Source organism: Cetorhinus maximus, chromosome 20 (genome assembly GCF_964194155.1).
Source record: "Cetorhinus maximus chromosome 20, sCetMax3.hap1.1, whole genome shotgun sequence".
NCBI classification, from domain to species: Eukaryota; Metazoa; Chordata; class Chondrichthyes; order Lamniformes; family Cetorhinidae; genus Cetorhinus; species Cetorhinus maximus.
Genome location: NC_135898.1, coordinates 23,816,024 through 23,960,202, shown reverse-complemented (window position 1 = coordinate 23,960,202; position 144,179 = coordinate 23,816,024). Strand labels below are relative to the sequence as shown.

The 144,179-nt window shown below is 46.1% G+C and overlaps 1 protein-coding gene across 1 annotated transcript; it reads right to left on the bottom strand.

Annotated features, from left to right (window-relative positions):
• Window positions 1-35,822: 35,822 nt before the first annotated feature.
• Window positions 35,823-133,273, bottom strand: LOC144694758 (paired box protein Pax-8-like). The gene is made up of 11 exons (XM_078565332.1): window positions 133,123-133,273; window positions 131,398-131,637; window positions 108,402-108,567; window positions 106,448-106,645; window positions 104,911-104,996; window positions 77,951-78,079; window positions 59,729-59,901; window positions 57,082-57,205; window positions 43,190-43,291; window positions 37,524-37,610; window positions 35,823-35,944 (listed from the first exon to the last, which is right to left on the bottom strand). The coding sequence occupies exons 1-11, from the start codon at window positions 133,271-133,273 to the stop codon at window positions 35,823-35,825; spliced, it is 1,578 nt and encodes a 525-aa protein (XP_078421458.1).
• Between the last annotated feature and the right edge of the window lie 10,906 nt (window positions 133,274-144,179).

Below are 144,179 nucleotides of genomic sequence, written 5' to 3'. Positions count from 1 at the left end.
TGGAAGAAAACATGTTTACGTGGCAATGCATCGCAAATTAAATCTCATCCAAAAACGTTCAATGTTCAACTCAGGGGCACAGTCAGCAACCTCTCCAACTCAGCAACCTATACATAGAAAATTACTTTGAGCTCTTCTTTGCGAACTGTGCTTTGCTTTTTAATTCGACAGGAACTGCATTGCTCCTTTATTCCAATCTCAAACTGGTAAACCCAAAGCCCTTTCGAATTAGCAGTAATAAATTGCAATCATACAGCGTCATTCATGTGGGAAAATTCACCCAAAACTCTCCCTGGAAGCATCATTTGAAATAAAGGGCGGAATCGTCCCCTTCTCCCAGCAGCGGGATTCCTGGTGGATGTGGGAAGGCGGTATGTCGAGATGTGAAAAATTGGCTTCCCAGCGTCAGGAATGAAAGGTCGGATCTTGCGCTCCCAACTTTCATGGTGGATCGAGATTCGCGCTGACGCTCACTGGGAACCCATTTTGCATCTCATGCATGCTTATTATAACCCCACCAGACCGGAATCTTTTGCCCTCGTCAAATTGTCAGCCCCGCCAGCCGGAATTTATGCCGTTTGCTTTAAAAAAAATGGCAAAGGCAATGTGCACCTGGCGAGGGAGAATTTTGGAGCCCTTACCATACAGCTGATGCTACTTTGCAGCACAGGTGATAACTGCAGGAATTGTGCGTGTGGCGGACATGAAGGGGTCTGGAGCAAGTGATGGGGGTGGGGGTGGTGGCAGCGGTGGGATAGCAGTGGGTGGAAGACATGAAGTGGGGTGGGGGGATTGGGTGGTTGGGGTGAAGGGGGAAGGAAGACAGGAAGGGGCAACGGGGGGGGAAGGAAAGCATGAAGGGGAAGGGAAGGAGTGAGTAGGGAGGCGGGGCTGTGGGGGGGGGCATTGTGTTTCAGAGGGAGGGGTCCATTGAGTCAATGTTGGAATCCTGGGTGGGGGGAACTGAGGGTCCTGATGATAGGGAAGGATGGTGACTGAGAGGGGGAAGTGGGATGCGGTAGGGTCAGGGTTTGGGTGTGGCGGGTGTAGTTTTCATCCAGGTGGGTCAATGAGAGGGACAAGGGTGGTGGCATGGGCTACGGGAGGTGGGGAGGATCAGGGTGGGCATAGGCACAGTGACTGGTGTGGGCTCAGTGGGGATGGAGGGCATGTCCAAGTTAGCAGTGATAGGGTCCAGGGTGATGGTGGGGGGATGGTCAAAGGTTATTGAGAGTGAATAAAGGTCACATTGTGGGGGCAGGGGTGTTGGTCGATGGTGATGGTCGGGGGAGAGTTGGTGGGTGACAGAAGGAGGGTAAATGGTGGTGGAGACAGTCTGATATGTGGCACACACCATCCTGAGATGGAGGCAGCTCAACAGCAAAGCAACGCCCTCGATGTCCGACTGCAAAACATCGGGGTGTGAGGAGGATATTCTCAGGTAAGTGGAGCTGAAGGTCAGCACAACTGGACAACTAAAGGGAAACACTAATAATCATGTGGCGTCTGTTTGAGAGCCTTTTGCTTTGCAAACCCTCACTGGCTGGTGAAAACCACATGGCAGCAGGTCTGGCCCAGAGGGTTCTCACCACAACCAGGTCACATCAAGGTGCAGAGCTGCCGTTCACTCTGAGCCATTTGCCATCAGCTCCAGTCAGAGTTAGGGAAGAAGGGAGAGAGGGGGGATGACTACAAGGGGCATGCAGGTGAGTGGCAACCAACTCGTGACTGCAAACCTCCACCCCCCCCAGGGGAATGGACCTGCCTGATAGGGTGGCTGCTCTTTCTATAATGACAAGGTCTCTCTGTAGGGACTCCAGGGCAGTGGAGGCAAGCGTGAGTGGGAGGCTGTCCTCGACGGTCTGGTGGAGATGCTCCAGGGAGGCATTGCTAAACCGTGGGGCCGGAGTTTGTTGCCTCTTACTGCTCACCTTTGTCCCAGGGTCCTGGCGCTGTCAATGATTGGCTGCCCGTGTGCCTTTTAAATATGGCACCCAGACGTGACAATGGGGTGGCCAACTCCATGCCTGCCACGCCACAAGACCCAACGCGTCCTGTGCTCATGCATAAATAATGAGGCAGCCCACCCCCGCTCCGCAGTTGGAATTACTCCAACTTCCCGGTTCCGCCGCGGGGCTTAGGGTTGGAGGGGACGATTCCGCCCAAAAGAAGGCGGAGCTAAAGAAGGAGATAGTGGGAGGGTTGATCAAAAGCTTGTGCAAAGAGATAGGTTTTAAGGAGAGTCTTAAAGTAAAGGAGGGAGGGGGCGGAACAGACAGAAGGAGTTAGGCAGTAATTCAGAGGCTGGGGCCTATTACAAATTAAAAGTTATCTTTTTTTTTGACAACTGTTTAGGCCACAGCAAATTTCCAGAAAACCTGAATGGAGCCTACTCAGGTCATGACAACCATCCCCCACTAACACACACACTAGCACATGCAAGGGGCTTAACACTGTTTAACTTCGTTGCCTGAGATTTATGAATATTGTTTAAGTCCAGTATTGGTAATTTTTTTTTACCAATTTTTAGTTTTATACTCAAAAAACAGTTGAAACAAGGGGTCCAATTTTCAGCTCATTGTTTTTGTGAGCAGCTTTGCTGGTTAAACTGCTTCTCTGCGCCTAGTACCATGTTATTAATTAATGTTACAATAATTATATCATTAATTAATATTATTACTAACTTAGGGTAGGGTAACTGCTTGCGCAAATTACACCCATTGACACCTGAAAATTGCATGGGAGTCTGATGCACATAATAGGATCCCATTTTCATAACTGAAATAGGTGGACATTGTGACCACCCATTGTGGCCGGTTAGAAACACTGAGCCAGGAATGGGGCAGTAAATTTAGGGCCATGATTTGGGGAATTTTGCTGTCCCTTTCTCACCCTGGGTCAGCAGTCCAAATCAGCCCCATTCACACTCGAAATCCTAGCCTGGACCTTCCCAAATGATGCCATTGACATCTAGGTCCAAGCTCCCCCTGCTGGACATATACAGCATTAAACACTGCCACATTCTCTGTCCTTGGTCCCAATTTTGCACTATTAACAATGTAACTTAATTTATAAAACTTTATGCACAGCAGCTATCTCAATGATGATGGCAGAAAAAGCTCTATCCATTTTATTTTCCCAGTTTCTGCAAACCTCTCTCTCATGGATGTTGACTCTATGCTTGTGTACAGTTCCAGTCTTCACCTGGCATTTCTAATTGCACACTTTCTGCTGGGGGTCAAAGTTTAGTGTTCAGAAGCTGGAAGCTTGGCTGACTTCTTTGCTCTTTCAAACCAGGGTAACTAAGACCATTTGAAGTCAAGCAACTACAAACTTACCTATAATTAGCTAACTCAACTCTGACCAGGGACAGAACCTGATACAGGTTAGTTTAGAATTACACCAGGCAATGCATTTAATCTGTGAGCTATGGGGTTTTTTTCTGTCGGTTTGTAGGCAGTCCTGGGGAGTTGGTGTTGGGGTATTGTTACTGGACTCATATTCAAGAGATCCAGGGTAATCCTCTGGGGACCTGGGTTTGAATTCCACCATGGCAGATGGTGACATTTGAATTTACTAAAAATTCTGGAATTAAAAATTTGAAGATGACCATGAATCATTGTCATAAAAACTCATCTGGTCCACTAATGTCCTTTAGGGAAGGAAATCTGCTGTCCTCACCTGGTCTGGCCTACATGTGACTCCAGGCCCACAGCAATGTGATTGACTCTCAAATGCCCTCTGAACAAGGGCCATTTGGGATGGCAATAAATGTTGGCCTAGCCAGTGATGCCCAGATCCCATGAATGAATAAAAAAAATGTCCTATCCCACCTTTTAATGATTTGACACAGTTAGGAATCTTTGTGAAATTTTTGGGGAACATAGGAAATAGGAACTGAGATAGGCCATTCAACCCCTTGAGCCTGCTGTACCATTCAACTAAATCATGGCTCATTTTCTACCTCAACACCATTTTCCTGCACTTTCCCCATATCCCTTTAGATCTTTAATGTCTAGAAATCTATCGATCTCTGTCTTGAACATGCTCAATGACTGAGCCTCCACAGCCCTCTGAGGTAGAGAATACCAAAGATTCACCACCCTCTGAGTGAAGAAATTCTTTCCAATCTCAGTCCTAAGTGGCCTGCTCCTTATTCTGAGACTGTGTTCCCTGGTTCTAGACCATCCAGCCAGGGGAAACATCCTTTCTGCATCTACCATGTTGAGCCATGTAAGAATTTTGTGTGCTTCAATGAGATCACCTCTCATTCTTCTGAACCCTGGAGAAGACAGGCCCAGTTACCTCAATCTCTTCTTGTAGGACAATCCCGGGCTGATCCTGGGATCAGTTTGGTGAACCTTTGCTGCACTCCCTCTATGGCAAGTCTATCCTTCATTAGGTAAGGAGACCAAAACTGCACACAATGCTTCAGGTGTGGACTCACCAAGGCTCTGTACAATTGCAGCAAGACTTCCTTACCCCTGTACTCAAACTCTTTTGCAATAAAGGCCAAAATACCATTTGCCTTCCTAATTGCTTGTTGCACCTGCATGTTAGCTTTCAGTGACTCATGAACAAGGACAACTGGGTCCCTTTGGACATCAACATTTCCCAATCTCTCACTTCCATCAGCAAACTTGGAAACATTACATTTGGTCCCTACATCCAAATCATTGATATAGATTGTGAATGGCTGGGGCCTAAGCACTGATCCTTGTGGTACCCCACTGTCATAGCCTGCCGATCTGAGAATGGCTCGTTTATCCTTACTCCCTGTTTTCTATCAGTTAACCAATTCTCAATCCATGCCAATACATTACCCCCAATCTCATATGCTCTCATTTTGCTTACTACCATCTAGCATGGGATCTTATTGAAAACCTATTGAAAATTCAAATGCACCCCCTCCACTGGTTCCTCCTTGTCTATTCTCCTAGTTACATCCTCAACAAACATTAACAGGTTTGTCAAACATGATTTCCCTGTAACAAGTCCATGTTGACGCTTCCAAATCCTACCATTATTTTCTAAGTGTTCAGTTATCACACCCTTTACAATAGATTCTAGCATTTCCCTGACTACTGATGTCATGCTAACAGGTCTGTTTCCTTTCTCCATCCTTCCTTAAACAATGGGGTGACATTTGTTAGCTTCCAATCTGCAGGAACCATTCCAGAATCTGTAGAATTTTGGAAGATGACCACCAATGCATCCACATCCAGTCCCTCTACAGCCACTTCTTTTAACAACATCAGATCCGGGGGATTTACCAACTTTCAGTCCCAATATTTTCTCCAGTGCCACTTTTTTACTCATACTGATTTCTTTCAGGTGCTCATTTTAGCTAGCCCCATGATTGTCTAGTATTTCTGGGAGGTTTTTATATTTTTCTCTACAAAGGGCAGGCTTTCAGCCTTGTCGGTGGGGGAGGGGGGTGTTGGGAAGCCGCCTGATGCCTTCAATCGGGGCCGGAAGGCGGTTTCACACTGGTGGGTCAATTAAGCCCCGCCCAGCGTGAAATGTGAGCTGCAGCGCTCAGTGCTGCCTGTGCAGGCAGGGGGAGGAGGGCAAGCGTGAACTTTGCGCAGGCGCACGATCGAGCGCTGAATAATCTCCCTAAGGCAAAGAGCTGCCTCAGGGAGATGAACAGATTTTTAAAAAAGAATAAAGATTTTGTAAATGTTATAAAACATGTCCCCTCATGTGGCTCTGTCACTTGAGCAGGGACATGTTATTAATTAAATTTTAGCATTTTTATTTGCTTTTGGAAACCTCATCCTGCCCATGGATGAGGTCTCCAAAAAAAGTGCAAAGGCCGCTTGGCCTTTTCTCCTGTCTGCCAACTGTAAGGTAGGACGAGCAACGGAAAATTTCTTTTAATTAACTTTTTAATGGCCTTAATAGGCCTGTTAATTGTTGGTGGGCACACTGCCAACTCTGGCCGGTACCCACCAACTGAAATATCGCGTGAGTGCGCGATGCTGCTAGGAAACTCGCCCAACGTTATCACACATCATTTTATGCCCAAACAGGTCTGGTGTGCGCCTGTCCGCCGAGCTAAAACTTTCTCCCAAAGTATTTGTTTAGCTTCTCTACCATTTGATTATTCCTCATTATAAATTCCCCCCATCTCTGTCTGTAATGGGCCCACATTTTTGTTTGCGAATCTTTTCCTTTCTCATACCCTGTAGACGTTTATACGGTCCATTTTAAGTTTCTTGCTAGTTTACTTCCATATTCTATTTTCCCTTTCTTTATCAGTTTCTTTTAGCTCCTTTGCTGAGTTCTAAAATGATCCCAATCCTCAGGCTTATTACTTTTTTGGCAACTTTATAAGCCTCTTCCTTTGATATAATGCAATCTATAACTTATCTTGTTAGGTTGGAACACTTTTCCCTTGGGTTTTTGTGCCTCAAAGGAATGGATATTTGTTGCAACCATGCATTAATTCTTTAAATGCTAGTCATTGCCTATCTACCGTCGTACCTTTTAATGTAGTTTCCCAATCTACTACAGCCCTTCATACCTTCCTAATTTTCTTTGTTTGGATTTAAAGCCCTCGTTTTGGATTGAACTACAGTACTTTCAAACTTAATGCAAAATTGCATTATATTGTGGTCACTCTTCCCTAAAGGCTCCTTTACAACGGGATTATTAGTTAGCCCTTTCTCATTGCACAATACTAGATCTAGAATAGCCCATTCTCTAGTTAGTTCCTCAACGTACTGTCTGGAAAACCACCCAAGAATACATTCCAGGAATTTGTCTTCCACAGCATCAGTGCTAATTAGGTTTACGCAGTCTGTATGTAGATTGAAGTCCCTATGATTACTGTATTATCCTTGTTACATGCACCTCTAATGTCCTGATTTATACCATGCCCAACATTACCACTACTGTTTGGTGTCATCTATAAACAACACCCACCAATGTTTGCTGCCCCTTGCTGTTTCTTAGCTCCACTCAAACTGATTCTACATCTTGACCTTCTAATCTAAGATTCTCTCTTAGTAATGTAATCTTATCCTTTATTAACAGTGGTTAATAAGGTTTTCCTTTTTGCCTATCCTTCCTAAATGTCAAATATCCTTGAATATTCAGTTCCCAGCCTTGGTCATCCTGCAGCCACACCTCCGTAACAGCAATTCGATCATACCCATTCTACTTGTGCCATCAATTCATGTAGCTTGTTGCAAATGCTACATGCATTCAGATAGAGTGCCTTTAATTTTGTCTTTTTAATGTTTTTCTGTATTTTGACCCTATTTGATACTGGCCTTTGTTTCTGCTGACTCCCATTTCCGCTTTCTACTTCCTTCCTACCATTACCAGCTTTATTTCTCTCCCATCTGAACCAAGTTCCCATCCCCCTGCCAAGCTAGTTTAAACCCTCCCCAATAGCATTAATAAATCTCCCTGCGAAGATCTTGGTCCCAGTCCAGCTAAGGTGCAACCTGTCCTCCTTGTACAGGCCCCACCTGCCCCAAAACTGGCCCCAATGCCTCAGAAATCTAAAGCCCTGCCTCTTGAACCTTATCTCCAGCTATACGCTCTTTGTCTTGTCCTCCTATTTCTGTACTCACCAGCACGTGGCACTGGGGGTTTAAAGTCCTGCTTTTTAATCTCTTTCCTAGCTGTCTAAAATCTGCTTTAAAGACCTCATCCCTCTTTCTACCTATGTCGTTGTCACCGATGTAGACCACGACTGTTGGCTGCTCATCACCCCCCTTAAGAATATCCTGCAGCTGCTCAGTGACATACTTGACCCTGAGACCAGAGAGGCAACATGCCATCCTGGAGTCATGTCTATGGCCGCAGAAATGCCTGTCTGTTCCCCTAACTAATGAATCCTCTACCATTATAGCTGTTCCGCTCTTCTTCCTCCCTCTCCTGTGCAGCTGAGCCACCCGTGTTGCCACAGACTTGGCTTTGGCTGCACTCCTCTGAGGGACCATCAATATCCACAATGGAAAACCAGTTAGTGAGCGAGATGGACTCAGGGTATTCCTGCACTACCTTCCTGGTTCTCCTAGTCTGGCAGTCACTCATCCCCTCTTTGCCTGCACTCTCTTAACCTGCAGTGTGACCGTCTCTCTAAAAGTGTTACCCACATAGTTCTCAGCTGAGTGGATGCGTCACAATGACTTCAGCCATCGTTCCAAAACCCGGGCTCAAGTTACTGCAGCTGGTGACACTTTCTGCACATGTGGTCACCTCAGCCAAGGGAAGCAACCATGATTTCCCACCTCACAGGGCGCACATTCCATGTGGCCAAGCTTTTCTCTGTGCCTTAACTTTACTTTACGGACTCTTTGTTATAAGCTGCTATATCTGTAGCTGGCCCTACTAAACCCTCGCCTTCTCTGCACTGCTTTATGTCCCTGCTCTTGGTCTCGCTCTTCCCTGCTGCTCCAACTAAGGGAGATTGTACATAGTCTATGAAAGGACCAAGCAGTGATTTTCCATGGTTCTTTTGACTTTTCCATTGGTAGTTAAACTACTTGCTGTTTTATACAGGGATTAGTACCTTGTCAAATAGGACATTATTGCCAACCAGAGGATACATCTCCATTTGAAATTCAAAACTAATCTGTGGAAACAAAATGTCTGTGAACGAGTGGTCAACCTGTGAAACAGCCTGTCCCGGGCAACAGAGGAAGCAGTTTGTACCGATCCATTCAAATGCAACCCATAGAATCATATAAAGGAGCCTATTTGGCTTTGTGCCTATCTTGCCTTTTTGAAAGAGCATTTTTGCTTCAACTCACACCCTCTCTTTTTGTCCGTAACCATGGGCAGGGATTTTCCGCTTGGCGAGCAGGTGCGTGCCCGACATGCCCGAGCGTGAAATAGCGGGCGATAGCATTGGGCGAGCGTCCCAACATCATTGCGCCCTCGCACGACATTTCGGTTGGTTGCCGGGCACAAGAGTCAGCAGCACACCCGCCGACAATTAAGAGGCCCATTAAGGCCACTGAAGTATTAATTGTGCTATTTTTCGCCGCCCGTCCAGCCTTACGGTTGGCAGGTGGGTGAATCGGCCAGGCGGCCTTCAGATATTTTAGGAAACCTCATCCACGGGCGGGGCGGGGCTCCATAATTAAACTTTTAAAAAAAATTTGGGGGCAGAATTTTTCAACTATGCATGTTAAGGTGAGCGTGTCCGCTGTGTGCACGTTTTTTCTGGATTTTTAAAAACTTTATTAATTGGTTTAAAATTCTTCGGCTCCCTGAGGCAGCTCTCTGCCTTCGGGGAGCTTTCACTGAGCATTCCCCCACGCCTGCGCAGACTTCAGTGCTCGCGATCCTCCCGCCCCAACAGCGCTGAGCTTCTCAGCGCACCTTTCGCACTAGCTGGTCGTTAATTGGCCACCCAGCGTGAAATCGTGGTCAGTGGCCGATTACGGGCTGCAGGCCCTTTCCCTGCTGCTCCCAGGCCCACTCGCCACGCCCACCTGACAAGCTGAAAATCCTGCCCCATAAGTTTTGCCTATAGATTCCTCATTCGCAAGTACCAAATTGACCCCTGTTGAAATTATTTATGGAATCAACTTCCACCACCTTTTCAGGTCCAGTATTTCAGCCCTGTCACTGGGTGAATAAACATTCTCCTCAACTCCCCTCTAGATTTCCTTCTCTTGATGTTGAATCTATGACCTCTGATTATTGACCCAATCAACAGAGGGAATATTTTTTCTCTCTATCGACTCTATCAAAAGCTCTCATCTTTTTGAAAACATCTATCCAGTCACCTCTTAACCTTCTCTGTTCCAAGGAGAACAGAGTCCTAACTTTTCCAAACTCTCCTCATAACTGAAGTCCCTCATGAGAACATAAGAAATAGGTGCAGGAGTAGACCATTCGGCTCCTCAAACCTGTGCCGCCATTCAATAAGATCATGGCTGATCTGCCCCAGGCCTCAACTCCTCTTTCATACCAGCTCCCCATAAACCTCAACTCCTCAATATTTCAAAAATCTATCTACCTCCTCTTTAAATACTTTCAGTGACCTAGCCTCCACAACTCTCTGAGATAGAGAATTCCAGACATTCATTACCCTCTGAGAGAAGAAATTCCTTTGCCTCTCAGTCTTAAATGAGTGTCCCCTTATTCTGTAACTGTGTCCCCTAGTTTGAGATTCACCCACTAGTGGAAAAATCTTCTTAACGTATACCCTGTCAATCCCCCTCAGAATCTTGTATGTTTCAATAAGATCACCCCTCATTCTTCTAAACTCTAATGAATAAATGCCTAACCTGTTTAGCCGTTCTTGATAAGTCAACCCCTTCATCCCAGGAATCAGCCTAGTGAATCTCTTTTGAACTGCCTCCAATGCCAGTATATCCTTTCTTAAATACGGGGACCAAAACTGTACACAGTACTCCAGGAGAGGCCTCACCAACACCCTGTACAGTTGCAACAAGACTTCCCTATTTTTAAACTCCAACCCCCGAGCAATACAGGCCAAAATCCCATTTGCCTTCTTAATTACTTGCTGCACCTGCATGCTAACTTTTTGTGTTTCATGCACAAGAACACCCAGATCCCTCTGTGCTGCACTTTTTTGGAGTCTCTCTCCATTTAAATAATAGTGTGTCTGATAATATCCTGATAAACTTCCTCTATCCTTCCTAAGGCACCACTTAAGAGTGGTGCCAAAATTGTCTACAATACACCAGCTGAGGCCAACCAATGATTTATAAAGTTCCAACATGATCTTTTTGTTTTTACATACGTAACAAATGAACACATGAATTAGGAGCAGGAGTAGCCCATTCGACCCCTTGAGCCTGTGCTGCCATTCAATAAGATCATGGCTGACCTGATTGTGGCCTCAACAGCACTTTCCTGCCAACCCCCGATACCCTTTGACTCCCTTGTTAGTCAAGGATCTGTCTACCTCTGCCTTAAAAATATTCAATGACCCTGCCTCCACCGCATTCTAGGGTCCCACAGACTCTTCCAGTAAACAACATTTTGGGATCGTGTATACTGCTTTGGGACACGGCATGTGTTATGATCTCGGTGGAGACCATAACTTCCTTTAAAAGTAGATGAAATTTGAAATCCCAGTTACTTGCTAAAAGACTGAAGCCACAAGAGCACGGACTGGATGACTTGATTAGGCTGGATGTGAAATTTCAATTTCCCGATGATGGCTGAGATGCAGGGATAAAGTCAGCGTCATGTCTGAGGCGTTCTGAGCATTGCGTTGCTCTGTGGTGGGTTCGTACTTGTAATACATCTGAATGTCATGAATACTCATTAGCATGGAACAGGTTTTAACAAAGTCCTACTCTCAGGGTAAAGTCAGCAGCACAGGAGAATCTCATGGCAACCCAGCTCATGGTTGTTAAAAGGTGGCCTTGAGTTGCCTATTTACATGGATGGTCAGAACATAAAGCGTGACCCCAGCCCAACATGTTTGGGAGTCACTCTAGATAGGACTCTGTCCTTTTGGGAACATCTGAAGGAAACAGCAGCAAAGGTCAAAACCAGAAACAACTTGTTAACCAAACTGGGCTGGGGGGCAGTGGGGGCAGCTGCCAGAACACTCCGGACCTCAGCGCTTTCCCTATCATACTCCGCAGCAGAGCACTGTGCACCTGTCTGGCACATGTCATCACACACGCACATCTTGTTGATACTCAATTGAATGCAACAATGTGCATCATAACTGGAACTCTCCGCTCCATACCTCTCCCCTGACTTCCTGTCCTCACAAAAGTCACTCCCCCAGATATCCACCGACTGATGAAAACCCACAGGCTGGTTGAAAACATCTGTGACGCACCTCACTTACCACTCCACCATGATATATTCAATCCACCTACTGCCCGCCCCATGTGGAGTGATCTGCCTGAGCAAGGTCAACCAGCAAACATTCTTTGGACCACGGGAAGTCACTAATAAGCTGTCAAATGGCAGGATTTGATCTACCATGGCAGGGGTGGTCCTTGCTAAACAGGTTCAGGACAAGCCAGTGTCCCTCCGCAGCCAACCACCACTGCTGGGGCCTCAGTGCATTTGTGGAGAGACAAGAACAATGCTGCAAGTTATCGAGGAGTTTTCCCAAACAAACTAAGTGGCAGACTAATCACCTTGAATTCAACTAATGAGGAGGCGATTGCTTGGCTCTGGGGATTTACATTCACTCAATAAATAAAACCAGTCGGCCTTGTGCGGCTGAGTGTAAGGTCAGCGAGTTTCCTTGTTTAACTCTACGGCATAAGGGGAGGGGAGCAGGGGAATGGCAGCCTGCATGGAGGTTCGGGGCCTGAGAATGGTCAGTCATTGGTGAGGGGGATGGTGAAGTGGGGTCGGGGGCATGGAGGAGTGGAAGAGGGATTCGGGGAGACAGAGGGTAGGGTTGGGGGGCAAGGAGAAGCGAAGTAGGAAAGGCCTGGTGTCCTGGCTGTGGCCGGGGGAGGTGGTCCGGCCAGTCAGTCATGGTTATAAAATGAGGAGCCTATAGGGCAGTGTTAATATTGCCCAGATGTGTGTCCATCTCAGGGTGTTGGCTGACAAAGTTCTCTCAGGGCTTTTGAGTTCTTTTGAGTCCTTTACAATGCAAAGAAGGGAGGGCCTGCTGAGCCTGCAAGCTTTGCCATTAAACTAGCTTATCAGGGGGTTGGGAACCTGCGGGGGGGCGAGGGGGGGTGTAGCTCAAATTGGAAGGAAGTAACGATAGTAACAGGAAGTGGACAAGTAGCACCCGCAGTTAGAAGGCAGGCAAAACAAAGACAAGCATCAACTCAGCTTAGAATGCGGAATAATGGCAAAAAGACTGTCACTGGGTCAAAATCCTGGAACTCCCTCCCTAACAGCACTGTGGATGTACCTACACCACAGGGACTGCAGCGATTCAAGAAGGCAGCTCACCACCACCTTCCCAAGGGCAATTAGGGATGGGCAATAAATGCTGGCCCAGCCATCGCAGCCCACATCCCGTGAATGAATAAAAAAATTTTTAAAAGATAAAGTTATGCACGCAGCATTCACCACAAGGTAGGTCATTTAAAGGCACCAAGTAGAGGTAAATAGGTATGATCTAATTACCATTATGGAAATGTGGCTACAGGGTGACCAAGACTGGGAACTGAATATTCAAGGATATTCGACATTTAGGAAGGATAGGTAAAAAGGAAAAGGAGGTAGTGCTGTGCTGATAATGAGGGATGGGATTAGCCCATTAGTAAGGGAGGATCTCAGATCAGAAGAATAAAATGTGGAATCTGTTTGGGTGGAGCTGGGAAACAGCAAGGGACAGCAAGCATTGGTGGGAGTTGTTTCTGGGTCACAAAACAGAGGTGGTAGTGTGGGGCATGGTATTAATCGGGAGATGAGAGAAGTATGTAGCATGGGTAATACACTAATCATGACTTCAATCTGCATATAGACTGGGTAAACCTAATGAACACTAATGCTGTGGTGGACAAGGTTCTGGGGTGTGATCGGCATGGTTTCCTAGAGTAGTATTGAGGAACAGGCTATTTTCTAGTATTATCTAGTATTAAGTAATTCTAGTAATTACCTAGTATTCAGTAATGAGAAAGGGCTAATTTATAATCTTGTTGTAAAAGAACCTTTAGGGATGAGTGACCACAGTATGATAGAATTTTACATTACCTTTGAAAATGAGGTAGTTCATTCTGAAGCCAGGATGTTAAATTTGAACAAAGGAGATTATGAAGGTATGAGGGGCAAATTGGCTGAGGTAGTTTGGGAAAATACATGAAAAGGTATGATGGTACATCAACAGATAGTCTTTAAAGAATTATTACATCGTTTACAGCAACTATACATTCCTTCAAGGCACAAAATGCAGAAAAAGTCAGTACAAAGGAAGTTAAGGGTTGTATAAGATTAAAAGAAAAAACCTATAAAGTTGCCAGAAAAAGTAGTAAGCCTGAGGACTGGGCAGATTTTAGAATACAGCAAAGGAAGACCAAAAAGCTGATAAAGAAAGGGAGAATAGAATATGAATGTAAACTAGCAAAAAACATAAAAACGGTCCTTAAAAACTTCTATAGGTATGTAAAAAAGAAATGTCTGGCTAAGACAAATGTGGGTCCATTACAGGCAGAGTCAGGAGAATTTATATTGGGGAATAGAGAAATGGCAGAGAAGCTAAATGATTACTTTGTGTCTGTCTTCACTGAGAAAGATATAAGAAATCTCCCAGAATTAGAGATCCAAAGGACTCGGGAGAATGAGGAATTGAAGGAAATTAATATTAGTAAGAAGGCTGTATTGGAAAAGTTAATGGGACTGGGGATTGACAAGTCCCCGGGACCTGATATTCTACATCTCAGACTGTTGAAGGACGTAGCTATGGAGATAGCTGGTGATCATCTTCCAAAATTCTATAGATTCTGGAATGGTTCCTACGGATTGGAAGGTAGCAAATGTTACCCCACTATTTAAGAAGGGAGGGAGAGAGAAAACAGGGAACTACATACCTGTTAGCCTTAGATCAGTAGTAGGGAAAATGCTAGAATCTACCCTAAAGGCTGTGATAAACTTGGATAATAATGATCTGATTGGGCAGAGTCAACATGGATTTATGAAAGGGAAATCATGTTTGACAAACCTGTTGAAGTCTTTTGAAGACGTTGATAACAGAATTGATGAAGGATAAAGGTGGACATAGTGTACATGGATTTTCAGAAGGCTTTTGATAAAGTTCCCCACAGGAAGTTAGTTAGCAAATTAAAGCACATGGATGGGAGGGAATATGAATTAAGGATTGGCTAACAGGCAGAAAACAGAGAGTAGGAATAAATGGATCATTCTCGCATTGGCAGGCTGTGACTAGTGAGGTACTGCAAGGATCAGCACTTGTTGCCCTAACTGTTCACAGTATATATAAATGATTTGGATGTGGAGACCAAATAGAATATTTCTAAGTTTGTAGATGATACAAAGCTAGGCGGGAATGTGTGTTGTGAGGAAGGTGCAAAGTGGCTTCAAGGGGATTTGGACAGGCTTAGTGAGTGGGCAAGAACATGGCAGACAGAATATAATGTGGAAAAATGTGAGGTTATCCACTTTGGTAGAAGGAACAGATGTGCAGAGTATTTCTTAAATGGTAAGATATTAGAAAGTGTAGACGTACAAAGGGACCTGGGTGTCCTTGTCCATAAGTCACTGAAAGCTAACATGCAGGTGCAGCAGGCAATTAGGAAGGTTAATGGAATGTTAGCCTTTACCGCAGGAGGATTTGAGTACAGGAGTAGTGAAGTCTTGCTTCAATTGTATAGAAGCTTGTTTAGACCACACCTGGAGTACTGTGTGCAGTTTTGGTCCCCTTACCTCAGAAAGGACATTATTTCCATTGAGCAAGAAGGTTCACCAGACTTGTTCAGTGGATGGTGGGACTGTCTTATGAAGAGAGATTGGGGAAACTGGGCCTGTGTTCTCTCGAGTTTCGAAGAGTGAGAGGTGATCTTATTAAAACCTACAAAATACTTAAAGGAATAGATGGGGCAGCTACAGGTAAGATGTTTCCCCTGGTCGGGGAGTCTAGAACCAGGGGACACCATTTCAAAATAGGGGAAAGCCACTTAGGACCAAGATGAGGACAATTTTTTTTAACTCAGAGGGTTGTGAATCTTTGGAATTCCCTACCTCAGAGGGCCGTGGAAACTCAGTCACTGAGTATGTTTGAAGCAGAGATTGACAGATTTGTAAGTACCAATGACATAAAGGGATATGGGGATAGTGTGGCTAAAAGGAATTGAAGTGAATGATCAGCTATGATCGTACTGAATGGCAGAGCAGGCTCGATGGGCTGAATGGCCTACTCCTGCTCCTATGTTACATGTCCCACAGAGTGGTGAGTACAACACTGGACACGAATATGAACATTCAATAAAGAGTGAAGAAAAAATTAATTATGTGTAGGTGACTATCTCTCCGAATCACATGGCAGGTCGGGAACTGATTCGTCTACCCCACTGTCACCCAATTGAGCCGCAGATCTGGGCCCAATATTTATATGCCACCTGAACACACACATTCACCATGTCCAGTCCAGCTGTCTTCAGGAGACATATCGAGATGTCTGCACAGAAGGAGAAGAAGATGGCTGCACTGGTGTTTCGCAATGACTTCCTTGAGGCCTTAATCAGGGGAGTGCACGAGCACCAGGACGTGTTGTACCCGAGGGATGGCTCCAGGAAGCACAACAGCCTCCCCTCTCCGGCCTGAGAAGCGATAGCAGAGAGGTACATCGTGGCTTGTAACTGCCTCGTAATGCAGTCTAGCAAAGGAGGAGGCTGAATGATCTCATCTGCTCCGCCAAGGTAAGTCTACCTTCAACTCCCACCAATATCACACTCTCATCATGGCATTACGCACTCAAAGGGCTACGCTGCTCAGGGATCTCAAACAAGTTTAGTGTTATCTTTATCATAGATTCTGTCTCATGGATACGTTCACATCACCACCATCTCATCTATCATGCTGCACAAACTCCATCCTCACTCCTTACTGGGGAGGGTTCACCACACACACACACACATGCACTCTTCCCAACCTCTGCTCAATCCCTTCCCATCACATTCCTTTCTTTTGACTTCATGCAGTCCCAGCTTTCCCACAGCAGAAAGGGAAAGATCCCACACTGGAGGAGGGATGGCCAATATCATACCCCTCACTACATTCGAGGAGGATGCTGGCTGGGAGGACAGGGATCGCTCCTGTGGGGATGGCCAGGTTGGCATCTCTCAGCAACCTAGCACGGATGAGCTCTCCATGAGCTGATCACATTCTGATGTCCACAGTGAGTGACATGCAATCTTGTATTCAGCCTGCTCATGAACTAAACCTGTCTTCTCTCTCTTACAGCCACCAGCAGGTCCAGGTGGAGGGCCAACATAAGTTCCATCCCCCCAGCCTACCTCAGATGAGGATACTGAGGAGTCTAACCAAGAAGATCCATTCACCTGCGTGCTCCACCAGCGCAGAGACACACATCTCAGTGGGTCACAGCTCTAGATTAGGCTCGGAGTCACTTTCTGGAGAATACCTCACTGACACATCTCCACACAAGTCGGAGGCAGTGACAGCCCAGGTCTCTGACACTCAGAGGACTGCTGGAGATCAGGCATCTGCTGAGTCCGAGTCAGATGATGAGCCTCTGCAAGCGGCTGCGAAGACAATGCTGGAGATGCAACGACAGGCAGCGAGACATCAGGCAGAGGTGCAAGAGGCACTCAGAAGACTGGAGTGAAGGATGGAGGAGTCCGTCCACGTTCTGTCTGACGTCATGGATCTGATGTGAGAGCGCCTCGGGGTCACCATGGGAAGGTGGTGACCACCATGGAGACCTTGGTCCAGCAGGTTTTGCCAGATTTGAGCTTGGACCACATTCCATGGCTGTAGGCATTGATGGGATCCGTCAGTGGCTAGGTGAGAGGGGGGAGGGGCACCTTGACCTCCTCAAAGGGTCAGGGAGGGGCCATTGGGCATCCACAGGGAGGAAGACCATCAGGCTAACACTCGGAAGGTGTCCAGCCACTCAGAGTCCCCTCTGCCTGTGGCCCCATCAACCCCAACTGGTCAGGCCAGGGAGGGTGCATCTGCCCCTGAACAAGAGGCCCTTATCAGCCCGGGGCTGTCCAGGCCTTGGGCCACCAGAGGACATCTGCCAAGGTCATCAGAGACAACAGGATTTAGCGGTCAGTAGACTGCCTCCACCTCTGCTGTGGATGTCAGGGCTGCACCCAAGCCTAGTGGTAGGGTTGAAAAATTGAGAAATGTTAACATCACTCCTGGGTTACAGGTGTTCAACCACTGTATATGTCTTGCAGTTTTGTAAATACATTTGATAATGAGAATGGTTTGATCACCTGAAGGTGTTGAGCATATTCATTTATGTGGTGTCCTCTTATTGTGAGGGTGGACCTTCCTCTCACTCAGTCATCACCTCCATTTGTGAGTCTCTCATTCATGTGATGACAGACTCACTCAAGATAGTTACCAGACCCTTGTGTGATGCCAGCGAGGTGTGTCAAAATCTTTATTGGAAGTGTGCGCTAAATGTGTTTGTTTTTATTCGTTAACGGGGTGTGGGCTTCGCTGGCTGGGCCAGCATTTATTACCCATCCCTACTTGCCCTTAAGAAGGTGGTGGTGAGCTGCCTTCTTGAACTGCTGCAGACCATGTGGTGTAGGTACACCCACAATGCTGTTAGGAAGGGAGTTTCAGGATTTTGACCCAGTGACAGTGAAGGAACGGCGATATATTTCCAAGTCAGGATGCTGAGTGGCTCAGTGGGGAACTTCCAATGGTGTTCCCATGTATCTGCTGCCCTTGTCCTTCTAGATGGTAGTGGTTATGGGTTTGAAAGGTGCTGTTGAAGTAGCCTTGGTGAATTCCTGCAGTGCATCTTGTAGATGGTACACACTGCTGCTACTGTGCGTCAGTTGGGGAGGGAGTGATTGTTTGTGGATATGGTGCCAGTCAAGTGGGCTGCTTTGTCCTGGATGGTGTCAAACTTCTTGAGTGTTGTGGGAGCTGCACTCATCCAGGCAAGTGGAGAGTATTCCATCACATTCCTGACTTGTGCCTTGTAGATGGTGGACAGGCTTTGGGGAGTCAGGAGGTGAGTTAGTCGCTGCAGAATTCCCAGCCTCTGACCTGCTCTTGTAGCCACAGTATTTATATGGCTAGTCCAGTTCAGTTTCTGGTCAATGGTAACCCCCCAGGATGTTGATAGTGGGTAATTGAGTGATGGTAATGCCATTGAACATCAAAGGGTGATGGTTAGATTCTCTCTTGTTGGAGATGGTCATTGCCTGACACTTGTGTGGCGCGAATGTTACTTGCCACTTGTCAGCCCAAGCCTGGATATTGTCCAGGTCTTGCTGCATTTGGACATGGACTGCTTCAGTATCTGAGGAGTCGTGAACATGGCTCTGAACATTGTGCAATCATCAGCGAACATCCCCACTTCTGACCTTATGATAGAAGGAAGGTCATTGATGATATTGTCCAGGTCTTGCTACATTTGGACATGGACCACTTCAGTTTGTAACCTTTATTGCTTGTGAGACAACATTGTGTGAGGGCTGCTCAGCAGTCTTGGAGGTATATCTGCAGCTGTGTCTCCTCAGTGATAGTGCCAAAGCACAAGACTGACACCATGATGATCTCTCCAAACATGCGCTCATGTCAGTGTCCACTTTAGTTTCTCATTAAGGTGGTGACAACTGCATCAAGTCCTTTGATGCAGCATTTGTGCTGTTATGTTGACTTTCACATTCCAGAGCACGTGCATTCAGGGTTCATCGCTGACCTTTCCAGAGATCATAGCCTGGTGAATCATGAGGGTTGAAGGTCCAATTCTGAATGCATCACTTGCTGTCGATGTGACTGGTTATGAATCTCTTTCAGTGCAATGGCATGGCATTAAGGGACAGGGGGAATGTGGCCATCTCCTGTTGCCTGTACCTTACTCCTTCTGACATCTTGTGGCTATCACGTCTTCCACATTGGGCTTCGTCAATGGCATCATCACATGGAAGCTGACCCTCATCTCCCTCCTCAGATTCCTGACCCTCCTGTTCTTCATCATCCAAGGAGCTCTCGTCCTTCTCCATTTCTCCGCCTGGCAAAGGATCCCCATTTTAAGGCACCAGGTTGTGAAGTGCGCAATAGGCCAGTGCTATGTGGGCCACCCTCTGTGGAGTGTACTGCAGAGCCCCACCTGAGCTGTCCAAACATCAGAAGCATATCTTCATGATGCCATTGGTCTACTTGACTATGGATCGTGTGGAGCAATGCGCTGCATTGGACCTCTCCTCGCAGGCAATCTGAGGATGACGCATGGGTGTCATGAGCCATCGTTTGAGTGGGTGCCCCTTATCCCCAAGCAGCCTTCCCTGTAATCGCTGAGAACATTCGAATATGTGAGGCACCTGGGAGTGACTCAGGATGTAGGAATCATGGGAACTCCCAGGGTACCTGGATCAAATGTGCATGATGTGCTTCCGATGATCACACACCAGCTGAACATTTCTGGAATGAAAGCCTTTCCAGTTGATGAACATTAGGGGCTGCTGCCATGGAGATCTCAAAGCCACATGTGTGCAGGTGTTCACACCCTGCACTCTAGGGAAGCCTGAGAGAGCTGCAAACCCATTGAATCTAGTAGCCTGGCTAGGTTCATCAAGGGTGAACCTCACATATTGATGAGTCTTCCTGCAGAGGGCATCTGTCACCTCCTTGATACATCTATGTGTGGCGGACTGTGAGATGACACACAGGTGTCCTGTGGATCCCTGGAACGATCCACAGGCAAAAATATAGAGCATGGCGGTGACCATCCGGGCCACTGGCAGGGATGTCCTCCTACTCCACGGGGTATTGGATCCACCCACAGAATGTAGCAGAGATGATCCACCAGATCTCTGGAGAAGCACAGACATCCCTCGCTCATGTGCAGATAGGAGAGTCTTCTTCGGTAGACCCTTAGTCAAGCAAGTCTAACCTCCTCATCCTCTGGTTCTTGCTGGGGCTCTCCTGGGCCCTGAGCCTCAGGTGGGCCCTCCTCTCGAAGCTGAGTTTGGCGGCACAAGGCCCCTTCTTCTCCCCCTTCATCCGATTAATATCCGCAAGAAGCCAGGATTGAGTCCAGGCTCCATTATTGTTCCCTCCTTCTCTCTGTGGACTGATAGATATAACAGATTAATGAATAACTTGGAAAAATAGTAATGCTGCCACTCACAAACAAAAGCCACTGCCATGGCCTCAAGCTGCATCTGTGCTACTAGCCCTGTCACTGATACCGCCTTGCAGCTGAGGCACAAACTCACAGATCGAGTTGGCCAAGGTGTCAACCTGAATACTTAACATCTTAGTCCCACAGAGGTTGCTTGGACACATTAATAACATGCACCACCTTACGAAACATCGTCCTCCAATCTCAGGTCTAGCATACTGATTAAGGTTACCTTGCCCATGAGCGATGATCGGATGCCCTTTGGCCCGTTATCCATGCCAATTGGAGAAAGCACATTCGAGGCTTTCATTGATGATCCAGCAGATATGCAGCAGCTGTGCTTCCTTAATGGTTGGCATTCCCAAAGTTCACATTCCTGTGTGTTAATGCTAAAATGGAGTAACTGTAATATGAAGCCAATGACTCCAGCAGTCTCTTGTTACTCAAAAGCAAAGGGTATTGGCTCCAATGGTACCTTCCCAAGGAAGTCTTCCTCTTTTCTCTCAGCTCTGACTCTATTTCACTCTTGTGCCTCTAAGAAGTTTGAGGGTGCCCCTGAATGGGCCCCTTAGCCCAGTCGTGCACTCCTCCCACACAGCCTCTGGCCTCTCCCATGCAGAATTGTTTCCTGTTTCGATTTCAAACTGCACCATTACTTTGTTGATTCACAATGATGGGGCTCCATTTTATTTTGAGAAGAGCTTCAACCCTCCCCCTGTTGTTGTTCGGGTCCCTCCAATCTTCCTGGAACCCCACGATGTGCAGGTACAGCTCCCTCCGGCTATCCTCCTGCCTCCCCCAGTAACACCGGGTCCCATTGTCTTTATGGTCAACACTCCAACCCTCCCTCCTGAACCCATCACTGTTGATGTGCCAGGTGCCCCCTGTGGACCTCGCCTCTCCCCATCTAGAGGCTCTGTGTACAGTCATATTCAGAGACTGCACCCCCCCCCCATGAGAGCTCTGAATGCCTCCTACTTTATTATGTTTTCTCCATCTACAGGCTGAAGATGCCTCTCCTAACCATGACCATCCCATGTGCAGCCCAGTACCGAGCCAGACAAGCCCATGGCCACTGACTGTGAATATCCCTGCACACCAAGCTGTGCCTTATCCCAATCCCAACACAGACCTTGCCCCTCCCTGGAGCAGGAGTACGAAGTGTGTGCCAGGCATAGCCCTGTAGCATGGCCAGAAAGTCCCGGGACTGCCTTTAATCTCTCACCCTGACTGTGAGGCCCACAGAGCCTCAGGACTGTATCTAGTCTCTCGCTCTACCTGTTGGCCCCAGACCAGGGAGTCTGATTGTCTTTCAATCCTCATCGCATCATGACTGATCACAACACTGTCTCCCTTTCTCCCCCCACCCCAAACAACCCTTCCATGAGCCTCTGTGCAACCCACCCCTCTTGTGCGACGCTAACATTACACCCCTTCCTATTCGGGCATCTGCGTACATCCCCTCACATTCATACATTTGGAATCTCATCCACCCCTTTGTGTGTCTGTGTTTCAGTTTTCCATGTTGGGCTCCAGCTTCCCCACCCTCCTCCCTTCTGCCTGCCATAGTTCCCCCTCACCAGCCTCCCCTGTTGCAAACCCTTCAAGCCCCATTGCCCCCTGTCTGTCCATCACCCTCCCACCCCCTTGCAACCACTTCATATCCTATTGCACTCCCTGTGTGTCCATCACCCCTCCCCTGCCCCCTTGCAAATCCTTCATATCCCATTGCCCCCCATCTGTCCATCACCCCTATCCCCTATCCCCTTGCAACCATTTCATACCCCATTGCCCACTGTGTGCCTGTGATCCTTCCCCACACCACCCCGACCCGGTCGCAATTCTAGCCTCTGTTTGAATGTACAGCCCTGCTTGAGAGCTGCTGCACAGTGGTGTCCTCCCGAGCTATGGAGTCACCCACCGGGAGCAGATCAACCCTACACGCCCAGCAGCATGGCATGCCAGTGCCATCTCCATGAGACCAGAGCAGCACTGTTGCAGGTAGGCTTTGAATATTGTACTCGCCTCGAAGTCATGAGTGAAATGATGCACACCACACTTTTTCAAACATGAAACAGACCGACCTGAATTCCTGCTGGCGTGACACAAGGTTGGAAGGCAACATGTAATGGGATATTTAATGAGCATTCCTGGCATGGTAATGAATGCAAATGGTGTTCCCGTCACTGGTCAGCGGGACACCCAATCTGCCATCAACCTACCATGAAATAGATGAGGGTAAAATTGCAGAGTGGGTTGTCCGACCCGACTGTCTGTCCCTCTTCCGCAGCTATGTGCATGGCCGGGTGTCCCTGGAGAGGGAGCACACGGTGTCTGCCAGCACTGTCAAGGCCTTCCATTCACAGTGAGCACCGCGGGGCCTGGGGTGTTTTATCGACCCCGTTAATCACATTTTGATTTGATGTTGGTAAGTTTCCTTTAAATTTTGCCTTTGGTTTTGCAGTTCCCTAATTTAGGGGATGTGTTTATTTTGTCCCTGATTTTGTTAATTTGGTTTATTTGGTTGAGTCCAAAAAGGGTTAAAATTGCAAACTGTTTTCCCGCTGCTGGGAATCCGATTTTTAGGGCTCCCTCCAAGGGCAGAATTTAGCCCATGTCGGGCGGACTCAGTGGGGGCGCGTAGGGGCAGTCAGGAAGCTGACCACCACCTGCAGACAGGGCCGGACCACAGTTTCATGCTGGCGGGCCAATTAAGGCCTGCCCAGCGTGAAAGGTGAGCAGCAGCGCTCAGTGCTGCCTGTGCTGGAGGGAGGGGAGGAGGAGGGTGAGCGGGATGAGCGCGAACTTCACACATACACAAGTGAGCGCTTGAAAATCTCCCTGAGGCACAGAGCTGCCTCAGGGAGATGGAGCATTTTTAAAAATAATAAAGGTTTGAAAAATGTAATAAAACATGTCCCCTCATGTGACTCTGGCAGGAGCAGGGACATGTTATTAATTAAATTTTACAACTTTTACTTTATTTTTATTCGCTTTTAGAAACCTCATCTCGCCCGTGGATGAGGCTTCCAAAAACATGCAAAGGCCTTTTCGCCTGCCCGCCAACCATAAGGCTGGATGGGCAGCAAAAAATGTAACTTAATTGATTCTTAAATGGCCTTAATGGCCAACGGGCACACTGCTAACTCCAGCGCGCTCTCACCGACCGAAATATCGCGTGACTACCCAGGACGCCCGGCCAATGGCAACGTGCGTCATTTCATGCTCGAGAAGATCGGGCACACGCCCGCCCAATGAGCTAGAAGTTTAGCCCCGAATTTTCCACTCCGGCCCGCCACGGCGCCCACTGCAGGCAGGAGGGGAGAATTCCACCCTGCATCAGATTAAATTCTTTTCTGAACACTTCCCACTGACTTGCCATCATTTTACTCAATAATAGATTTGTCCAGTTTACTGTGGACAGTCTCCATCTCATTCCATTGAAGTCATATCTCTACTTCTAGAATTTTTATCACTAACATTTCTCCCTTTCAAATACTACATTGAGCTTAATCACATGATCACGATTAGATAAAGGTTCATGTACTGTCAGGTTGTTAACTAAACCTGGTTCCTTACTAAATCTCAGATGGCCTCCCCTCTCGCTGCAGAATACTAACCTGAACTTAACTCGAGACATTGATGAACATGCAACTCCTAAATGTTACTCTACTCTCTTCCCTTTTGTTTGTCTCTGAACTATTAGCTACACCACCTTTTACATCTGAACCCTCCCTTTCCCCCATTTTTGCTGGGTGAAATCAGTCCCCCCCCACTCCGCCACTGGTGGGAGTGGTGGTGTGCTGCAGGGTGCGGACAATCCTGTAACTATAAAAGCAATTTCCCGACGGATCCAATGGGAATGAGAACTTGCAGCCCTGCCCATCATGGCGGGATAATTGCGGATCACCATTCCTGTCAGAGGCCATTGGGAAGCCCTTTTACATTCCACTGTCGGGATGCAAATGAACCCCAACTTGAATTTTGCCCCATCGTACGATCATCCCCTCCATCAGTGCTTAACTGGATGAAGACCTGGGACAGTTTGCGGAGAGTGGAAGATGGAAGTATCCATTGACTGTGGACCCTGGAAGATCACATGCAGCAGTGGGTGGGTGGGCCATCTGTCACGTGGATCCTTCAACTGCACCTGGTTCCAGGGCGTGGACCCTCGAGCTGCAGGTGTATCCAGGATGTGCTTCATTGAGCTGTAGGTGGTTCTAGGATATGGATCCTCGAGCTGAAAGTAGCTCTAGGACATGGGCTCTTGAGCTGAAGGTGGTCCTAGGATGTAAATCCTTAAGCTGTAGGTGGCTCTAGGATGTGGATTCTTGAGCTGAATGTAGCTGTAGGGCATGGACCCTCGAGCTGAAGGTGGTACTAGGACATGGATCCTCGAGCTGAAGGTGGTACTAGGACATGGATCCTCGAGCTGAAGGTAGTACTAGGACATGAATCCTCGAGCTGAAGGTGGTACTAGGACACGGACCCTCGAGCTGAAGGTGGTACTAGGACACGGACCCTCGAGCTGAAGGTGGTACTAGGACACGGACCCTCGAGCTGAAGGTGGTACTAGGACATGGACCCTCGAGCTGAAGGTGGTACTAGGACATGGATCCTCGAGCTGAAGGTGGTACTAGGACATGGACCCTCGAGCTGAAGGTGGTACTAGGACATGGACCCTCGAGCTGAAGGTGGTACTAGGACATGGACCCTCGAGCTGAAGGTGGTACTAGGACATGGACCCTTGAGCTGAAGGTGATACTAGGACATGGACCCTCGAGCTGAAGGTGGTACCAGGACATGGACCCTCGAACTGAAGGTGGTACTAGGACATGGACCCTCGAGCCAAAAGGAGTTCTAGGATGTGGATCCTTGAGCTAAAGGCGGTTCCAAGATGTGAATCTCGAGCTGAAGGTGGTTGTAGAATGTGGATCCTCGAGCAGCAGTTGTCTGGGTGCCTCTTAAACATGGTGCCTGGATATGACAGCCTGGCGCCCAACATCTTGCCAGCCCCACCACTTAAAACATGGGGAAATCCCTGGCTGCGCCATTAATGAGCCTAGCATCGCGCAATTTGGTGCAATTTCCCATCATGCCTAGGTGCCATATTTAAAAGGCACCCGGAGAACCAGTGATTCAGTGCACCAGAACCGAGATGGCCTTGGGAAAACGTCCAGCGATGCCTCCCTGGAGACTCTCCTCTCGGACGTGGATGACAGATGGGACGTCCGCTTTCCCAGGGGTGGGCACAGGAGGCCACTCATCTCACCAGAGCACCCTAGGAGGAGATCACCAGAGTGGGCAGTTCCACAAGGATGCAAAGGAGGACTGTCATGCAGTGCAGAAAATGCATAAATGATTAATGCGCACCACTAGGGTAAGTGAACCTTCTACTCTCCAAAACAAAAACAGAATTACCTGGAAAAACTCAGCAGGTCTGGCAGCATCGGCGGAGAAGAAAAGAGTTGATGTTTCGAGTCCTCATGACCCTTCAGCAGAACTGAGTAATATTAGGAGAGGGGTGAAATATAAGCTGGTTTAAGGTTGGCTGGGTGGAGGGAGAGAAGTTGGGGGGGGAGGGGTTGTAGGGACAAGCAAGCAGTGATAGGAGCAGATAATCAAAAGATGTCACAGACAAAGGAACAAAGAGGTGTTGAAGGTGGTGATATTATCTAAACGAATGTGCTAATTAAGAATGGATGGCAGGACACTCAAGGTACAGCTCTAGTGGGAGTGGGGTGGAAAGACTAACAGGGCATTAAAGGTATAGATTTAAAAATAATGGAAATAGGTGGGAAAAGAAAAATCTATATAAATTATTGGAAAAAACAAAAGGGAGGGGGAAGAAACGGAAAGGGGGTGGGGATGGAGGAGGGAGTTCAAGATCTAAAGTTGTTGAATTCAATATTCAGTCCGGAAGGCTGTAAAGTGCCTAGTCGGAAGATGAGGTGCTGTTCCTCCAGTTTGCGTTGGGCTTCACTGGAACAATGCAGCAAGCCAAGGACAGACATGTGGGCAAGAGAGCAGGGTGGAGTTTTAAAATGGCAAGCGACAGGGAGGTTTGGGTCTTTCTTGCGGACAGACCGCAGGTGTTCTGCAAAGCAGTCGCCCAGTTTGCGTTTGGTCTCTCCAATGTAGAGGAGACCTCCATCTCCACCCCCTTTCCATTTCTTCCCCCTCCCTTTTGTTTTTTCCAATAATTTATATAGATTTTTCTTTTCCCACCTATTTCCATTATTTTTAAATCTATACCTGTAATGCCCTGTCAGTCTTTCCACCCCACTCCCACTAGAGCTGTACCTTGAGTGTCCTGCCATCCATTCTTAATTAGCACATTCTCTTAGATAATATCACCACCTTCAACACCTCTTTGTTCCTTTGTCTGTAACATATTTTGATTATCTGCTCCTATCCTAACCCTAACCCTACTACCAACCCCACCCCCCCCCAACTTCTCTCCCCCCACCCCACCCCCCACCTTAAACCAGCTTATATTTCACCCCTCTGCTAACTTTACTCAGTTCTGCTGAAGGGTCATGAGGACTCGAAACGTCAACTCTTTTCTTCACCGCCGATGCTGCCAGACCTGCTGAGTTTTTCCAGGTAATTCTGTTTTTGTTTTGGATTCCCAGCATCCACAGTAGTTTTTTGTTTTTATCTTCTACTCTCCATACCCAACTCACCATTTTCTGAATCTGTCATGGGATGTTCATGTCAATGACAAGGCCGGCATCATGTTGACCATTCCTAAAAGCCCTTGAGAAGGTGCTGGGGAGCTGCCTCATTGCCCCACTGCAAGTCCATGTGGGCTGCTGGTACGGGGGCAATTGCGTGTTGTAGCCACACTGAAGGCACAGCGATTGGGGGAGGTAGAGGTTGAAAGCAGAGGGCAACTTACAGATGCTGCTGATCCCGTGCCTCTGCTGCCCTTTGTCCCTCTAGCTGCTGGAGCGCACAGGCTTGGAGCAGGCTGCTGAAGTAGCCTTGGGGACTAGCAGCTATGCATCTTTCACATACCACACACAGCTGCCACTATGGGTGGGTGGTGGAGGAGCTGAATGTTAAGGGTGCCAAATGGGGTGTCGATTAAGCAGCCTGCTTCATCCTGGATGGTGTCCAGCTTCTTGCACGATGTTGGAGCTACACTTATCCAGACAAGTGGGCCGTGCTCCTCACTTGTGCCTTGTACATGATGGACGGGCTTTGGGGAGTCAGGAGGTCACTTATCGGCCACAGAATTAGTAGCATGTGACCTGCCCCTGCATCTGAATTGCTCACAATCTATCAAACTATCTTCATGCAGGGGAAGACAAGAGGCGAGAGATAGAGAAGACAGGAGGGGGCGCACCCGAAATACGGCCCTTCACACAATTTGAGCAACAGGCTGCCAAGCTGACAGGGGTGGACTGTGACCGTGCCAACAGCGCGGTTGGCATCCCCCAACCATCCAGAGAGGAAGCATGCATAATCCTGATGCTCTCGGAAAATCTAGGCAATTGGTGAGTGCCAAATCTGAACTGGCCTAGCCGGTCACTCATTCTCCCCTCTCTCCATTCCAGGTGCCAACAGGAAGAAGGTGAGGCCAGCCACTACATCCAAAGTCAGCCCCAGGCCACAGGGTAGCTTGGAAGAGGACCAGGATGACTTCTCACCTGGACAGCTGGCACAGCATTCACCTGCACCCTCCACCAGCCCAGAGCCACACACCTTGGTGGCTCATAGATCTAGTTCAGGGTCAGGCTCACACTCTGGTAGTCACCGCACAGCACACGTCTACAACAGGAGGAGGCAGTGCTAGCCAAGGTCTGTGGCAGCGGGAGGACGGCTGGACAAGGGGCCCCTGCTAAGGCTGAGTCAAATGATGAGCCTCTGGAAGCAGTCATGGAGGAGATGATGGAGTGTCAGTGAGACGCCAGGGAACATTGGACCGAGGCCCTCAGCAGAGTGGCACAGAAGCCAGAGGGGTAGTCCGCATGCTCTGTAATGTTGTGGCTCTGACATATGAGCTCATCGAAGTCTCCATGGGGAAGGTGGCACATGCCATGGAGGCCCTGGTCCATCAGAATGCCCAGTCTCTGCCAGGGATGCACTCAGACCTGCACTCCATCCATGTTGCCATGGGTGAGCTTTCGCAGTGGCTACGTGAGATGGGGGTTGGGCACCTAGACCTGGTGCCTTCCACTCAAGGAGTCAGGGAGGGGCCCTCAGGCACCCAAAGGGATGAAGGGCATCAGGCAGACACCCCTGGGGCTTCTACCCAGGGCTCTCCAAGGGTTCCCATGCATTCCGAGTCCTCTGTGGCCGTGACCCCATCAGCTCCAGCCTCTGAGACCACTGAGGATGCACCTGCCCCACAGCAGGAGGCCCAGAGAAGGCCTCGGCTCTCCAGAGGACGTCCACCAAAGTTAGCACAGACAAGAGGGCACAGTAGTCAGCAGGCTGCCCCCACATCTGCTGCAGATGTCAGGGAAGCACCTAGATGCAGTGGTAGGATGAGGAAAATTGAGATGTATTGCATTAATACTGGCAGCACGGGTGTACAATCATTGTACGTAGTTTTAACACCTTCGTATATATATCAATCATTCCACATAATGGAGTGTGTCCTGGGTTTTTCTTGCTGTGGCTTGTGTTATTGGCTGTGGGCAATCCACCCACCTTCTGGGGGGACCCAGGCTGGGTCTATGTCCCCCTGAATGATGCCTGCGCATCGAGGCACCGCTTTTTACCAAGGCTCATGAGAGCCACGTGCGAGAAGCCTCCCCACTCACACTATTCTCCTTCCCTCCACTGCCCTCTAGAGAGACCTTTGCCTTGCCAGGGTGGATTGCCAGGGTTCCCCTTTATTTGCCCAGTTAAGTGGACATTCAGCTCCGCCCACCTGATGACCCTCCTTCCCCCTTGAAGTTTTTCAGTTGGACACCAAGGGCATCGACAGCCTGATCTGCCTTTGCCTCAGGATGTCACCTTCCAGGCTGTCCGGCATGAATTCCCGTTGGTGGGGCAAAGGGAATGCCCGGGAGGGGAGGATTTCCATCTCCTGCTCATTTGAAATGACATTCACGAGACCCAAATTTGGCTCTCGATGATCTTCAGCCAGAGAGGTGACCTGCCATGACCTTAGCGATCACAAGTTCTCACCGTCGGGAAACTGATATCTTTCCTTCCGGCACATTCTCCACTCCACCTGCCATAGACCCTGCTGCTAGTGCCCTTTCCACTCAGACTCTGGCCCTGGCCTAGTTCAGGTGGAGCCCATCCCAACAACACAGTTCATTCTTCTCCAGTGTCCCTGAAATGGACCCCCTTTCCCCACCCCACTCCTTCAGCCACATGTTTACTTCCTTAATTTGCTTATCCCGACACTAATTTTGTTGTGCTAATAATAGAGGTTAAAACATTCCAGGTTGTGCCTTTTAATTTAACCCCTAGCTTCTGGTACTCACCAAACAGAGCTTCTTGCCTTCTCTTTCCTATCTTTTCAATTCCAACAATGGACCACATCGTCTGGAGCCTTCCACACTCTCTCTCTCTCTCTTTGTCCCTCTCTCCAGCATCCTTTCAAGCCCACTCAACATGTATGGGACACACCTACATCCACAGGGCCCAACTAGGAGTGCCTGGGTGAATCACAGAATCACAGAATCACACAGTACAGAAGAGGACCTTTGGCCCATCGAGTCTGCACCGACACATGAGAAACACCTGACCTACCTCCCAATCTCATTTACCAGCACTTGGCCCATAGCCTTGAATATTATGACGTGCCAAGTGCTCATCCAGGTACTTTTTAAAGGATGTGAGGCAACCCGTCTCCACCACCGTCCCAGGAAGTGCATTCCAGACCGTCACCACCCTCTGGGTAAAAAAGTTTTTCCTCACATCCACCCTTGCTTGAAGAGCAAGACCAATTTGGATAAAACCTTTTCCCATTTACACTGCCCTCAGCTGAAACTAGACTGCACTGTTTCTCTGATTGCTGCCTGTTTTGAAGTTATTGCAAGTAACTATTCATCAGGTATATTCAGATCACCATTCTGAGGTTTGGATTTTCATGAGGTCAGGGTGACTCGGGAGCCCTTTAAAAATGGCAGGTGGATTGCAATTCCGGGATCCCAAACCCCTTTCCCGGCTGTCTGATTTTCAGGAGTACCTTTCAAAAGTACAGGCCGGTTCCTGTCAAAAGCCCGCGTCCGGTAGTCCTGACCTGGCCAGCCCCATTGTGGGATTGGCATGTTTTATGCCTCCATAATTTTCATTGAGTTGGGCCAGGTTTTTAAAGAGCTGTGGTCAACGGCTCCTCAGAGGAGTCACGAACCTTAGTCTAGTCTGCATGAGGGGACCTTTGCAAAGGTAAGTTCAAAAAGTCCTCCTCATGCCCCCGCCCTCCCAACCCCACCCCAGGCCAAGCTATGCCCTTCCACCCATCTCCTATGGCCCTTCATGCCCCATATGCCAGCTATGCCCTTCCACCTACCCCCTATGGCTCCTCATACTTCCGATGCTAAGCTTTGCCCTTCCACTCACCCCCCATGGCACCTTATACCCCCACTGCCAAGCTAAGGCACTTCCATGCCCATTGGTTCTATAAAGTGCATAGCGTGGCAATGAACCCTTTAGTGACATAGGATGTGTGAAAAGGGCTTTAAAAAGTATTCATTCATAACTTTCTACAAAAAAAAGTAATTTCACTTAGAAGGCAGTTAAAGTGTCATTAACAAAAACCAGAAATCCTTGAAACCGCTTAACGCTGTGTAAACAAACATTGTGAAATTGACAACAAAGATCAGAGAGCCTGAGCTGTTGAACAAACAATGTTTTCTCTGGGGCCCAGCTGTTTCAACAAGCATAATGAATGTCTGGGCTTTCAACCAAGCTTCATGTATGCTTGACACTTTTATTGTCTTCGAATCAAAATTGGTATTTTTTTAACATGCTAGAAAGTTGGCACAGTGAGGGGCCCTAGGGAATGCTTGGCATTGGAGGTAGGAGGGGGTCATTGTGGGTGGGCGGGAGCATGAAGTGGCATGGATGGTGCCTGGGGAGTGTTTGGAGCATGAGGAGGTGCGAGGGGTGAGATCGAGGGCCTTTGTGTTTTATTATAATTGGGACGAGGCCCCCTGCACCAAGGTAGGCAAGATAAACAGCCCACCTCTGAACCCAGCAGCCCCTGTGGCTGCCTCCAAACTTCTGATAAAAGCAAAAAACTGAGGATGCTGGAAATCCAAAACAAAAATAAAAATACCTGGAAAAATTCAGCAGGTCTGACAGCATCTGCGGAGAGGAACACAGTTAACGTTTCGAGTCCGAATGACCCTTCAACAGAACTAAGTAAAAATAGAAAAGAGGTGAAATATAAACTGGTTTAAGGGGGGGTGGGACAAGTACAGCTGGATAGAGGGCCAGTGATAGGTGGAGATAACCAAAAGATGTCATAGACAAAAGGACAAAGAGGTGTTGAAGGTGGTGATATTATCTAAAAGAATGTGCTAATTAAGGGTAGAAAGCAGGACTAGCAAGGTACAGGTAGCCCTAGTGGTGGTCGGGTGGGGGGAAGGGATTGAAATAGGCTAAAAGGTAGATATAAAACAATGGATGGAAATACATTTAAAAATAATGGAAATAGGTGGGAAAAGAAAAATCTATATAAATGATTGGAAAAAAAGGGGATCAGAAAGAGGGTGGGGATGGAGGGGAGAGTTCAGGATCTAAAATTGTTGAACTCAATATTCAGTCCGGAAGGCTGTAAAGTGCCTAGTCGGAAGATGAGGTGCTGTTCCTCCAGTTTGCGTTGAGCTTCACTGGAATATTGGAACTATCTCCACCTATCACTGGCCTTCCATCTAGCTCTACTTGTCCCACCCCCCCCCCCATTCAACCAGCCTCCAAACTTCTTCCCAGGTCGGCTGGGTTGATTCTAGCCTGCACCCCCCACCCTCCCCCCACCCCCCACCCCCAGCAAACTCTCTCGCAAGGCGGGCAGGCCAAGCCAGGAATTCTCCTGACTCCTGATATCCACCTCAAGGATGAAAATTTAGGCCTAAGTTGTAGTGTAAGGGTATTTGGCATAGCAAGGGTTAATATGGGATTGGAGAACTGTGCCGCCCACATTGCGATGTAAACAGTCACATGATATTAGACTGTTTGTAGAGATTCTGAGAGAAGCCGGCATGAAGGTAGCACCTCGATAGAGCAGTACCTTGGAGATATGTGTATAGACGTGTGTCAACTATAAACAGTTAATGTTTAACCGCACAAGCCTCCAGGCCTCTTAGGCCAGGATTTTCTGTGCCCGCCGGTGTCGGGCGTGTTCGGTTGCGTGAGCGGATAATATAGCGAGAAGGCCAGAAATCAGTTTCACCACATCGTGAAACCAGTTTGCGATTGTCCGCTCCACCCTCTGACAGCGGGCTGCTGGGTTCCCCACCCTCAGACGTCAGGAACCTCATTATAATACATCAGCCTATCATTATGAGGCCAGCCCGCCGGACTCACCACCCCCCCCACCCCATCCCCCACCCAGCTGGATCGTCCGCCCACATCAGCAGGAAAACAATGCAGACGTGTTTCACAACAGCAGAAATAAGGCGTGCACTTGGCGGCTGCACTTCGCTTGGGACTTCAAGGTTTGTTTCCCTACCTTGCTTAGGTCAGCACTCGCAGTCGTCAGCACCAGGCTTCACAGGCAGCACCACATCACTTTTAGGGGGCCTCACGGGCTGGTCTCTACCTACCAGATCTGCCATATGTGGGTGGCTTTTCAATGGATGCAGGGATAGGCCTTGCTCGGGGAAGGGGGAGAAGTGACTTCAGGCAAGGGAAGAGGCTGCAGGGCGAGAGCTGTACTGGGGAAGGAGGGTATCCCAGGGTGTGTGTGGGGGCACACGTTGATCTGTGCAAGTGGCCTCAAGATGGTGAGGGCTGAGGAGGCAGTCTCCAGAGGAGATGAGGCCAGATGGACATGTGAGAGTGTGTGTGTGAGAATGGGTGGTGATGTCCCTTGAGCTGGCAGTGAATGAGATGCCAGTGAATGTGTGATGGGCTTAAGTGTGTGAGTTTAGAGTGGTGAGAAGGTTGCCTTACCCTGGTTGCACGGATCAGATCGTTCATCCTCTATTTGCATTGGATGGCCAACCTCTTCTGTGCAGCATTGACACTGATCACCACTGCCATCGCTTACCAAGCTGGAGTGGTAATGTTGCTGTCCCTCCTGCGGCCAGAGCGGGGGTAGAGGACATCACAGCGGGCCTTCACAGTGACCAAAAGACGCTTGAGGGCTGCAATCTTCTTGCCTTTCGGGGCCATGTCTTCTTTGCTGCAGTCATAGTCATAAAGTCACAGTCATAGAGTTATACAGCACAGAAGCAGGCCCTTCGGCCCATCGTGGCCATGCCGGCCATCAAGCCCCTATCTATTCTAATCCCATTTTCCAGCACTTGGCCAGTAGCCCTGTGTGCTCTGGCATTTCAAGTGCTCATCTAAATACTTCTTAAATGTTGTGAGGGTTCCTGCCTCTACCAGAAGTTAAGTTATCTGGCCCTGAAATTAATAAGAATGGCAGAAACTATTGGAGCCTGAATATTAACATTGGAGCAACGTATTGGCAGTGCAGTTCGAGGCTCAGCAGTGGCCAGTATTTGGGTCAGGGATTTCAATGATGATTTACCCCACCACCACGACCCAGTTTGTGTGATCAGTAAGGGCGTTACTTGCTAAAGGGCATATGCCACTGTCAGCAGGAACACAACAAAATAATTTCTCAAACAATCTTTACGGTCAACAAATTTTATTTCCAAGATTTAAAATCATGCTACACTGAATTAAAATATTTTTTTCTTTGTGATAGTTTCGTAGTTTACATACGTACATAGCAAAGGAAAAGTCCCGGGCCTTTGGGACATAGGCAGTCCCTCCAAAATCAGTGAGCTGTTGTAAAACAAGACCGAGAGACTGGTACTGGGTCTGGGCTGCTATAGGTTCTGCAAAACAATGAGCTGTCACTCTGTGGTAGCTGAGCATTATATATTATACATTTCCTCATGTATCCAAAACCTCTTTCTGTAATGTGAAATTCCAGTGTGTAGTAAATGTGTTTCACATAATCAGCCCATTTAAATATCAAAAAATTAAAAAAGATTTATCTTATGTATGGTACACATTGACAAACTAATTGTAATGCATTTATTGATTTAAATTTTGTTCATCTTGATACTTTGCTGCATGTGAAAAGTCAATTACAAGCAAAATGGGTAACTCCCACTGAGCAGGAAAATCAAAGGTTCAGCCCACCCACAGGGCTAGGTTCAAATACGAGCTGAATTTTCAAGATGAAATTTTGCAATTTGTTCTTTTTGTCAGTATCAGTGTCTCTAAACTATTCGTATTTTCAATGTAAAGTCTTGAACAGTGGTGGAGACACTGAGAAACTGCCTCTAACCAGTAAAGGCTTTTTGTGAAGAGACATTTAATTGGTTGAAGTGCCTGTTCTTCATCATGGACTCCCGTTGAGTGGCAGGGATGATAATGATGCCTCTGTGGTGCACTGGGTTTCTTGCTCATTCTATAATGAAGATTGCCAGTCTTTCTGTCTAGAGAGTGGGTACGCTTTCGGTAATTTTCAGAAGTTCTGTTTCTAGTCTGCTGAAGCCATGCACTGTAGCATTCAGTTACTGTTACTTGTGGCTCCGTTCTTAACTAGGGAAGGATCCCCCTTCACATTATTATGTCTTCAACTCATCACACTCATAATTAAAGTCACGTAATGAGCCTATTAGAGCCTTGTGTACACACATTGTCTGTAGCCCATACTGAGTGTAATATGCAAAATTCATGTATAATTTACAATACTAATAGTGCATTTGCATTCCTTATTGTTCAAAAGCAATTTCTATCTAGCCATGGCCTATGGCTTTTTGTTCTTGTGAGTTATCTGTAGATCCAGAATGGGAAAGAGAAGGCAACTCTCTGCTGAACTGATTGTAGGATCCTTTCTGGCATGTTATGGAAACATCCGGTGGTGAAATTATTGCCCGTCCTTCATATTTCATTCATAAATAGAGTTTTCCACATTCCTTTATGCTCAAATCAATTAGACTGACAGAACATGAAACCCCAGGGCATCGCTCTGCATAGTTCCCTGGTTACTGCGGAAACTAGAGGTGGTCGTAGGCAGCGGCAGCAGCGGGAGGTGCGCTGGTCCTTGGTGCGGAACTATAATAATAAGGGGAACCTGAAAGTTAACGGACAAAAAAAAAGAGACTGTTGGAAGAACATAACAATGAAAAACAAACAAAGGTCTTAACATCACTCCGATCTTGTGGCAAAGCTGATACTCTGTGAAGTAGCTTTTTAGTGCATCCATCAACTGATTTGAAGAGCTGGAGCTCACTGGGCACTTTCCATCATTATTACTGCAGCAAGGAAAAGCTACTGTATCTATAAAGTGGCTTTTGCTCTTCATGCACATTTCTTTCTTCCATTGGGGTAATTTTCCACAGCTTTCAGCAATTCCCCAGTACCTCAGTTAGCTGGCCACTTTTCATTGATGTAACTACATGGTGAGCAACGCCAGGCTGTCCTGTAATGGGCCACCTCGGCAGAGCCCAACCCTGTCCCTACCCAATGTCCACATGTACTTTCCCAGTGGAACCAACCAAACAGCAACTTAACATAGTGGGACATCCCAAGGTGCTTCACAGCAGCATTATAAGACAAAGTACCGACACCGAACCGCATAAGGAGATATTAAGTCAAAAGTTTGGATTTGGGCGTAGGCTTTAAGGGGCGTCTTAAAGGAAGAAAGCGAGGCAGAGAGGTGTAGGACCTCGGCAACTGAAGGCGTGGCCGCTAATGATGGATTTATTAAAATCAAGAGCCCAGAGTTAGAGGAGCATTGTGGGGGGTTAGGGCAGATGCAGAGATAGGGAGGGGCAAGGCCATGGAGGAATTTGAAGACAAGGATGAGAATTTTAAAATAAAGATGGTGCTTCACCAACAGCCATTGTAGGTCAGCGAGCACAGTGGGTGATAGGGGAATGGAACTTGGTGCGAGTTAAGACATGGGAAGTAGAGTTTTGGGTGAGCTCAGGTTTACAGAGGGGAGACCAGCTGGGTGTGCATTGGAATAATTGAGTCAAGTGTTAACGAAGGCAAGGATGAGAGTTTCAGCAGCTGATGAGCTTGAGGCAGGGATGAAGTTGGAGACAGAGGTGTTACAGAGGTGGAAATGGATGGTCTTATAGATGGTGTAAATGTGAGGCCGGAAGGTCACCTCTGTGTCAACTGTGACATCAAAGTCGTGAACAAACTGGCTTAATCTCAGACTGTTACCAGGGAGGGGCAGTAGCTAGGGAATGGAGTGGGGACTGAAAACAATGGCTTTAGCCTTGCGATATTTAATCAGAGGATATTTGTGCTCATCCCCTCCCCACTGTCTCGTGATCAGAAGTGGGAACCCAGGCTGATTTTCCCCACCCTGCCCCAGTAAGGGCAGTGAGGTCACTTAAAGCACCTACACTATCATCCTAAATGACACTGGCTATCTCAATATATTTAACTCGTGTTATTTGGCTCTCAGGACGCTGCTACACACATACCTCCCAATCTACTTCAAACAACAATCAACTTGAAAGACTACCAGAAAATTGTATGTTTTGAAAGCCATAAAAGGAGCATCATACAGGAAAGCCAGAGCACAGTCAGAAAAACAAGTGACAAAGATGAGCGTTGGTAGTCAACCTACTTGTTAAAAAGAAATCAAAATTTAACAGGTAAATTCCAGCTTGCTTACTTATTAATCCGGAATTGGTAAAGCGCCAGGCGTCGTTGTAAGATGTGTAGTGGGAGTGAGTGTAAGGGCTTCCTGAATATTCACTTCCTGGAATCAGAATAATAAGTAAAGTTCTTTTAATCATCACAAGCACTGAGCAAAAAAAGCGGTTCAGTTTTATTGAGTGACTAATATAATTGTCCACCCTGGGGTCTTTTTTTTGTCTCTTTCTGATGTTCAAACTGGCCCTCACACTTCATGGCTGACAGAAAGATATTGTGTTACCAAAGCAACGCATCAACAATTCCGGTCAGCAGGAACAAGGGGAACATCTTCTGCCCAGTACATGCATGTTTCATCTTGTCTCTTGCAAAAATACTTAATCGCATCCAAACAAAAATCAACAGGTCAGCTAAAGGCCTGTTCAATCATTAACTGCCTGTTGTGGAGTGGAAACTCTGATTAATGACAATTATTACTGGGAGCAGGAAGAAAGTGACTTTTGCATTAATGATCAATTTCAAACAGAATTTATTTAAGATTCTTTAATTTCTCAGAGCCGTGCACACTCTTTAAATCATTCCTAGCCATTTTATTAAAGAAACTGTGATTCTCTTTTTATTTTTCCGAGTGTTTTCACCTCCACCCCTGAAAGCGCTAGGGTGAGAGTCCCATAGCATCAGCCACCAGTGGACATTAGTCATTGAGATTAGTCAGTGAACTTCAGCAGATACTCAGCCATGCAGGAAGCTTAACTGAGTGTGTTCCTGATTTGCACCAATGACCTATCTGAAACCTTGCAAGTAATGATCAGGAGCCGGAAACCTGGCTCACTAGCCTCGCTCAGGGCAATTTATGTAGTCTAACAGTTCTCCAGCTGAGAAGTAACTCAGCACTAACTAAAAATTGAACATGGGACCTTCTGGCCAGTTTGGCTCAGTTCCACGCCTATATCCTACATTACAACAGTGACTACACTTCAATAGTACTTCATTGGCTGTAAAGCACTTTGGAACGTCTACTGGTCATGAAATGCATTATGTAAATATAAGTTTTTTTTTAATATCCCTTGGAGATATTTTGCCCATTGTTAAAGGTAGCATGTCTTTTGGACAATTAAGGGTTAAGCCATGGAAGGCTATATAGGTAGTTTAACATCAGTGTCTAAAATAGAGGCAGCAAGTTGTATCAAATGTATTTTATTCATCCAGATAAAGTAATTCCTCTTCCTCAGAAAGACTGATCAGTCTTCAGCCACCCATGGAATCTACTTTCTAAACTGTCTTTGATTCTATCCTTTGATCCTTACTCCTTTACTATTTTTTAGTGAACTATATGCTGGTTGAGGTAAAAGATGTCAAAACTGGGAAATGGGCATATTGTATTTCAGGCACCCCATGTGAGTATCAAGCATTCCTAAGTCAAAGAATGAGCTGGTGTATAAATGCCTCGTGGCCCATGAAGTACTTTGGCAGTGCAGTTACTATTGCAAGGTGGGGAAACAAAGCCGCCAACTTATGTGTGACAAAGTTTCACAAACTGTAATGTAATAATGACCAGCTGATCTGTTTTTTGTGATGTTTGTTGAGGACCAAGACACCAGAGAGAACTCCCCTGCCCCTCTTTGAAATATCCCATGGGATCATTTATGTCCAACTAGACGGCAAACTGAGCACCGGTTTAAATCTCATCTGAAAGATTGCACATCCAGCAATGCAGCATTGCACTCAAGTGTCAGCGGTACAAATCCAACCAGGAGGCAAGAATGCTACCAACTAAGTCATGGCTGACACCAGTAAGTCAGTTGAGTTAGATGCAGAATAAGACTCCCTCTATACTGCCCCCTCAAACACTCCCAGGGCAGGTCCAGCACCGGTTAGGTGCAAGATGAAGCTTCTACACAAATTGCACTAAAAACTCCAAGGGCAGGTACAGAATGGGTCAAAAATAGAATAAAGCTGCCTTTAAATGCCCCATTAAATGCTCCTGGGTCAAGTATAGAATGAGTTAATTGCAGAGTAAAAATATTTTTCCTTTGTCCCAACTAAGTGCCTCAACCTTAACGAAACTTCTACATTACTGCTGGATACAACCCAGTGATCCTCAGCTGCTTCATCCAAAGCCATATCTCCATCATGAAGTAGGGCTGTTTCCTGATAATCCCATGGTGTTCAGCTTCAAATTCAATACGGCCAATTACCAAGTCATCAGTCTACTCTCAATCATCAGCAAAGTGATGGAAAGTGTTGTCGACAATGCTATTGTGTAGAACTTATTGATAACCTGCTCACCGGAGCCCAATTTGGATTGCAACAGGCCCACAAGGCTCCAGGCCTGATAACAACCTTGATCCAAACCGAGGATAAAAAGCTGAATTCCAGGAGTGAGGTGAGAGTGACTGCCCTTGACATTAAGGCAGCATTTGACAACAGTGACTTCATAAGAACACAAGAAATAGGAGCAGGAGTAGGCCTTAAGTAGAGCCTGCCCTGCCATTTAGTATGGTCATGGCTAATCTTGGGCTTCATCTCTGCTTTCCCACCCACTCTCCATATCTTTTGATTCCCTAGGAGACAAAAAATCTGTCTATCCCAGCCTTAAATATATTCAATGATGGAGCATTCACAACCCTCTTGGGCAGAGAATTCCAAAGATACACAACCCTTGGAGCGAAGAAATTTTTCCCAATCTCAGTCCTAAATGATAAGCCCCTTATCCTGAGACTGTGCCCCCTTGTTCTAGATTCCCCAGGCAGGGGGAACAACCTCTCAGCATCTACCCTGTCAAGCCCCTTCATAATCTTGAATGTTTCAATGAGATCACCTCTCATTCTTCTAAGCTCCAGGGAAAATAGACCATCAAGGAAGCCCAGCAAAATTGAAGTCAATGGGAATCAGGAGAGGAGGGGAATCTCTTCACAGGCTGGAGACATACTGGCACAAAGGAAGCTGTGTTTGTTGGAGGCCAATCAGCTCAGCCCCGGGACATCACTGCAGGAGGTCTTCAGGGCAGTGTCCTTGGACTAACCATCTTCAGCTGCTTCATCATTGACCTATCCTCCATCATAAGATCAAAAAGGGGGCTGTTCACTGAAGATTTCACAGTCCTCAGTGCATTCAAAATGGAGATAATGAAGCAGTTTGTGCCCACATACAGCCAGACCTGAATAACATTGAGGCTTGTGCTGATAAGCAGCAAGTGACATACAGCAGGCATGGACCATCTCCAACAAGACAGGCTAGTCACCTCTCATGACATTTATTGACATTACCATTGTAGAATTTCCCACTATCAACATCCTGGGGGTTACCATTGACCAGAAATTAACTGGACCAGCCATATAAATACTGTGGCTACAAGAACCGGTCAGAGGCTGGGAATCTTGTAGCGAGTAACTCACGTCCTGACTCTGCAAGGTATTTTACCATCTACAAGGTACAAGTCAGGAGTGTGATGGAATACTCTCCACTTGCCTGGATGAGTGCAGCTCCAACAACACTCAAGAAACTTGACATCATCCAGGACAAAGCAGCCCACTTGATTGGACCCCATCCACCACCTTAAACATTCACTCCCTCCACAATTGCAATATTTACCATCTATAAAATGTGCTGCAGAAACTCACCAAGGCTTTATTGACAGCACCTTCCAAGCCCACAACCTCTACCATCTAGAAGGACAGAGCAGCAGATAGATGGGAATGCCACCACCTGGACGTTCCCCTCCAAGTCACTCACCATCCTGACTTGGAAGTGCTTCACGTCGCTGGGTCAAAATCCTGGAACTCCCTACCTAACAGCACTGTACTTATACTACACAGATTGCAGCAGTTCAAGAAGGTGGTTCACCACCAGCTTTTCAAGGCTAATTAGGGATGGGTAATAAATGCTGGCCATGCCAGCGATGCCAACATTACATAAATTAATTTTTCAAAAATCAACAATTTCTCTGACAATCAACATCTTGGTGATCACGCTGACCAGGGCCTGAACTGGAACAGTCAAAATAAGAACATCACCATCAGAAGGACTGGGATAGTTAAAAAGACCTCCCATAACACGAGAACAAATGAAAACAAAGCTAGAAGGTTTTTTGTTTCTCAGAATGAAAGTGAGGATAGTAGGGTTGGATGCGAATGAAGGAAAGTTAGCAAAGAAATCAAGTCAAGGACGGGAAATGTGCTTTACAGTTGACTGCGACCTCCAAAGTTTCTGTGGTTGATCTGGAAGTGATCATGGCTATGGATGGGAGATTCAATGTGCAGGGTGAGGATTGAAGCCACTTAGAAAACAGAGAGGATGGAATTTAGGTATAGATTGTTGAGTCACCAAGGATAAGGTAGGTTGTTGCTCAGCACGTAGAGTGAGGTGAGGAAATCAGGGAGATTTCAGTGGATTTTGAGGCTGCTGGACCTTGGGAAAGGAGAGGTGGTTCAGGTGGGAAAAAGAGCCAGAGGAAAAGGTGAGAGTGAGACCTGGGGATGAGAGCCACAGCAATCTGGTTGGGAAACGTGGCGAAACATGTCGCCAGATGGAGGGGCAAGTAGACACCCGTAGTGAAACAGGTTTCAGATCATCTTTAGGAAAAGAATAGAAGAAAATTAGAAGGAAGCAAAAGAATATTTAGTTACAAAACATGGAACGTAAGTTTTGTAGTTACATATTAGATAAGAAGATTCATTTGTGATGCATTTTGGCAGAAAGGAGAAGGAGAGGCAATATAGGCTTAATGGCACAGTTCTAAAGAGGACCAGAGAGAGCTGGCGGGGGTTCATGTGTCTTTGAAAGTGGGAGGATGTTTTGAGACAGTGGTTAACAAAGCAAATGGGATATTGGTTGTCATAAATAGAGGTATTGAGTACAAAAACAGGGAAGTTATGCTGAACCTTTATACAGCTCTGGTTAGGCCACAACTGGAGTATTGTGTTATTTTCTGGTCACTACACTTTAGGAAGGATGTGAGGGTCCTTGAGAGGGTGTGGAGGAGATTTACCAGAATGGTTCCAGGGATGAGGGGTTTTACCTACACGGTTAGGTTGGAGAAGCTGGGGTTGTTTTCCTTGGAGCAAAAGAGATTGAGGGGAGATTTGATAGAGGTGGACAAGATTCTGACAGGTTTGGATAAGGTAGACAAAGAAAAGCTGTTCCCATTGGCTGATGGTGCAAGGACTTAAAGCTTTGGACAAAAGATGGGGGAGGGATGTGAGGAATAACGTTTTTATGCATCGAGTCCTAATGGCCTAGAATTCACTGCTCGCATGGATGCTGGAAGCAGAGATGGTGAAAATTTCAAAAGGAAGTTGGATGGACACTTGAAGGAAATAAAGTTGCAGGGCAATGGGGGCAGAGTGCGGGAATGGGACTGACTGGATTTCTCAAGGAAAGCTGGCATGGACTTGATGGGCCAGATGGCCTACTTCAATGACATAAATCACTGCCTGCATTTGCTGATTATAACAACAGTGACTGCACTTGAAAAAATAATCCATTGATTTTGAAAAGTTTCACTATATCCTAAACATAAAGGTGCTGTAGAGACACAAATTCTCCCTTTTTTTTATTGTCATTGGCACAGAAAATTCTCTGTGCAATCATTTACCTGGTTGCAGGATACAGGACTAGGCTACTGAGATCCAAAGTACTGAGGCAAAATGAATAACTGGATATAAGCCGAGACAGTGTGCTTACCAGACACCATTCCAGCAATGGCAGATGACGTGTAACTGCCCTGGCTATTTACAGGAATGTGAGGTGGGTACCCTGGTAGTGTCGAGCTTACCATCTCACGCCCTAGAAAACATAATGTAAAGTTCTACTTTATTTGTTTAATCAATCCAACTTCAAATGAGTTACATGATTAAATAAAGCACTCTCTTTTTATTTCACCTCTTCCCCACTAATTTTCTGCCCTGAAGGTGCTGATTCTTACTGGGTACAGTTTCAGGAGTGTTAGCGGCTCATCAGGACCTTCTGTGATTATCTTTTGGTGAAATAAGATAGCGAGTTGCTCAGCCATTGGGATTTCTCAGCTATTCCATCCAATATCTATGGATGCGAGCTTTACAATAAGGGGTCACTGGATAGTGATCAGGAGCAGAAACTTTAACTGAGTTGTCCTTTCCAAGCCCAGGATACTGAAACCAATTGGAGGGCCTTTCTACCATCCTGGCTGTGATTAGTTAACAAAGTGTAGACCAACAAGCAAATCTGAAACCTCAAAAAGGGAATGATAGGGCTGTAGCAGCCCATGAAACCACAAAGTCAGCGTCTTCAGAGATAAAAGAAAACTGACAGAAAATGGTTGGAAATTATACCGAGCAAACCAGGTATAATGCCCCTCCATTGTCATAATAAGTCTAATACAACAGAGGTTCTCAAACAATGTTCCCTTAAAAATTTAATTGTTGTGCGTAGCCAGATTTCAGTGCACGGCAATTTAATGGTTTTTTCGCGTGTTCTCACAACTGTATAGCTTAGTGGGAACATTGTTTATATGAAGCTCCACTGCAGCGTTATAAAAGCACCACACAATGCAAAGCAAGTACCTTTTTGTATAAAAATTAGATATACAATTAAACATGTTTATTATTACCTTTGTTTCTTACTTTGTGTGACTGGAAGGTTGACCACATAGTCTTGGAATCTTACTGAGTCGGGATGACTCGAGAGTCCTTTAAAATTGGCGGCCAGGACCTGATTCCGGGTTTCCTGACCCCCCATCCCCTGGGTTTCCGATTTCCAGGGGTGACTTTTAAGGGTGCAGGGCTGGTTAGGGTCAGAAGCCTGCACCCTGTACTCCTGGCCTGGCTGGCTCCATTGCGGGGCCTATGCATGTCTAGTCCTCTGCAATTTTCATGAAGTTGGGTCAGGTTTTTAGAGTCGTGGTTCACCATAGTCTGCATGAACAGACCTTTTGCAAGGTAAGTTCAAAGGATCCTCCTCATACACCTCCATGCCAAGGTATGCCCCCAAACAACCCCTATGGCCCCTCATGCACCCCCCCATGTCAAGGTATGCTCCCAAACAACCCCTATGGCCCCTCATGCCCCCATGCCAAGCTATGCCCCTCTACCCACCCACCATGGTCTTTCATGCCTCCTATGTCAAGCTCAGCCCCTCCACCCACCCCCATGAGCTTCTAGAAAGCCATTAGACTGTTAAAACACCTGCAGCCAGGCAAAAACATTGCTTGCTTAACAGCTATAGCTCCCTGACCTCTGTTGTCAGTTCCACAACTTTTATTTCTAAGGTTGAGAGGTTTCAAGTGCCTGCAGTTTCTGCTATTGAAACTTTAAATGGTTTGGATGATTGACACTTTTATTGCTCTGTAGTAAAATGAATTTTTTAACATAGTGGAAAGTTATGAATGAATGACTTTTTTAAAAAGTTTTTTCTTACACTCGCTATTGTCACTTCAGAGTTCATTGATCCATGATACACTGCAGTGTATAGAATCAATGGGCATGGAAGTGCCATAGCTTGGCATGGGGGGCATGAGGAGCCATGGCGGCGCTTGGGTGGAAGGGCATACCTTGGCACGGGAGCTTGAGCAGCCAACTTGGCATGGGAGCTTGAGTGGCTACAAGGGTTTTGGGGGTGGGGGTCGGATAGTTTGGCATAGGGGGCATGAGGGGTCATAGGAATTGTTTTAGGGGGCCAATCTTGTCATGAGGTGTCATGGAGGGCAGGTGGCATGAGGTGTCATGGATGGGGCATGGGGAGTGTGTGGGGTGTGAAGGGTGAGGGCTGGCGGGCCTTTCTGTTTCTATTTTAACTGAGACAAAGTCCTGTAGTATTGAGGAGGGCCATTTAAACAACTCGTCTTCACATCCAGCAGCCCCTGTGGCTGCCTTCAACCTTTCTCCCGCGTTGTCTGGCCCGACTCCAGCCCGCAGCCGAGGCGGGCGGGCCGAGCACAGAATTTTCCCGACTCTTGCTGCCTGCACTGAGGATGAAAACCCAGGCTGTAGTCTGCAGCACAGTACGAACAGAGTGCCACTTTGAGAGAGAGGTGGAAACTAGGGGTAAGAAGTGAACTTTTGTGCCCTGCCAGAGGGGTGAAGAAGGTCTTAAAAAAAATGCCTTCCTTATGATACACCATTAGACACAGATGGTGAAGAATTAAGAGATTTGTGTCTGCTGTGACTCAGTTTATAACATTCTTGCCTCGGAGTCAGAAGGTTGTGGGTTCAAATCCCACTCCAGGACGTAAGCACAAAAATCAACACTGGCACTGAGGGGGTGCTGTCTTTCAGATGAGATGTTAAACTGAGGCCTAATCTGCCCTTTCATGTGGACATAAAAGATTGCATAGAACTATTTCAAAAAAAGCAGGGGGGTTATTTCCCTGATGTCCTGCCCAGTATTTACCCCTCAATCAGTATCACAAAAACAGATTGCCTGGTCATTAGCACATTGCTGTTTGTGGGAGGTTGCTGCGCACAAACTTGGCTGCCCTGTTTCCTCCAGCGGCTATTATATTTCAAAAGCACTGCATTGGTTGTAAAATGCTTTGGGGCATCTGAGGTTATTAAAGGTGCTAGATAAATGAAAGTCTTTTTGCAGATACTCTGTTGGTGGATTCCAGGACAGTGCTGTTTCATTCAGCAAGCTCGTTCATGAGTGTAAAAGAATCTTGTGATATTTATAGTTGCATTTTTGAATGGGAAAATGCACTTTAATATATGCACAGTTGTTAAGTCTTTTTATTACATTGATGATTTAAAACCCAATCATATATTAACCCCACTCCCTTTAATCGATAGCTGGAAATTAGATGCAATGAGATACAATTTTATTTTTCCCACTATCGTCAATTCAGAGACAAACTAACACAGAATATGACCTGAGTCCGGCCCAAAATCCTAGGATTACTGTCACCCACCACAGTGGGCTGGATGTAAAGAGGAAGCTGCCCTTTGGTGACTCAATTGTTACTTCTGGTTATTTATTATTCACTGGTTGTTGCTCCTTACTGAATGAATTGAGGGAGTCTGTTATCTTTTTTGTTGGGATAACCTCTATATACTCTCTATTGGTGTACCTCTCTCTGCACTGGGTCGCTCTGTCCTGCCCAGCCAAGTCCGTAGCACAATATTATCCCCGACCCAACTCTGATTGGTTTTGCATCACCCGACCAGAGCAGCGAATAAATCGAACCACCAGGTTGATCGCACCTAAGCCTGAAATGCAAAGACTATTGGTCAGGAGGGCAGCAGATCAAAGCGAATGAAATGAGAATTTCCGTTGGATATTTTTGACAGAGCCCTTTAAACCTTCTTGTGGATTGCCAGTTGAGAACTCTTGTGATACAACACTCATCTTCTCTATCAGAAGCACTCTAAAACTAAATATGTTGTGTCTTCTACAAATCTCTCACTGTGAGTGAGATTAATTGTAACTATAACACAGCCTTTGGTTCTTGTCTGCCTCTAAATCAAACATTGAGAAGCTTTGGGATTGATCTACAGTGTGCGACAGTGAATTTATATTGGAGGCGTCACATTCATTTGAAGCGTATTAAAATGTTTTGAGACACAGAGCAGAACTTTGCCCTTGGTGTGCGGGGCTCAGCAGGGGTGGGCGGGGGCAGTCAGGAAGCCAACTGCTGCCCACGATCGGGCCCAGAAGGCAATTTCACGCTGACCAGCCAATTAAGGCCCGCCCAACGTGAAACACAAGCGACAGTGCTCAGCGCTGTCTGCGCGGGCAGGGCGGGGAGCGCGAGCAGGGTGAACGCCAACTTTGCACGCAACAGAATCTCCCCTGAGGCACCTCTCTCCCTCAGGGAGATGAACTGATTTTTTTAAAAAATTAAAGGTTTTATAAATGTTATGAAACATGTCCCCTTATGTGACTCTGTCACATGAGCAGGGACAGGTTATGAATGAAAAAATAAAGCTTTATTTGATTTTTATTTGCTTTGGAAACCTCACCCGTTTCCGAAAAATGCAAAGGCCGCTTGGCCTTTTTGCCTGCCCACCAGGTTGGACAAGCAGCGAAAAATGTCTTTTAATTAACTTTTTAATGGTATTAATAGGTCTTTTAATTGTTGGTGGGCGCACTGCCAACTCTAGCACGCGCCCACCGACCAAAATATTGCACGAGTGCGTGATATCGTTGGGATGTATATCCAATGTCATCGTGTATCATTTTACACTTGGTTGGGTTGGGCGCGCACACACCCACCAAACTAAAAATTTTACCCATAATTTTCTCCTTTTCTCCCTTTGTCCCCTAGAAGTGATGACATGGGTGTTGGGTACCCTGCCCTTTGCGTTGCTATTAGGGTCATGAAAACTAAACCCAGCCCTGACCTCTTCCAACATTCGCACAGTTTACAGCAGAGGTCCCTGGATAGCAATAAAGAATGGGAATCTTGTATGATTATCCCCTCCCTAAGCCAAGGATGGTGAGGTTTATTCTGCTTTCTGCACGAGCTGAGATTAGCAAATCTCTCACAGGGGAATCTAGAACTGGGAGCACAGTTTAAAACTAACGGGTCTCCTATTTAAGATGGAGATGAGGAGGGATTTCTTATCTCAGAAGGTTGTTTGTCTTTGGAATTCTCTTCCAAAGAGAGCAGTGAGGCTGGGTCACATACTTGCACGGGAACACCACCACCTGAAAGTTCCCCCCCAAGCCACTCACCATCCTGACTTGGAAATATATCGCCGTTCCTTCACTGTCGCTGGGTCAAAATCCTGGAACTCCCTCCCTAACAGCACTGTGGGTGTAACTACAACACATGGGCTACAGTGGTTCAAGAAGGCAGCTCACCACCACCTTCACAAGGGGCAATTAGGGATGGGCAATGAAAATGATGGCCTAGACAGCGACGCACACATCCCATGAAAGAATGAAAAAAAAAGTTTATAACCGTGTTGGACAGATTTTTGATCGACATGAGTCAAGGATTGTGGGGGACAGACAGGAAAATGGAGTTATGACCATAATCAGATCAGCCATGATCTTATTGAATGGCAAAGCAGGCACAATGGGCCTACTCTACTCCTGCACCTATTTCTTATAATCTTATAAACCCAGAACAAATTGAGGATTTTGAGATATTTTAAGCTTTTAGATACAAACATATGAATCAGGAGCAGGAGTGGGCCACTCGGCCCCTCAGGCCTGTTCTGCCATTCAGTAAGATCATGGTTGATCTGAATGTAACCTCAGCCCCACATTCCTGCCTATCCCCACTAACCTGTCAAAAGATGTAGTATTGGAATCATTTATGGCTATTTCTGAATTGTTACCTGATGAATTAAAGTATAGATATTTCTTAAATCCTGGTGTTGTCTCTCTTGTGTGTTGGCTTAACATATAGTAGGAATAACAGTAGCAGTATCCAGAGACTGAGGTATCTGAGGGAATAGGTAACCAAGAGCAGTCTCTCCAACGGTTCCTATAGAATACCAGAATTCCAATTCCTCAAGGGGAGTTGTGATAGGAAGAAGAATTGCCTGAACAAATTGTGTTACCGTATTTGGAATAACAGTTTAGCCTGCAAACTATCCATTTACATGTGATGGACTAAAGCATTGGAGTGGGGAAATGGGCACCTCACAGCCAGTTTTCTAAATGGGGTGCAATTCAAGGAGCCTTGGGCCTGTCAAAGAGCCAGAACCACAGGTGATACGGGTGTTACCCAGGGCTATTGCTTAGTGCTAACAGGTAGTGAGTGATGATTTGTCAATGCAATAATGACAACAAAGATATAGTGAGTAAAATGAATCAAAGGAAAAATTCAATGAAAATAACCAAGGGGTGTTTTCAGTTTAATCAAGCATGGATCATCTGGCAGACGGTGAAACAGAACAGACAACAAAATAAACCGTGACTTCACTCGTTTTCCCTTCCTAAAATTTGGCCGGGATTTTCCGGCCCGGTCACAGGCGGGACCCACCAGTGGAGAAGTCCATTGACTTGCAGCGGGACTGGGCGATTGCGGGTGGGTGTGAAAAATCCCACCCTTTGATTTCTAACTCTGATACATGTTATAATTATGATTTACCCACGTTGTTTTATCATTTTTCACATGACAAACTAAAGGAGCCTCGCTGCTGAGAAGCAAAACATTTTCCAACTTCAGGCATTAGAGGCTGGATTTTCATCCTCGAGGCAGGAGTCAGGAAATCCCCAGTTCAGCCTGCCCACTCTGGGAGAAAGTGCTCACAAGGACAAGATTTTCATTGTTTGTCGAGGGCCTGAGAAAAATGTTCGGAGGCAGCCGCAGGGGCTGGCGGAGGCGATTGGTTTAAAAGGCCTGCCTCAGTGCTGTGGGACTTCATTCCAGTTATAATAAAGACAGAAAGGCTTCACAACCCCTCACCCTCATACACTACCCATGCCTCATCCATGCCACCTCATGTTTCCACAGCCATCTACCCCCTAAGGTCCCTCATGTCCTCAATGCCAAGTTATGCGCCCCCCAGGCAACCCCTATGGCCCCTCCTGCTCCCTATGCCATGGTATGCCCCCCTAACAACCACTATAGCCCCTCAAACCCCCCCCCATGCCAAGCTATGGCACTTCCATGCCCATTCACATACCATACACCGTATAGAAGCAAAGCCTCATTATTTATTCTTGGCTAAGAGCCCAGAAATCCATTAGCCTGTTGGAACACCTGAGTCCCAGGGAATATAGCGCTTGATTGACAGCTCTGGCTCTCTGATGTATGCTGTTAATTTCACAATGTTTATTTACTCAAGGTAGAGAGGTTTCAAGTGCTTGCAGTTTCAGCTATTGATACTTTAAAGGGTCTAGATGATTTTGGGGAACAGACAGGAAAATGGAGCTGAGACCACAGTTAGATCAGCTGTCAGGCTTAGTAAAAAGGAACTTTTTTAAAGTAAGTGGAAAGTTATCAATGAATGACTGTTTTCTTTAAAGCTTTTTTTAATGCATCCTACTCTCACTATAGGGTTCATTGGTTCTACACACTGTACAATGTAAAAATGGGCAGGGAAGTGCCATAGCTTGGCAAGGGAAGAATAAAGGGCCATAGGGGTTTTGGAGGTACATACTTTGGCATGGGCGGCATGAGGAGGCCCTTTTGAACTTACCTTTCTAAAGGTTCCCTCATGCAGACTATGGTGAACCACAACATTTCAAAAAGCTGTCCTGACTCCATGAAAACTGTGGGGGATCGGGACATGCCTATCCTCGCAATGGAGCCATTCCAGGTCGTGAGTTCAGGGCACAGGCTTGCAACTTGAACCAGTCCACACCCTTAAAAGGCACTGATGCAAATCAGAAACCCTGGCAATGGGGTTGGGAATCCCAGAATCGGGGTCAGCACGCCATTTTTAAAGGGCTCCAGAGTCATCCTGGCAAAAATCAAGCTCTTGGTGTCAACATTAAGATCTCCTGCCTCAGGTGCAACATGGGTTAGCTAAACTCACTCTACACCAATGTTGCTTTGCCCCCATCTAAAACAGGTTATTGTGATATTCTTCCATTTCCTGCGCCGGCTCTCCTGTAGTTTGAGTGTGATTGCCAATTTAGTGCTTAAATAGGGGCAGCTCTGACCTAAGTCCATGCATGAGTTAATATCCAAAGTGATGTTAAATACGTCCCTTACAACTAATAGAGATTTTAATTCTATCTATCTGCTTGGATTTGATCCCAAAACTCAGGTGATTGGATTAATGTACTTTTATAATAATAGTTAAAGTTTTTAGGGTCACTAGAATTCATCCAGAGACACCAGTGGAATTTGTTCTGAGAGTCCTCGGACTTTTATGAATGATGGTTTCATGGTAATAGAGATGAATACTACCCATACTCCCCATCAAAGAGGAACCCACTCTATATTAAATGTGCCATGTAAATACAGGCACAGGGAGAAGGCCTGGGGCTAAATTCAATAGCATTCAAAAATGGGCATAGGGATCTCACTGCATATTAACCAGTGCCCGACACTTGTGGCGCATGCTGCCTGCTCATTTCAATGATTTCAGCAGCCAGCTAGCACTAACTGCGCTGTTGATAGGTTGGGTGCTTGAGGGGAGTGGCAATATTGTGAGTGGTTAGCACCATTTAAAGCTAACCTGCACTTCTTAAAGGGGAGGTGCATTGTGGATGGAGCAGGTGCTCGCAGTCATCCAGGAAGTGACCCTGGCCTGTGAAATATTGAAGAAATGGCACAACAATGGGAGGGAACAGGTTGCGAGGTTTTCAAACGTTGAATTGGAGGCTTTGCTGATGATTTGGAAAGGAGGAAAAATGTCCTATGTCTGGAGGCCCTCAAGACACACTCTCAGAAAGTAGTGTGAGCAGATAGCCATGGAGGTCAATGCCAGGAGTCAAGCTCCTAGGACCTGGATGCAATGTCGCAAGAAGCTCAATGACCTCACACGAATGGTCAAGGTCGGTGAATGCGTCTTCAAATGTGGTGTCCTACCAACTGCAGCACTAGCTTCAGACATTGCTCAATTCACCACACCTGCCCCCCCGCCCCATCACTGACCTACCAATAATCTATCAATCAGGACTCAGCCTTCATGTTCACTGTAGCCTCACACACTCATCACCCAGCTTGTACACACTGCCAGCTATTCAACCATGACAGCCATGTCATGCAAGCAGGTTGCATGACACTCATTGACACACTTCCCTCTCTCTTGCAGAACAGCTAGCGCACATCTGAGGGCTAACACAAGCTAGCACGAGGAGGGGAACAAGCACACATGCATGTCCTAACCCCGGGTCCCCAGAGCATTACCCTGGACTACTAGTCGAGTGACAATACCACCACGCCATCCAATATGGGTGACCAAATTGTTATCCTCCTTCTCACCTCCTCTCTCATCCCACGCTCTCTTCAGATTTGAGTCATAGGTGATACACACAGGTACCTGCAACTTTTCTTTATTCGTTCATGAGATGTGGGCATCGCTGGCCAGGCCAGCATTTATTACCGATCCCTAGTTGTCCCCCTAGTTCAGGGGGCATTTAAGAGTCAACCACATTGCTGTGGGTCTGGAGTCACATGTAGGCCAGACCAGGTAAGGATGGCAGATTTCCTTCCCTAAAGGGCATTAGTGAACCAGATGGGTTTGTACAATAATCAACAATGGTTTCATGGTCACTATTAGACTCTTAATTCCAGGTTGTTTAATTGAATTCAATTTGCACCATCTGCCGTGGCAGGATTTGAACCCAGGTCCCCAGAGCATAACCCTGGGCCTCTGGATTACTAGTCCAGTGACATTACCACTATGCCATTGCTTCCAATATGGATGACCTTATTATCATCCTCCTTCTCGCCTCCTCCTCATCCCACACTCTCTTCGGATTTAAGTCATAGATGGTACACACAGGTACCTGCAACTTTCCTCCCTCACCACCACTCCCTGCATCACACCTTAATCTGCATTGTTCTCCTTTCAGATACCTGAGTAGTGCAGCCTGGCCAGACAGAGTGGAAAAGCAAGGAGACAATGACCACACAGCGTCACTGAATTTCATGCTGCAGCCACCAGCTCAAATGCTGACACTGCGTGGAATTTAGAGTATAGCATAGAGGCAGGGTCTGCACGTGGTGAGTAACTGGGCATGAGTGGGCTGCAGCCACCTCAGGGACAGGGAGAAATGCCAGCTTGCCAAAGATCGCAGTTAAATTTTATGGCATAGGACTGGGATGAGAATTTTGATGGGACAGCCAGGGGAAGAGGGTTACTGCACAAGTGAATGCTTGGTGAATTGGGGCACCTGTCAAAATGCTTGCCGTCAGTATCAAGGCACATGGAGGAGTCCACAGGAAAACTTGACACAGGACAGAGCTTACAGCTTTTCACTTGCAGCGTGGATATGTCAGCCAATTCTATCTGCACGCTTGTGGGTTCGTGCATTGTCTGGTGGCCGATGTCTCAGCTTTCATTGCAGCACAAGCAAAAGGCACCCAATGAATAAGTGCCAGCTGGGGCTGCTGCCTCCCATGCCCAGATGGGGCAGTTCACAGCCCATCGAGCGCATCTTCCAAGGCCATCCGCAAACTCCCTCAGTGAAAGACAGAGCCTTCTACCAGCCAAGCTGCAGCCACTGGGGTAGCAGTGCGTAGGAGCACTAAGACAAACCAAGCCTCACAGAAATCAGGTACTACAGGAACGCACAAGGGTGATTGGTTGACTTCTCTACAGAATATGACATGACTTTATTTATATGTTTGGTTTAGAATATTTATTTTGTGGTGGGCTTTAATTTTGCATTGTGGCCAAGTGGACGCTGTGATAGTCAATGGCGGAGGGAAGGGAAGTTGTGGGCCTGTGACCAAGTGGGGAATTAGGGGTGCATTTACTGGCATTGCTCTTAAGTGAGTTCTTCACAGATAGTCCAGCCAGAAAAGGTCTACGTAGGTTGCCTCCTCCCTTTCTCTTCCTCCTCTTTGTGCTGCTCCCCCTCAGCTACTTGCTGCACAGCTGGTGGCAAGAGCTGCCCCCTCATGTAGGGTCCATTCATAGAAGATTAGGGGGTGGAAGTGTTGTTTCAGTGCACCAATAGTCTTCTCCATCACACTCTGGGTAGCAGCCTGGCTTTTATTGTTTGCATGCTGTACACAGCTTTGTGGGTTGCTCACCAGGGTCCTCAGCCATGTGGTCAGCAGACAGCCCTTGTCGTCCAGGGGTCACCCTTCGATTTGCCACGGTGTCTGTTTGAATAGGAAGCCTCAGTGACCTCCCTTGCCTGACAGTGGACGGCAAAGTGTGAGATGTTCCAAACGGCCCCATCTCCAGTCAGTCCGGACACAAACGATCAGCATACTTCCACAGGCCATGGTAATGCAGTCTTTGCCTGCACTCAGACTGCAGTTGCAGCTACAGCAGGTGGCAGGTCTCAGTAAGAGCGTCCTTTCTGAAGCACAGACGTTGCACATATTGTTCCGAGCTGAGGTTCTGGTAGGGGAATTGCTTCCTGAACACCCTTCCTGCTGGGAGCTCTGCTCCCACAACTGCCCCCCACCAAAACCTCTTCCAGAAGCTTGCCCTGCTCTGTTCATTCTCCAAATCATCCCAAGGGGAATGCTTGCTGCTAGAGCCATGTCTGGGAGCAACTGGTTTGTGCAGCAGCCTTCAAGTCAATACAAACTCCTTCAGCACCTACTAAACTCCCCGTGGACTTGTATAACTTTAACCAACGACACAAAGCTCCAAAAACGTGTAGAGTTGTAGCAATAGACAGAAGAAACTAATAGAACTAAACTTCAAGTAGTTGATAGTCTCTTTAAATAGGTGGGGGTTGGGGGTGGTGGGGGCTTCTCTCCTGGGGCTGCTGAATGCTTGTCCAACGATGTGAGGTTGAAAGAGGGCATTAGCTGCCCTAATTGATGGGCATGCAGCTCACAAAAAACTTTGCTTTGGATTTTACTTTTGTTAGGAAGTGGCAATGCCTTGTTTTCTTCTTGGTAGGGACATGATCCATGTCCACATATCCACTTCATTCTTTCACTGGACTAAAGCTTCTTGTGACTAGTACAATTCCTTCAGATTAATCATTATCATCATTTCAGCCTCTGAATTCGCTGTGTCATGCATCACTTCAAGAGCCCTGCTGTTCCATTTGAGCAGTTCATTGCAATATGATATGTTGAGTCACAGCTAAAGCATCTGTTAATTATTCCCTGGGCATTCCTGGGGTTCATTCAACTACTATTGCTGCTCCAATCCTGTCATCTGTTGTGGTATCCATATCTGCTGCTTTCATCCTCATTCCTTCTGACTATATGAGTGTATTAGTCATGGATTCATTTAACCGTGCAGTATTAGATAGTGGTTGCACATGGGCAACATGTGGAACAGATTGGCTAAAACGTTACCTAGATTCACTCAGCAGTAAGGATCGATGTAAGGTTAGGGAGTATGAACATTTCACTTCTTTTAGGTTCAGGGATGACAACACATTGAGGTCTCTAAAAAGAGTACAAAATAGCTGGAGTAAGCCACTTTATTAGCACCGATGTGGTCTCTGGTAAGGTACCTTTGCTGTTAAGTAAGCCTTACGTGAAAAAGGCACAACTCAAACTGGACAGGGAGCATGATAAAGTAATGGGTTTTGGAAAGTCAGTGGATCTGCAGTTTGCCCAATCAGGGCATTATTGTATCCCCTTAACAAAATCCGATGTTTCTAATCAGGACATTAGAGGACTATTAATGACATCCAGGTAATAAGAATTAGAGAGAAAAAAAGCAATTTGTCTTAAAGCTGCCCAGGCAATTGGCTCACCCTTCTTGTCATAGATTAAAATCCTGCTAAAGGATGCAGATGTGGTTGACGAGGAGTATACAAGGCTCATCAGAGAGATTATTACAACATGTGAAATATGTAAATGATATTGGAGGACACCGTCATGTCCTATTGTAGGCCGTTCATTAGCACATGACTTTAATGGGGTAGTTGCCATGGATTTATAGGTATGGGACAAAGACAGAAATATTTTTATTTTACACTTTATAGACATGGCAAACAGATTTGGTCTTTCTACACTTATACATGGCAAGGACAAAGGGTAATTGTAGATAAAGTCATGGAGGAATGGAAATGAAACAGACTTGGAGCACCTGCTAACTTTCTGACTGATAATGGAGGGAATTTGCCAATGACAAGCTTAGAGACATGTATGAAAACATGAACATTGTGGTCATGAATACTGCAGCTGCAAGCCCTTTTAACAATGGACTCTGTGAGAGGAATCATGTAGTGATCGATAAAATGATGCATAAAATATTATCAGATCAATTAAACTGCAAGTTGACGATTGCACTGGCATAGGTGGTTCATGCAAAGAAATTGCTTCTGATAGTTGGAGGGTATAGTCTCTACCAATTGGCTTTTGGGAACACTGAGTCTTGTGGTGCCCCACTAGCCATAGCCTGCCAACCCCATTTAGCCCTACTTCCTGTTTTCTGCCCATTAACCAATTCTCAATCCATGCCAGTATATTATCCCCAATCCCAAATTCTCTAAATTTGTTTACTAGCCCCTTGTGTGGGACCTCACTGAAAGACTTCTGAAAATCCAAATACACCACATTCACTGGCTCCCCTTACCTACTCTGCTAGTTACATCCTCAAAAAAATCTTCTCAGGTTTGTCAACATGAATTCCCTTTCATAAATCCATGTTGACTCTACCCAATCCTACCATTATTTTCCAAGTGTCCAGTTATTACATTATTTATAATTAGATTCTAGCATTTTCCCTGCTACTGATTTAAGGCTAATGGATCTGTCATTCCCCATTTGCTACCTGCCAATCTGCAGGAACTGTTCCAGAATCTATAGAATTTGGAAGATAATCACCAATGCACCCACTATCTTTATAGCCACCTTTTTCATTGCTCAACAGTGCAACCTGATTTTAAAAGGAGGTGAAGACAATCTGAAGCGAAAACGCTGAAGGCTGACATTGTGTAGCGAATACGTATCCTGCAATTTAATTATTATGTGTCCAATATTAATTCTGTACCAGCCACAGAGATCTCTTAGGTATTGTTTAGCATGTTCTTATTTCCATATCTTTCCATTCCAGTTGTTTGGCCATTACATCACAGAGCTCTTTACAAAGAGTACTCACCTGTCACCACTGAGTATGCCTGTGATCCAGTGATATTTCTGCCAATTGGAGTGCTAGAAGAGGTCAAGCTTGGCTTCCCTTCATCCATTCCATTGTTTAAGGATGAAAGTGGATACAGAGGGGTCTGTAACATGAATATTAAGACAACAAAGATTGTGGTTTAAGATACTTGCTACTGAGGGTGACCATCGGCTAACAACTGCATTTTACCTGTGTTATAAGCTCAGATTGCTACCTTGATGGTTTTGAACTTGCCTGCTCTCAGTGGCAGAGTCTAAGTGACTGTTCAAGGGGCTCCCTTACTAGATGGCTCTGCATTGATGGCAATGAGCCAAACCTTCCATCCCGGGAGCATAAGAAATTGATAAAGCTACTGCCAGGCATCAGAACTCAATCCTTCCAGAGAAAGTCAGAAGAAATCATACAGATAAGAATCAGAGAATCTCACAGCACTGAAGGAGACCATTTGGCCTGGTTATTTGAGAGAGCTGAACAATTTAGGCTCACACCAGCGCCGTTTCCCCATCATTTCTTGAATTCACATCGAATTGCCTTTTGCTTATTCCTATGGAATCTGATTCTGCCATGTTTTCAAGCAGAAGACCATTAGGCCCCACAGCCCCATCTCTTTTTTAAAGATCAACTTCAGTACAATCCCTTACCGCATGTCCCTCAATCCAACATACTAGCCTACAGAGTGGGGCCCTGTGCCCTCAGCCTCCTTGTTTAACTGACAAAAAGTGATGCCCTAGTGCTTAAATTCCAACAGGAATCGTTTGGAATTGATCCTGGTTACTGGAAGCAGCTACTTCCTCAATCTAAGTATTAGATTAGACTAAATATTCTCCAGTATTCCGGGCAGTTGGTTTATAATATGCCCTTGTCTAAGGGATAAACAAAGTAATTGAGAGCTTGCTTCTCCTCTGCTTCAAGCTATTGGAAGCTGGTTCATCTGAAATGACCTCTGTCTTAGCTGACTGTAATCTCTGGCCCCTTTTAAAGCCACTCTGTACTGGGCTAGTGAGTAAAAAACAAGTGATAGACAGATGCACAGACAGCTGCCTGAGTCCAGCCCATGGAAAAAATGTCTCTCTTTGATGGGTGCTTCAGAGAATTATTTGAGGGAATATTATAGAACCATAGAAAAGTTACAGCACAGAAGGAGGCCATTCGGCCCATCTTGTCCATGCCAGCCCAAGGACACCCAGGTGCCCTTTCTAATCCCACCTTCCTGCACCCGGCCCATAGCCCTGCAGTTTACAGCACTTAAGGTGCAGATCCAGGTATTTTTTAAATGAGTTTAAAGTTTCTGCCTCTACCATCAACTTGGGCAGCGAATTCCAGACACCCACTACCCTCTGCGTAAAAAAGTTCTTCCTCATGTCCCCCCTACACCTTCTACCACTTATCTTGAATCTATGTCCCCTGGTTCTAGAATTCTCCACCAAGGGAAACAATTATATCCTGTCCACTCTATCTATTCCCCTCATAATTTTGTACACCTCAGTCGTCACCTCTCAACCTTCTTTGTTCTAAGGAAAATAACCCCAACCTATCCAATCTCTCCTTGTAGCTACACTTTTCTAACCCTGGCAACATTCTTGTAAACCTCCTCTGCACTCTCTCCAGAGCTATCACATCCTTCCTGTAGTGTGGTGACCAGAACTGCACATAATACTCCAGTTGTGGCCTCACCAGTGTTTTATACAATTCCAACATTATATCCTTACTTTTACATTCTACACCTCTGCCAGTGAAGGAGAACATTCCATATGCCTTCCTTATCATCATATACTCCTCCTATATTTTCTGCCTTGCCAGCTAGGAGATGGTTTGCATGATTGAGGGACTGGTTGAGGAAGTATCTGCTTCCAGGTCTCTGCCAGTGTAAATCAGGGAGGTGACAATTACTCGCTAGCTGGTTCATATTGGGCCTCATTGACACCTTGCTCCACCAGCTGCCAATACCCTGTTTATTTTAGGACAGCAAAGTTCCATCTTCAATGCACCATGTCTGGCAAAGATGCCATTTAATGTACGTCAGTTGTGGTAACTATCATGCAAGTGGAGTGCATTGAGTTATCACTTGAGCATATATAAAGGGAAACTTACTGATTCCGTGGTGTGGTTGAGTTAGGAGATGTATACTTGTAATGTTTCAGTCTATGAATCAATGTAAACCGAGATTAGCTCTGGTTTCGCCCTTTACCAACTAGCTATCAGGAGTTTAACAGCAATGATTCACTTTTACAGCTATCTACTCATTAGAATTCATTTAAAAAGTTCAGTCATGCCTGTAGAGTTAGTCAATTCAAGGCAATATCTGGTGGCAGGTGCACACCAAGGTCTCAGGGCCTTTGTTGGTGCAGCTTTGCTGAATAATTCAAAACAATGCTGTATGAGGGAAAAGAATGGGCAACCATTAAATCAACTGAAGCAGAGTTTACCAATTTGTTCTGATAAATGCTTGTTTTCCAAATCATGCAAGTGTCAGGTGACTGAAATGGTGGCCAGCCAATTCAGCTGAGTTCACACAGGACCTACATCCTGGTGGAATAAAACTTCAACACAATGGCATCTTCTGACTTTCAATAAGTAACCATTCCTTCAGAGACTGTGCCAGGGCTGCTGGCTGCTCTTCACTCACCTGCTCCCCTTTGTTGTGGCTGGCAGTTGCAAAGACCTCTGCATAATGCTGCCTTTCAAAGGCGCAGTCCAGGGCCTCGAGCTGCTGCGCAAAGGCCTCAGAGCGGAGCTGCTTTCGAGGACCCCCGCTGCTGCTCTGGGATTCGGCGCTGATCACACAATTGTCCTGCTCACCTGCAACAGGGAAAAAACCTGGTGTTTTATCAACACGATTTGCATTTACTGTTGCTGCTTTATATACCAACAAAACAACCAGAAAAAAATGCCCAGCCTACTTTGAACCTCCTCTCAATATGATTCAATTGTTAATCCTGGAATCCAAATACATTATTCGGTGTGCACTCCATCATCTGTGCAGGCTGTACTGGCATCAAAATGTCTCATACATTCAGTAACAGTGTTGTTCCTGGGCTTATTTACAGTGTCCCTTTCAATGCAACATATCAAAAAATCTCAGGCTAAATCCACTACGCTTTAATGTTTCGCCAATATACTTATGTATTGCTCTTAATTCATTGCCTCAAACTACTCCCAATAACAGACTTGTAACCAACAACACTTCTCCCCAATGCTACATTGTTCAAAATGCTGTTTCTAGAAACAGCTCAAGCTTAGAAGGGTCCAATCTATTGACTACCTTATTGGTGTCTTTAGAATTCAAATGTGAAAAGCTCACCTGTACAGCTGCCCTAAAATTCCATTTCCCTACTTAGTCTATCTCATTCTCTCCAGATACTTCAAGTTATGGTCCCCAAGTTCCATTAGCTGTGTTGTTGCTGTGTAATCACACCTGCTGGTTCTCTCCAAACATACCCCGGTGAAATCAGCAGGATCAACACTTCAGGTGCCACTTGGAGTCATTATTTGGCATTCACTTGGCCTATGGATCCAGGAGCTGGGTTGGCCTTCTGTCCACAAAGTGAGGTGGGGGGGGGAGGCAATTGCCCAGCCTTCCACCTAAATCTTCAGTTAGCTTCAAAGCAAGGGGGCTGTCCCAAAGATGTCCCAAAGTGCTTAACAGCTAATTAATTTCTTTTGAAGTGTAGTCACTGTTGTGCTGTAGAAAACATGACAGACAAATTTCACACAGCAAACTCCCACAAACAACAGTGTACTAATAACCAGACAATCTATTCTTTTGTGGGATGTTGATTGAGGGATAAATATTGACCAGGACAGTGATATAATTCCCCTGCTCTCCTTTGAAGTAGTGCCTTGGTTTAACATCATATAAAAGACAGCTCCTCTGACATCGCAACACTTGCTGCAGTCCACCTGGAGTTTTATGTTCAAGTCTCAGGAATAGGACTTGCACCTGCAACCTCCTGACTCCAAGGGGAGACAACCAGCTGAACCACGGTTGATACAAATTCACAAGAGGTCTGAGATGGTGATTGGAAACTTGTAGATCTGGAGAAGTTTTTGAGGGACAAGGCCACAAATAGATTTAAATAACAGGATGAGCGTTGTAGATTTGAGATGTTGGAGGGCTAGGAGCCAGTCAACAAGCACTGGGATGATGGGTAAGTGAACTTTGTGTGGGAAAGGATATGGGCAGTAGAGCTTTGGATGATCTGAAATTTATCGAGGGCACGGTTGGGGTGCTGGCCAAGAGAATGTTAGAGCAGTTGCAGTTGATTTTGACCTTGTGCAATAGCATAAGATTGGTGGAATCAACAGAAATAAAAATGGAAAGAGATGTAAATCAGGGGCAGAATTTTCTGCCTGTCGGGCGAGCAGGCCCGACCCAATCTCTGGCGGGCGGGGAGCCGATCCCCGCCGGAGAAGCAGGCCCTGCCGCCATTTTATGTGGGCGGGCTAATTAAGTCCCACCCAGCGTGACGTCCGGCGGGAAGCGCTATGCACTTCCTGTGCGGGCGGGGGGTGGGGGTGGGGGGTGGATTCCCCAAAAGCGAGAGTGTGCTCTTTTGCGCATGTGCACGGAAGAGCGCACATCTCCCTGAGGCTAAGTGCTGCCTCAGGGAGATCGCTGACACTTTTAAAAAGATTAAAAATAGAAAAACAAAATTCCTAACATGTCCCCCTCATGTGACAATGTCACATGAGATGGGACATGTTCATAAATTACAGTAAAGCTTTATTAAACTCTTTAGAACCCTGCACGAAACCTCATCCCGCCACTGGATGAGGTTTCATGTTTCTTCTATTACCCGCCAGGGCTCCTGGCCTGCCCGCCAACCTTAAGGTTGGGAGGACAGGTCCTTTAACTGTTTAAATGATCCTGTCAATGGCCTCAATTGGCCATTGACAGGTCGGCGGGCCCACAGCCGATTTTGCTGCGCCCCCACCTTCCTGAAAATTTAAATGGGGCAGGATGACATCGGGGGTTCCGCCTGATGTCATCCCGCATCATTTTATGCCCCCTGCTAGCCGACGGCAAAATTCTGCCCCAGGTTGCCGACTCACAAACATCCATCTTAGCCTACCGTGCAAACTCAAAATCTATGTCATTGACTCTGGAAGTGACAGGCATGGTGTTTTATCACCCAAGGCTGACACAGGCAACATTATGGAAGTGGAAGTCGATGGTCTTGATGAAAGAGGGGATTTGAGGTCCTAAGCTCAGCCCGGGGTCAAATAGATTCCTGAAGTAATGAATCTGGTTGAACCCGAGAGACTGGCCAGGGAAGGAAACAAAATTGGTGGCGAAAGAAGGGTAATTGTGGGGGGCCAAAGTAAAAAGAATATACAAAATAGGAGCATGAGAAGGCCATTCAGCCCTTGAGCCTGTTCTGCCATTCAATAAGATCATGGATGATCTGATTGTGGCCTTAACGCTAATTTCCTGTCTCTCCCCGCTCCGCACTCCACATAATCTTTGACTCCGTCATGGATCAAAAATCTGTTTAACTCAGCCTTGAACATGTTCAATGATTCAGCCTCCACTGCTTTCTGGGATAGAGAATTCCAAAGATTAACTGTCCTCTGAGAGAAAAGAATCTTCCTCATCTCCGTCTTAAATGGGAAACCCCTTACTTTGAAACTGTCCCCCACAGTTCCTGATTCCCCCACGATGGAAAACATATTCTCAGCATCCACCCTGTCAAGTTCCCTCAGAATCTGATATGTTTCAATAGGATCACCTCTCATTCTTCTAAACTCGAATGAGCAACCTGCTCCACCTTTCTTCGTAAGATAACTCCTTCATCCCAGGAATCAACCTAGTGAATCTTCTCTGAAAGGGATATGAGAAAAAAACTTATTCACCTAGCGAGTAGTTAGGGTTTGGAATGCACTGTGATTTTGTGATTCATGTACGAGGACACCCAGGTCCCTCTGCACTGCAGCAGTCCCCCTCCATTTAAATAAAATTCTGCTTTTCTATTCTTCCTACTAAAGCGGACAATCTCACATTTTCCCACACTACCCTTCAGTCTTCCCAATGTTTAACTGGAAGAAATATGGCATACGTGGAATTGGTGTCAGACCAACATAGATGCAGTGAAAGGGTCAGTGATGGAGAGGTAAAGCTGGGGTTCGTCAGTGTACATGTGGAATCTGACCCCATGCAGTGACCCTCCACTCTGCCAGGCTACTGCCATCCCTGGCAGTGAAACCAAAACTTTAGCCATTGTTTTTTAAATGGCTGAAGTTAAAATGGAAACTTACCACTCTCTAGGTTTCAAACTGCAGGATGTGATTTCAACCAAGTTGATAGGACTGCAAATTAGTCAGGATGCAAGGGTTTTGTGCTGACATTGCAAAGTTAATCATTCATTGTTAAGATATTAGCAGGTATTTGAAACTGAGGCAATGTTACAAGCATTCTAGGCAGCACTAAATCTTTGAACTTGGCCGATTGGCAGCAGTCTTTCTAGGCTCTTAAATAAAAATTGTGGAATTCGTTCTGGTTCTGCCAGTGAACTGGGAATTCGCATCATATACAACAACAAGAAGAGGAACTTGCGTTTATATAGCACCTTTTCGATAGTAAAACATCAAGGCGCTCCACAGAGCACAATCAGGCACAGCCAAAGAGGCAAACATTAGCAAAGCTTTATCAAAGAAAAAGGTCTAAGAGCACCTTAAAATGAGGGAAAAGGGACAGAGGGATTTAGTGAGGGAACTCCAGAGCTTTGGGCCCTGACAGTTGAAGGCACGCACGGTCACTGACAGGGATGCTGAAGAGACCAGAATTGCAAACAAAATAGTACATAGTGAACGTCTATGAAAGATTTATCCAAAATTCTTGATGTTTATCTGACTTGGCGAGGAAATATTAACCATTGGGTAGAGTCATACCTAGCACAAATGAAGATGGATGTGGTTGTTGGAGGTCAGTCATCTCAGCTCCAAGACATCACCACAGGAGTTCCTCAGGGTAGTGTCCTCAGCCCAGCCATCTTCAGCTGCTTCATCATTGACCTTCCTTCTACCATAAGGTCAGAAGTGGGGATGTTTGCCGATGATTGCACAATGTTCAGAGCCATGTTCACAACTCCTCAGATACTGAAGCAGTCCATGTCCAAATGCAGCAAGACCTGGACAATATCCAGGCTTGGGCTGACAAGTGGCAAGTAACATTTGCGCCACATAAGCATCAGGTAATTACCATTCCAACAAGAGAGAATCCAACCATCGCCCCTTGATGTTCAATGGCATTACTATCACTGAATCCCATACTACAACATCCTAGGGGTTACCATTGATAAGAAACTGAACTGGACCAGCCATATAAATACTGTGGCTACAAGAGCAGGTCAGAGGCTGGGAATCCTGCGATGAGTAACTCACCTCCTGACTCCCCAAAGCCTGTCCACCATCTACAAGGCACAAGTCAGGAGTGTGATGGAATACTCCCCACTTGCCTGGATGAGTGCAGCTCCCACAACACTCAAGAAGCTTGACACCGTCCAGGACAAAGCAGCCCACTTGATTGGTACCCCATCCACAAACATTCACTCCCTCCACCACTGACGCACAGTAGCAGCAATGTAAACCATCTACAAGTTGCACTGCAGAATTCACTAATGCTCCTTTGACAGCACCTTCCAAACTCATGACCACTACCACCTAGAAGGACAAGGGCAGCAGACAGATGGCAAAACCACCACCACCACCACCACCATAATCCAGGAGAGCATGAGCTGATAATTGGAAAAGCATGGGCTAATAAATGAAAGTCAGCACAGATTAGTTAAGGGTAAATCATGTTTGACTAACTTTAAGGAGTTCTTTGATGGAGTAATGTAGAGGTTGATGGTGTAAGCATGGTTATGTTGTGTACATGGGCTTTCAGAGCTGTTTGACAAAGTACCGCATCATAGACCTGTGAAAAAAATTAAAGCCAAAGGATTAAGGGGACAGTCACATCATGGATATAAATTTGTCTAAGGGGCAGAAAGCAGAGAGTGGCATGGTGAACAGTTGTTTTTCAGACTGGGTGGAAGTCTACAGTGGTGTTTCCCAGGGGTTAGTATTAGAACCAATGCTATTTTTGATCTATATAAATGATCTTGATTTAAGTATATAGGGCATAGTTTCAAAAATTGCAGACGGCACAAAACTCAGAAACGTAGTAAACAATGAGGAGAATTATAACAGACTTCAGGAGGACACTTCAGGTGATCAATGAAATGGCCAGACACATGACAGTTGAAATTTAATGTAGAGAAGTGTGAAGTAATTTATTTTGGTAGGAAGGTTGAGAAGAGGTAGTATGAACTTAATGGCACAATTTTAAAGGGGTTGCAGAAGCAGAGAGACCCGTAGGGATATCTACACTGGTGAAGGTGGACGATCAGGTTGAGAAGGCTCAAAACATACGGGTGTGGAAGGCAAAAGCTAGGAAATGTGCTAAATTTTTATCGGTTAGAGCGTTAGGCCTCAGCTGGAGTATTGTGTTCAATACTGGGCACCAGACTTTAGGAAGGACGGCAAGGCCTTGGGGATGATGAAATGATTTGCCACCAAGGATTAAGGGCTTCAATTATGTGGAAAGGCTGGCGAAGCTACGATTATTCCCCTTAGAGCAGAACAGATTAAGAGAAGAAGAGGTGCTCAAAATCATGAAAGTTTTCGATCAAGTAAATAAGGGGAAACCGTTTCCAGTGGCAGAACAGTTAGTAACCTGCAAGGATTTAAGGTGAACCAAAAGCAGAAAATTCTGGAAAAACTCAGCAGGTCTAATAGCATCTGTGGAGAGAGAAACCGAGTTAACGTTTCAAGTCCGTATGACTCTTCTTCAGAGTTTTCATCTGTGGGTCAGTTCCCCTGTTCTGCAGTCCCCTGCAATGCACTAATTATCTCTCCTTGCTTTCACAGGCACATCTGGGAAGCAACCCAGCGCTCTGAAGAAGAGTCATACGGACTCGAAACATTAATTCTGTTTCTCTCTCCACAGATGCTGTTAGACCTGCTGAGTTTTTCCAGCATTTTCTGTTTTTGTTTCAGATTTCCAGCATCCGCAGTGTTTTACTTTTATCATAGATTTAAGGTGATTGGCAAAATAACCAGAGGCGACATGGAGCAACATTCCTGTTATGATCTGGAACCCACTGCCTGAAAGGATGATGGAAGCAGCTTCAATATTAACTTTCAAAAGAGAATTTGATAAATATTGGGAAGGTAAAGATTTACAGGGCTATGGGGAAAGAGCGCTCTACCAAAGAGCCAGCACAGACACAATGGCCTAATGGCCTCCTGTGCTTTATCGTTCTATGATTCTACATGAGCTATGATGAGAGATTTAAAAGTATGGCATTGTGTACTATGGAAAAGGCTCTTAAAGGAACAAAGGAACAAAGGAAATTGAACCACAAAAAATGTTTAAATTAACCAAGAACAGGGAACATGAGCTGAGACATAGAATAAGAAAAACATGCACACTCAATTTATATTGAACTTCTTTACAGGGAGGGAAATTATACAGTATAATAGATTGCCCTAGCAGGTTGAGACTATGGGAAATTTACAGGAAGATGGAGCGATTGAATGAAATGTGCTTATATTTGGGACCAGCCAGGTGGACTGAGTCACGGGACTGTCATCCGCTCCTTTCTATGTCCCTAAATAATGCATGTGTATGTACATTGATCTGATGGCATAGTATTTTCCATTATTAGAAGGGACAGGAGAATGCAATAGGCACTCCATATGATGTGGAGAGATGCATATTATGAATAGGAGTTCATTGATTAAATTGGGCATACATGACACATATAAGGACGTAGGTTACATTGAAACCAAAGTGAAATGCTTTGTTTTTTTTAATATTTGTTCTTGGTATGTGAGCATCACTGGGAAGGCCAAGATTTGTTGCTCATCCCTTATTGCCCTTGAGAAGGTTTTTAAACCGCTGCAGTCCATCTAGTGTAAGTACATCCATAGTGCTAGTCGGAAGGGAGTTCCAGGTTTCTGACCCAACAACAGAGAAAGAATGGGGATACAGTTCAAAGTCAAGTGGTGTGTCACTTTGACAGGACATTTCAGTTGTTGGTGTTCCCACACATCTGCTGCCCTTGTCCTTCTGGTGGTAGAGGTCGTGGGCTTGGAAGGTGCTGTCAAAGGAAGCTTGGCAAGTGGCTGCAATGCATCTTTTAGCTGGTACAACCGATGCCACTGTGTGCTCGTGGTTGAGGAAGTGAATGTTTAAGTTGGTAAATGGGGTGTCAATCAAGCGGACTACTTTGTCCTCGAAGGCTCGAGCTTCTTGAGAGTTGGTGGAGCTGCTTTCATCCAAGCAAGTGGAGAATATTCTATCACATTCTTGCCTTGTGCCTTGTAGATGGTGGTCAGGCTTTGGAAATTCAGGAGGTGAGTTATTTGCCACAGAATTCCCAGCCTCTGACCTGCTCAGTATTTATATAGCTGTTCCAGTTATGTTTCTGGCCAATGGTAACCTCAGGATGTAGATGGTGGGGATTCAGCAATGATAATGCCATTGAATGTCAGGCGGAGATAGTTAGATTCTGTCTTGTTGGAGGTGGTCATTATCTGGCATTTATGTGGGGCGAATGTTACTTGTTCTTATCAGCCTAAGCCTGAATGTTTTCCATGTCTTGCTGCATGCAGGCACTGACTACTTCATTAGCTGAGAAGTTACAAATGCTATTGAGCACTATACAACCATCAGTGAACATCCCTACTTCTGACCTTATGATGGAGGGATGGTTATTGATGAAGCAGCTGAATAGTGTGGGCCTAGGGCATTACCCTGAGGAACTCATGCAGCAATGTCCTGGCCTGAGATGATTGGCCTACAACAATCATAACCATCTTCCGTTGTGCTTGTTATGACTCCAGCCAGTGGAAAGCTTTGCCCTTGATTCCCGGTGGCTTCAATTTGTGAGAAGGCTTTAATGCCAAACTGGGTCAAATTCTGTCTTGACGTCAAGGGCAGTCACTCTTACCTCATCTCTGGAATTCAGCTCTTCTGTCCATGTCTGGACCAAAGCTGTAATGAGGTCAGGAGCTGAGTGGCCTTGGTGGAACCCAAACTGAGCATCAGTGAACAGGTTGTTGCTGAGTAAGTGCCTCTTGATAGCACTGTCAATGACACCTTCCATCACTTTGCTGATGATTGAGAGGAGGGCGATGGAGTGTTAATTGACTGGGTTGGATTTCTCCTTTTGTGGACAGGATATACCTGGGCAATTTTCCACATTGTTCTAGCTGTACTGGAACAGCTTGGTTAGGGGCACGGCTAGTTCCAGAGCACACATCTTCAGCACTACAGCCAGGATGTTGTCAAGGCCCATAGCCTTCGCGGTGTCCAGTGCCTTCAGCTATTTCATGATATCAGGGGGAGTGAATCAAATTGGCTGAAGGATATGCAAACATACAAATTAGGGGCAGGGGTAGGCCATTAGGCCCCTCAAGCCTGCCCCACCATTCAATAAGATCATGGCTGATCTGACTGTGACCTCAGCTGGCAGTGATGCTTGGGACCTCAGGAAGAGACTTAAATTGATCAGTATTGCTTAAATAGAACTCAGCGCTTCTGGCTAAGGATGGTTGCCAATGCTTCACCTTGTGTTCTGCACGATGTGTTGGGCTCCCCTGTCATTGAGGGTGATGTTATTTGTGCAGCCTCCTGCATTGATTACCGTACATTGAGTGCCGTATATACTTGAGTAATGGTCAATCTCGAGTTAAGGTTGACCCCAGACATTTAGCCAAAAAATCATTTGTTTTTCATATATCTCGTGTATAAGTCGATCCCTGACTTTGAGACAAAAAAATCCTAACTCCTTGTACTTACCACCCTCTTGCTGCTTAAGTCAAACTTGCCCTGGTGCAAATCTATTCATTCATAGAATCATAGAGTAGCATGCCATTGGAGGCGGCTGTTAGCTCTTTGTGTCTGTGCATGTCAACACATGGAGCAGAATCTTGCCCTTGTCGGGTGGGCTTGATGGGGGCAGTCGGGAAGCTGACCGCGGCCCGCGATCGAGGCCGGAAGGTGATTTCACACTGGCGGGCCGATTAAGGCCCACCCAGTGTGAAACTCAGCGCTGCCTGTGTGGGCGGGGGGAGGAGGGTGAGCAGGAGCTCCACACACCCGCGCGAGTCCGCACTTGATAATCTTGCCTCAGGGAGATGAAGAGTTTTAAAGAAAAATAATAAAGAAATTTAAAATGTTATAAAACATATCCCCCCATGTGACCACGGAACATGGTAGCTGTGCTGGTGACACCAATCTAACAACGATTGGTGCCATCGACAGAACACCCACAGGGAGAAATCGGAACACTTTTTCAAAAGAAGATTCAGGAAATCTTGGTGAGAGGCACACTGAGAATAGGTGGCAATGTCAGCAGCAGTCTAGCTGTCGTTGCTCCTTCTGCAGCCGTTCAGAAACCTCAAAGGCCCACAGAGAGGCCAGCGCTGGGAGTTGTCGGAAAAAAGCTCCCTGAGGTATTGAGTGCGTTGGGTTTCCCTGCCAAAAGCAGAAGCACCAGGTTAGTTCATTCTTCTACTTAGTGGGGCCTGTTGCTGATGATGCCCTCCTGAGATAGGGGCTGAAAGAGACCCCTGCAAACTTCAAAACCATCCTAAAAACATTTGATGCGTATTTCAGGCCAGAACGGAACCTTGTAATCAGCGAATGCGATTCAATCAGAGATCCCAAAGACCAGGGGAATCCGTCTAATTATTTCCCACAGGCCTGTATAGGCTAGCCAGTTGTTGCGGGTATGACGCATTGAAAGCTGAACTTATTCATGACCACTTTGTTGTCAGATTCCGTGACAAAAAGCTGTCAGGTTTTTTGCAGAAAAAAGATAACCTAACTCATGAACAGGTCAGAGGCTAGGAATCATGGGACAGGTAACTCACCTCCTGACTCACCAGAGCCTGTCCACCATCTACAAGACACAAGTCAGGAGTGTGATGGAATACTCTCCACTTGCCTGGATGAGTGCAGATCCCACAACACTCAAGAAGCTCGACACCATCCAGGACAAAGCAGTCCGCTTGATTGGCACCACATCCACAAACACTCATTCCCTCCACCACTGACGCACAGTAGCAGCAGTGTGTACCGTCTACAAGATGCACTGCAGGAATTCACCAAGGCTTCTTAGACAGCACCTTCCAAACCCATGACCACTACCACCAAGAAGGACAAGGGCAGCAGATAGATGGGAACACCACCACCTGGAAGTTCCCCTCCAAGTCACTCACCATCCTGACTTGGAAATATATCGCCGTTCCTTCACTGTCGCTGGGTCAAAATCCTGGAACCCCCTCCCTAACAGCACTGTGGGTGTACCTACACCACATGGACTGCAGCGGTTAAAGAAGGCAGCTCACCACCATCTTCTCAAGGGCAACTAGGGATGGGCAATAAATGCTGGCCCAGCCAGTGAAGCACACATCCCGTGAATGAATAAAGAAAAACAAGCAGTTCAATACACTAAGTAGGTCAAACTTAGGGAACAAAGCTCGGCTATAGTGTGTGGAAATATCAAGATTTCGAACAAGTCTCTTAATTGGGTGGGCCTAAAGACAGCAGCTGCACCCAATCAAAAGCCTGCCAAAACTGGCAAAAGGGCTTTAAACACCACAGCAGCCACCTTGAGGGGCCCACGCTGCAGCGCTGAAAAACTGCACAGAGGGCAAGATTGTCCAGCAGTAGGTGCAGAGTTTTCCAATGTGGAAACACAAGATACTTCAAGCAGTTCTGTAAATCTAAAAATTTAATTAATGAAAGAAAGCAAGAGAATGTCAATGAAATGAAGACAAATCAAGAAATTGGCAATAAGGAAAAAAATTAGATTGTAGATTGCCTAGGAGAAATGAATAATCAAGAACAAGAATTTTAGTCAGTTACTTTGGAAGTTAAAGGGTCTAAAACCGATTTCAGACTTGACACGAGCTGGCTTTACAGTACTGGCTGATCAGTTGGAATGGGTCAAAGTAGTAGACATCCAGCCATCAAGTATTAAATTGCAGGATCCAGGTGATTAGGAAGTTCAAGTAAAAGGTCAGATAGCTGCCACCCTTCACCACAAGGGGCACCCTCTACATCATACACAAAGTGGAAATTAGGAGAGCAAAAAGGGGGCATGAAGAAACATTGGCAGGTAAAATAAAGGAAAATCCAAAGTTATTTTACAAGTACACTAAGAGTAAGAGGATAACTAGGGCCCATTCAGGACCATAGTGGTAATTTGTGTGTGGAGCTGGAAGACGTAGGTAGGGTTCTAAATGAATACTTTGTGTCGGTGTTCACAAATGAGAGGGATGATGTGGGCATGGAAATCAGGCAGAAGGACTGTGATACAATTAAAGAAATTAGCATAGAAAGGGAGGAGGTTCTACGTGGTCTGGCTCTAAGTAGATAAATCTCCAGGCCCGGATGAAATGTATCCCAGGCTGTTGAGTGAGCAAGGAAGGAGATAGCAGGGGCGCTGGCAATAATTTTCAATACCTCACTGGCAGCAGAAGAGGTGCCAGAGGACTAGAGGACAGCCAATGTGGTACCGATATTCAAGAAGGAGGAAGGGATAAACCAGGGAACTACAGGCCAGTCAATCTAACTTCAGTGGTGGGGAAATTATTGGAAGCAATTCTGAGGGACAGAATTAATCTACACTTTGAGCAGCAAGGATTAATCAAGGACAGTTAGCATGGTTTTGATAAGGGGAGGTCATGTCTGGCCAATTTGATTGAATTTTTCAAAGAGGTGACCAGGTGTGTAGATGAGGGCAATACATTTGACGTAATCTACTTGGATTTTAGCAAGGCTTTTGATAAGGTCCCGCATGGGAGACTGATAATGAAGGTAGTAGCCCATGGGATCCAAGGCAATTTGGCAAATTGGATCTACAATTAGCTGAGTGGCAGGAAGCAGTGGGTGATGGTCGAGGGGTGTTTTAATGACTGGATGCCTGCGTCCAGTGGGGTTCCACAGGGATCGGTGTTGGGTCCCTTGCTGTTTGTGGTATATATAAATGATTTAGACTTGAATGTAGGAAGGTTGATCAGTAAGTTCACGAATGACACGAAAATTGGTGGGGTGGTAAACTGTGAGGAGGATAGCCTTAGATTACAGGAGGATACAGATGGGCTGGTCAGATGGGCTGATCAGTGACAAATGGAATTTAATCAGGATAAGTGTGAGGTGATGCACTTGGGCAGGACAAATAAGGCATGGGAATACACGATGAATGGTAGGACCCCAGGAAGTACCAAGGATCAGAGGGACCTTGATGTGCATGTCCACCAGTCCCTTAAGGTAGCGGGACAAGTAGATAGGATGGCTAAGAAGGCATATGGGATACTTGCCTTTATTAGCCAAGGCAGAGAATATAAGAGCAGGGAGGTTATGCTGGAACTGTATAAAACGCTGGTTAGGGCACAGCTAGGGTATTGCGTGCAGTTCTGGAATCCGCATTATAGGAAGGATGTGATTGTACTAGAGAGAGTGCAGAGGAGATTTACCAGGATGTTGCCTGGGCTGGAGAGTTTTAGTTATGAGGAGAGATTGGATAGATTTGGGTTATTTTCCCTGGAGCAGAGGGGATTGAGGGGGGACATGATTGAGGTGTATAAAATTGAGGGGCATAGATAGGGTAAACAGGAAGGAACTTTTCCCCTTGGTGGAGGGATCAATAACAAGGGACATAGATTTAAGGTAAGGGGCAGGAGGTTTAGAGGGGATGTGAGGAAGAATTTTTTTCACCCAGAGGGTGGTGGGAATCTGGAACTCACTGCCTTAAGAAGTATTTGGATGTGCACTTGCGATGCCATGGCAAACAGGGCTATGGGCCTAGCACTGGAAAATGGAATTAGAATGGTTAGGTACTTGTTTGACTGGTGCAGACTCGATGGGCTAAAGGACCCTTTTCTGTGCTGTAGACCTCTAAGACTCTATGGCCTTAAAGCATATCTTAACTGAGTGAAAATGCATGTATACAACTGGGCATTCTGGAAACTGTAGATGAAGACTTACAGCAGGTCAACATGGTACCTTTCATGGAGGAAGTTCCAAAGTTGGGTGCAGAACAGGTGATTTTCCTTTCAGTAGCAGATGGCGAGTGTTATTCATTCAGTGGTGGTTCATTCTCCATTACAGAGGCACCATCCACTGGAGCTCAGGAGGAGTTTTTGTAGACCTCTAGTTCTTTTCGAAGATAGACTGGAAGGGGTAGAAACAGAAGGCATTGAAGAAGATGGTGACCATCTATAAGAGAACCTTCTAGACCTAGGTTGGCTCTTTCCTGAAGAAGGTTATGAGAAAGAGACTGTCGTAGTAATGAGTGGTCTGTTGGAAGCTAAGGTCCTAGAGATTGGTACACTCTCTGAATCTACTGCCAAAGCATATTAAGTCTGTTGTTATTTTCCATGAGTCAGCTGTGTTTGCTGTCGAATGGCTGAATTTGTGCATTTGTCCCACTGAATCCATCAATAAGATGCATTGTATCTCACTGCCTGACCATAGTGAGCTGTCCAGGGAGAACAAAATGCTTGATTCCAAGATGGATCACACTGCTAGAGCAAAGTTAGAGCCTATTACTTTGTGTGAAAGTTAGTTGACACTCACACTGCAATCTCATCAGCAAGTCATCCTCCCACTAAAGTTGTCCTTCAGTGGAGAAGCAAAGGCCAAATTCACAGAGCTTCTACAGCTGAAGAGTCCTGCACAGAAGTTTCGTCTCAATTTAGTTCTGGAGATTCATTCCATTGCTAGAGATGGTGTCGTCTTACCTTGTTATGATGACACTATCATCCCATTGTCTAAAGCGGAGCAACCTCACATTAAAGTAAGTGTGGCAATGTTACCACTACCTACAAAAAGTGAAAATAGTTTACAATGTGTTGTAGGGACATATTGTCATAATAACCTGCCATGCCTACAGGATTTTCGTCATTCTTCTTCATGTCTTCCAGATTCATTCAAATCTCAGATATTGAATACCTTATCATCCTCAATGCAGCAGTGAATGATATAGCTGTGCAATTCTTCATCAAAGTTGAAGATACTTCACCTTCTCAGGTCTTTCTCCAGTGTTCTAAGATGGAGCAGAAATTTCCTGAGTGAATGCTAGTCTGTCCTCTTCCAGTTCAAGAGAGGTTAACTGCCCATGCTCTAAGCCTTCTCTTGGATCAGCCTTTCACTGAAAATGTTCCACGATTCTTACTGCTCAGTTAGCGTGGAGATCAAAGCCCAATTACCAGCAGATAATTTCCCAATCCAGGAGTGATGTTGCCCTCCAGGGAAAAGATGAGCAACCGCACATGTCCATAACGTCTTCCCAAAGAGCCCAAAACACTGTGGGAGATTGAAGCCTTTCTCCCAGGGGCTTGGTGGGGGGTGAGGGGGTAATGGGGGGAAGAGTAGGAATTGTCGTAGGATAGAATCTGTACCAGCAAAGGAGGTCACAAGAATTTGAAAATGTAATGTAAATAATTTAAGAAAATAGCTTAAGATTGTTATTTAAAAAGTTGAGATTATACTTGAGGGAGATGTAGCATAATGGCTAATAGCTGTGGTAATGAGATAGTGACATTTCATGATGTAACAGTGACATCAGCAGTGCTGGAGACTCGGTAGAGAGATGGAATAGTCTCTACACAAAGAAGGTGTACTTACCTAGAAGCTTATCATCTACATAGTGTAAACAAAGTAGTTTTGAAGAAGCCTACCTGAGTCAGACCTAAGTCACTCATGAGTAGAGAGAAACCTTCCTAATACTGATTAGGTCACAAGTAACCCAAAGAGAGATCCAAATACTATTCGACGTTGAAACCAAACCACAAAATAGTGATGATGTTGATGATCTATATGATGATGCCATTCGAGAAGCAGATTGAGACATTTTATTTGCTCCTGAAAACGAGGAGGAGGGCGACTTTTATGGATTTTAATACACATTCGGTGCATGCTCTGCTGCTAAGTAGCATTCTTTTCTGTACTATAAAAAAGCTGAAAGGAATGGTATAAATGTGTGCATATGGCTTTTGTTTTTGATGAATTTGATAAATTTGGTTAATTTAGTGTACACAAACTAATGTCTATCTCCGTGGAGGTTATTATTTATATATAAATAAAAATTCAATAATAAAATACTTTTTGACTCATTTTAGGCTACTTTTGGGGGCAAGGTTGGTGGGGGCAGTCTCCGACCTGGAACTCTGCGATAGCGAGATGAAAGGAGAGGATGGATTTCAACCCCTCTAAACTATTACTCGCTTAAAAGTGGAACCCCCTACTTTTTGGCTAAAAATTTAGTCTTAGAAATGACTTTTGCACAAGTATATACGGTAGTTGTTTAATTACCCACCACTTGATGTGGCCAGGCTGTAGTTTCAAACTGATCCATTGATTGTGAGATCGCTCAGCCCTTGTCTGTCGCCTGCTGCTTCTGCTGTTTAGCATACAGGCAATCCTCTGTTGTAGCTTTACCATTTTTAGGTATGCATGGTGCTACTCCTGGCATGCTGTTCTACTTCCTCATTGAACCAGGGTTGATCTCTTGGCTTGGTGGTATGGTAGAGTGGGGGGATACGCTGGGCCATGAGGTTATAGATTGTTGTTGGATACTGCTGCTGATGGCCCACAGAAACTCATGGGGCAGAATCTAGCCCTTGTCGGGCGGGCTGGGCTGGGGGTGGTCGGGAAGCCAACCGCTGCCCGCGATTTAGGCCGGAAGGTAGTTTCCCAACGGCGGGCCAATTAAGGCCCGCCCAGTGCAAAATGCGAGTGGCAGCGCTCAGCGCTGCCTGTCCGGGTTTGTGGGGGGTGGGGGAGTGGTGGTGGTGGTGGAGGAGGACAAGGGGGGCAAGAACGAGCTTCTCATATGCACGCGGGTGCGCTCTTGGGAACCTCCCTGAGGGTTAGAGCTGCCTCAGGGAGATGAAGAGTTTTCAAAAAAAAAAAACCAAGATGCGAGAAATGTTATGAAACATGCCCCCTCATGTGACTCTGTCGCATGAACAGGGACATGTTATAAGTGAAATTTTTTTTAAAATTATTTTTATTTCTGTTCGATGTTGGAAACTTCATCCCGCCCATGGATGAGGTTTCCAAAAAAATGCAAAGGCCGCTTGGCCTTTTCACCTGCCCGCCAACTGTAAGGTTGGACAAGGCAGTGAAAAATTTAACTTAACCGATACTCTAACGATTGATACTCTAAACAGGCGGAATTGGCAGCGTACCCGCCGACTGAACTACCGCATGACTGCACGCTGACGCCGGGGCACTGGCCCAATGCCAACGCGTGTCATTTCACTCTCGAGTGGGTCGGGCGCGCACCCACCAAGGTGAAAATTCTACCCATGAATGCTTTAAGCTACTAGATCTGTTCTGAGTCTATCCCATTTAACACAGCGGTATCCTCAGCATGAAGACAGCGCTTTGTCTCCACAAGGACTGTGCGATTGTGAATTCTGTCATGGGCAGGTGCATCCATGACAGGTAGGTTGGTGAGGGCGAGCTCTAGTAGGTTACCTTTTGAAGAGCACTAGGGGATTTCGCCCTTCACCTGGTTTCTTTCTTATCACTCATAAACCAGCAGCTAAAAACGACTTTCTGGAATTCTAATACTGAATATCACAATGTAGAGTTATAGACATGGATACTTACTCAGAATAAAGCTGCAGGACATTAGGGAAAACCTACAGAACATAGGCTGGGTGCACAAGAGAAAGGAAACTTCCTTCCATCTTTCAGTAATTGTTATTTGCAATTCTGAACCAGTGTCACTGACGCAAAGGATTAGATCAGTTAAATTGAACATGCTTCATAAACCCACACTTAATCATCAGACTAATTCCCCCTTGAATCATAGATAGTCACTGTGATTGAAAATTAAAACTGGCTCTGCCCTTTTCCCCTACACACTGCCTCATACCCACTGTATCATGTCACTGATGACATCTGAATTACAGGCTGCGCTTAGATGTTGCCCCATTTGGTCCATTGGGCCATATCAACGAGCTTAGCCTCAGCTTTGATCTCTTGTCTATGTTGTATTAGCTGATCTTAGCCAGACTGGCAGCATTACATTATGCCTATAAACTACAGAAGGGGAAATCATACAGGATCCCTGCACCCTAGCAAAGAGTCAACATTTTCAGGAAAGGAAGATTCATAAATATGAACATATAGAATCATGGAATTGTACAGCCCAGAAGGAAGCCATTCGGCCCATCGAGTCTGCACTGGCTCTTTCAAAGAGTATTCCAATTAGCCCCACTCCCCTGCTCTTTCCCCATATCCCTGTAAATTTTTCCCTTCAAGTATATATATCCAGTTCCCTTTTGAAAGTTACTAATGAATCTGTGTCCACCATTCAACTGAGCAGTACAGTACAAATCCTAACTACTTGTTGCATCTGCAGTATTTTGTCCTTTTGTGTTTTTAAATGTCTAAGTGTATTTCCCCCTGTTCCTTCTAAGTGGCAATGATATGGAGACATTAGGTATAAAAGGTTGCTCAGAATTTTTAATCAGAGCTCACATCTTCCTCCCCCACCCTGCTCCTGCTCTGATTTGAGAATTGGGGGCAACCCTACTCACAACCGTCTGGGGTAAGAGTTCAAATCCACACCTCGTTGGGCTATGATTGGCTAACTTTCATGGCAGCACATCATTCCATGAGGGGAATCACCATATTAACAGCATCAGTTTTGCAAGAAGCTTAAAGAAATAAACTGGCAGATAGGTCAGCAGCAGTTAGTAATCTGACTGAGAAATCACGGTAAAGAGTGCATTCATGGTGCATTTCACTTCAGCCCCAGTCTGGTTTCCTTACTTTCAGCCACTTTCCTCTTGGTCTCATTGCTGGACTGTACAATCCCAAGAAGACCATTAATGGAATAGGATGAGCCTAGGGAGTCGCTGGTTGGAGGAGATTCAGGTGGTGTAACTGTTGAGTTGGGGACTGGAAAAAAAAGAGCACAAAGTTAAAAGATTAAAATTTCTTCCCTTCACAATTACCCGAGGCAGGGTTCTCACTGGGGAGGTGGGTTCCACAGCCCCCTGGGAGCCCACAAGAAAGTATCAAGGGGTCCGCCAAGGATAAAGATCCTACTCATGCTGCCCACTGCCCAGCATTACCTGTTATCACTGACTGCCCTTTGCACCCTTATTTAGAGTGGCAAGACGGAGCTGTGAAGCCCACAGCCCCCAGGGGATTACGCACCCCCCCGTCGTAAATCGGTAGGATCTTCCGCAGCTATAGCGTGGCCACTTTGCCAGCCCGCAGATACTAAGTCCAGCCAGGCGACAGTGCAGCCACAACATAACTGCAGGCTGACATGAGCGGTCGGAACCTCTCACCCTGACTGAGGTGGATGAAGAGTCAGCTCAACACCTTGATATCGAATTCAACAATGTGGATTTAGCCGTGTGGGTTAAAGTGCTGACCTTCGCCCAAGGACTGACTTCAGCTAAGAGCTGAATACACAGGAACCCGTGACAGAGTCTGGAGAATACAATCAGAGCGGGGGGAAAAAAACCACAATGAATTAATCTGCCTGTAAAGTATCATTTTTAGCTTCTGTTTTTATTAAAACTGGATTTCTGGGATTTCAAATTAATAACAGTTGGAAAGCAAACTGGATACATACAGAAAGATTTCTTTAATTGACGGCAATAGAAGCTATGTTTATTGCAAACCTGGCTGCTGTCTTCCTCCACTGTATCCTGCACTGACGCTAAACTTGCCAGCAATTAAAAATGAACAAACCCCTTTGAGAGTTTTGATCTTTTTTTTATGTTAGGAAAAAGTCTGTTTTATAGATATCTCTGCTAATGCCCAGGATTAGACACATGAGTTATCCATAATTCTATGATGAAAGCTGTAGAAAATTTCCCACACCGTCACAAGCTCAGGAGTGTCATGGTCATCGTGTACCCGGCTTTCTCTGCAGTCTGCCCATTAAACGCTATGGGAGCATTGCTTATAATTCTGACTAAGCTTATTCCGTGCTAATGAAACGTGGGTCCTCACGCCTCGCCGCTAAATCATGCTAATGATGGCAGGGGTAGCCCAGTTGCCCCACCTCAATTCAGTCATCCAAGTTTCACGTTAAGGAAAACAAAAATAATAAACAAATTTGTTTAATAGTACACACTACCCATTTTTTATGCAGAGAAGAAATAGTGGCATTGGGAGTCAATGAAATATTTCTAACACAAGAGGGGGAGGATTCGGAAGCAAAAAGGTTGAGAGCCCCTGACCCAGGTACCATCTTCATTTCAGCCTAAATATTAGGTTGATCAACTGTTGCACCTGTTTGCCTAACCCTATCTGTACTCACTGTTAGACAAGGTGATACATTTACCCATTGAGCCATTACTGAGGAATGGGGTGGTGGGAAGGGGATGGTGTCTCGCTGCTAGGTGTCATCAGAATAGAAGGATATTATTCACTCTCAGAACAGTACAGTTACCCCACTCAGGTGATGTTAAATACGAATTAGGAGTAGGAGGAGGCCACTCGGCCCCTCGAGCCTGCTCCGCCATTCAATAAGATCATGGCTGGTCTGATTGTCACCTCAACCCCACACCTCCCTCCTAGAACATCCCCCACACCCCCCTTTGCTTTTCAAGAATCTATCTACCACTGTCTTAAAAATATTCAAAGATTTTGGGCGGAATTGTCCAGTCCCATTGGTGGCAGGCACCATGGTGGGCGGTGGGCACCATGGTGAGCAGCAGGCACCATGGCGAGTGGCAGGAACCATGGCAAGTGGCAGGCACCATGGCGGGTGGCGGGCACCATGGCGAGTGGTGGGCACCATGGCAAGTGGCAGGCACCATGGTGTGCGGCAGGCGGTGGGCACCATGGTGGACGGCAGGCACCATGGCAGGCAGCAGGCACTATGGTGGGTGGCAGGCACCATGGCAAGTGGCAGGCACCATGGCAAGCAGCAGGCATCATGGCAGGCAACAGGCACTATGGTGGGCGGCAGGCACCATGGCGAGTGGCAGGCACCATGGCGAGTGGCAGGCACCATGGCAAGCAGCAGGCACAATGGTGAGCAGCAGGCACCATGGCGGGTGGCAGGCACCATGGCGGGCAGCAGGCACAATGGTGAGCAGCAGGCACCATGGTGGGTGGCAGGCACCATGGCAAGTGGTGGGCACCATGGTGGGTGGCAGGCACCATGGCGAGTGGTGGGCACCATGGCAGGCGGTGGGCACCATGGCAGGCAGTGGGCACCATGGCAGGCGGTGGGCACCATGGCGGGTGGTGGGCAGTGGGCGGTCGGCGGTGGGCGGGGACAGTATGTCGGCAAGGCCAGAAATTGGCTTGACGAAACCAGTTTGCGATCGTCCACTCCGCCCATCAATGGTGGGGGCCGCGTTTCCCTCCGCCACACGTCGGGGACCTAATTTCAACATGCGTCTCGTCACCAGCCCTTCTCGTCGGAATCATCCCCCTCCCCCACCCCCCTTGTCAGGTTTAACGCCCATGTCGGTGTGACTTGGGAAGAGCATCCTTCCTGACTGCCTTTAAAAGGTGGTGCACCTGGTGACCTGAACTTCGAGGGGAACTCAGAGGTGAGCACACACAACCTTGCACAGCACTCATGGGCGTCACCCGTGGCGCATTCAGGGTGGTGAGCTTGGGGGGATGGTGGGGAGGGCAGGGCGGGTTGGGCATAGGCAAGTCGCTTTTTCCCAGCTGGCATTCAGTATGGTGCAGGGTTGGGGGGTGGTGGCAAGGCAGCACAGGCTGAAGGCAATGCTCAAGCACATGCCAGGGGTGGATAGGGATGGGGGCGAGAGGGTGAGGGAAGCGGCCATGCCCTTCGAAAATCTTATCAAAAGCAAGCATTCTTCCACAGCTGAGACCATTCAGCAGCAGCTCCATTGACACGCTTGGGGTCATGTCTCTGAAGCTTGTCGGCCTACTCAAGGAATGCAAAAGCATGAAAGTGCTACCAAATCCTCCTTTTCACCCCTCAGACTGCAAATTAATGTGGGGGCAGCAGAACAATTGGGTGACTGGGGGGAGTTGTACAATACCCTTGTGAAAGGCGGCCATGGCTCATGGAGGCGCTCACAGCCCCTTGCAATGTCTTTATTAAGGTTTAGACCAGCATCGTCATGGTTCGCGCTAACAGTGCAGCCTTGCAGTGTGGGTTAGGAGAATGCCTGTGCCTGAGCTGAGAGCACAGCGTGCAGTCCAGTGGCTGAAACTGCTGCCAATCGGTCAGGTGGAGTGGGGTGGAGGTGGGTGGGGTTTCGGACAACCAAAGAGCGCACTACGCACTGGCCATCTAAGTGGGGGCCAGCACTCTCCTACACACATGAGGAGGCCCTCAGACTTAACCAAGAGAGGTTCTTACTACACCCATGCTAACCCACACATGCTAACATCCCCTTTGATCCTGCAGGAGGGGAACATCAGGATGATCTGGTGATTTAATGGTTTGCCTCATGGTTTACAGAGAGCAGAGAAGAGGGAGAGAGCGGCAGAGGCACCTAGCTCGGCAAAGGGAGGAGCACCTCCCTCAAGTTTCAGGGGCGGCAGGGCTGCTGTGCACGGAGCTGGAGATCCACAGAGAGCTATCGCTCGTAGGCACCTCACTAGACCCAGGGTCTATAGACAGCGCTTGTCATTCCTGCCCTGACTGAGAACCAGTGACACTGAAGTCTGCGCATGTCCAGAGAACTGGATGGTCACATTTGCCACCTGCTGCAGGATTTGGTGCCACGGGGACATGGAGGGCATCCACCACCAGTGGCCATGAAAGTGACCCTGGCGCTCAACTTTTATACCAGTGGCTTTTTCCAGGGTTCCACAGGTGCCCTGTGTTTGATCTCACAACCTCTACACAAAAGTGTATCCATGAGGTCACGGATGCCACCTTTGCAAAGGCACAGAACTTTGTGCATTTCACCCAGGATCAGGAAAGCCAGGAAGCAAGAGCTCTGGGATTTGCGCAGATCTCGGGTTTCCCATAGGTGCAGGGTACCATCGACTGCACTCACATGGTGCATAGATCTCCGTGGCAACAAGTAGTCAACTATGTCAACCACAAGGGCCTCCACTCGCTGAATGTTCACTGGTGTGCGGCCACCACAAACACATCCTACAGGTCTGCCCACGATTCCCAGGGAGCATCCATGATTCCTACAACCTTGGCAGGTCTCAGATTCCTGACATTTTCCTGGGCCCAGAGAGAGTGCAGGGTTGGCTCTTCGGGGACAAGGGCTACCCACAGAGGACGTGGCTGATGACACCTCAGACTACAGCAGAGGTATAACCAGGTTCATGCCGCAACCTGGTGGCAAACGAGAGGCATTTTGAAATGAGGTTCCAGTGCCTCAACAGGTCTGTTGGAGCCACTGCAACACAGTCCACCAAGGGTGTCACGCATCATCGTCACTTGCTGCACGCTACATAACCTGGCAGTGCAACAGGGAGAGGACTTGGCTGAGGAGGAGATGGAGGAGCTGCACGTATCATCCGATGAGGAGAATGTTCAAGGGGTTGAGGGTGAGGAGGATGTCAGCGATGAGGCCATCGCATTGGCCAGGTGAGGAAGGTGTACTCGAGAGGCCCTCATAGCTGCAAGATTCATGGAGGGTGATGACGAGATGCAGTGAGGACAGTCCTGACATCCTCACCTTGCATCTGTGAACGTTTGACTCCTGTGTGGCTGAGGGAAGAGAACAACCCCTCAGTGCTCAGGCTCATGTCATGGAGACACAGCGGAGGCCCTAATAGTCACTAGATTCTAGGAGGATGATGATGACATGCAGTGAGGACACTCCATTGATCTTCACATTGCCTCTGTGAATATCGGACTCCTGTCTGGCTGAGTTCACCTCGCTTACACTTTGTGATCAGGGACATATCATGGAGACGCAGCCATGAAACTTTAAATGCACCTGATCCTTTGTCAGCCTTCAGCACCTGAGCCCTTCAGGAGCACAGCATCACCAGTCACAGATGCTGAACAGATGGGGGCCAGCCCCACCTCAAAGGCGCTGAGAGCACACAGAGAGAATGATGGAACTCTGTGACGCCTGTCCACGACATTCGGGCAGCAATGACAAGCACCATCGAGGTGCAGGCGTCAGTAATGTGTGCAGTGAGTGTGAAGCTGGACCATCACTTTGTTCTGAAGGTTACACACTCCACAGGGAAGGGGCCCTGGACTGAGACACCTGCCTTTATCTTGTGCAGGAACCAAGGTTTCACATCGAATAACACGAACACTGCTCATCATAGCACGGAGCCAGAGGCAAGGAGACATTCTTGGGAGTTTATTTCCAATAGTGAACATTGTGTACACGTGATTAACGCCTGTGCCCAGGCTGTGCAACTACATCTGTTAAACCTTCCTAACCCTGCCGCTCTGTCTTGGTGCTCCCCCGCCATCCACAGTGGAGGTGGAGGCAGCCTGCTGACTGCTACACCCTGTCTGTAATGACCTTGGCAGGTGTCCTTTGGAGGGCTGAGACCTGGAGGGTCCAGGCTGCTGTGGGCCTTCCTCGGCCTGTGGAGCTGGAGTTGTGAGGGTCACAGGAAGAGGGGATTTGGATCAGCTTGATATTCCCAGGGTCGCCTGGGTGGATGGCCCCGGAGTGTTGAGCTGCTGGTCCTCCTCCTATTGAGTGCCTGATGGCCCCTGGCTGACTCCTTGAGGGGAAGGGGAAGCTGGAGTGTGATCGAGCTGCCCAGCATCCCTCTCACGTCGATATCGTTGAGGCCAACTATGGCATCAGTGATGGAGTTCAGCCCATGCAGCAGTGCAGGACCGATTTCCTAGACCAAGGTCTCCATGGCAGCCACCCTCTACCAATGTCGACCTTGGTGCATTGGCATGCCAGCACTATCACCTGAGATGGAAGGCAGACAGATTCCTCCATTGTGCCTCGCAATCGGAGGAGTGCAGCGGACATCCCTTCCTGATGTTCCTGAGCTTGCCTTTGCAGCTCCAGCAACTGAGGGATGACCGACTCCAGAAGCTCCTCATCTGGTTCAGACTCAGCAGATTTCTGGCCTCCAGCAGTCCTCCAAGTGCCAGGAACCTGGGAAGTCCCTGCCGCCGCCTGCTGTGGATCAGGCAGTGTGATGTGCTCACCAGATTATGATTCCGAGGCTACTCTAGAACTAGGTCCTACTGAGGTGTGTGCTGGTGGAGGGTGGTTGAGCGCTGTGATGGGTCTTCAATCAGGGTGTTATCAGATTCTTCTCCTGAGGTATCTTCGGGGCTTGAGTTGAGGGCCTGGCTTGTGGACCCCATGAGCTGCTTCCCAGATGTGCCTGCGAAAGCAAGGAGAGATAATTAGTGCATGGCAGGGGGCTGCGGAACAGGGGAACTGACCCACAGATGAAAGCTCTGAAAAAGAGTCATACGGACTCGAAACGTTAACTCTGTTTCTCTCTCCACAGATGCTGCCAGAGCTGCTGAGTTTTTCAAGCGTTTTTTGTTTTTATTTTAGAACTGACTCACAGTGTGGGTGTCTGATGGATGTTGCACTGCTGGATCCTCACTTGGTTGAGCACTGTCGACCTCACAGTCAACACAGGAACAGTCCAGATCGTCGCTGGCCAACTGGATGACTCTATTTTCAAAGTTGGTCAGGACCTTGATGTCGGGCATTCCTCCACCAGTCTTAGTGCAAATCTGGGATGATTCTGCCCTCTGCTTCCACTGCCTTTTGTGGAAGAGAGTTTCAAAGACTCACAGCCATCTCAGAGAAAACATTTCTCCTCATCTCTGTCTTAAATGGGTTACCACTTATTTTTACACAGTGAACCCTAGTTCTCTTGTGTTAATCAAGTTGCCTCTTTCTCTTCTGAACTCCAGTGAATACAAGCCTAGCCTTTCTAACCTTATTAGTCTAGTAAACCTTCTTTGAACTGCTTCCAATACATTTACTTCCTTCCTTAAATAAGGAAACCAATACTATGCACTGTAATCTAGATGTGGTCTCACCAATGCTCTATATAACTGAAGCATAACCTTCTCATTTTTGTATTCGATTCCCCTTGCAATAAATGATAACATTCTATTAACTTTCGTAATTACTGCTGTATCTGCATACTAACCTTTTGTGATTCATGCGCTAGGACACCTAGATCCCTCTGCATCTCAGAGCTCTGCAATCCTTCACTATTTAGATAATATGCTTCTTTTTTATTCTTCAGGCCAAAGTGTACAATTTCACATTTTCCCACATTATACTCCATTTGGCAGATCTTTGCCCACACAATTAACCTATCTATATCCCTTTGTAGACTCCTTATGTCCTCTTCACATCTTACTTTCCTACCTATCTATGCCTCATCAGCAAATTTAGCAACCATACCATTGGTCCTTTCATCCAAGTCATTTACATAAATTGTAAAAATTTGCGGCCCTAGCACTGATCCCTGTGGCACACCAGTTGTTACATCTTGCCAATCAGGAAGTGACCCATTTATGCATGCCTTATGTTTCCCGTTAGCTAGCCAATCTCCTATCCATGCCAATATGTTACCCACTACACCATTTTTTGCAATAATCTTTGATGTGGCACCTTATCAAATGACTTCTGGAAATCTAAGTACAGCACATCCCCTGATTCCCCTTCATCCACAGCATATGCCACTTCTTCAAAGAGCTCCAATTAATCGATTAAACATGATTTCCTTTTCACAGCCATGTTGACCCTGCCTGATTACCTCGAATTTTTACAATTGCCCTGCTATAGCTTCTTTAATAATAGCTTCTAATATTTTCCCTATGACAGATGGTAAGCTAACTGGCCTATTTCCTGCTTTTCGGTTCCTCTCCCTTTTTGAATAAAGGAATTCACTATTTTCCACCTTTCCTTAATCTAGGGAATTTTGGAAAACTTAAACCAACGCATCAACTATCTCCCTAGTCACTTCTGTTAAGACCCTAAGATGAAGTCCATCAGATCCATCCCGAGGACTTGTCAGCTCCAACAATTTTCTCAGCATCACTTCCCTGGTGTTTTTAATTTTCCTGATTTCCCTCCATTCCATTTCCTGATTTACAGCTATTTCTGGAATGTTACTTGTATCCTGTATAGTGAAGACGGATGCAAAATATCTGTTCAATTCATCTGCCATCTCCTTATTTTCCATTATTAATTCCCCAGAATCACTTTCTATATGGCCAAAACTCACTTTATTAACTCTTCATTTTCAAAATATCTATGGAAACTCTTACTAGCTGACTTTATATTTCTCGCTAGCTTTCTCTCAGACTCATACTTTTTCCCTCCTTATCAATCAGTCATTCTTTGCCATTCTTTATATTCTGTCCAATCTCCTGACCTGGCACCCATCTTTGTGCAATTATATGCTTTTTCTTTAAGTTTGATACCATCTTTAACTTTTTCAGTTAACCACGGATGGTGGGTCTTCCTGTTGGAGTTCTTATTTCCCGTGGGAATGTATTCTGTGTATTCTGAAATATCCCCTTAAATAACTGCAACTGCATCTCTATGGACCTATCACTTAACCTACTTTGCCAGTTCACTATAGCTAGCTCTGCTTTCATTCCCTCATAATTGCCCTTATTTAAGTTTAAAATACTAGTCTTAGGCCCACTCTTTCTCCCTCAAACTGGATGCCATCCTCAATTATATTATGATTGCTGCTACCTAGGGGCGCCTTCACTGTGAGGCCATTAACTAAAGCTATCTCGTTGCACAATACCAGGTCTAGTATGGCCTGCTCTCTGGTTGGTGCCCAAACATGATCTTCTAAGAAACTATCCCAAAAATGTTCTATGAATTCCTCATCTAGAATAACTTTGCCCATCTGATTTTTGAAGTCTATATATAGGTTTAAATCCCCCATGATTATCGCCATACCTTTCTGACAAGCTCCCATAATTTCCTCTTTTTTACCCTGTCCTACCATGTGGTTAATGTTAGGGGTCCTGTACACCACTCTCACAAGTGACTTCTTGTCTTTGTCAGTTTTCATCTCTACCCAAACGGCTTCTACATTCTGGTTTCCTGAACTTGAGTCATCCATTTCTATTGTGCTATTACCATCCTTAATTAAGACAGCCACCCTTCCACCTTTTCCAAGCTTCCTGTCCTTCCTAAATATCAATGTACCCTTCAATATTCAGGTCCCAATCTATGTCATCCTACACCCATGTCTCTGTAATGGCTATCAGATCGTACTTATTTATCTCTATTTGCACTCCCCTTTCATATGTTTTGATTTGAATTCAACCTGCATTCAGATACAGAGCCTTTAGTTTTGTCATTTTATTATTTTTGCAACATCTGGCATTATCTGCTGATTTAGTCTTAGATTTGTACTCTCTGTCCCTTCCTGTCATGGTCTGTTTATCCAAAATTCCTAAGAATGAAGAAGTAAAGAAACTGGAGTCTGACCAGAGGTAAGTGCGCCTAGCTTGAAGACCTTGCATATACTGCTGGTGATGGCCTAAGAAGCTCCATTACAGGTGTAGAGGCTGAAAGGCAGAAGGAAGATCCACTGTGTAGCGCCAAAGAACTCCACCAGAGCACGTGGAGGTTTGTTGCGAAACCTGATCAAAATCAGAGTCAAAGAACCTAGCCAGATCGCAAAAGGGTGAGCAAGCTCCAAAAAAACGACTGAAATAAGCTTTTTAATTCGGCGCAATAATCGTGCAGCACCAATTGTTTAACAAATGCGGCTTGAAGAATGCTGAAGCATGGACCCAGAGTCGGTGCCATAGCACTGTGTACGAAGGGAAAATATCTTAACACAAGTCGGAGCAAAAAATCCATTTCAATTCAGTTCTCCAAGCTCAGGAATGCAACTAGATGGACAAAATGGTTCATTCAAAAGGTTTTCTGCAGAATCATTGAAAAACAGGTCCATAACCATGGTGGGAGCCCGTCAAATCCCAACAAGTGTGGGAAGAATTTTAAAGCTGTACTCTGCTGAGCTGAAAACAGCCATGGATGGTAAATCAACACTGCCAAACCAATTAAGACAGATGGAAGGGCCAGACCAGGCGCAAAATTGGAAATTTTTGAGAAGAAGATTTTTAAGATATATGATAGCATCAGGCTTGAATAAGAAAACAGAGGCTGAACAAGCGAATACACTATTATATTCAGTAGGTCCAATAGCCGACAACATAATTGCCAGACAAGGAACAAGTGAATCTTGCGATAACTTTGAAGAGGTTATGAAGCCCTTTGACACCTACTTTAAATTAAGAAGCAATAAGATTTTGGAGTGAGCAAAATATAACAAGAGAGTCCAAAAGCCCGGGGAACCTATCAACTCTTTCATAAATGAGTTAGACAGATTGGCTGAAAGCTGTGATTATGGTGGCCTTAAGTCGGAGCTCATAGGGGACCAAAAACAGTAGTGGGAGCGGCCAATGATACTCTTTTGGATGTGCTCCACTCTAAAGAAGATCTGACTTTGGAAAAAGCCATCCAAATAGTCAGACAATTGGACGTCTACCAGCAAAACCGATCCATTTTGCATGGCGAAGTTAAACCATGGCACAGAGCAGCCCCAACAGTCCAGCTCATGAAGCAACAAAAAGGCAAGGAGACCCCAGGACAAGGAGAGCAATACTCAAGCAAAACACAAGATAGTGGCAGACCATGTCAGTGTTGTGGTGCCAAAAGACCTCACAGATGCGAGCAGTGTCCAGCAACCACCGTGCGGCACTTTTGCTGCAACCACCTAGGACACTTTGGAAAGATGTGTAGGTTCAAATTTGCAAGATGTGCGGAGAATCCCAAATGAGTCCATGAGATAGATGAACCACACAAAGAAATCCGACAATGCTTCTTGGAAGAAATTAAGCATCCTAGATTCACACTTTAGGACGCTGACATATCTGTAAATGTACCAATGCCATAGGCAGGACAAGGGAAGAATTTCAGCATAGTCAGGATGAGGAGCTAGGCACCAGATTAAGAAGCAGAGCCTCAAAGGTAATATTCTCTGGATTATTACGTGAGTGCGAATTGGCATAGGGCAAATAAGAGAGAGATGAATGCATGGCTCAAAGACTGGTGTGGGAGAAGTGGGTTCAGGTTCATGAGGCACTGGCACCAGTATTGGAGAAAGTGGAGGCTGTACCGTTGGGACGGTCTACATCTGAACCATGCTGGGACCAGTGTTCTTGCAAACCCCATAGCTAGCGAAGTAGAGAGGGTTTTAAACTAAATAGTGAGCGCAAGCAATCCAATGTAGAAAGATGTGGTATATCAAAGAATAGAGACAAGCTAAGAGAGGAAGGTACTAATATGGGAAATGATAAATAGACCGTGACAGGGAGGGACAGAGAGTACAGAGAATAGAAATCTAAGAATAAATCAACAGATAGGGATAGAGGTTACAAAAATAATAAAAGGACAAAACCTAAGGCTCTGTATCTGAATTGCAGGTAGCATTCGAAACAAAACAGATGAACTGATAGTGCAAATAGAGATAAATTAAGCGTGATTTAATAGTCTTTATAGAGAAATGGCTGCAGGATGACATAGATTGGGACCTGAATATTGAAGGGTATGTGACATTTAGGCAGGATAGGAAGTTAGGACAAGGTGGAGGGGTGGCTCTATTAATTAAAGACAACATTAGCACAATAGAGAGGGATGGCCTAAATTCTGGAAACCAGGATATAGAAGCGGTGTGGGTAGATAAGAAAACTGATAAAGGCAAGAAGTCACTTGTGGGAGTAGTGTCCAGGCCCTCTAACAGTAATCACATGGTAGGACGGGGTATCAAAGAAGAAATAGTTGGAGCTTGTCAGAAAGGTACGGTGATTATCACAGGGGATTTTAATCTACACATAGACTGGAACAATAATGTGGACAAAGGTAGCATAGATGACAAATTCATAGAATGTTTTTTGAGATAATTTCTTATTTCAGCACATTGTGGAGCCAATTGGGCTATACAAGACCTGGTATTGTGCAACGAGATAGGATTACTTAATGACCTCATAGTGAATGCGCCCCAAGGTAGCAGTGATCATAATTGATTGAGTTTTATATTCAGTTTGAGAGAGACAAAAGTTGGGTCTAAGACTAGTATTTTAAACTTAAATAAGGGCAATTATGAGGGCACAAAAACAGAGCTAGCAAACATGAACTGGCAAATTAGCTGAAGGGATAGGTCAATAGAGATGCAGTGGCAGACATTTAAGAGGATATTTCAGAATACACAGAATAGATACATTCCAACAACAAAGAAAAATTCCAAGGGGAGGACCCACTATCTGTGGTTAACTGAAAAAGTTAAAAATAGTATCAAATTTAAAGAAAAGACATTTAATTGCACAAAGATGGGTGGCAGGTCAGAAGATTGGACTGGATTTGGAAGATTAGATTTAGAATATAAAAAACAGCAAAGAATGACTGATTGATAAGCAGGGAAAAATTAGAGTATGAGAGAAAGCTAGCTAGAAATATAAAGACAGATAGTAAGAGTTTCTATGGATCTTTAATAAAGAAAATAGTTAATAAAGTGTATGTTGGTCCTCTAGGAAGTGAGTCTGGGAATTAATAATGGAATATAAGGAGATGGCAGATGAATTGAACTGGTAATTTGCATTGGTCTTCACAATAGAGGATACAAGTAACTTCCCAGAAATCGCTGTAAATCAGGAATTGGAAGGAAGGGAAGAACTCAAGAAAATTGCAATCACCAGGGAAGTGGTACTTAGCAAATTGTTGGAACTGCAGGTTGACAAGTACTGGGTCCTGACTTCATCCTAGGGTCTTAAAAGAAGTGACTAAGAAGTGACTAATAGTTGATGCGTTGGCTTTAGTTTTCTGTAATTCACTAGATTCGGTACATTCCAGTGGATGGGAAAATAGCTAATGTAACTCCTTTATTCAAAAAGGGAGGGAGGCAGAAAGAAGGAAGCTATAGGCCAGTTAGCTTAACATCTGTCATAGGGAAAATTTTAGAAGCTATTATTAAAGACGTTATAGCAGGGCACTTAGATAAATTCAAGTTAATCAGGCAGAGTCAACATGGTTTTATGAGAGGGAAATCATGTTTAACCAATTTATTGGAGTTCTTTGAAGAAGTAACATGTGGCGTGGATAAAAATGGACTGGTGGGTGTACTGTACTTGGATTTTCAGAAGACATTTGATAAGGTGCCACGTCAAAGGTTTTGTGGAAAATGAAAGCTCATGGTGTAGGGGGTAATATATTGGCATGGATAGAAGATTGGCTAGCTAACAAGAAACATAGGGTATGCATAAATGGGTCATTTTCTGGTTGGCAGGATGGGTGGTAACAAGTAGTGTGCCACATGGATCAGTGCAGGGGCCTCAACTATTTACAATTTATGTAAATGATTTGGATGAAGGGGCCGATGGTACGGTTGCTAATTTTGTTGATGACACAGAGATAGGTAGGAAAGTAAGTTGGAAGAGGACATAAGGAGGCTTCAAAAGGATATAGATAGGTTAAGTGAATGGGAAAGGATCTGTCAAATGAAGTATAATGTGGGAAAATGTGAGGTCCATTTTGGCAGGAAGAATAAAAAAGCATATTATCTAAATGGTGGGAGATTGCAGAGCTCTGGGATGCAGAGGGATCTGGGTGTCCTAGTCCATGAATTACAAAAGGTTAGTAAGCAGATGCAGCAAGTAATTAGCAAAGCTCATTGAGTGTTATTGTTTATTGTGAGGGGAATTGAATACAAAAGTAGCGAGGATATGCCTCAGTTATACAGGGCATTGGTGAGGCCACATCTGAAATATTGTATACAGTATTGGTCTCCTTATTTAAGGAAAGATATAAATGCATTGGAAGCAGTTCAGAGAAGGTTTACTAGACTAATATCTGGAATGGGAGGGTTGTCATATGATGAAAGGTTGGACAGCCTAGACTTGTACCTGCTGGAGTTTAGAAGAGTAAGAGGCAACTTGACAGGGTTGATGTGGAAAAGACCTTTTTCCAAGAGACTCCTCTTGTGGGAGAATCTAGAACTCGGGGTCACTGTTTAAAAATAAGGTGTCCCCCCAGGATGAGGATTTTTTTCCTCTCAGAGGGTTGTGAGACTTTGGACTTCTCTTCCTCAATAGATGGTTGAGGCAAAGGTAGAGGTAGATAGATTCTCAATAAGCAGGGGGTGTGAAAGGTTATCGGGGGCAGGCAGGAATGTGGAGTTGAGGTTAAAACTCAACCAGCCATGATCATATTGAGTGCCGGAGCAAGCTCAAGGGGGCCGAGTAGCCTACTCCTCCGACTTCATATATTTGATAAATCCATGGTATACAACCAAGGAAGATAGATTTTCGACAAAGAAAATTACAACACTAAAAAGCGCAAGAAGTGAACCAGATATTGACACCCAAGTATTTGAAATACCAAGTACTACAACTTCAACTTCAGACCAACAAAGTCATCCCAAAGCAGTTGAGACTACCACTCCTCTGAACTTGAAAAGAATGAGATCTAGAAGAATTGTAAAGCCTCCAGGCGGTCTGAATCTGTAAAGTCTGGGGAACAGAAGGGCAGCGTGTAAATATTGTTGTAAATGCCTTTAGGTAAAGACTTGGGACCAAGTGGAATATTAGGGTGCTCTGGACTGTAGAAAGTCACATGGGAGTAGTAGAGACAACATACAACCATAGAACAGGAAACACCTCGGGCCTCTATTTGGCAGCTCTTCTCAGTCACCCAGAGCTTGAACTGGAGGATTATGGTCAGTGCAATAAGGTTCCTTTATTCCACAGCATACTGAGTGAGCTCTGTACCCATCCGATTTCCTAGGTTTCAGCAGAGGCTCAGTACTACTTCTAAAGAACTAGTTCCAATCAGTACTCAGTTACTGTACCTTATTTAGCAAATGGACAGCACAAAATGATCTCAGAACATCACTTCTATTCCATGCAGGATACAAATATATCAATATTTGTTACAAGCATGGATTGGCCTCTACAGCTCTGTGATGTGACATGTTTGTGAGCCTAATCCACAGCACAACCCTCTAATTCTAGGTGTTTTCTGTTGTAAGGGGCATCATATGCATGATACATTGGCCTTGTTGGAGGTGCAAATTCACCACAATTGTACCATGGTTACAAATGGTTAAAATATAGACAGGTTGCACAGAATATGACTATAAAGGGTGATCTTACTGAGATATTTAGGACGATTAAAGGATTTGAAAGGGTAGATAAAAAGAAACTATTTTCTCTGGGTGGCAGGGACAAAGGCAGCAAAAGCTGCCATGTCAGGAGGTAGTGGAAATATCCCCAAAAAGTCGTTGCTGCTGAGTGTCAATTGACAATTTCAAACCTTAGATTGCTAGCTTTTGTTAGTCAAGGTTATTGAAGGATATGGAAGCAAGACGGGTAGATGGAGTTACAATACAGATCACCCATGATCTAATTGAATGGCGGAACAGACTTGAGGGGCTGAATGTGCTCCTCCTGCTCTTAAATATGTGCAGATATGCTTGAGTGCCAGGCAAATGATGGAAATATGTTATCTGATATACTTTTCATCACTTGTTCCCTAATAATGCCCAGAACAAGGGGCAGTTTTGACATAGTGTATTTAAAAAGAGTTAAACTATATTTAAAACATAACAATCATCTAAGCTAAAGCACTATTTTTGGAAATGTAAAATTTTTTGAAAACTTTTGGTCCCTTGCTAGAGAGGGGGCCTGCCCTGTCCAAGGTACAGTGGCATTCTGTCAAAGAGGAAAAGCTCAAAAGTATTTTATTCAATAAACCCATTGCCATCAAAATGAATGTTAATAAATTCTTCACTTTTGTTATTACGTACAGGCTGTTTTTGTTAAAGAACTGTATGGCCTGACTAGAGGGATCAATTTGCAGTGTCTCTGGTCACAGGTCACTCCAGATCCGGGTCTTTCTGGCAGTCAATCAGTATCATGGCCCAAAAAGAATCTACTGCTAGTGCTGGGAGTTTCCAGGCTTGCAACCTCTGATATATATCTTGTCTTTCTATAAATTTACTCTGCACCTGTAAAAAGCACCAATCTGTACCAGCAAGTTGAATCTGCTCTCATTGGGGGCCAGTACACACCTGTAACATTGATTTCAGTGATACATCAGAGAAACGGGAACATGAGATTTAGTGTTTTTCCCCGGACAGCGCAGTCTGATAAGCAGGGACCAATGCTGAAAATTAATCTTTAGCATAACCAAGGTGCTTTAGGTAGGAGAGAACGAACCAAAAAAAAAGGAAGACTTACATTTATATAGCGCTGTTCACAACCACTGGATGCCTCAAAGTGCTTTATTAAGTACTTTTTTGAAGTGTACTCACTGTTGTGATGTAGGAAACACAGCAGCCAATGTGCACACAGCAAGATCCCACAAACAGCAACATGATAATGACTGGATAATCTGTTTTTTTGTGATGTTGGTTGAGGGATAAATAATGGCCGGGACACCGGGGAGAATTCCCCTGCTTTTCTTCGAAATAGTGACGTGGGATCTTTTACACCCACCGAGCAGGCAGATGGGGTCTCGGTTTTAATGTCTCATATGAAAGACGGTGTTAGACATGCAGCAGTTCCTCAGTGCCGCACTGAAATGTGAGCCTTGACTTTTGTACTCAAGCCCTGATACTCAAACATGCAGAAAAATTAGGAGAGCTGGCTGAAGGATATAGTCAAAAAGATAGGTTTTGAGGAGATGTTCATGACAAGCAGCAAGGGAGAGGGTTTTGGAAGTGAGTTGCAGGTATTAGAACCTTGACAATTGAAACCTCTGTTTCAGATTGAGGAAGATCGGGAGCAAGGAATGTCAGGATGTCAGAGTTGGAGGACTATAGGTGTAGGACTTGGGTCAGTTATGGTTTAAGAGGTAGGGGAAAGTGAGTGGAGGCTAGTGGGGGCAAGCCATCTTACTGTGACGTTTTGGACAAACTGGAATTTCTGTAAGGCAGAGCTCAAAAGGGCATTTGTGAAATTGCATCTCGAGGTAACAAAAGTTTCATGAGAGTGAGGCGAGATAGGATCAAAGAGGGTCTGTTTTGTGAAGTTAGTAGTATGTAGCCTTGGTTAGGAGGTCTGACAGAATAGGAGACCAAAGCTCCATACTTAGTTCAACTTGATTGATTGGCTGGAAAGAAGGACACAGTCAGGAGCAATGGTGTGGAGTTTTAGTTGGCAGCAGTTTTCTCAGCGACCCATTGGATAAGACTGCAGCTCATTCGTGATCTGATGTCAGATAGGCAGCCTAACAACGCAGAGATGGTTGTGGAATCAACACGGTGATAGGGATGTAGAATTGGGCGTCCACTGCAAACTTATGAAAACTGACCATTTATCTATAAATAATATCTCCAAAGGGTAGCATGTAAATGAAGGGCCAAGAATAGAACCTTGGCTTCTATCGAATACAGCCAAGAAGTGTTGTCATTCATCTTTAGCAAAGCTCCCCCAGGTTCTCTGGTGATTTGAGAGCCTGGGCTCAGTGTGCACATAGCCCAACCCGCCAAGTCAGTCTCACTTTGCAAACCTCGCTAAAGGCACAGAGGATTTTTTCCCTCACAACCTAGAAACAGCACTCCAAATCTTATTGAATATTGGATAAGGTGAAACGCTAAACAGGAAAATGTCCATTTGGGCCTCGTTCTCCAATCTGCTATAAAATTTATAACACTATGGAAGTTGTAATGTTTTGAAAGTTTAAGACTCACAGGTGGTTAGACGTGGATTTTTTTGTTATACTCGCTTCTACAAAAATGTCAAAAAAACACTGCACCGTGCGCACAATGTCACAGGAAAAACACTGCACCACGCGCATGTCACAGGGGAAACACTCAACTATGCACACAAAGCCACAGCAAAAACACTGCACTGTGCACACAACTTCACAGGAAAAACACTGCACCAAGCGCACATCACAGAGTTGAACACTGCACCAAGCACATGTCACAGGGAAAACACGCTACCATGCACACAGCTTCACAGGAAAAACACTGCACCACATGCATGTCACAGGGAAAACACTGCACCACATGCATGTCACAGGGAAAACACTGCACCACACGCATGTCACAGGGAAAACACTCTACCATGCACACAGCTTCACAGGAAAAACACTGCACCATGTGCATGTCACGGGGAAAACACTGCACCACATGCATGTCACAGGGAAAACACTGCACCACACGCATGTCACAGGGAAAACACTCTACCATGCACACAGCTTCACAGGAAAAACACTGCACCACACGCATTTCACAGGAAAAACACTGCACCATGCGCATGTCACAGGGAAAACACTCTACCATGCACACAGCTTCACAGGAAAAACACTGCACCACGCGCATATTACAGGGAAAACACTGCACCATGCGCATGTTACAGGGAAAACACTCTATCATGCACACAGCTTCACAGGAAAAACACTGCACCACGCGCATTTCTCAGGAAAAACACAGCACCATGCGCATGTCACAGGGAAAACACTGCACCATGCGATGTCACAGGGAAAACACTGCACCACGTGCATGTCACAGGGAAAACACTCTACCATGCACACAGCTTCACAGGAAAAACACAGCACCACGCGCACAACGTCACAGGGAAAACACTCTACCATGCACATAGTTTCATAGGAAAAACACTGCACCATGCGCATGTCACAGGGAAAATACTCTACCATGCACATAGTTTCACAGGAAAAACACTGCACCATGCGCATGTCACAGGGAAAATACTCTACCATGCACATAGTTTCACAGGAAAAACACTGCACCATGCGCATGTCACAGGGAAAATACTCTACCATGCACATAGTTTCACAGGAAAAACACTGCACCATGCGCATGTCACAGGGAAAATACTCTACCATGCACATAGTTTCACAGGAAAAACACTGCACCACGTGCATGTCACAGGGAAAATACTGCACCACGCGCATGTCACAGAGAAAACACTCTACCATGCGAATAGTTTCACAGGAAAAACACTGCACTATGCACATGTCACTGGGAAAATACTCTACCATGCGAATAGTTTCACAGGAAAAACACTGCACCACGTGCATGTCACAGAAAAAACACTGCACCACACGCATGTCACAGGGAAAACACTGCACCACGCGCATGTCACAGGGAAAACACTGCACCACGCGCATGTCACAGGGAAAACACTGCACTACGCGCATGTTACAGGAAAAACACGGCACCACACGCATGTCACAGGGAAAACACTGCACCACATGCATGTCACAGAGAAAACACTGCACCACGCACATGTCACAGAGAAAACACTGCACCATGCGCATGTCACAGCGAAAACACTGCACCACGCACATGTCACAGGGAAAACACTGCACCACACGCATGTCACAGGGAAAACACTGCACCACACGCATGTCACAGGGAAAACACTGCACCACGCGCATGTCACAGAGAAAACACTGCACCACGCGCATGTCACAGCGAAAACACTGCACCACGCACATGTCACAGGGAAAGCACTGCACCACATGCATGTCACAGAGAAAACACTGCACCACATGCATGTCACAGAGAAAACACTGCACCACGCGCATGTCACAGCGAAAACACTGCACCACACGCATGTCACAGGGAAAACACTGCACCATGCGCATGTCACAGCGAAAACACTGCACCACGCGCATGTCACAGCGAAAACACTGCACCACGCGCATGTCACAGGGAAAACACTGCACCACGCGCATGTCACAGCGAAAACACTGCACCACGCGCATGTCACAGCGAAAACACTGCACCACGCGCATGTCACAGGGAAAACACTGCACCACGCGCATGTCACAGCGAAAACACTGCACCACGCGCATGTCACAGCGAAAACACTGCACCACGCGCATGTCACAGCGAAAACACTGCACCACGCGCATGTCACAGCGAAAACACTGCACCACGCGCATGTCACAGCGAAAACACTGCACCACGCGCATGTCACAGCGAAAACACTGCACCACGCGCATGTCACAGGGAAAACACTGCACCACATGTATGTCACAGGGAAAACACTGCACCACATGCATGTCACAGGGAAAAAACTGCACCATGCGCATGTCACAGGAAAAACACTGCACCACGCGCATGTCATAGGGAAAACACTGCACCACACACATGTCACAGGGAAAACACTGCACCATGCGCATGTCACAGGGAAAACACTGCACCATGTGCATGTCAACGGGAAAACACTGCACCACGCACATGTCATAGGGAAAACACTGTGCCACGTGCATGTCACCGGGAAAACACTGCACCACGCGCATGTCACAGGGACAACACGTCACCACGCGCATGTCACAGGGAAAACACTGCACCACGCGCATGTTACAGGAAAAACACGGCACCACACGCATGTCACAGGGAAAACACTGCACCACACGCATGTCACAGGGAAAACACTGCACCACATACATGTCACAGGGAAAGCACCATACCATGCACACAGCTTCACCGGAAAAACACTGCACCATGCGCATGTCACAGGAAAAACACTGCACTGCACCACGCGCATGTCACTGGGAAAACACTCTACCATGCACGCAGCTTCACAGGAAAAACACTACACCACGCGCATGTCACAGGGAAAACACTGCACCACGCGCATGTCACAGGGAAAACACTGCACCATGCGCATGTCACAGCGAAAACACTGCACCACGCGCATGTCACAGCGAAAACACTGCACCACGCGCATGTCACAGGGAAAACACTGCACCACACGCATGTCACAGCGAAAACACTGCACCACGCGCATGTCACAGCGAAAACACTGCACCACGCGCATGTCACAGGGAAAACACTGCACCACATGCATGTCACAGCGAAAACACTGCACCACGCGCATGTCACAGGGAAAACACTGCACCACGCGCATGTTACAGGGAAAACACTGCACCACATGCATGTCACAGGGAAAAAACTGCACCATGCGCATGTCACAGGAAAAACACTGCACCACGCGCATGTCATAGGGAAAACACTGCACCACACACATGTCACAGGGAAAACACTGCACCATGCGCATGTCACAGGGAAAACACTGCACCATGTGCATGTCAACGGGAAAACACTGCACCACGCACATGTCATAGGGAAAACACTGTGCCACGTGCATGTCACCGGGAAAACACTGCACCACGCGCATGTCACAGGGACAACACGTCACCACGCGCATGTCACAGGGAAAACACTGCACCACGCGCATGTTACAGGAAAAACACGGCACCACACGCATGTCACAGGGAAAACACTGCACCACACGCATGTCACAGGGAAAACACTGCACCACATACATGTCACAGGGAAAGCACCATACCATGCACACAGCTTCACCGGAAAAACACTGCACCATGCGCATGTCACAGGAAAAACACTGCACTGCACCACGCGCATGTCACTGGGAAAACACTGCACCATGCACGCAGCTTCACAGGAAAAACACTACACCACGCGCATGTCACAGGGAAAACACTGCACCACGCGCATGTCACAGGGAAAACACTGCACCACGCGCATGTCACAGGGAAAACACTGCACCACGCGCATGTCACAGGGAAAACACTGCACCACGTGCATGTTACAGGAAAAACACTGCACCATACGCATGTCACAGGGAAAACACTGCACCATGCACATGTCACAGGGAAAACACTGCACCACATGCATGTCACAGGGAAAACTCTACCATGCACACAGCTTCACAAGAAAAACACTACCACGCGCATGTCACAGGGAAAACACTGTACCACACGCATGTCACGGGAAAACACTGCACCACATGCACCAAACTGCACTAAACACTCAAAAGCCACAGGAAAAGCACTGCATTATGTACACAACATCACAGGAAAAACACTATGCCACATGCACGATATCACAGAAAAACACTGCAACAACATCAAAGGAAAAACACTCCACCAGGCACAAATCATAAGCAAAACACTGCACTATCATGATAGCAGCTGATTATTGTTGTGGACTCCAATATTAGATGCTATACGGTACTCTGTACTATGTACGGGGTCACCTGACCTAGGGGTTGAAGTTCAAATAGCACACGTTGCAGCCTGTCTTGCTAGAGTTTAGGCACTGCAGACATGTGTTTATGTTAGGGAAATGTGTTGTCAATTAAGTTAGCTCAGCTACAATTTCGATGGCCTGTGTGCACCATTAAAAACAGAAACAAGACATGTTATCAGAAGTAAACTAGATGCAAGAATGGAGGTTCTGAAACCACCAACAGAGCTCAATTTGGAGGGAAATCTCACCAAAAACTGGAGGAGGTTCCGGCAGTGATTTGAACTGTACCTCACAGCGACGGGCAGGTACAGTCTTCCAGCTTTCTTCATGTAGCATGGGAAGAAGCCCTAGAATTCTATATCAAATTCATGTTTGAAAGTGATGAGAAATGAAATGACTTGAAAGAAATAATGGAAAAATTCAGAAAAACATCACGTATGAAAGGTACTGATTTTTTTACATGCACGCATGTCAGCACGTGACTGATCTGAGAAACCAAGCTAAATTGTGTGAACTTGGAGAGCTTGAAGAATCACTCATCCAAGATAGGATAACTTGCGGGATTGCAAATAACTCTGTGAGAGAACGGCTTTTGAGAGAAGTGGATCTCATGCTGAAGAAAGCAATAAGTATCTACAGAGTGGCAAGGACAACAAAATGGCAGAATAAACAGATGACAGAAGATTATAAGCCACCCACATCAAACAGTTAGATGTAGTTAAACAGAAACAACAAATAGACAGCCTGAAGGTAAAAAGAACAAAACTGCCATCAAAATGCAGCCAATGTGGAACAGAGCATTTACCACCTAGTTTCCAACCTACAGAAATCAGTGTAAGAACTGTGATAAACTAAATCATTTGGTTAAGATGTGTAAATCGAAGAAAGCGCACACAATTGCAGATGATGACATAGACAGTGAAACGGAACTTCTCGTTGGTACAATAACAACAAATTGCAAAAAAGATGAATGGAAGGTTGATTTAAAAATTGCCAGCATGTGGTGAATTTCAAGCTTGACACAGGCGCACAAGCAAATGTCATTCTCATAAGCCTGAATCGTAAGATAAGCAAAGAAAAACAGCTGACTAAAACAAAAGTGAAGCTGTCTACTTATACAAGTGAAAAAATTGCAGTAGAAGGCAAATGCACACTTAAAGTGAACTATAAAAAAACAGTCTCAAGCACTTTCATTCATAGTGGTGAAAACTGATGCAAAACCCATTCTTGGAATCAAAGCTTGTGAAAACCTAAAGCTAATCAAGAGAATAATGACTGTCACCACTGATGACATCCTGAGCGAGTATAAAGTTGTGTTCCAGGGAATAGGCTGCCTGAAAGGAGAACACACCATCAAGAGTGACCACACTATGACACCAAAATACATGCGCTCAGGAAAATACCAGAGGCGGGATTTTACGACAGTGGGATTTTACGTTCCCGCCTAAGTCAATGGGCTTTATAATGGCTCACCGCATTTTACGGCCCCGTCCCCACCGAAACGGGCGGGGGAGGGGGGTAAAAGTCTGCCCCAGTAATGCCGAGAGTCTGACTGAAAGCAGGGCTGGACAGAATGGAGAAACTTCACATCATCAAGAAAATTGACAAACCGACAAAGTGGTTTAATCCAATTGTAATTGTAGAAAAATCAGATGGGAATCTGCGAGTCTGTCTGGATCCCAGAGACCTAAACCAGGCAGTGCAAAGAGAGCATTACCAGCTGCCCACAGTAGAAGAGATCACATGTAAGCTAGTTGATGCCAAATACTATTCAGTCGTGGATGCAAGTTCAGGCTTCTGACAGGTCAAGCTGAATGAACGCAGCGCCTATCTCTGTTCCTTCAATGCACCATAAGGGCGGTACAGGTTTTTATGCTTACCTTTTGGTATTAATTCAGTTCCGGACGTGTCCCACAGAGCAGTGAAGCAGGTGTTTGAAGGGTGAGAGGGTGTGGAAACCTGTATCGATGATGTGCTGGTCTGGGGAGCCTCATGAGAAGAACACGGAAGAAGGAAAAACACAAAATAGGTCTTCATGAAATCGAGTGCTTGGGACATGTGCTAACAAGTGAGGGACTGAAACCAGACCCAAGTAAAATTGAAGCAGTCATGAACATGCCACCCCCAGAGTGTAAGAAAGACTCGGGGTGGAATTTTACCACAGCTGGATTTTATGGCCCCGCCAAAGTCAATGGAGTTTTGAACGGCCCGCCACATTTTACGGCCCCACGCCCTCCAAGATGGGTAAGTAAAATTCCAGCCTTGGAGAGGTTTTTGGGAATGGTGGCCGATCTTAGGATGTTCATTCCGAACATGTCAGACCCGGCAGCACCTCTCAAAGAACTTCTACAAAATGAAGCGGAGTGGCACTGGGAACAAAGTCACCAGGGAGCTTTGAGCAGTCTGAAGAGAACACTGACCCAGGCACCAGTGTTACGATGTCAGTCAGCCAGTCAAGATCTCAGTGGACGCTTCAAAGACTGGCCTGGGAGCCGACCTCTTGCAAAACGAGGCACCAGTGGCATTCGCTTCAAAGGCAAAGACTGAAACCCAGCAGCGGTGTGTCCAAATAGAGGAAAAAATGCTAGCAATTGTGTTTGGCCTAGAACGCTTCCGCCAGTTTGTCTATGGCACAGATGTGGAGGTAGAGTCTGATCATAAACCTTTGGAAACTATAGTTAAAAAGACCCTGAACTGTGCACCACCAAGAATCCAAAGATTACTAATGCGTCTGCAGAAGTACCAGGTCAGAGTTAACTGCAAACTAGGAAATGTACATCGCAGACACTCTGTCATGTGCATACCTACCCATCATGGAGGAAAGGATAAAGTAACAGAAGCACAGGTTCACATGCTGACAAAGAGCTTACCTGTGGCTGTAACCAAACTGGCTGAGATCAGGGAAGTGACCAAGAATGACACCACCCTGAGAAAACTGCAGCAGATTGTGCAAACTGGCTGGCCCACACATCGGAGCGGAGCCCCTTCTACTGTCTAAGAGGACTGGAACTTTCATGAGGAACTTCATGTGGCAGAAGGAATACTTTTCAAGGGAGAAAAGATCATAATTCCTGCAACACTGAGGAAGGAAATGCTGCAGCACATACATGAAAGTCACCTTGGCATAGAAACATACAGGAGAAGAGCTCAAGGTGTAATGTATTGGCCTGGAATGGGAGCACAAATCAGGGAAATGGTGAATGCATGTGCAGTGTGCCAAAAGTACAGTAAATCACAACAAAAAGAACCACTTCAACCACACAGTGTCCCAGAGACGCCCTGGCAGAAAATTGGAGTGGACTTGTTCACATTTGACAACAGTGAGTACCAACGAGCAGTAGATTATTACTCAAAGTTTTTTGAGTCTGTGCTGCTGAGAAATGATAGTAAGATCATCACTGTAATAAATCATTTAAAATCAATGTTTGCTTGCCTGGCATACCTGAAGTGCTCATCTCAGATAACGGTTCACAATTCTCAGGCACTGAGTTTCACAAATTTGCACAGGACTGACACAATGTCAAGTCCCAAATATCCAAAATCCCCCAGAATGGTGGTACACTTGCTGAAGAAGGCAAAGGCAGACGGAGGAGACCCCTACCTGGCTCTGCTGGGTTTCAGGAATATTCCATTAGAGGGCATTGGATCATCTCCAGCACAGCTCCTGATGGGGAGAAAGCTAAGTACTGAGCTTCCAACTGCACCCCAACTGTTATTTCCACAGCCAGTGAGCTACAGCATGTAGAGCCTGCTCAAACTGAGGCAGCAGAAGCAGAAACAGTACTTTGGTCGAGGTGCCCGACCTCTGCCTGACCTGAACATGGGAGAGAGAGTGAGGATTCAGCATGAAGGGATCTGGAATCCTGCTGTTGCCACAGGAATCACAGGAGAACCAAGGTCTTACATAGCGCAGACTCCGAACGGACAACAGTACAGGAGAAACCGGAAATTCTTACGGAAAATAAATAAAACGCAACCCTGCTCTGAACCAGGGAGTGTAGCTGAAGATCAAAAACCAAGCTGCACCAGTGAAGCAACAGATAACCAGACAAAGCCTGAGGGTCCTGAAAACTATCGAAGGGGTGATAGTGACACAGAGCTGGAGAAGGCCCCTTGTCCTTCAAAATCACCTCTGTCAACATTTAGAACATCCAGTGAAAGAATTGTGAAAAAAGCCACAAGAATACAGAGATGAGTAAAAGGCAAAACAGACTGATTAAAACAGAGAAAGAAAGAATAGATAAGAGACTTTGTGTCCTTGAGTTGTATAAAAGTTTTTTTAAAAAGGGAAATGTCATGGTAATAACTGATTGTGATGGTGGACGTCAGTATTAGATACTATACAGTACTCTGTACTATATACAGGGTCACCTGACCTGGGGGTTGAAGGTCAGATAACACATGTTGGAGCCTGTCTTGATAGAGTTCAGACACTGCAGGTATGTGTTCATGTTAGGAAAATGTGTTATTGATAAAGTTAGCTCAGCTACAATGTCGACGGCCTGTGTGCATCATTAAAAAAAGAAACAATACATGCACCACATGCACAACTTCAAAGGAAAAACCCTACACTATGCGCACACCACCAGAAAACACTGCACCACATGCACATCACAAGAAAACCTCCACACTGCCTGCACTTCTCAGGAAAAGCAATGCACTACATGCACAACACAGAACAAACAACAATTTGTTGTGATTTTTCGAGAATAAAATACACCAGAAGGTGTGCTGGCTAACTCTGCGATTTAAAAATATTGGTCTTTGCTTACCCAGCGTGTGTCCAGGACTGAGCCTCGTTCCTGAATGGTCTTCGAGAGGTAGATGGAATGGTTGCTGCACTTTGGTTCTTATAATTCTGACAATGAAAAAGGAATTATTTAGCTTTTCAATTTTGCTCTTCCTATTAAGCTGCTGTTCCTATTCTTTATTTCTTTCTTCTTATTTTTCACTGCTTCTGTCACACGTTCTCTTGCACTTAAGCCAACAAGATACATGAGCAGATGTCTCCCTACTCATCATCAATCCTGTTCTATTAGCAACAGAAAGGACTGCTGCTGTGTAGCAGCTGGAATACTTCACTTCCATGTAGACTGTAACCAGCACTGGCACTCAACTGAGACAAGTTAATAACGATGGTATTGGCCATTGGAACCAATTACTAATCTCACCAGACTCAACGTTTTTTGCCCATTTCAGGAACGGGGTTTGAAGGCTGCCACCTGATTTCATTTTCATTGGGAATCTTTGACTCTTGCTGTCTGAATACACAGGGCCTGAAACACATTAATCTACCAAACTGAAATGTTTGATCATGTAGGGACTGATAACAAGATAGAGCAAAAATCCTGGCAGTGAGCAGTTGAAATGCTCCTCCCACAACCTGACAGCCATTGTGCATGAAGCTGTTCCTTTTGCTGAGCTGACTAAATCTACACTTGTTTATCGGAGGAATATCATAGAACAGCCTATTTGAGGCCTTCAGAATCTTGAGGGATCTAAACAGAGTAGTTGCAGAGAAATTGTCCCCATTCATGGAAAGGTGGAAAACCAGAGGTCATTGATTTCAGGTGATTACAAAAGGAGGTGACATAAGGAGAAACGTCTTTACTCAATGACCTCAAATGCCTGAGAGGGGAGTGGAGGCAGGTTCCATCGTGGCTTTCAGAAGAGAATTGGATAAATACCTGAAGAGAAAAAACGTGCACGAATATAGGGAAAGGATGGGGAGTGGGACTAGCTAAATCACTCTTGCAGAAAGCCAGCATGGACATGACAGGCCAAATGGCCTCCTTCTATGCTATAATTATTCTATAATTTGGGAATTTAGACTTTAGATGTCTCACGCCTATTAAACTTTTAAAGCACAACTATATATATACAGGTCTGATGTCATTGTTTTCCAGGTTGTCTCCATTCCTGACAGACTCTTGCCGGGGTATGGATTCCATGGGCAGTGGCAGTATCTTGTGTAAGTCTCAGCAGTGAGAATTAGCAGCCAATTCACAACCAAGCCCAACTCAGTCCAGACACATTTTTCAGCAGGGTGCCATTGGATTGTGATCAGGTTTTGCAGTGTAGAGGCAGCTTTATTCTGTCTCTAACTGACCTGGGAGTATTTGGTGGGAAAGTGTGGAGAGAGCTTTACCTCAGTGTCTAATCCCTGCTGTGTCTGACCTGGGTGTGTTTGACAGCCTCAAGTGGAAAGTGTTCCATTCCTCAGCTCCGACCACCTTCATCTTTCTAAGCACGAATTTCACAGACAGAAAAATAGATTTTCCCTCGGATGTAGCAACCTACAACTCTTACCTGTTAATGGAGCTGACACTAGGCACTGTGTCATTATTGCAGACTCCCTCTGCAAGCAGCCGGTCACGGATCTCCCATGCGAACATTGTAGGATTCTGTCGCTTGTATTCCGCGATCTTCTCCACCACTGTCGGTGTAGCAACCTTGGGCTTAGAGCCCCCAATGACTCCTGGCATAATGCTGCCTGTTTCGTAGTACCTGTGACACATTTCAGAGTCAAAGGGTAAAACAGCATATGGCTGGATCTCCCCCTCACAGCCTTCAGGTGCCCAGAATTGGGAACCTTAGTCACAGTGGAGCTGAACTGTTTTATATAGGTTTAGCAAAACTTCTCTAATTATAAAGTCCATCGAAAGCTCTGGTTTCAGTACGATACACCTTACAACCATGGCTTTGCCAGACAATTATACACAACTTAGTCATTCATGTTATGCAACCAGCTCCGCTTCTTTGAACCTGGCCCTATGCAATATCTGGGCAGCAGCACCCAAAAGACTTGAACTTCACAAGCACCACAAACAACAATCCCATGTACAAATGAGAATATCTTGAACTAACAGTGACAAATCTTACTGGTACATGGCTCTTGGTTTCACGCTTTAAACTGACAAAAGCTTCCAATAAATTAGCACCAATCAACTCATCTGCAATAATGTGCTATTTCTAACCACAAAAATGGGCTTTGATAACAGAAAAATTATACTTTGCATTGAGTGATAAATATTTTTTCATTTTAAATTGAAACTAATCATACTTACAAATGCTCAACATGGAGCCTATAATAGGAGAGAAACATACTGCAGATGCTGAAAATCTAAAATATAAACAGTCCATGTCCAAATGCAGCAAGACCTGGACAATATCCAGGCTTGGGCTGACAAGTGACAAGTAACATTCACACCACACAAGTGCCAGGCAATGACCATCTCCAACAAGAGAGAATCTAACCATCGCCTCTTGGCGTTCAATGCATTACCACCACTGAATCCCCCACTACCAACATCCTGGGGTTACCATTGACCAGAAACTGAACTGTACTAGCCACTGTGGCTACAAGAGCAGGCAGACAAAGCAGCCCGTTTGATTGGCACCACATCCATAAACATTCACTCCCTCCACCACCGATGCACAGTGGCAGCAGTGTGTACCATCTACAAGATGCACTGCAGGAATTCACCAAGCCTCCTTCGACAACACCTTCCAAACCAGCGACCTCTACCATCTAGAAGGACAAGGGCAGCAGATACGTGAGAACACCACCACCTGGAAGTTCCCCTCCAAGTCACTCACTATCCTGACTTGGAAATATATCGCTGTTCCTTCACTGTCGCTGGGTCAAAATCCTGGAGCTCCCTCCCTAACAGCACTGTGGGTGTACTTAAACCACATGGACTGCAGCAGTTCAAGAAGGCAGCTCACCATCGCCTTCTCAAGGGCAATTAGGGATGGGCAATAAATGCTGGCCTAGCCAGCGAAGCCCATGTCCTGTGAGTGAATTTTAAAAATGCTGGAAATACTCAGCAGGCACTCCTCCAGTCACTTCACACCTAAGTGTCAATTATTCATGAAACAGTGACTCTAGGCAGCAAATTTGACGATGGAATCAGCACAACCAAGCCCATTGTCAACACTCATCAATCCAGTAATCCTGGCCATCGGGTTTAGTAGGCTACTGGCTAGCTTTCTGGAAGGGAAACTCTGGCTGGCTTTTATCCTTCCCTACCCCAAGAGTAGTGGGGCCAGTTGTAGCATTCCTACTGCTAACCCCACTTGAGATCAGACTGGCTTGGCACAGACTGGGATTCACACCCAATATGCTTCTTTACTGTTGAATATGGTGTTATATCCAGGTTTTGGTGGCCAATACTTTGGGACTTGTCCTTCTCCATCATTCATCAACTAAAGAATATTAATTTCACTGGAGGTTAATTTCTAGAGGAATGCTGACTCTTACCTGCCCAGGATTTTACTGACACACCCATGGCTGACCCTGAGCTGTCGGGAAATGTCACAGGGCCGCACTCCCTGATGTGCGAGATCCACAATCCGCTGCCTTACCACATCAGGTAGCGGCCTTCCATTCACAAACATGCCTCCCAGTTGATTTATTCCACCGTGTCCTGAAAGAAAAGAGCACAGTCCATTTAGACCTGATTTAGTTGGCTGCCTGAAGTTATTTTTCACAATCTTTGCGGGTACAGTATTTTTCCTTTGTTAAATTACATGATGTGAAGCATTACCATGATTATTTTCTACATTACATGAAAATTGTTGATCTTGTTTTCCTTTCACCTTTCAGACCCAGCCCTGAACAAATCTTCCTTTAGTACAGCATATCCATTACTCTCCCATTTGCTTCCCCACCTTTGCAGTTTGCCGACTGCTAAACGTTTCTCTGGCCTGAAAGGGGAACATCGGAAGTAGAAGCAGGAGTAGGCCATTTGGCCCCTTGAGCCTGCTCTGACATTCACTAAGCTCATGGCTGATCTGACTGTAACCTCAACCCCCCCTTCCTGTCAACCCCTCAATAACCCTCGACCCCCTTGTCAATCAAAAATCTGTCAAACTCAACATTGAATATAATCAATGACCCAGCCTCCTCTGCTCTGTGGGACAGTGAATTCCAAAGATTAACAACACTAAGATATTCCTCCTCATCTTTGTCTTAAACGGGCGACACCTTATTTTGAAATTGTGCCCCCTAGTTCTAGATTTCCCCACAAGGATAAACATCCTCTGCACAACTACACTGTTGAGCCTGCTCAGAATTTTTTATGTTTCAATAAGATCACCTGTCATTCTTCTAAACAGCCAAGTGAATTTGCCATTGAGGGGTTGCAATGGAGATTCACCAGACTAATCCCTGGGATTGTTTTATGAGGAGAGATTGAGGAAGCTGGGCCGGTAATCACTAAAGTTTCGAAAAATGAGAGGTGATCTCATTGAAACTTACAAAATTCTTACAGGCGTGACAGAGTAGATGTGGATAGGATGTTTTCACTGGCTGTTGAGTCTAGAACCAGGGAACACAATCTCAGAATAAGGGGCAGGCCATTTAAGACTGTGATGAGGAGGAATTTCTTCACTCAGAGGGTGGTGTATTTTTGGAATTCTCTATCTCAGAGGGCTGTGGAAGCTCATCCATTGAGCATGTTTGAAACAGAAATCTATAGATTTCTGGAGACTAATGGTATCAAGGGATTATGGAGATAGCAGATAGTAGATGATCCACCATGATCTGTTTGAATGGCAGAGCAGGCTCGATGGGCTGAATGGCCTACTCCTGCTCCTATTTCCTAAGTTCCTAATGAGTATCGGCCCAGCCTGCTCAAACTTTCCTCATAAGACAATCCTTCATCCCAAGAATCAACCGCTAATGAAACTTCTCTGAAATGTCCCCAATATGAGTACATATTAACTAAGATGACCAAAACTGTATGCTGTACTCCGGAGGGGGCTGGGTGCAGTGGAATTTTACAGCCCTGTCGTGGTGGGGGCAGGGCTGTAAAATGAGATGAGTTGCCCTAAAGTCCATTGACTTTGGTGGGACCGTAAAATCCCTCCCCCACCACCCCGGTGTAAAATTCCGCCACAGGTGTGATCTCACCGATGCCCTGTACAGTTTTAGCAAGGCTTCCCCAACTTATACTGCATCCCCTTTGCAATAAAGGCCAACATTCCATTTGCCTTCCTAATCACTTGCTGTACAAGGTGCAATCGTTCCAGATTTGCACAAAGTGTGGTAGCCAGAGGGAAAAAGGACATTTTAACCCAGCAGCAACAATGATGGGTTTTTGCACTGTATCAAGGCTCCTTAGGCAGTACCTTCCAAACCCACGACTGCTACCATCCAGAAGGACAAGGGCAGCAGACACTTGGGAACACCACCAGCTGGAAGTTCCCCTCCAAGCCACCCACCATCCTGACTTCGCTGCTCTTCTATCGCTGTTCCTTCAGTGTCGCTGGGTCAAAATCCTGGAACTCCCTCCCTAACAGCACTGTGGGTGTACCCACACCACAGGGACTGTAGCAGTTCAGGAAGGCAGCTCACCACCACCTTCTCAAGGGGCAATTAGGGATGATCAATTAATGCTGGCCCAGCCAGCGACGCCCACATCCTTTAAATGAATTTTTTTAAATGGTCCCATTCCCGACACGTCCCGCTTCATTAATAATGCATTCCTGGAAACATGCCGGATCGGGATCACTGGTGGGGCAGCCTCTGATTCGCCTGTCCCAACGTCACCTCAGGCCTTCAGTAACCTGTGCTCCATATTTAAAGGGCCCCCCTGCACAGAGCTAGCACCCTTTAAGGAACCAGAAGCTTCTGCAAAATCATGGCTACCAAAGGGAGGAGACAAGCTGCTCCCAAATTTATCAACGGCTCCCTTGGGTGCCTGCTGGGAGCAGTGCAGGCCCGCCGTGAAGTACTCTACCTCCATATGGGTGAAGACAAGCAAGCAAGGTGACAAATCCAGCGTGGGAGGTGGTGGCAGTGGTGGTCAGTGCCAATGCTCTGCAAAAGAGGACAGCCACCCAATGCTAAAAGAGGATGAATGATCTCCTCCCTTCCACCAGGGTAAGTCACTCTTCTCATCACTTTCAACTCACACACTCCCAAACCCATCACACGTCCATAGGGATCTCATTCACTGCCAGTTCAAGGGACATCGCCATTCACTCTCTCACATGTACCTTCATCTGCCCTGCAGCTCGTGACTCATCCCATCCATGGCACCACTCACCACCCACACATGCCAGGCACCCTTCTCATCTGGCCTGGCAGGTGCCCTGCTTACCCTCTCTCCGCCTGTCTTCATGCCTTCATGTCTCCCTTGATGTCCCACGGGTGATGCTTGCGAGCGCTGCACAAGGTGGTGTGCACATGCCTCTGAGCTCCCTTTGAAGTTCAGGTCGCCAGGCACACACCTCTTAAAGGCAGTCATGAAACACCCCGCTCTGAAACACCCCACTCTGAATCACCCCGCTCTGAAACACCCCGCTCTGAAGCACCCCGCTCTGAAACACCCCGCTCTGAATCACCCCGCTCTGAAACACCCCGCTCTGAATCACCCCGCTCTGAAACACCCCGCTCTGAATCACCCCGCTCTGAAACACCCCGCTCTGAAACACCCCGCTCTGAAGCACCCCGCTCTGAATCACCCCGCTCTGAAGCACCCCGCTCTGAATCACCCAGCTCTGAAGCACCCCGCTCTGAAGCACCCCGCTCTGAAGCACCCCGCTCTGGAGCACCCCGCTCTGAAACACCCCGCTCTGAATCACCCCGCTCTGAAGCACCCCGCTCTGAAGCACCCCGCTCTGAAACACCCCGCTCTGAAATCACGCTGACGTGGGCAGTAAATTTAAGGTGGGAGGATGATTCCAGCGAGCAGGGATTATAATTAGATGCAAATGTATTAAAATGATATTCCTGACGTGCGGCAGTGGGAAATCTGACCCACCATTGATGGGTGGAGCGAGCAATCTCAAATTGGTTTTGCGTTGGCAATTTTTTGCCTTTTTGCCATATTGTCCCCCTATACCCCCAACAGGGTCGGAAATTTCTGGCCTAACGTTTCGCGATTCATGTACAAGGACGCCCACATCCCTCTGTACTGCAACATTCTGCAGTTGATCCCCGTTTAAATAATATTCTACCTTTCTATTCTTCCCAGATTTACTCCCTCTGCCAAATTTTTTCCTGTTCACTTAACCTTATCTATATCCCTTTTTTGGCTTCCTCTTGGAACCTTGATCACCCTGCATAAAGGAGTTCCATTCATTAGCACAACAAGCAAGTGTCCGTCTCAACTGACTGAGAAGATTTTGAGGAGCTGGCTAGGCCTATGATTTGATCTTCTAGTGGCAGATCCAGTCTTTAACAGCTCCAACCACTGAGCTGCCTAGCCTCTGATTTTGGCTTCAGCAACTACAAGCCAGACTAGGTTGGAGAGCCTAGCTATTCAAACCCTCCTTCACGTCTTTGCCACTGAACATCAGGCATCGGCTGTTTTGAGAACAAAAGTAGAGAGAAGGAAGTTGCAACTTTAGGCAGCCACCTTGCCCACACAGTATGACGATGGACAGACCATTACCAACACATTTGTGTTATCGTCACTGTGATTTGCAGTCTGAATATGTCAGTAACAAAGACACTTATGCAATTTCCTCATAAAATTAGCTATTTGCTCAGTCCAATGCCTGTTACAGGAGTAAACTGGTGTTACGCTGACCACTTTACTGAGGAGCTGAAAGCATTAGAATCTGAGAGGTGGGGCAGGAAAATGACAATAAAGCATGGACACACACCAGAAAAATAGGTGTAATCATAAGGTTGCTGATGTGGAAAGTGTAGCTTTGGAACAAAGCTGTAGCTTTTATTGAACAAAGCTATAGATTTGGAAAATTAATGATGAGGTCACAAGGTAAATTGGTTGTCCAGTGTAGAGCTGAACATTAAACGATCGGAGATTAGTTTCGAAAGGAAAGCAATGTGAAATGAAAGCATCACAATATGCTGAAGGTGATATAATTATGGATGCACTCTTAGCCTGATCAAACCTCACTCATCCCACTTTTTATTAGTTTACCTAAACAGATTTAATCACCTCTGTGCAATTCTGAGACTCTTCTCACCCTTCTAATTTTTATCCACTCCTGAAAAGTTGCTGAACTACTTGCTGAGGGGGCGGGGGGTTGGTTCCACAATGCTGGAAGTTTTGAAGGGCCTTGTGTAAGTGGTCAATGTTAGTTAGCGAATGTGGCCAGTGGGCGTTGGTGTATCCTTGGATCGTAGTGAACAATCTTCAATATTCGGTCTTCACATTACCTCTATCTAGCCAATCTCCATCTAGCCAACCCTGTTGTAAATTGTTCGTGTGTAGGCATCAGGTGAAGTTGGGATTAGGTTCAACTGTGATACTCCCTCCTTGAAAAGCTTGCCATTACTGACAGCATAGGCTCATGTGGTCAGAATGACCACTTGGATAAGATACTGGAAAGGCCTATGGGACTGCAGCCTACCAATAGTCAGTGGCTAGTGGAGGAGAGGAGGAAACTGGCAAATAATCATCAATCCCCATCAATTACTAAAAACACCAAAGATTAGGAAAATATAGTGGCAGGCAGGGAGCTGTAGTTTTTAATCTGGGGACGAAGTTTACGGGGAGGGACATATTGCTCGCTTTCCCCGGTAGAGAAGTTGGTCTCAGCTCTTTGACTTTGAAAAGGGCAGCCCTGCAGCAATAATACACTGGTGGCACTTTAACAGGATGAGAGTCGGACTTTTGCCCTTCAAGGGAAGGAAGTCCCGCTCTTGACAGCTGCCGGCCAATCTGATTGGTCAGGGGGAGAGGCACGAATTGGGGGCACCATGTTGGGGAGCTGCCCCAATGGGCACAGGAGACTCCACAGGAGGCACCCCCTTCATTCCTACCTTTCGTCCGAGTTGCAAAAGTAGTGGGCTGACTTCCTTTGAGCTCCTTCCACCTTCCCCAGCTACATGTATTATTGTGGTGGAGGTGGAACGAGGTGGTCCTTAAGTGGTCAATAATTAGCCAGTTGAGGGCCTCAATAGGGCCAAAGGGCAGGTGGGCTGGCTGACTCTGCACCTGCCCACTGTAATATGAGGCACAGCTCAGGAGTAGGCAGGAAGGTGGTGGGCTAACCACCCATTTTAATTTACATGCCCCCCACCGCCCCCAACCTGCAAATACGCCATAAAATTCACCCCCAATCACATTGTTGGGCAATGATTTGTGATGTCGATAGATTATTGCTAAGTAGCTCAGTCCCAAGCATCCATTATTCTCTGCTTAAGCTCCACATCCTGATTCCATATTTCAGCATTGTACATAATAATATCTTTCACTTAATATTTTATTAAAAATATCAATGGTTTACCCTTCTGATCTCTAAAAGCTATGTGCACTAGAACTCAGCAAACGTGGGCAGTCGGTAGGGCTAATTTTCCAGTGTGCACCCTGTGCACAAGTTCCCCATTAGCAGCACACAGTTAAAAATTAACTCTTTTCTACATAGTTTCCGTGAATCAAAATGAATTAATCATTCTCAGCAAATCCTAAAGTCTATATAAGTGTTTAAAGAGTTACAGAGCATTTTATTGAGGCTACAAATCTCCAGTGTGGATGGAAACCGAGTTTTTCCTAATAGGTACTTTCATGCAATTCCATACATACCCTGATAGCTATTATTCACATCCAACAACAGCTTGCATTTTTGTAGCTCTTTTGATGTAGCTAAACATCCCAAGGCACTTCACAGGAGCATTATCAAACAAAACTTGGCACCGAGCTTTATACAGAGATATTAGGACAGATGACCAAAAGCTTTGGTTAAAGATGTAGGTTTTAAGTAACATCTTAAAGGACGGTAAAGAGAGACAGCGAGGTTTACGGGAGGAAATCCAGAGCTTAGGGCCTCAAGGCCCTAGGCAACTGAACGCACAGCCATCAATAGTGAAGTAATTAAAAATGAGGGATGCTCAAGAGGAGCGAAAAGATCTCAGAGCATCCTAGGGTTGGAGGAGATTACAGGGAAAGGGAGGGGCGAGGCCATGGAGGAATTTGAAAACATGGGTGAGAATTTTAATTTGACGTATTGCTCAACTGGGAGCCAGTGTAGGCCAGCGAGCACAGGGGGTGATGGGTGGCCAGGACTTGGAGTTAGGGTATATAGGATGTCACTTGTGACTTTGATAAGAGTTGTTTCAGTACTGTGACAGGGGAAGAAACCTGATTGGGGGGATTCAAACATGGAGGTCCGGGAAAGACGGGCATAGATTTGGGAGGCATCAACATTGAAAGGCTTTGGAGAAAGAGAAATTGGAAATGGGACAGCAGTTTGCAAGGATGGAAGGATCACAGTTTTGAGGAGAGGGATGCTGGCAGTTGATTTGAAGGAGAGAGAGACAGTTCTAAAGAGAGAGGAATGTTCCATTGTCAGCTAATACAGGAGTCAACATTGGTCAGCAGTTTAGTGGAAATAGGATCGAGGAAAGCAGAATGTGGTTCTCAGCATCAGCATTCACAACATTATCTGTATAGACCAAGTGCTGTTCAGAGTTACTGTCGTAATGTAAAATTGCGTCACTCTAACACTAATTGGTAACCTCATGTGGAAAATAGAAAAATATCTCAGATAGTGAGGAGCATTCTCCTGAGATTGGAGCTGAGGCACAATTTTGGATAATAGTAGAGGGAGCTTTACTCTCTCTAACCCATGATGTACCTGCTGTGGGAATGCTTGATGGTGAGACTGGGCACCTGAAATCAAAGTGTTCCCTTGCATTAATACTGCTCACCATGTGGAATATAAATAAAAGGTAGTTTTTTGAAAATCTAGTTGTAAAGTATTTGTTTTCTCGTTTCAGTGTGCAGGCGTTCTGAATTGTGTTGTATGTTCAATAGGTCTCATGCAGAGGTTCTGATCTTGTATGGTTGAATATTAAGTGCTTATTGATAACATATAACTATGTGCATATATACAGGGTATAGCCCAGGATATGAGCTAACTCCCTGCTTGCTTCTATTTGGTCTCTATGCAGTCCACAACTGACCCTCATCTCAGACCACGTGTCTCTATACATCACACTGTGGGTGGTACTGTTTCCCCAGGCCTACATTAACCCTTGCTATGCCAGATACTCTTATACTACATCTCCCCCCTCAAATCTTTACCCAATGTATTTACATTGCAATCATGCTGCCCCTTCACCACCGCGCCCCCCACCCCGTCAAGTCTCTGACTTTATAAATTCAGACAGTCTGGAGGCTTGGCAACGCTTCCAGGTCTCATTCTGTCACATTCAGAGGAGCGATCGGCTCTGTTGATTTGGACAACATTTGTTGATTTGGAGTTTGGGTTGTAGCCTGTTTCCGGCACTTGGTGCCTACTTTTGATACACTGTTTCCGCTCTTTGGAGTTGAACTTCTCTTTGTCAACTCCCCACCTGCTCTGCACAGGGACCGCTGGCTTGTCCCTTTCTTACCGGAGAGAGCGTTCACTCTGTTCATTCGTGGTACAGACCCAGTTTTTCTTTTTCCATGTGATCCACTGTGATCTTTGTGGGAGTTGAAGGTGTCTCTCCCTGTTGTTTGGATGCTCCTCATCAGTGGGCTCACCTTGCAGTTTGGCTTTTATCATGACACTGTGTTCCCCTGTGTGTCTCTGTGCCTCATTGAGGTGTGGTTGTTAGCTCCCTGCTCCAGCATTATCCTGCAGCTTTGCACTTTGGCCGGAGGTTGCAGTGCCTGCGCTGTGGTGTTTACAGGTAGATTACAGCAACTATTAGAGCCTGGGGCTGGGGCCCATTTTTCTGCTGCTGGTCCTTTTCCTGTGCATCTTCCACTCAAGGTGCAGTGGTGATTATCTGAAGATTTGGCTGGTCTTACCAAGGATGAGATTCTGCTGCCTGCAAAGAAATTGGAAAACCAGCTCTGCGAAGAGTGGAGACAATTCAGAGCTGAAGTCCCAGCTGAGAGTCTCTTGACTAGTGGGTCTCTCGGGAACTTGCACTTCCATGTAGTTGATGACAGAGTTGTCTTGACTTCTTCTGCCATTTTAAGAATGTCAAGGGCAACACAGGCATCTCCACTCAAGAGAGAAAGGATGACGTACATGACTTTGAATATCTGCTTGTCACCATGCCTTAGCAGTTCTAGGATCATGCCTATGAGCGGAAGTTGGATTTCTCCAGGCCCGTAGAGTGGCGTGTTCATCGTTCATAGCCAGAGGTCTCTCAGCCACGGTTCCTTATCCAAGAGGGCAGTGACATCGGCTCCCGTGTCCAATTGTAAGTTGCTGAGGTGACCATTTACTGAGATGTCCGCGCTCCAAAAAGAGAACTCAGGATCCTTGACTGCAACAAGAAACACAGCTGGGTCTCTTCCTGGTGCAGTATCTCAATCTCATGATTGTCTTGAGGTCCTCTGCCCGCCTGGGTGTCTTAGCTTTGCATAGCTTTCTGAAGTGTCCCAGGCAGTCGCAATTGAAACACTGCACTGAGATTGCTGGACATTTCTCGCCTGTGAGATCGTTTGACTCCACAGCGCTGACATAGTCTCCCACCCTCTTGTGGTCTATCTGGGTATTGACGTCATTCGCCTGGAGTCTCTCTGCCCCTCTGTTATTTCACTCACTGAACAGTTGGGGCTGTCCTGTACCATGGCTCACTTTCGCCCTGTAAAATAGATAGGTGCTGTTGGCGCATTTCAGACTGTCTGACTGTTTGGATGGCCTTTTCTATAGTCAGATCTTCCTTGGCCTGTAGTATGTCAGAAAGGGCATCGTCAGCCATTCTAACAACAATTCTGTCCCTCATGAATTCTGACTTAAGATCACTGTCATGACAGCTTTAAGCCAATCTGTATAATTTGTTTATAAAAGAGTCAACTGATTCTCCAGGCTGTTTATGCTCAATACCAATATTATTGGATGTTATTTACTGACTTTATTGCTTCAGGCATTTTTGACTCGCATCTCATTTGGTTTATCCATGTGTGTTGTACCACTGAACAGAAAAGTGAGAAGGGGAAAGGACACTTTATTGTCAGCCTACACGAGGAGCTCTCCTTCTTCTGTTTAAGAAGAGGGCATAAGCAAAAGGCCTTGACCAGCATGGGCACTGAACCCAGCCTGTGCAAAACTGTACCAATAAACCCAGAGAATCCTCACACAATCCCAGTGCCCCAGCGAATCTTCCCAATTGCACAAAATGTTCTGTAACCTTCGGAATACAAAATAAAAGATTTGAGGGTCATCTGGAATCTCTGAAAGTCATTTGGCAGAAATAGTAATTCAACATCCACACACCTCACACTACATTATCCTGAAAGCTGCTTTCCCCATATTTTCTCTCTAACCCCCTCCCTAAGTGATTTCCTTCAGGATGTATATCTGCATTAAAAAAAATCTCAATCCCTTTTTCAGTCAAGCCCCACCCTCTCACACCAGAAAAGAAATGCTTGAGCAGTGTTGGAGCAAACTCCTTAGGCAGTTGACTTTTTCTCCACAAATCTTCATATATATTCATACATTGTCAAAACTACAAGCACTGTACATAGCTGAAGAATAGGGAATGATGGATGACTGGGGGAGGAGGGAAAAAAAGACACGGATATGACACCGAGCCTTTCCTGTAGCATTTGAAAGGGGTAGGAAACTGTTGGCTGACTTGCAAGCATTTCTAAAATGTAATTGTCAGCCAAAATGAAGTGATCAGTTCATTAGTGGTATTACTTACAAGAAAAACTTTCACGGCAAGCCACTTTCTCTGGACTTGGTAGGTTTTAAGTGACTGAAGTCACCGATCTGAAAGGCTGTTGATATAGTAAGTGCACTCATGAATATCTTGAGTGTTTAAAGTGTCACACGTCATTGTACCAAAAAATTACTCTCATAACATTATGTGCTTCACTGCAGAGAAAAAAAACCCAACGAGGAGATCTGGTCACTGGCTTCCGTGGGTCTGGAGACCGGTCACATGGAGCTCCAGATGCGGTACTCCGCCTGCTTCTGGTTATAGGTCAAATTCCTGCTTATGTTGCAGCTTGCTAATGGTTCCTGGCCAAACATGAAGTAGTGATTGGCTCCCACAGTTCTGATTCACTTTGTTGGTACCCAAACAAGTTATTTTTAGTTGAGAAATTGAGGTAAAGGATTGACACCCATCGGACTGGGCACCAGCAAGGTTGGAAGAAACAGGAGGAAGGAGGAGTGAAGATGGTGGTGTAGTGGTACTTTCACTGGCCTAGTAATCTAGAGATGCAGGCTAATGCTCTGGGTGCATGGGTTCAGATCCCATCATGGCAGCTTGTAGAATTTAAATTCAATTAATGAATCTAAAGCTAGTCTGAGTAATGATGACTGTAGTAGCCATTATTGATAGTTGTAAAAACCCATCTGGTTCACTAATGTTCTATAGGGAAGAAAATCTGATATCCTTAACTGGTCTGGCTGATTTGTGAGTCCAGACCCATAGCAATGTAGTTGACTCTTTACTGCCCTCTGCAATAGCTGAGCAGACAACTGGCCTTGCCAGCGATACCCACATCCCATGAAAGAATAAAAGAAAAATAAAGTACATCAGCAAATAGATTAACACCGAACTTCAGCTTCTCAGATGGCAGGAAGATGAGGAGAATGAGTTAAGAGTAGGAGACTTTTGATTTCAGCATTAGGACTGGGTATTTGGACAGTGTTCCCATCTAGTCAATGGTAGACATGGAGTAATGGAGGAGAAACCACTGACTTCGATGCATTTAACTTGTTGCTAGCTCTATAACCTTTGAAAAAACAGCTTTGTCATACAGCACATTGTGGTCTTGTTGCATCAAGCTATATACTTGAAACATAGAGAATCACAGGATGGCTACAGCACAGAAGGAGGCCATTTGACCTTTGGTGTCCATGCTGGGTCTCTGCAAGAGCAATTCATCGAGCCCCATGCCCCAGCCTTCTCCCCATAGCCCTGTATTTTTCTTTTGTTTCAGGTAATTGTTTAATTTTCTTTTGAAAGCCACAATTGAATTTGCCACTACCACACTCTCAGACAGTGCACTCCAGATCCCAACCAGTCGCAGGTAAAAATGTTTTTCCCCATGTCGCCTTTGAATCTTTTGCCATTCACCTTAAATCTCTGCCCTCTGATTCTCGGCCATTGCCCTCTGCATGAAGAAGTGTTCCCGGAGGGGTTCTTGAAAGGGCTGGGTGGGCTCATATCTATTTTGTGGGCCCAATAGGAGCATTTCTGCTACTCTTAGGCTCCACAAAAATAACCTAAAAATTCCTGGGCGATTGTCTTTAAGTTGGGCTGCAAACAGCCTGGCACAGAGATGTTAGGGGTGTACAGAATCATGTAATCATCATTTCAAATATTTCTCTTGGAACTGACTTAAAAAAATATCCATTTTTTTCTTTTAATCAAATAAGGTAGAAGCTACTTTTTACCCCTTAATTAGCAATCCTCTGATGTAGATGTATCCAAGTGTTTTGACTTGTGCTCACTTGACTACATGCCATGGATTCTCAACTGCTATGTGTAAAGTTTGAATCTGGGTTTCCATTAACTTGCATATATTAGTCTTATTTCCACTCCATGTAAAATAATGGAATTGATTATCATGAGTAAACCTCTACACGAGAATAGAATCATATAACAGAGTTATCAGCAATCATGGACTAGGGAAGGATCTGAGAAACCTCCTCTAATCTTTTGAGAAAGTAACAATCGAAGTGGTCTATGGAAAGTGCCATGATGAATTGTACCTTGACTTCCAAAAACTGTTAACAAAGTTCCACATGCAAAGCTATTAATTAAACTCCGAGCTGGAGGGATTCAGGGTAGATCTTGGAATGGATAAGAAATGAGTTGAAGGATAAGATACTTGTTGGGCAGTTATGTCAGAGTGGGGTTGGCTGTGGGATGGATGAAGTAGACTTGCTTTAGGGTTCTGTGCTGGGAACATGCTACTGTTTCTATTTTACATGAGTGACAGGATTCAATGCGAATTGGTTAAAGTTGTAGAGAATATCAAGGTAGATGGGGCTGTGGTATTAGAAGATGCAACCATCTACCCTTGATATTCAATGGCATTACCATCACTGAATCCCCCACTATCAACATCCTGGGGGTTACCATTGACCAGAAACTGAACTGGACCAGCCATATAAACACTGTGACTATAAGAGCAGGTCAGAGGCTAGGAATCCTGCGATGAGTAACCCACCTCCTGGCTCCCAAAAGCCTGTCCACCAGCTACAAGGCACAAGTCAGGAGTGTGATAGAAACTCCCCACTTGCCTGGATGAGTGCAACTCCCACAGCACTCAAGAAGCTTGACACCATCCAAGACAAAGCAGCCCGCTTGATTGGCACCACATCCACAAACATTCACTCCCTCCACCACCGACGCACAGGAGCAGCAGTGTGTACCATCTACAAGATGCACTGCAGAAACTCACCATGGCTCCTTCGACAGCACCTTCCAAACCCATGACCACTAGCATTAGAAGGACAAGGACAGCAGATAGATGGAAACACCACCACCTGTAATTTCCCTTCCAAGTCACTCACCATCCTGACTTGGAAATATATCACCGTTCCTTCACTGTCACTGGGTCAAAATCTTGGAACTCCCTCCCTAACACCACATGGACTGCAGCGGTTCAAGAAGGCAGCTCACCACCTTCTCAAGCGCACCTAAGGATGGGCAATAAATGCTGGCCCAGCCAGTGAAGCCCACATCTCGTGAATGAATTTAAAAAGTTAGAAACTACAGAGTGTGTTAGACAAAATATGTAAATGGGCAGAAGAAATTTAAGGCAGAGAGATGTAAAATGTTACACAGGAAGAAAAAAATCAGGCAACATGCATCTGCCATTGTTGAAATAGCTGAGAATAAAGCTGAATGTGAATGGTCTCCTTACACTTGAGGTTATCCAAAACCCAACTGCCTGTGTCTTAACTCACAGCAAGTCATGTTCTATTATCACCCCTCTGCTCGTTGATTTACACTGGCTTCTGGTCAATCAACGTCTTGATTTTAAAATTCTCAACCTTTCAAATTCACTTTGCCCCTCCCTATCTCTGTAATCTTCTCCAGCCCCACCACCCACTGAGATATCTGCACTCCTCTGTGCATTCCCAATTATAATCATTCCACTATTGGTAATCATGCCTCTGCCTCAAACTCCCCAGCCTCCCTGCACTGCTCTGCCTCTCTACCTCACTTTCATCCTTTCAAACGCTCCTTAAAATTTACCTCTTTTACCAAGTTTTTAGTTATCTGACCAAATATCTCTTTATGTGGTTTGGTGCCATACTTTGTTTCATAATGCTCCTGTGAAGCACCTTGGAAAGTTTCATCATGCTAAAGTTACTACATAAATATGAGTTGTGCGATTGTTGTTGCAAGAGACTTTCTTAAGAGACTGTATAGCAATATGTCTGACTAATGCAAAATAGCAACCAACAAACCCAACATCATGTTGAACTCCATAGTCAAAACAATAGAAATAAATTCTAGAGGAGGTAAGGGTCAAACTTTATAGTGTTGTAGTCAGGCTGCGTTTCGAATACTGTATCCAGTCCTGGCCACCGAGAAGCAAGAAAGGTATTGGTGTAATGCAGAGAACAGCCACAAGACTCAACCCCTATTGTTTCTTTCCAGCTTGGAACATAGGATCCTGAGAGGCTATCTTCCAGATGTTTAAAAGATTGTTAAGGGTATAAAAAAGATTAACGCAGAATATTAAACAGCAGGAGTGTAACAGGTTCAAAATAGGATATAAACAGAAAAGAATTCTCAAAATAGAATAGAAATAGGATACATAATCAAGAAAAATGTCTTCAAAGAAAGAGAAATCAACACATTGAATAAAGTTCTAGGTAAAGTTAAAGCAAAATACAGTGAATCCTGAAGATCTGAAATAAAAACAAAGTGCTGGAAAACCTCACTAGGTCTAGTAGCATCTGTGGAGAACATTGGAACAGGAGTAGGCCATTTGGCACATTGAACCTGCTCTGCCATTCAGTTAGATCATGACTGATCATCTACCTCAATGCTACTTTCTCACACTATTTCCAAAGCTCTTGATGTCATTAGCCTCCATAAATCTTATGACTTTCTGTTCTGATATTTCTGTCTTGAACAGAGCTTCCACAGCCCTCTGGGGTAGAGAGTTCCAAATATTCACCACCATCTGAGTGAAGGAATTCCTCCTCAACTCAGTCTTAAATGGCCAGCCCTTATCCTGAGATTATATCTGCTGGTTTTAGACTCACCAGCCAGGGAAATACCTAATCTGCATCCACCCTGTCACGCTCCGTAAGAATTTTGTAAGTTTCAATGAGGTGACCCCTCATTCTTGAAATTCTAGGGAATACAGACCCAGTCTCCTCAATCTCTCCTCATATGACAATCTCTCCATCTCAGGGATTAATCTGGTGAACCTTCATTGCACTCGCTCTATGGCAAGTATATCCTTTCTTAGATAAGCGGGTCAAAACTGTGCACAATACTCCAGGTGAGGTCTGACCAAGGCTCTGAACGACTGCAGCAAGAGATCTTTCCTCTGTACTCAAATCCCCTCATGATGAAGGCAAGAATATCATTTGCCTTCCGAATTGCTTGCTGCACCTACATGCTGGCTTTAAGTGACTTATGAACAAGGACATCCAGGGCCCTTAGGACACCCGCACTTCCCAATCTCTCACCATTTAAGAAATATTCTGCTTTCTGTTTTTTCAGCCAAAGTGAATAACTTCACGCTTATCACATCATATTCCAATTGCCATGTTCCAGCCCATTCACTTAGCCTGTCCAAATCCTCTTGAAGTCCCCATGCATCCTCCTCATAACTTACGTTCCCATTCATTTTGGTGTCATCATCAAATTTAGAATTATCACAATTGGTCCCCATATCCAAATCATTTATATCGATTGTGAACGGCTATGGGCCTAGCACTGATCCTTGCGGTACCCCACTAGTAACAGCCTGCCCTCCTGAGAGTGATCCGTTTATTCCTGTTCTCTGATTTTTGTCTGTTAACCAATTCTCAACCCATACCAGTATATTTCCCCCAATCCCATGCACTGTAATTTTATTTATTAACCTCCTGTATGGGACCTTATCAAAAGCCTTCTGAAAATCCAAATATACCACATCCACTAGTTTACCTTCATCAATGCTACAAATAACATCCTCAAAAACCTCCAACAAGTTTGTCAAACATGATTTTCCTTTCATAAACCCATGTTGACTCTGCCCAATTTTACTATTCTTTTCTAAATGTCCAGTTATCACATCCTTTATAACAGATTCTAACATTTTCGGGACTACTGGCAGCAAACAGGTCTGCAGTTCTCCATTCTCCCTCTTCCTTCTCCCTCTTCCTCCCTTCTGAAATAGTGGGGTTACATTCGCTACTTTCCTGTCTGCAGTAACCTTTCCAGAATCTACAGAAGTTTGAAAGATAACCACCAATGCATCCACTAGGGAGAAAAAGAGTTAACATTTTGAGTCTAATATGACTCTCCTCCAAAACCAGGTAAAGTAATAAAGACAGTGTGATTTTCCTACGATTCTTAAAACTCCTGTGCCACAGGGTGCGGGCGGATGAAATCCCATTTCCTGTGCTCTGATAATGCTGTTCTTAAATTAATTACCACAGAACCTAGATCTCAGGATGTGGTAATGCCAGCATTTATTGCTCATCCCTAGTTAGTAGAAGGTTGCTTGAACCACTGTAATATTCTTTTGAGACAAGCGAGCGGCTCCTGAGATCAATTCGTGAGCAATTAAGAGTCAACCATATTGTTGTGGGACTGGAGTAATGTAGAAGGACATATAACTAGGTGAAGGTGATAGATTTTCTTCCCTATAGAGCATGAATAAATCAGTTGTTTTTTTTAAACGACAAACCAATTGCCTTATGGTCGCTATTACTGATAGCAGCTTCTTATTTCCAATTATTTCAATTGAGTTCAAATTGTCAAGTTGCCGTGATGGGATTTAGATGAGGAAAGATTGGAGGTGGCTCGAGAGGATTGAATAGGCACAGAAACAGGCCTTTCAATCCAACCAGTCCATGCCAGTGTCTATGTTCCACCTGAGTTTCCTCCCATCTTTCCTCACCTAAGTCTACCATCCTAACCCTCTATTCCCTTCTCCCTCATGTGTTTGTCTAGTTTCCCCTTAAATACATCGACACTGTTCACTTCAACCACTCCCTGTGGTAGTGAGTTCCACATTCTCACCACTCTCTGGGTGAAGAAGTTTCTCCTGAATTCCCTATTGGATTTCTTGGTGACGATCTTATATTGACGGCCTCTAGTTCTGCTCTTCCCCACAAGAGGAAACATTCTCTCTGTATCCACTCGATCAAAACCTTTCAGAATTTTAAAGACCTCGATTAGGTCACCCCCTCAGTCACCTTTTTTCAAGAGAAAAGAGACCCAGCCTGTCAATCCTTTCCTGATATGTAGCCCCGCACATTTCTGGGATCACCCTTGTAAATCTTCCCTGCACCTTCTCCAATGCCTCTATATCCTTTTTACAATATGACGATCAGAAGTGCACATAGAGCTCTTAAGACTGTGGGCAGGGTTTTGCAATGGTTGGGCTGGTGGGCCCGGGAGCAGCCAAGAAACAGTCCGCCACCCGCGATTGGCTCCCCATCGCAATTTCATGCTGGTGGGCCAATTAAGGCCCACTGAAATGCGACTCCGCACTGGCCGGGAAGGGGCAGGCAGGATGGTATCCTGTCAGCCGCTGGATCCAATGGCGACCTGTGGCTGTTTAAAAACGGCCCAGGTCAGAAGGCTGCCATGGAAGTACGTGTGTTCAGCATTCCCAATGGAGCCGAGTGTGGCTGGACACGGCAGGTAGGAGGGCAAGTAAACGGCAGGCGGGCAGGGCACTCGACCCCCCCCCTCGCTTTTGCGATGAGTGACTCACCGTCCTCCTGGGGGGGGCAGTGGCCGCTAGGAGGGACACCCTTGTCCCCAGAGATGGGAGGGGGAGGCCGCCACATCTCACAAAAAGAGCATAAGAGGAGCTGGCAGCAACGGTGAGCAGCCAGGGCATGGTGTGGCACGCATGGGTACAGTGCTGGAAGCACTTCAATGACCTGCTGTGCCCAGGAAGGGTGAGTACCATGTTGGCATGGGTCAGTGTGCGGAAGTGTTAGGGTGTGGCCGGCCCCACCGTGGACCTCAGGGGTGCGAGAGTCTGAGTGCCAACTGTCAATGACACCAGAGCTGGCTAAGGGGGTGAGCCCTGGCTGCTTGGACTGAGTGCTTTGTGGCTTGAGGGCCACATCTCGGATGTGGCCTGTGAGGTGTTCCTCAGATGGGGTTGGCCAGGCTGCAATGGCTCTGGAGGTAGCGAGTGAACTAATTAACACTCCTCTGTCCTTTCAGGAGAAGGCAAGTCATAACCAGACAGAGAGGGCACGTATAGGCAAAGGGCAGCCCAACCTCCTGCTGCTCAGCAGGTTCAGCAACCTCCTGTTGTCTCAGCAAGACGCCCTGAAGCTCGAGAGCCAGCACGCTCCACATGCAACCGGGTGTGGAGAGGCGGGGATGCCAGACAAAGGAAAGAGTACAGTAAGAGTTTCAGATTGTGCAACCATTCTAGTGTAGTCTCTTCACTGATGTGAGCATCTAACCTGGAGTCACCATTGATCATTGAAAGACAATGGAACCGTGATGCAGATCTCCAGTGTCTTCAGCAGGGTACCTGGCATGCACAGTGACAGTGTGATGACTTTAACTGAAGACATGTCCTTGTTCTCCCTTTTAAGTTCACCAGCACGCACTCACTCTCTGGACCCCGAAGGGCCACCCCTGACTCCGGAGGACCACCGAGCTTCTGTTGCACCAGCGTCACACCCGTTCTCTGAAGCAGGCACCAGCACAGATACCAGCATCTCAGTGGGCATTAGTTCAGCGGCTAGTATCTCGGTGCACATTGGAGAGGGCACTTCACACTCACCTGAGGTGCAGGTGGAGGCAGAGAGTGCCCAGGGCACCGGCAGTGGGAGGGCTGCTGGGGACCAAGACAATACTCAGTTGAAGGCTGACGATGAGCCTCTGGGGTCATCCATTAGGCGGCAGATGCTGGATGTCCAGTGAGATGTACGGGAGGATCTGGCGGAGATCCATGAGGATATGCATGCCAAGGTCTCCGTTATGGAGGAATCCATGTGGAGCATGAGCACTGCGCTAACCTTCATGGCCAAGCACACTGCCTCCTCCATCAAGAGAGTGGTGAATCTCATGGGGAGTCAGCTCCATGGACAGAATGAGGGGTTCCTGGGGTTTCACTTGGACCTGCAAGCCCTCGCACAGGCAATGACCACTCAGGTGGTCAGTGCCAGTGTGGGAGATGGATGAGGCACCCAGTATCCCAGTTAGGTGCCCATCCATCAATGGTGAGCAGGGAGGTCCAGGGCGACCTCACATTGGTGCACGAGCTGCCTGTCATCCCTGCGGGCTCCTCTCAGGGCACTTCGGATGACATCAGCAGCTCCTCTGCCCCTCTGCCAGTAACATTGGCATCTGATGAGGCTGTGGCGACTGGGGAGATGCCAGTCTTGGCAGTGGCTGCTCCCTCCCAGGCGAAGCCAGCACAGGCTCCACTGGCCAGGGGATGACTGCCAAGGTCATCAAGGCCAATGGGACAGCAGAGTGAGCTGGCTGCCTCCAACGCCAATGCCAGCAAGGGGGTGGGGCGCACATGGACGTAGCACCCACAAATTAACTCACAAGTTAAAGGCACCATGAGCACAAGAGGAACAGATCACGGGCAATTTTATGTTTACTTTATCTATACAGGTCTGGGAATGAAGACCAGAGAAGTTTATGTAAATAGTTTGGAATTGTCAAAATGAGATAAATTTTGTTTTTGTCATCATGGCCTGAGTATGCTTCAGCTTTTTATTTTATTGCTGCAGGGTACGCCAGTATGTAATGCTGGACGCGAGTGGCTCTGAACTTTATTGCACAGGCACTGAGTGTTCTTTGCGTTCAAATAGAAGTGTCCTTTCGGGCATCCGGGATGGAGGCGGCAGCCCTGGCATGAGGTGGTAGCTCTTATTTGGCAGCCTAGCTGAAGAAGCATTGGATCAAGATGTCCCTGGTGTCCCTGCCTCCCTGGAGGTTCCCGAGGTCTGGCTCCAGGCCCTCAGTGTTCTCCTCACTGTGCTCCTCTCCTGACTCACATCTGGGCTCAAGATATGTGCCTGTACAGCTGTGTCAAGATCCTCTTCCTCCAGTGGGTTCCCCCTTGCCAGTGCCAGATTGTGGAGTGCGCACCATGCAACCACTATCAGTGACACCTGCTCTGGGGGTTTTGTAGTGGTCCCCCTGAACAGTCCAGGCATCAGAAGCACATCTTGAGAAGACCTATGGTCCTCTCTACCATCGCCCTTGTGGAGGCATGACTTGTATTGTAATGCTTCTCTGCCTCTGTTCTTGGGTGGTGGAGAGGTGTCATGAGCCATCTCTTCGATGGATAGCCCTTTTCACCCAGCAGCCATCCATCCAGTCGGGCTGGAGCACTGAAGAGCCTCAGCACCTGGGAGTGTCTGAGGATATAAGGGTCATGGGAGCTGCCTGGGTACCTTGCACAGACTTGCGGAATCAGCATCCTGTGATCACACACTATCTGCACGTTCATGGAGTGGAAGCTCTTCCTGTTGACGAAGGCACCGGGCTCACCTGCTGGCACCTTGATGGCCACATGTGTGCAGTCGATGGCACCCTGGACACTGCAAACCCTCTGGCTCGCTCAGCCTGGCTGGCCTCGTCAGTACGATAAAGAATAAAGGTCAGTACCTGCCTGAACAGAGCTTCTGTCACCAGCTTGACACAACTGTGGACAGTTGGTTGGGACACTCCACATAGATCCCCCACTGACCCAGAAGAGCCAGAAGCATAGAAGTTGAGGGCCACTGTGACCTTCAGAGTCACTGGCATGGGGTGTCCACCCACACAGTCGGAGCTGATCTCAGGCCCAATCATTTGACAAATGGAGGTCACGCTCTCCCTTGAGAGGCGGAGCCTCCTTCGGTATTGCACCTGAGACATACTGAGGTAGCTGCTTCGCTGCCTGTAAACCCTGACAGCAGGATAGTGGCGTCTTCTGCAGCCCCTTCCACCTTGGACTTCCTGCTGGCCCTGCGCCCCTTGTGCCCAATTATCTGGCCTTAAGAGGTTTGTAGAAGGCCCAGGTTCGAAAGGGGAGAGGGTGGAAATCAGCCAGGGTGTGGGAAGCTAGTGTTGATCACTTGTCCAGGTCATTGTCAGATTCTACCTTATGAAGCTACATGCATCCAATGGTCACTTGGCAATTTACGGGAGATTCGTCCATGGCTGTAGAATCGGACTCTGGAACATCAATAACTTCAGGAGAAGAAGGAATCAGGGAAAATCAAGGGGAGAATTAAAGAATTCCAATTGTATTTACTCGTCACATCATTAAAAGATATTCACCCAGTGAGGTGAGCTGATTGCCCGATGGTCGTGACCTATGACAAGCTCCATGAAATGGTATCACCCCAATACCACCACAAGCCATCCCTGGCTGTGTACAAGGTTTGATCCTAGAACCTCAGCTGGACATTGCCAGAGAAGACACCATGTCCATACTTAATTAAACTCCTAAGCTATCTGCAAATGCTGCCCTGCTAGTTTACACCTCGACTTAATTAGGTCCAAAAGAAATAGAAAATTTAGGTGAAGTTGGTTGACATTAGGCATTGAGAAAGCTGATCGCACCTTTCCTTCAAATAGTGATGGGATTGCAGCTCCTTGCTATTAGGGAGACAAGAGTTGTGGGGGGGAGAGTGACAACTTTGAAGTTAAAGAGGGATTGCACCAAGGATCGGCACTGACCCCCTTCCCTTTCCTGATGGCCACGGGTGTTTTAACTGAGAAAGCGAGACAGGAAGCACCATGGCCAACGATGTTTGCAGTTAACATTGAGCTACGTGGCAGGGATGATGAGAACATGACTGGAGTAAAGTACTGGAATATGGGATGGGAAGATCATTAGACCAAGGACCCAACATATGGCCTGTCAGTTTGAGTTTGGGGAAGAGGATTGGAGTGGAAGTGTAAAGATTATTAGTGAAGGCTTGGAGAAAGTCAGGTACCTGGGGTCAATGGTGGCAGAAGATGGAAGTATGGGAATGGAAATAAAGCAATGGATTAGCTCTGTTTGGAGTAACTGGAAGAAATGCAGTGGAGTGTTAGGTGACAGAAAAATTTCACTAAAGCTGAAAGGAAGAATCTACAAGCTAGTGGTGAGACTGGTTTTGTTATATTGTGCAGAAACTTGGGCAACACCAAGAAGAGAGGAACAACGACTGGATACTAATGAGATATGGAAACTACAATGGATGTGTGGAGTAATGAGAAAGGACAAGATCAGAAACCACACTAGTTCCCCTACTATCATCAGGGAGTCAGTGAAGATTGTGGGAGCAGCGAAGAAAGGGAAGAGATTGAAGTGTTATGGTCCTCTATTGTGGAGAGAGAGAGGGGAAATGTGGTGAGGTGAATGATGAAGATGGGGCTGCCAGGAAGAAGAAGAGGCAAGCCTGAAACCAGGTGGAAAGATGCCGTGGCGAGAGGCTTAAAGGCAGTGGGATTGGAAGAGCAGCGGGTGACTGACAGGAGATAGAGAAGAATGATCAACCAGCATTGTGGTGACCCCAAGTTAAATGGGAGAAGCTGAATGAAGATTCGGTATGCAAACTGAAATAAAAATAAAAATTTTAAGAATCTGCTGTAATTACTGCATCTGGGCTAAATGAATAATTTAAAAATAAGATTATACAGTTCTCCTTATGAGTGTTGATAGGATAAGTAAGGAGAAACTGTTTCCAGTGGCAGCTAGAGGATATGGATTTAAGATAATTGGCAAAAGAGGTTGAGGTAAGATAAGGGGCAAAATGTATCCCGTGGGTTATTGTGATCTGCCTGAAGAGGTGCTGGAAGCAGATTCAATAATAACTTTCAAAGGTGGATTGGATAAATATGTGAAGAGGAAAATTGGTGCAACTATGGGAAAGAGTGAGGCGAATTGAAAAGTTCTTTCAAAGAGCTAGTACGGATACGATAGACTGAATGGCCTACTTCTGTGCTGGGTCAATCTATGATTCTATTTTCTATTTATATATGTTTCCATCCTTCATTTTCTTTCATTTATTTTCACTATTTATCTTTTTCCTGACACCTTTATCAGTCCATTCTCTCTCTCTCTCTCTTTCTGTGTCTCTGTTTCTGTCTTTTCCTCTGTGTTCGCTTTTGCCATATCTGTTCATCTGTCTCTCTTGCTCTCTTTCCCTCCAACTCTATCGCCCTGTTTCTCTCTGCTCACAACCCCCACCCTCTTGTTTTTTCTCTCTCTAATTACTCTCACTTTGATAGATTCGCTTCCTCTCTGCTTCACTGGTCGCCACCGCCGCTGCCTCGTTAACCCATTCTTGCGCGGCTCGCCTGATTTCCATTTCAATGGCGTGGCGGAAATTAAACGAAAATAAAAAAAAAAGGGGGGGGCTTGGGTTGACCTGACATTTGTCACTTGTCTCGTCGCAAGGTCGAGAAATCAGAGGGCTCGCGAAGAAACCAGAGCCCGAGGGGAAGCGCAGCAGGAGCCGGCCTGAATAGACACAGAGAGTCTCCCCTGGGCATGTAGCACAGAGCCGGTCACCAGCACTGGCCAAACTTCCTGCCCACCTCATACACCTGCTCCATCTGTTTGGTCCAACGGATACTTTATTTTTCCGTCCGACGCATTCTTAAAACCCCATTGCTGCCTGTGCGGTTCTTTAATAAGTCCAACACAGCCACTCTGTTCCAATAGGAGAGGTGGATACGATGGGCCGAAGGGACTGTTTCTGTGCTGTATAGCCCTATGACTACTCAAATCCTTCGGGTTTGGATTTTGCGAACACATTCCCCACAAGAAACATACCTGTGTGTGTAGATTTATATCTCTTGTAGCTAAATAGAATTGTTCCTGTGACCAAACCCGAACACACCCCTCAATCCCGTTTCAGTGAAATTGCAGGCGGTGTATCCCGCATACAGAAAGGCTTCTTTGGTCAATGTAAATCAATGGTATAAATAACCCTTTCCAAAACTTCACTGCTTGGCAAATTAAAATGGAGAGGCGGTGGGGAGAGGGAGGATGGAACTGCTAATTAATCTGAGAAGGAGAAGCATTGAAGTGGCTTATCCGGCGTCTCTGCCCTGAAATAAGTCCAGGACAGCTTCGTGTAGAACTGGGGGCCAAAAAGGTCCCAGCACTTTCCTCTTGTACATCCGATCGCCTCCCAGTTTTCCCGCATTGTTCGTTTATCGTTCGAAAAGTAACGTTTGAGCCGCTTCTCTTACACAGGGCGCATCGCATAGAGGGGTTTGGGGGAACAGAGCACTACCGGGCACTGAAAGTGCCGCTTACCGAAGGGGAGGGAGCAGAGCAGGGAATGCCCCCATGGACTGTACTGAGACCATGGTCAAACTTCAGCGATTGACTTTAAAATCCACATCAACACCGGACCTAAAGCCTGCCTAGAGCCGCGTGTCACATATTATAACAAGATTCTTATAAACACGTTATCGAATTGCTCATTTATCCCTTTTTTATTGATGTGATATCCCAAATTCTCAGTTCCTTGCCCAGCTCAATATGCTGTCTAAATGCCAGATGTGGACCGACAACAGCAGGAGATTAGAGTAATCGACTCTAATTACGGGCTCTCTCTGGTTCCTTACCATATTCAATCTAATGTACACTTATCCTTCCTGATAACCCATCACTGTTCTATAGTTCATATACACCCCACAATCCACGGATATTTATTCTAACGGGTTAGGAGGGCAATTTCCGTCTTAGACTGGCACAGCGCGTTGAATATTAAGAGGGAGTGGATTATTGTACAGGTACAAATTGTACTGTTCGCAATTATTTTTCGTGCAGTGAACGATTTTCGGCGATCCTGCAGGTTGTGTATTACACTTTAATTACATTTAAATCCTGTGGAGAGACGAAGCCGTGTTTTTTTTACGCGGGGTAGCTGAGGGCGTGTGTGTAACAGCACCTATCCTCTTTAATGGCGAGAGACGTCGCTTTGAAAATGACCTCTGAGGAGAATCCGCAACTGGGCAGGGTTCTTGGAGAGGGTGAGATCCAAGAACTGGGAATTTCCAGCAGGGATCTTGAGGAACTTGTGCTCCCGAAACAGCCGAGACTTGTTGCTTGGCCCGCACTGGGGGTCAGTTAAACTTTCCATGCAGCTAACGAACAACTGCAACACTCTCCACTCGAATCCAGGTAGCAGAGAGCCCAAGGTCGATCAGCATCTCGTTTTAGCGAAGCCAAGTGCCAAAAACAGTTCCAGTTGTTCCCCAGAAATGCTAACCTGTCTGCTTGCCTTCAGGTGCCGACTGACCTGCTCGGCAGCCCAGCACCTGCCAGTTTAGTTCCGATTTCTAACAGGTAAACAAAAAGACAATCTTTGCCGTTGCTTGTTATCTGCTAGCGCCGTTCGGCTGGCGAATGTTATTCGGTTAGGCTGCAGGGCAGACAACACCCAAATGTTCTAAAACAACCCCCTCTTCAGAAGCTGGGGAGCCAAACAGTGGACCTTACCCCCAGATAAACTTTACTGAATTGCCTCTGGAAGCTGAACCAGTTTGCAGGTTTCAAAATGAGCATTGCCAACGAATCCTCATTCTAACCCCGCTCCAGGTTGGAATTAAATTTAGGGCGAATCAGTACCTGAACAGTTTGCTTTCGTAAACAGGTTTTATATATATATAATGTCTGCTTGCTCTCATACAAAACGGGCCCCGGGTGCTGATGAATCACTTTGTCATTCTCTTGAAATAACTGCTGTTCACGATCAACTAACACATATATACACACACATATATACACACACAGATATATATATATACACACACATATATACACACACATATATATATATATATGTACACACATATATATACACACACACACCAAGTGCCAGAGTTTGCAGCTCTCAAGTATCGGGATCTATCAGAAAGAGGACAGGTCGATCCCCCTCCTTCCAACAGTTTACAAACACAAAATCTGGCTCACCTACCCCACTCACTCTAACACCGCCCCCACCCCCCCCCAAACCCGCACATTTTCAATCAAACCCATTTGTAATTGGGAAAACGCACATTTAAAAATGAGCATTAATTACAACTGAAGGAGGAATTCCAAGTATCTTGACAACTAAACACCGAATAAGCAGAATTAGTGCATTGGGGAAACAGGGAAAACGAACTGGAAACACTCGAAACGAATCCAGGTAATTCGATTGAGTATATGCTCTGAACTGCAGTCCAGATACCCTGACTATCTGCCCCTGTCTACTTTTCCCAACAATTTAACCGGGCCAAACTGGAATCTGTCTTACCAACATCCCCACTGATTTCAAATCCCACAAAATGCAACAGGCGAACAGGCAAGTCACCAAAAATAGGGAAAGTCCGATTAAATCACATGTGACGGCGGTACCGAGCCGGCCCGGGAACAGACACCTCCAAACCAATGTGAAAACACGACATTCCTGTCCCTGAGAATTCCGTGTAGAATTTAGAAATGGTCCTTTGGAACCGCCGCCTGTGGTGCAGCGGAGTGAGGTTCAAACTGAGCCCGCAGTGTGGGTCCAGCGCCCACAGCCAGCACCACATTCGGATTTTCCTTTGGCCTGAAATATTTGCACATTGGAAACCGGGATATCTTGGCCCGTTGTCCGTTCGCAGGCTTTCATTTCACGCTCACATTCGTTTCCCTGAAACGAGGCAAAATAAGTCCAGTACCTGCCAGCCGATTAATACTCCTGTCAACAATTCAGTTAGAAGGGTCTCTACAACTTTTAACGAGGTTTAAAGACTGTTGCTGTTGAAATGTAAGACCGCTGATGAATTTCCATGTACCCAGTGTAACTTCAACCTGGTGGGATATTAGCCAAGCAGTGTGCAAGTTTAATAGATCAGCATCACTCCGCTTCGTGTACTTAATCTCGCCAAATGAATCTTATGTTTCTATTAATGACAACACATCAGAGCCACAGTTTCTTTTTCCCCCCTTTTCATACACCGGCTCGGTTCATTTATTCTGCCCCAGATATCAACCGGTTCTATCTCCACTTGGCCCTTGACGAACGCTCTGAATTTTTTTTTATTATGTAGTTGCTACATATTCTAGCCTTACCTGTGTTATTTAATAGTTTAAATATGAACAGGAGAGGAGCCGGAGCTGGATAACACCAGGAACCTGCTTCATCTGTTTAAAGATAGCCTTGAGGCCCCCTTCCCTCTAGGGGTCGGCTTTTGCTTTCATTCATTATAGATTACTTAAACAAATCCGTGCCCGTATAGAACAGGACACATCCCGGGGAACGGCATCTGAAGCGTCAATTTGTCATTTAACGTTAAATCCATTTGAAACAGGTCAGCCTCCTAACCCGTACAGAGCCAAAGCCTGGTGCACAGACCACCTCTCCCTTCAGCCAGTGCTGAGATCCATCCAGTTCCCAGCCGGCAACTACCCTGCGAATAATTGTTACCCTCCGCAACTCTTCCTGGAGTCAGAGAGAACATTCCTTTATCCCAATTGTCTCATTCTTTGATTGTTCTTTTTTTTAAGCGAAACTGTTTATCGCCGCTGATAAAAATGGAAGGAAAAAAACTCTTACAAATCCTTTCAAACCTACAGATTCTGTACTTGTGGGAGTTTGCGCTGATATGATCATGAGACTTCAATCCAGCCTCGGGCTCAACTCACTCGGCTTTCGGGAATTTTACCGTTGCAATCGATTAAATGCATTGGGATCTTACCGTGCGCAATAATAGAAGGTGCCATCTTAAAATGTCATTTGCATCCACGACACTAATAAATCAATCAGCGAGCAAACGAATGAATGAATGAATGAAGGGGTGAAGAAAGTGGGGGAGCAGATTCATTGTTTATCTTTCCATGATTTCAGTGATGTTAAATCTGTGTATATCTCAACAAGATTTAAACAACGTGCTGACACAAACTGGGCCCAGTCCGGCTCTAAATGAGACCTAGGTTTCGTTTAAGGCGTAGTGGAAGCAAAGGCTCGAATATCACAGAGACCGATGCAACAGAGTGGAAAGCTGGGCCGCTGAATCCCTTACAAAACAAATATTTTTTTTTGACAAAGCCGCTGATTTCACTTAATTGGTTACCTTTAAAAGACCCCCGCCCTCTCCCCTCCCCACAGAGACATACACAAGGTCCAAGCTGAAATTCAGCACTAACTGAAAACTATTTGCTGTGGTGAAAATAATTTTGACCTGCGCTTTAGTTTCTGCGCTCTGGCCGTGAGTTTCGATTTCAGCTGCGATTTATGCGAAAGTGTAAAATTCACCAAACATGAACTCAACAAACGACATTTCCTTGCTGTTATGAACCATACCACCTGGCTGCGAAACGTACATACTGAGCATACAGGTGCACTTCTACTGAACCCGATTGTCAGATTTTTGCAGACTGGGCATCAGAGTCAATCTCACTCTGTACCTGACTAATGAAGGCATTACGGACTTGTACCAGTCAATCTCACTCTCCACCCTGAGTAATTAAATTATTACACACTTGTACCAGTCAATCTCCACTTGTACCTGCCTGTTATAAAATTATTGCACACTTGTACCATAGTCAATCTAACCCTCTACTTGAGTAATAAAATTATTACAAATTTGTACTGGAGTAAATCTCACTCTGCACCTGCCTGTAATAAAATTATTACACACTTGTATTAGAGTCCATCTCACGCCGTACCTGTTGTTAATAAAATTATTACAAACTTGTACCAATGTCAATCTCACAATCTATCTGACTGTAATAAAATTATTACAGACTGGGCATCATTTAAGGTGTGACACATTGATTTTTTGATTTTAAGAGACAAGCTCTCCCTGTATCTCAATATATGGTTATTATGCATTTGCATCAGTGTCAATCTTACCCTGTGCCTTACCGTAAGGCTATCAGATACAATCACACACTGAACATCAGATACAATCACACACTGAACATCAGATACAATCACACACTGAACATCAGATACAATCACACACTGAACATCGGATACAATCACACACTGGACATCTGATACAATCACACACTGAACATCTGATACAATCACACACTGGACATCAGATACAATCACACACTGGACATCAGATACAATCACACACTGGACATCAGATACAATCACACACTGAACATCTGATACAATCACACACTGGACATCAAATACAATCACACACTGGACATCAGATACAATCACACACTGAACATCAGATACAATCACACACTGAACATCAGATACAATCACACACTGGACATCTGATACAATCACACACTGAACATCTGATACAATCACACACTGGACATCAGATACAATCACACACTGGACATCAGATACAATCACACACTGGACATCAGATACAATCACACACTGAACATCTGATACAACCACACACTGGACATCAAATACAATCACACACTGGACATCAGATACAATCACACACTGAACATCAGACACAATCACACACTGAATATCAGATACAATCACACACTGAATATCAGATACAATCACACACTGAATATCAGATACAATCACACACTGGACATCAGATACAATCACACACTGGACATCAGATACAATCACACACTGAACATCAGATACAATCACACACTGAATATCAGATACAATCACACACTGAATATCAGATACAATCACACACCGGACATCAGATACAATTACACATTGAACATCAGATACAATCACACACTGGACATCAGATACAATCACACACTGGACATCAGATACAATCACACACTGAACATCAGATACAATCACACACTGAATATCAGATACAATCACACACTGAACATCAGATACAGTCACACACTGGACATCAGATACAATCACACAGTGACACCAGATACAATCACACACTGGACATCAGATACAATCACATACTGGACATCAGATACAATCCACATTTGGCTTCAGATACAATCACACACTGGACATCAGCTACAATCACACGCTAGACATCAAATACAAACACACTGGCATCAGATACAATCACGCACTGGACATTAGATTTAGTCTTATCCTGTACTTTACCTAAAACAATCTAACTTCCTCAATTGTGCTGACTGAAAACACAAATTAAGCATCACTAATATCAGTCCACCTCGCTCCTTGCAGAGCTAAATGTCACCAAGTCACCAATAAAGAAGCCTAACAGCAGTCACTGATTACTTTTTAGCAGAACTGGAAATCCTAATTTAAATCACTAATTCTTTCCACACGCCATAAAGAACGTCCTTTCTGTGCTGCCCTGTTGGATGCTCATTTACAACCCGTTTTAAATCACAGTTCCACAGTAGTGAAGGGAGAATCGCCACGCTCAGGAGGTACAGTAATGGGCAAAAGTGTGGGCCTCGGGAACTGTTCCTGCCGAAACTCGCGCGTGCAAATTGTGACTGAAGGAAAATGGTTGATGTACCTGATCGTCCTGTGCTATGGGACATTCCTTGCTGCTCTTTCAGGGTGAAGCTGTTTTGGGCACGTCCACCGACCAAATAACAGAGAGAGAGAGACGTGGCTATTAAACAGGGGTTGAGGGTTCCTGTGCTCACTTGGATATTGTTTGGATCCAGCGAACCAGAGGGTTTTAACAGCGAAGTGCGGTCACACTGTATAAATCTGTAGATGGAATATAAATTAGAGGGTATGCAAGTGAATCCGATCTGATTTACCGATCATTCTCAACTCAGGATTATTTCATCTTGTCCCCACCTCCCCAAATTATACTACAACAATTAAAATGGACTAAAGCTCCTGTCTAATAAATGAACGATTTTAACAGCAGTCACAGCCCCTTTCTATTCACTGTCAATGCTGCGTTATTTTACTCTCACGAAATTTTCGTTTCGGGATTGAATCGGACGAATTCTGGCCATCCGCCAGGTTCCATGGTTTACCTGCTGCCGGTTCGAATCCACTCATATCTGTAATCCAGTTCATGCCCCACCCCACCCTCCCACCCCCCCTACTCCCGGCTCTTTGCCTCTTGCTGTTACAGTGGGTGTTAAATCAGCTCCTCTCTTTTTTTTTGGCCTCTCCAAAGGGGTTCAATTCAGACCCAGCGCCGAATGCAAACTTCCGCCTGCTTTTTATCCAGAGGACGAGGTGCAGAAGCGGGCTGCTCAGTCAGAGGGAGCTGCGATTGGCTGCTCCTCTGCTTTTGGGTTTGGGAAGAGGGGGTGGGTGGGTGTATCAGCGACACGCTTCAGCAGAGCTGTAAGGTTTAAAGATGCAAGCATAGCAAGCTCCAACGTTTCAAATTTCCCCTCTGGTGCCCCCCGGTTCAAACTAATTCGTCGCCACGCAGGAGGAGAGCTGATGTTGGAGAAGGAGATTCGTCCTGGATTCCAGGGTGATGCCATTTCCAGCTTTGAAAAGAGCTTTTAGACAGTCACTTGCGTGGCCATAGCCAGGCCAAGCGCTGGAGAATGGGATTAGCGTAGTCAGACCTGTGCTGACCCGCGCGGACACGATGGGCCGAATGGCCTCCTTCTGTGCTGCAAACGTCTATGTTTTAATATCAACCCTTGACACCAGCCCCCGCCCCACCCAGGCTGAATTATCTGAAGATTTATATACACATACACATAATATATCTATATAAACTGGGGCTAGGATTGAAATTGGACAAATTACATCGTTATCGAATTTAAATCAAAAGACTTTCTGGCTTAAGTTCCCGAATTCACACAGGCCAACTGTAACTTTTCAATGAATAAATCCTAAATAGATTCGAACTCCACCAACAATCCGAGATGGGCTTTTAGAATCACACTTGGAGGAGCATCGGCAATCGGAACCATTGCGGGGACGAGCTGTTAGCCGCTGCTGAGTGAAAGATCTGCTTCACACTCGCTGGGCTTCTGGTGCCGGACCAAGGGGGTCTGGAAATGAAGCAGGACTGAAATACAGGCAGCTAAAACGTATAAAAGTGCAAGCAGAGCGCGCAAGAGGAGAGCAGGGGGGGAGAACAGACAGAGGCACAAGAACGAAAAATAGAGGAACTGCGCAAGGTATAAAATAAAGCAGGCAGGGGGTTAAAGTTAGAGACACAGTGAGCTGAAACGTTGAAGAATAAACTGCAGGTTGCATTCCAATTCCAAGAGTTAGTGGGTAACGAGAATTTTTTTTTTTACAAAAAAAAGTTATTCTTTCACGGGATGTGGGCGTTTGCCAGCACTCATTGCCCATCCCTAATTGCCCTGGGTGGGTAGAAATGCGAAGGAGAGTTTGTATTCAGTGAGATATAGAGTAAGTTTAATTTTCTGGTTTATTTATTCCTGTGTGTAAGTCCCTCGCTGAACTATTTGAGAACACATTCCGGTGATGTGGGAAAGAAGCACGTTTTATAGCGGGTTAACTTTATGGGTTACAGTCACCCTGCATCTTAGAGTATTAGTGGGCCAGGTTTGCACCGTGGGGCTGTCTGGGACGTATATATGCATAGTTAGATAAAACTTAGGTATATCTTAACTGGCTGGTTATGATCCAGGACTGTACTGCACTGTTACATTCACGAGGCTGCCCACCTTATATGTCAAAACGAGCCAGTGTATATGAGAATGTGTGCGTTTACCCGAATATTTTGTATCTGTGTCTAAGAAAGGAACTTTTATGCGTTGTCCCTGAGATTCTGTGTGTCGCTGACAGGTGAAAACAAGAGAAGCACCTCTGTCCTAACGCAGGGCCAGTTTTATTGTTCAGCCGATTGCACTGAATCCTTGAGTTTGCTTCATTCTCTGCTCCTATTAAGCCAGGTTCCGCCGGTTACCTCCCACCCCGATTCAAGGTGGCCAACCTGGAGTTCTGTTGAGTTTACGGTGCGAAATTCGGTGGTAAAGTTGATATTAGTGCGTCATTAAACAGCAAACACCAAGACTCCACACACACAGTACTAACACTTTGGCGAATGTGTGTGCTGTATCCCAAAACTTTTTTTTTGTAAAAATATACTTTATTCATAAAATATCTTCAATCACATTCAAAACCATTTCAAAAACAACATTACAAGGGTACAATCCAGGTTAAACTTTTACAAAATGTATCACCAGGTGCATCAGTACAAACAATATTACAATCATTTACAGCCTTTCATTTTGATCTGTACAGCCCGAGGGGCTCTAAACAGTTCCCAGTCTCTCGGTGCACTGTGGTAGAAAGGTCTTAGACAGCGACCCTTCCCCATTGCGCCTTTGCGGCAGCTGCCCCAAGCTTTAGTGCGTCCCTCAGCACGTAGTCCTGGACTTTGGATTGTGCCAGTCCGCAACAATCGGTCGGGGACAACTCTTTGTGCTGGAAGACCAACAAGTTTCGGGCAGACCAAAGCGCGTCTTTCACCGAGTTGATGATCCTCCAGCTGCAGTCGATGTTTGTCTCGGTGTGTGTCCCTGGGAACAGCCCGTAGAGCACAGAGTCCTGTGTCACAGAACTGCTCGGGATGAACCTTGACAGCAACCACTGCATCTCTCTCCAGACTTTCTTTGCAAAGGCACAATCCACAAGGAGGTGAACAACGGTCTCTTCCCCACCACAGCCACCTCGAGGGCAACGTGCAGAGGGGGTGAGCCTCCTGGCGTGTAGGAAGGATCTGACGGGGAGGGCCTTTCTCACCACCAGCCAAGCTACGTCTTGGTGCTTGTTGGAAAGTTCTGGCGATGAGGCATTCTGCCAAATGACTTTGACAGTCTGCTCGGGGAACCATCCCACAGGGTCCACCCTCTCCTTTTCCCTCAGGGCCTCTAGGACGTTACGTGCTGACCACTGCCTGATGGACTTGTGGTCAAAGGTGTTTTTCTGCATAAATTTTTCCACCAGGGACAGGTGGTACGGCACGGTCCAACTACTTGGAGCGTTCCGCGGCAGCGTGGCCAGACCCATCCTTCGCAACACCGGGGACAGGTAGAACCTCAGCACGTAGTGACACTTGGTGTTTGCGTACTGAGGGTCTACGCACCGCTTGATGCAGCCACACACAAAGGTGGCCATCAGTATGAGGGCGATGTTGGGCACGTTTTTTCCCCCTTTATCTAGAGGCTTGTACATCGCGTCCCTGCGGACACGATCCATTTTCGACCTCCAGATAAAGCGGAAGATGGCTCGAGTGATCGCCATCGCGCAGGAGTCTGGAATGGGCCAGACCTGCGCCACGTACAACAACAGCGAGAGTACCTCACACCTGATGACCAGGTTCTTACCCGCAATGGAGAGGGAGCGTCGCTCCCACATGCCCAGTTCCCTTTTCACCATAGCCACTCGCTCCTTCCAGTTTCTAACGCATGCCCCGGTCCCTCCGAACCATATCCCCAGCACCTTCAGGCCGTCAGCCCTGACAGTGAAGGGGACAAAGGATCGGTCAGCCCAGTTCCCAAAGAACATGGCCTCGCTCTTCCCACGATTTACCTTGGCTCCCGAGGCCAGTTCGAACTGGTCGCAGATGTGCATCAGTCTGCGCACTGACAGCGGATCCGAGCAGAAGACGGCGACGTCGTCCATGTACAGGGAGGCTTTTACCTGAGTGCCTCCACTGCCTGGGATCGTCACTCCTCTTATGCCCGGATCCTTCCTGATGGACTCGGCAAAGGGTTCTATGCAACACACGAAAAGGACAGGCGAGAGAGGACAGCCCTGCCTGACTCCAGATTTAATCGGAAAGCTATCTGTTTCCCACCCATTGATTGAGACTGCGCTACTGATGTTAGTGTAGAGCAGTTGGATCCAATTTCGAATTCCCTCCCCAAACCCCATTTTGGAGAGCACATCCCCCATGTAGGTGTGCGATATTCTGTCAAAGGCCTTCTCCTGATCCAAGCTGATGAGGCAGGTATCCACACCCCTGTCCTGTACATAGGCAATCGTATCCCTGAGCAGCGCCAGGCTGTCAGAGATCTTCCTGCCTGGCACAGAGCAGGTCTGGTCAGGGTGAATCACCAATTCCAGAGCGGATTTGACCCGATTGGCGATGACCTTGGACAGAATCTTATAGTCCGCATTCAACAGTGAAATGGGTCGCCAATTTCTAATTTCCTCCCTTTCCCCCTTGTGCTTGTAGATGAGGGTGATGATGCCTTTCCTCATGGATTCTGACATACTGCCGGCCAGGAGCATACTCTCGTACACTCCTAGCAGGTCTGGGCCGATCAAGTCCCACAGAGCCGAATACAACTCCGCCGGCAAGCCGTCGCTTCCGGGGGTTTTACTCTTCTCGAAGGACTCGAGGGCCTTAGTCAGTTCATCAGGAGTTAGCGGTTTGTCCAGGCTCTCCCGCGTACTGTCGTCTAAGACCTCCGTGATAGAGGACAGGAAGGACTGGGAGGCCGTGCTGTCCGTGGGCTTCACGTCATACAATCCGGCATAAAAGGATTTGCTGATCCTCAGAATGTCGGACCGTGATGACTTTACTGAGCCGTCTTCTTCCTTCAGGCTGCTGATCACAGAGCGCTTTCTGTGTACCTTTTGGAAGAAGAAACGTGAGCACGTCTCATCCTGCTCCACGGAGCGGACTCTGGAACGGAAGATGATCTTGGAGGCCTCCGAGGCAAAGTGCGAGGCTTGCTGGCCCTTCACCTCTTGGAGCTCCTCCTTGACATCGACCCCCATCGACTGCAGCCGGAGCAGATTCTGCATCTTTTTCTGGAGTCGGGACATTTCCCTCTGTTCCTTTCTAGCTTTCTGGGTGCCTTTGAGGATGAAAAACCTCTTGATGCTTCCCTTGATCGCTTCCCACCAGTGTGTCAGGGACTCAAAGAGGGGTTTCACGGTTCTCCAACCTTTGTAATCCCTCTTGAGCTCCTCAATGTTCTCTGGGGTCAGCAGTTGCACATTTAGCTTCCATGCCCCCCTGCCCACCCTCAGGTCCTTCTCCAAGTGGCAGTCCGCCAGTAGGAGGCAGTGGTCAGAGAAGAACACCGGCTTGACCTCGGTGGATCTGACTGTGAATGCACGGGACACAAACAGGAAGTCTATCCTGGAACGAATGGACCCGTCTGGCCGCGACCAGGTGTATCTACGCTGTGCTCCGTCTGCAGGG

Bases quoted from the DNA above. Each gene is read 5' to 3' on its own strand.
- LOC144694758 (XM_078565332.1), bottom strand. From the start codon at position 133,273: ATGGAAAGTTTAACTGACCCCCAGTGCGGGCCAAGCAACAAGTCTCGG. The intron at 59,902-77,950 runs GTAAGGAAACCA...TCCCTGTTGCAG, and splicing joins CAAGAGGAAAGTGGCTGAAA to GTGAGCAGGACAATTGTGTG. The intron at 37,611-43,189 runs GTAAGCACACTG...TTCTGATTCCAG, and splicing joins CATTGCTGGAATGGTGTCTG to GAAGTGAATATTCAGGAAGC.